This window comes from Elaeis guineensis, chromosome 11 (assembly GCF_000442705.2).
Source record: "Elaeis guineensis isolate ETL-2024a chromosome 11, EG11, whole genome shotgun sequence".
Taxonomy (NCBI): Eukaryota; Viridiplantae; Streptophyta; class Magnoliopsida; order Arecales; family Arecaceae; genus Elaeis; species Elaeis guineensis.
The window spans coordinates 104150781-104294959 of record NC_026003.2 but is presented as its reverse complement, the minus strand read 5'-3'; the positions used below and the strand labels follow the sequence as shown (position 1 = coordinate 104294959).

General features: G+C 37.4%; 2 protein-coding genes and 2 pseudogenes across 8 annotated transcripts in view; 2 read left to right on the top strand and 2 right to left on the bottom strand.

Annotated features, from left to right (window-relative positions):
- The window catches only part of LOC105053611 (uncharacterized), a 13131-nt gene extending 273 nt beyond the window's left edge, over positions 1 to 12858 (top strand). Inside the window, exons 2-4 of one of the 6 annotated variants that reach the window (XM_073245442.1) lie at positions 819 to 1083; positions 1482 to 1746; positions 11236 to 12858. In XM_073245442.1, coding sequence (XP_073101543.1) covers positions 1666 to 1746; positions 11236 to 12366 — 1212 coding nt within the window. In that variant the 5' untranslated portion in view covers positions 819 to 1083; positions 1482 to 1665 and the 3' untranslated portion in view covers positions 12367 to 12858. Of the gene's footprint in view, positions 1 to 818; positions 1084 to 1479; positions 1747 to 11225 lie in introns of those variants that run through there. The other 5 variants (XM_073245443.1, XM_073245447.1, XM_073245448.1 and 2 more) reach the window with 5 other exon arrangements.
- An 11706-nt stretch (positions 12859 to 24564) lies between these two features.
- LOC105053614 (uncharacterized) lies at positions 24565 to 32085 on the bottom strand. 2 transcript variants are annotated; one of them, XR_002165711.2, is made up of 4 exons: positions 31541 to 32080; positions 31345 to 31423; positions 25015 to 25138; positions 24565 to 24932 (listed from the first exon to the last, which is right to left on the bottom strand). XR_002165711.2 is itself a non-coding variant. In XM_073246185.1 (3 exons), exons 1-2 carry the CDS (start codon positions 31888 to 31890, stop codon positions 31363 to 31365), a joined length of 411 nt encoding a protein of 136 aa, XP_073102286.1. In that variant the 5' UTR covers positions 31891 to 32085; the 3' UTR covers positions 25193 to 25448; positions 31345 to 31362. The 2 variants fall into 2 exon arrangements, 1 of the variants encoding a protein (XP_073102286.1); XM_073246185.1 differs by lacking the exons at positions 24565 to 24932; positions 25015 to 25138 and adding an exon at positions 25193 to 25448 and having other exon boundaries at positions 31541 to 32085.
- Positions 32086 to 35503: 3418 nt separating this feature from the next.
- Positions 35504 to 37941, top strand: LOC140852410 (uncharacterized; annotated as a pseudogene).
- A 12757-nt stretch (positions 37942 to 50698) lies between these two features.
- LOC105053639 (myosin-8-like) lies at positions 50699 to 119751 on the bottom strand (annotated as a pseudogene).
- Positions 119752 to 144179: the final 24428 nt, after the last annotated feature.

Genomic DNA, 144179 nt, shown 5'->3' with positions numbered 1-144179 from the left:
GTTCTCCTGCAATTGTTCTGGTTTTGTTTTCCCTGGATTTTCCCTGAAAAATCGAGTCTTTTCATGTGGTTTTTCTTAAGCGTTTGAAGAATCCTGGAGTTTGATCGTGGGATGGGTTTCTTTTCTGGGGTTTTCTTTGAGATCGGTTTGTTGGCCGCCGATCCGGACCATTTCTTTGCTCGTGGAATGGATCCTGGCTGAATCGGGGTTTCTTGACCGGTTCCGATCGGTATCTGGTTAGGGTTACTGTCAGCTTTAGAACAAGTTGGAATTTGGCGTCGAGGGGTTGCAGATATCTTGGACTTGGGGCAGGGAATGGGATATGGTTAGGGTTTGAAATCAGGCGCCCAAACTTAGATTCATGGCCGGGGGCAGCTATCTTTGCCTTATCTGGGAGTTGATTGAGGATTTTTTTTTTGTATGATTTTATGTAATGTTTTTATTTTGACATTTAGTAGACTTGATTTTGTGAATTTTTTGACTGTGTAATAGAAGAAATAGAACCTATTACCATCCAAGGTTCCATTTATATTATGGATTGGGACTTGGCTTAGGCTGATTCCAGAGGCTTAGAATAAACTTTAAAATTTTCTATGATTTGACTATTTATTTTTATGTTCATTTACTCGAGAAATCTTTTGCACGTCTTATCCTTGAATCTTAATCAAAGTTTTTTGCAATTATAAACTCAAAAAAGTTACTTTGAAATGCAACTAGCTTTTAGTATTGACTTTTGCTGGACGTAGAACCAATTATTAGTTGCATTTCTTTGTTTTTATATGTTATAGATGATCATTCTCCTTGTTCCACAATTTAAGTGCAGGGCTTGGGACTTGGTGATTGTGGAGCTTTTCTTAAACTGTAGTGATCGAGTCCAAGCCTGTAGTTTCCTCAAGATTTATAGGACATTGGATTGTTTGTTGCATGCTTGGGAAGAGTTTCTCATTGTTTTGAGGATTCTGCCTGTATAATTTTCTTGCAAGAAGAGATCAAGACTGCCATATTTCTTGGATCAATTCAATATAATTTATTCTATTTACTCAGAAGTTACATACGGGGCTGAAGTTCAGATTTCCTTTCCTGGTGAGTCTTCTAATGTTTGATGAAGAAAGGAAAAAAAAAAAAATTTAATAGCTGTTAACCTGCTTTCTCTTGCTATTTTTTGTTAACTGATATGTTTGGTGATTTGATGATTTTAATGTCTTCTCATATATTTCCTAGCCAATTTTATTAGCTTTAACTATTCAAGAGGAAGCATCTTCAAAGACTTTGAACTTGCTCTCATTTTCCATTGTGTTAACTATCTAAAAATGTTAACATTGATGATAAAACTGAAGAGTAAAACTGAAGAATAATTCTCAATTAAAAAATATAGATTTAATGTCGTGCTCTGTTTTGTGTTCAGAAATTGGGCGTTAGATATCCTTCCCTATTGAAATTGTGAACTTTGATTCACTTGTGCTCAAGTTAATCTTGTGCAGTTCATAAGGTTGCTGGGTGATAGAACCTTTCTCTAATTGCTTTTTGAGAAATATTTGGGGATGCCAGCACTAAGGTTTTGAACCTTGGACCTCTTTCAAGTGAAGGGGTCTCCCAACAAGCTGAGAGAAGGCTGGCTAGCTGGCTGGTTGGTCAAGAGAACCTATTGATGCATCATATCCATACATGGAAACCAATGTGTTAGGAAAGAATATTCAAGCACATCAGACAAGAACTGCACCTGAGTCTCTTTATTTTGAGCTTTTGGTGAGTGCTTCATTTGATTATTTGAAATTTAATTAAAATTTTGGATGTTTCAGAACTGAAACTAGATTCTCATATTGGTTCCAATGGCTTAGATATAGTTCTTTGGCCTTTGTTTCTCTGCTCATGAGATTTATATGAAGGTAAGTGTATATAACCTTTTTTAACATAATCGTTAATGGTTTTCCTCTGCGGTCTTATTCCTGTGTGACTCCTGTTTTTGCATGATATGTTTTGATACTCTGATTATTACAATTTTTTTTAGAGTGAGCATCCTTAAGTTGCAAAGTTAAGTTTCTCATCAGGTCTCATGGTATAGATCATACTTAGGATCATAAGGTTTAGATCTGTATCATAGATACTATCCAAGTTCCGATTGTCTCATGAAGTCCACATACCAAACAATATGGAAGTCTACTTTCTGTGACTTATGTGACTATATGGATTTCAGTATTACTTATTTATCACTTTCAAGCCATAATAATATAAAATTAACAAGCTTGTTAGGTTATCTTACTCTACAAAGTAAAAAAAAAAAAGAAACTTGGGAGTTTGCAAAGTTAGAAGCAAGAGGAATTTTCGTGTTTTCACAACTATTTGTTATTTTTCCTAAAAGTTTCATGTAAAAGGGTTAAATATCTTACTTAACTAGAAATAATGATTGTTTAACTAGATATACTTTGGATGGTCTTATGATGGTGGAAATTTGATTTTTAGATGCATGACGTTCTATTTTTTATTCACCTATTTTATAGTTGACCCATTTTTTATAGTTTCATGTCCTTTGTGTATATGTATATATATATTTTTATTCTTGAAAGAATTTGGAAAGAATTTTGGTTCTTCGATCCATTCCTTAATCCTATCTGATGTAGCCCTCTCTATGAGTTCTGACCCAATCCCAATCCTTTAGACATTTTTGCTGATTTTCACAAGATGCTGCCAGCATTGAGTAGAAAAGAAATTTGTGCGAGCTTAGTGGAAAACTCTGGTTGAAATCTACCAACTACAAGTCTAAAAGTAGGAGGCCTAGATCATGGATCCTGCAACGGAGGGCACATCGTCAAAAGATCAAGCTTGTGATGATTGGAGGAAGAAAGTAGGAAGCTTCTGGTCTAACGTTGAGGTACACCTTCATGGTCAAGATCAATAAAACTGACCATATTGATGATCATATTTCAAAAAAAAAATATTGATTAAGAGGGTCATTACATGAGCACTATTGCAATTTCCACCAATGGTGATCATCCATGTTCTGAGATTTGATGGCTAGTGTAAGACCATCTGCATTGACTGCCAAGATTAGAACAACGCCCACATTTGTAAGGTGCCATTTTTGCCTTTCATGTGTCCAATCATAGAGCATGGGCCTGGATTATGTCATGATGATCTCTGGATGAAATTCGTATGGTTGAAGTAAATCGAGGACCGTCAACGTAAAAGTTATTCTTTTCTTCAAAGTTTTCTCCCCGCATAACTTTAGTTGTAGAAGATTTTTGGACTTGAAATTTTGATAGTTCTTAAGGGCTTATGCCTCTAGGCTAACTAGAAGAAGTGCTGAGATAGATTATTAGAAGTAGTTCGCTGGTGAATATTTCCTTTAGATAGACCATAAATTATATTTGACAGTTGGAATATGTGGCATTAAAGTAATGGCACTACAGGGAGAAAAATTGCAGAGTAGGTGGAAAGGATATTGTATAGACTTGAGAGACAAAGATATGGGCTATAGGCCAGTTCATATGGGGATACATGAGATGGCAAAAATCTCTATATAATCTTTTACCCTTTTACTTGTTCCCTCTAAAGTAATTAGTGTCATGTCATTATTTTTTTCTTTTGTGGAGAAAGTTAGGGAGAAATCGCACTCTGTTGGGAAGCTTGTAGGTGCTTATTGAAGTGTGTTTCCACAAGGCTATTATAGCCTCCTGGGGATGGGTGTGTTGGAAAGCTTGTTTGACAAGTTCGGTGGCAAGGGGTAGATAGATGTGCAGATGTGCCACCAGCATTTGAGTAATCGGAAAGAGGATAATTGGAAGGAAGATGATTCAAATAGCATGGATTTAAGTTCTTTGACCTTCAAAGACTTTTGCTAGTGTCACATCATCTATTCGAAGGTAGATGGATAGGGTATAGCTAGGGCTAGGAAAGAAGAGATCTACTATTATTACTACTCCCATGGTAGAATTCTACCGATAATCTAAGAGCAGGATAAAGTAAAGATAATTAAAGATAAATTGGATTGATTGATGTGTCAAAGGGTCCTCCTCTTAGAGTACAATTCACTTATTTATATACAGAACAATAACTGTAAAACAACTATTGATTCATGTAACTATCCATGTTGCCATGATTTTCAGCAGCTCTAGAGGTCCGCTTCCACGATTCCTCGCATGTCATAACCATGAATCATGTCAGGATCTAACTAAAACTGATATCCTTCGGCCTGCGACTTGTACCTGTGCGTCGTGGTCAGTCATGGTTGAGTCCTATTCCTTTGGCCTTCTCATCATGGTCAATATCATGGCCAAATTCTGTTTCTTCAACGTATGCCTCCACAGTTGGATTATCATGCGCGAATCTTGTTAAGTTTAACAAGGGTCACGTGACTTTCATCTGTTCTGACCCTCCCTAGCTTTGTCCACATGGTGCTTGCTCATGGCCACCAGGTAGGTTGTTGAGATGGGATGTAAACAGAGTGTTTTGAACTATGTTATTTCTGTTGTAATATTTGAAGGTTTGGACGTACACAGTGCAGTTGTTTTTTCTTTGCCCTTTTTCCTTTCTTATAAATGATGAGATTGTCATAGATTCTGAACAAAATTAGCTCATTTTCACACTCATGTCACTGATTGGATCCTATTTTCTGTTGGGTCTTGTTTGTAAAATAGTTAGACTTCAATATTGTTAATCACGTCTCAATGACCTGATTTATATTGATTGGTGTCTTTGGGTCCTCTTTGTTATGTTTTTATATCTTTAGATTAGACAGTTATGAGGTGCTATGGTGCTTATCTTTGGTGAGTTTTCTGCACCAAGCTGTTTTTCATAATCAGTTTTTGTTGGGTATGGTTAACTGTCTGCAAGCATATATGCATCTCAAGAATAATGATTAGGAAATGGATTTTTGTCTACCACATGGTTTTGTAAAGATTTTATTCTGCAATAATTTATAAACAAATAGACAAACTAATTGGTATCATCATTTTTATTTTTTCTTGTAATTTGAGATTGATCTCTCACTTGTGTTTAGCCTTGGTTCACCTAAGGGTTGTGTTACAATTCTTGTGGTTTGCAAGCTTCATTAAAACAAGGCTTCTTAGAAGTTCTCTATGTCTAGTAAAATATTTCTCTATTAATGGAGTTTGCATGGAAAAATATAAGAGGATCCTTGAAGACATTAAGATGGGAGATGGGAAAATGGAAATCCTGCAGTCATTCTAGGCTGTCCCAATCCTTCCCGGCATTGTATTGTCCTCGGGACAGGCATCCATAATGGGATTTTAATCCTTTGGCTACATAAATGAAAGTTTCTTTGAATATGAATTTTTTATGCTAACCCTAATATGGCATCAAGTGGAGTCTTTGCAACCTCGTTCCAAGTGCTCAAGGAAAATGTTGGTAGTAGAGTTTAGAAATTGAAAGTTATAATGTGTAAGGGGTCCACAGTAAAGGCACCTAATGAGATCGAACAGGTACATGGGTGGATGGTGATTCTCACCTTATAGATCCGGGCCTATCATTTTTGAATAATTCGCCTCTCTAAGTTGATATTTATGTTTAGCTATGAAGAGTAATGTTGATGCAAGGTATGATGTTCCTAGTGTTGAGGTAGTGAGAAGGTAAGGACATTTTTCCCCTTTTTAATTTGTGCTTGTATCTGAGATTCATATATTTAAAAGATAAACTCATGAACACTTCATAAGCAGCCTATTTATGGGAGATAATACTCATGAGGATAGATTGATGAATGGTACAATATTTAGATATCCTTGATTCATGATAATATTGGTATAATATTTTGGATCTTTAAGACTTACATGAAGATTGCAATGAAAGGGACCTGGTTGAGGAATCATTGGAGAAGATTCATCTCGATGTTCTTATCTTTTGTGTGGCATGCTTATAAGCATCCTCTCAAGAAACTTTTCATGTGTCTTGATGCTACATCATTATGGACCTTTCCAAGGATTGCTCATGGGGTATGCTGTCCTATGATTATCATGAACGTAGTTTGATAGACACAGTCAATGATAGAATCGAGTTCCTTTCATTGGGAAGGATATTACTTTCTGATCGTTAGGTTTAGGAATTCTAATTCACTTAGGGCTTGTTTAGATTTTTCTATAGGATTGGTTGAAAATCTTGTAGGATTCACGGATTGGGCCAGTACAACTAGCAAGATCGTAGGTTGCAAGCTGGGTTAGGCAAAATATCCAGAAATAGTTTTGGAGTGTTTGCAACCATAATATGGCATGAAGTGGAGTCTTTGCAACCTCGTTCTAAGTGTCGAGGAAAATGTTGGTAGTAGAGTTTAGAAATTGAAAGTTATAATGTGTAAGGGGTTCAACAGTAAAGGCACCTAATGAGATTGAACAGGTACATGGGTGGATGGTGATTATCACCTTATAGATTCGGGCCTATCATCTTTGAATAATTTGCCTCTCTAAGTTGATATTTATGTTTAGCTATGTAATGAAGAGTAATGTTGATGCAAGGTATGATGTTCCTAGTGTTGAGGTAGTGAGAAGGTAAGGACATTTTTCCCCTTTTTAAATTGTGCTTGTATCTAAGATACATATATTTAAAAGATAAACTCATGAACACTTCATAAGCAGCCTATTTATGGGAGATAATACTCATGAGGATAGATTGATGAATGGTACAATATTTAGATATCCTTGATTCATGATAATATTGGTTATAATATTTTGGATCTTTAAGACTTAAATGAAGATTGCAATGAAAGGGACCTGGTTGAGGAATCATTGGAGAAGATTCATCCCAATGTTCTTATCTTTTTGTGTGGCATGCTTATAAGCATCCTCTCAAGAAACTTTCCATGTGTCTTGATGCAACATCATTATGGACCTTTCCAAGGATTGCTAATGGGGTATGCTGTCCTATGATTATCATGAACGTAGTTTGATAGACACAGTCAATGATAGAATCGAGTTCCTTTCATTGGGAAAGATATTGCTTTCTGATCGTTAGGTTTAGGAATTCTAATTCACTTAGGGCTTGTTTAGATTTTCCTATAGGATTGGTTGAAAATCTTGTAGGATTCACGGATTGGCCAGTACAACTAGCAAGATCGTAGGTTGCAAGCTGGGTTAGGCAAAATATCTAGAAATAGTTTTGGAGTGTTTGCAACCATAATATGGCATCAAGTGGAGTATTTGCAACCTCGTTCTAAGTGCTCAAGGAAAATGTTGGTAGTAGAGTTTAGAAATTGAAAGTTATAATGTGTAAGGGGTTCAACAGTAAAGGCACCTAATGAAATCGAACAGGTACATGGGTGGATGGTGATTATCACCTTATAGATTCGGGCCTATCATCTTTGAATAATTCGCCTCTCTAAGTTGATATTTATGTTTAGCTATGTAATGAAGAGTAATGTTGATGCAAGGTATGATGTTCCTAGTGTTGAGGTAGTGAGAAGGTAAGGACATTTTTCCCCTTTTTAAATTGTGCTTGTATGTAAGATACATATATTTAAAAGATAAATTCATGAACACTTCATAAGCAGCCTATTTATGGGAGATAATACTCATGAGGATAGATTGATGAATGGTACAATATTTAGATATCCTTGATTCATGATAATATTGGTTATAATATTTTGGATCTTTAAGACTTACATGAAGATTGCAATGAAAGGGACCTGGTTGAGGAATCGTTGGAGAAGATTCATCCCAATGTTCTTATCTTTTGTGTGGCATGTTATAAGCATCCTCTCAAGAAACTTTCCATGTGTCTTGATGCTACATCATTATGGACCTTTCCAAGGATTGCTTATGGGGTATGCTGTCCTATGATTATCATGAATGTAGTTCGATAGACACAGTCAATGATAGAATTGAGTTCCTTTCATTGGGAAAGATATTGCTTTCTGCTCATTAGGTTTAGGAATTCTAATTCACTTAAGGCTTGTTTAGATTTTCCTATAGGATTGGTTGAAAATCTTATAGGATTCACGGATTGGGCTAGTACAACTAGCAAGATCATAGGTTGCAAGCTGGGTTAGGCAAAATATCTGGAAATAGTTTTGGAGTGGGCAAACCCAAATCCCATAGGGAGGAAAAAAAAAGAAGACCTCAGTAGATCTTTTTTTCTTTTTTTTTTTTTTTTTGCGTGTGTCTCCCTATGGGATTCAAGCTAGCTGACTCCAAAGATATTTCTGGGTATTTTATCAATACAAACTTGGCCCAGCCTATAGCCTATGATTTTGCTGATATAGCTAGCTCAATCCACGAATCCTACAGGATTTTCAGCCCAATCCTATAAGAAAATCCAAACAGGCCCTTTATGTCTTATAGTTTAATCTTTTAAGTCTAGGGTAGGGTGCAAGTCAATTGGGTTGATTGGGGATTATTGTAGGATTTTCAGCCCAATCCTATAAGAAAATCCAAACAGGCCCTTGATGTCTTGTAGTTTAATCTTTTAAGTCTAGGGTAGGGTGCAAGTGGATTGGTTGATTGGGGATTATTTCAACCCAAATCCAATACATATTTCAAATCAGGTTAAGAAATTGAATCCAAGCCTAACCAAATGAATTTCATTCAGTTGGATTGGATTGGTTTTATGATTTATTTTATCAAACATCAGCTATTCTGTGTCAAGTCTGGTTAAGAATAATTTACACATAAACCGTGGAAATATGCCTAAATAGATTATTAATTATATCATGGACTTGTTATGAAATAAAATACCAATTAAACAATGTATCAGCATCATTAACAACCCCATTCAAATAAGATTTTATGGACAACCACATATAAATTATAATAAACAATATTAGTTGATTAATTATATAAAAATTGTTACTAAAAGTAAATAAAATTATTAGATTCAAGGAGGGCTGTGTAATCTAGTTTATTAGCTTTGGATCAGTTGGGGTATCTAGTGATCCTAATCCAATCAATGTTTGAAGCAGGCCTTTTTCAAGCCAAGCCTAGCCCAAATAACTTAGGTTTGTTTTGGACCAGGGTATTTCGGATCAGTTGCATATTGGAAGCGGCTCAATCCAATCCACTTGCAGACCTAGTCCAGTGTTTAGTTGGTTCTTTCTGGTCTAAGATATGCTTAAGGGCAAGCATTGTGCAATATATGGATCGAGGTATTGCATATCAGTGGCGTGCTGGCCTAATGCTGGAATGGGACGTACAGTACCATGTTGTGCCATGCCGCATTTGTCATGTTTGGCATGCATTGGTACAGTACATCACATGCATACTGACTGGCACTTTGATCTATGGACCATATAAGATTTATGGTGCAAATTGGGCATGGTTTTGTATATAACAGCAAGTATCAATTAACAGAAGTAATTTTGAAGTGTATTTCTGTTTTCCTTTCATGTTTGAATTTTTTTTGTAATGAAGTGAAGACTGAACTTAGCTTTTTAAAGAAATTCAATTAGATTTCTGTTAATTCTCAATCAAAAGCAAATTTCTGATTTAGTTTAAGTCTTATCCTCAAATGGTTGTAATTCGAAATCCAGCATATTTTGCAGTGCATAAATGAGACCAAACTTATTAGATTGTTACTCTATTAATGAGACTGTTTTGATTGTGGCATCATGTGTTACAGAGAAATTGGGATTTAGGTCATTTAATCTTTTTTTATCCTTAAGTTTAAGCAGGGACCATCCAACTCAGTGGGATAGCTTAGTTTGTGTTCTTTTAGAAGGTAAAGATAATACTATCTTCTTCAATAATTGAATTTGAATACTGAATTTAGGTTTTTTTGGCATGGTGAACTCCTAGATCTTGTGTCCTGTTGGAGTTTAGGAGTTTCCTCTTGTATATTACTTCTTCCAATGTTCTCCTTATGCTACTTTAGGTCCATTGTTGGAAGGATAACCCATTTGTAGGTAATAACAATTTGGTATTACTGCAACTTCTTGATAGGAAACTGAGAGCTTGTTATCATGCTCAGAAAGATTTTGTTATGAACATTGTGCCGGTTGCTACTTCTATCAACAAGGGGCAGCCACTATGCAAATGGCAAGAGTACTGCGAGACACTTAGGCAGGATGAGGACACCTAAGTGGTTCTTATATAAAATATTTAGAAGAAGTTAAATTATCAAAAATAGATAAAAATATGTAGAGACTATAAATAAATCAATTAAAACTAGAAATAGGGAGAAAGTAGTGGTGGAGGCAAAAAGGAAAGGAGAAGGTGGAGGGAGCATAGGAGGAGAATGGCAGAGGGTCAAGTGAACAAAGGAGACATAAGGTGAAGGAGGTGGAAATTGGGAGGAGGAAGAGGAAGAGGGGAAGAAGGACGAGGAGAGGAGTAATAGGAGAGGAGCAGGTGGGTGGAGGTGAGGAATGGATGGAATAAAATAGAAAATGGCATGCCTAGCTGTTAGTGACACCTGCTGGAGTCTCATCATCAGCCTCCATTGCCACTTGCTTTCTCTACTTTCTCATCCTTGGTGCCTACACCTTCTGTTTAGGCTTGCAAGGTGAAGGGTTGAGGGCGACGAAGCTTTTTAACCCGACTTGCATCACCCAAACCAGACCAAATAAGGTCCTGCACGACCTGCATTGTCCACCAATATATCTTTCCCCAAAATGGATCCCACCTCAGCCACATATGCGAGATGCTTGTGCCAATGCAGGTGCCTAGGCATGTACTGTACTACCTAGCCGTATATTGGGCCGCTGGGCCCTATGCATGGTGGTTAGGGTCTGCATATTCCTGTGCAGCTGTAATGGCTTTTTTTAGAGCGGTGCATACCTAATGGGTATGTAAAATTGAAGCACATGAAACTGTAGGATGTATGGGAAGATATTGAAGCACATGAAACTCTGGAGTTATTTTAACGTAATTTTCTTATTTTCAGTATAGGAATAACTGAAAGAAATAGAGTTTGAATGGCCTATGGAGAGATCAGTCTAAAATATCTTTTCACAAAAGAGTTTTGTTTTCTTTAGGAGTCAAATATTTGAGTAAGATCAGTGTTAAAAATTTGGTTGCATATAAAAAAAATGTAGTAAAAGGTCCCCCTGTGTTATCCTTTTGGTTAACATATTCTCATACTACAAATTTGACAAAGAATAGGTGTGTAAGCTACTTAACTCTTGAAAAAGCACAGCTGCAGTAGACCACCTGTCCTAGTAATGAAACTGAGAAAAATGATCTTCTGTTTGGGTTCTATGTTGGCATATAAATATATGCATACAAATGTTAGCTCTATTACAAATTGGAAAATTCTAAACCTCGATAACTTTGTGAATGACCTGATCACAGTGCTTTCAAGATGACAGATATGAAAGGAAGCAGTTCTACTATTTCAGACATTGCTGCTTTGCACAAGGAATGGGATGAGATTTCATGCCCAATTTGCATGGACCATCCTCATAATGCTGTACTCCTAATCTGCAGTTCTCACGAGAAAGGGTGCAGATCTTACATCTGTGATACTAGTTACCGGCATTCAAATTGCCTGGACCGATTTAAAAAACTGAAAGTGACTAATATGGACAGCTCTTCTCAGCCAAGCTCTTCCATCCTCGAGAACTCTGACACTGGAAGTCTTGCACCAAGGGATTCTCGTAATCCCAATTCTGAATCTATTTTTGGGGGCCCAAGTATCAGAAGAAACTCGGTGGAAACCCATGAAGATTATGTCTTTCAAGAAAACAATGAAGGGAACACTTCAGGCTTATTTGAAACTTTGGAAGATAATAATAATGGCCAAGAAACTGAGAGATCTACAGTAGGTCAGGGGGGAGAAAGGAATGGACTGCAGGAGTCTGATGGCAATAATGCATCCGAAGGGAACTGCTTGAAGTGCCCCCTTTGCCGAGGAACTGTCATCGGTTGGATGATTGTTAAAGAAGCAAGACAGTATCTGGACCAGAAACCAAGGGCATGCTCTAGGGAATCATGCTCCTTTTCTGGCAACTACATGGAGCTGCGAAGACATGCCCGGAGGGTCCATCCTCTAACAAGGCCTGCTGATGTGGACCCATCACGACAGCGTGCCTGGCGCCGCCTGGAACACCAGCGGGAGTATGGTGACATCCTCAGTGCTATCAGATCAGCAATGCCAGGTGCAATTGTGCTAGGTGACTATGTTATAGACAATGGAGATGGGCTATCCCGTGACAGGGAAAGCTATGGATCAGGTGAAGGGGCTGGGCCATGGTGGACAACTTTCTTTCTGTTCCATATGATTGGCAGCAGCCCTATTGGGTCCCGTCATGAGCCAAGGAGCTCATCTAGGGCTTGGCGGACGCATCGACGCTCAGGACACCGTAATCTATGGGGAGAGAACCTATTAGGTTTGCAAGATGATGATGATGATGGGAGCCTAGATGATGATATTCCAATACCGAGGAGGCGTCGGAGATTCATGAGATCCAGACCTGATGAGGAGCAGCCATGAGAGGTTTTTCTGGTAATAATATGCTTTCCAGCTATACCTGTAGTTTTCTTTCCCAGGAGTCACTGGCGATTCTGTATCTTTTTAACTTAATGTGAAACAGTGATCTGACAATATTGCCTTGCTCTGTTAAATGTTATGTTGATAGTTTGAGGCTGCAGTCACTGGATTGGGAAATTCTGGAGCTTTGAAGGGATGGTTCTCCAGCATTGGTTGGATTATTGGATTGGTTATTTCTGTCTAGATTTATTGTGCTAGCAATAGACATGTCTTCAGTAATGATACATCATCTTGGAATGGACAATTAAACCTTTAGGGTTTTGGGCTGCTTGAGAGAATGAGTTGGATGCTTGCACTCTCTAGTTTGGTCAAAATTTATTTTATTGGTGAAACATGCCTAAGGGGTGTTCATCAAGTGTATAGAATAACGTTTGTAAGCCAAGGCATTTCAAGCACAGGTGTTCTATTTCAGTGATTTCAGGTGTTATATTTGAAGATATGCCCTCTTCTGTTAAATTATTAAATAGAGCATCTCGAGATGGTCGATGGTGCAGCAAAAACCACTTTGGTGATTTTTGCTCTCTTTAACAGGGTGCAAGCTCATGATGGCATTGATGAGCCTTGTTAATGGGTTGTGCCAGAGAGCATTGTTCTTATTGTATATTGAAGAAGCTTGTAGGTGAATTTCTGTGCGTTTTTTAATTTATTTTTACTCTGACAATGGAAAGAGCCATCATGGTCGGTGCATGCAACGTGGCCCCATGGCTGCCGAAGGCATCCCGGGCTGGCGAAAGCGTTCGCATCGGACGGCCGACACGGCAAAACCCTCAAAATTAACCGGTTCGGTGACTTCGGTCCAAGATGATGCTGGAAATTGTCTCTGATCCTATCACCATTACCTGTTATTTTCTCTTGGCATACACGATGGCAAGACCTGTGTGTGTCAAGACCCACAAAATAAAGAGATTTACAATTTATTAGCTTGAATGTTTGAATTTATTATTATTTATTAATCTCTCAGTTGGATCCAAGCAATGTCTTAAAATCGAGGAGGGCTAGGAGATGCTCCCTGTTTCATGATCAAGTTACTGAGCAATCTTAGCATCTATCATATATCATATAATTTGAGCATTTTGAAACTTACTAGTTTGCACCGTACCCTACGTGTAAATTCTATGTTGTTGCTGCTGAACTTTTGTTTCATGCATTTCTTTTTTAAGGATTGGAATAGATGGGCATCAATATATTTATATTTTTTTATTTTATTTGATAAATATAAATTTAGATATTAGTGGATAAAAAAATTTATATCCATATTATTTTGAATGAATATGAACATAAATTGAATATAAAAAGATAAATATAAATACAGATTAAGTTGGATAATTAAACTTTATGATTGTAAAATCAAAGGTGTTACTAAGTAGATCGTAAATTAAATTATTAGCATGTTAATATAGTTATATATATTTTTTAAAATTTATAAATATTATATAAAATTAAATAAAATTGTAAATAGAATCGAATATTTGAATATGGATAGGATGGCTGCAATCTATATCCATATCTATTTTTATGGATATGAATATAGATATTAGTTGAATGCTTAAAATTTTATCTATCTTTTGATAGATTATAATATTAAAATAAATTTAAATAAATATTATTCGATTTACTTTTATCCTTACTTTTTCCTCCTCACTATGAACGAAAGGAAGCCCAACTTCTTAAGATGGACATGAGACGTGCCGCCTGAACTCTGTATTTTGATAGAACGAGTTACATTGATAAGTCTCCCATTCAGCAGTAAGCTGTGTGTTGTACATTAGCTATGCCTTGGGATGCTGATCTGCAAGACAGAACAGAATGCTCGAAGGAAATAGGGAAGTTGTTGATGCTCCTAGGACACTTACTCAAATCTGGTGACGGGTAGATGATGCACTTTAGAGAGGAATGCTCCAGATGAGGCCGCTGCTTTTCTTGTGAAGCAAAGGTATGTTGGTTCTGCACTTAATTTTCATTTGTTTCAGCAAGCTAGTTTTGTGAAGATCGATTAAAATTCGATGGCAAGGTTTCTGTGATGGAGTTTGACCTTTTTCACAGTTTGTTGCGAGGTCATGCTTAGCTTTCTGGGTGAATTTTGCTGCAACAATTCGGAGGATATGCTGCAGTGGATGCTGTTGTTAAATCCTTTGTATTTTAGATATCTGTTGGGTGGTCTTGTGGGTTGTTTTGGTGCTCATGTGTATGGTTGACGTTCTTAATCGATTACATTTATGTATCAAACTTAAGATATACTTGAATTTTGTTTTTTTGGCTATGTGCTTGCTTGTACCTTTTCTCCTTTGCCTATGAACTCATAATGGGGCACGCTGGGGCAATGTGTTGCTCCATCTCTTTGGCTGGGTGGTGTTGTAAAATAGCTACATCGGACTACTTGGATCGAGTGCCACACTGGAGTCGATAAATGACGAGTCAGAACTCTGGTCATCTGTAAAGAAAGTCTGCACATGCCGGAAAAAAAGGTGAGGATTCTCCGACGAAAAATCCTCCAATGCTTAAGTTAATAATAGTCGAAGAGGGAGAACAGTAGAAAAAGGTGGTGAGGACAGAGTCTCTCATTAGAGAAAAAAGAAATCTCTCTGTTTTTTCTCTCGCTTTCCCTTTTACAGGAGAGGGTCTGCTAGGCGGTTAGTATCCATCGGAGTCGGAGTAGTGGATATCAGAGTCAGAATAGTGGATCCTGCTGAAGTTGGAGTGATGGCTGTCAGAGCCAAGTAGTGGATCCCGTAGGAGTTGTAGTAGTAGCTATCAGAGCCAGGATAGTGGATGTCAGCACGCTGTCCCAGGGCCAAACATCCACATCTAAAGGAGTAGTGGGCCTACGCAACAGAGTACCAACCTAGTGAGATCTACATGCCAAATGCTCTTGGAACCGTCCAATCTGAAGGATGGCTTGTAGAGTGCTAGGGCAATAGGGAGATGCCATCGATCGAGGAACGATGATGCTGGGATTGTTGAACTGCCGACCTCTCATGATTGGCCTTCAGTCGATGACATTGGTGCCATGCGGATCTCATGTCTCCGATTGCTGCATCACGAAGCTAGATGTCTGCCATATACTTGAGATTCGACATGTTAGTAGATGGACTGAATATGATCCAACACTTGCCTCCTACTTTTAGTTCGAAGTATTTCATATTGGGAAGTAGATTATCGAACAGACTTCAGGATCGCATGCCGAAGCGAACTTCTCTATTGTTGTAATGCTTTGTCGATGCGGCTAAAGTGCTTGAACGCCTCTTTGGATACTGGCCAATGTGGAGAGAATGCAATGGAGTTTAGAGATGTCAATGACTTATACCAGGTAGTTGCCAAAATGGTCCTTTAGTTGGTGTCTACATCGTCACACGCTCCTGGGCCTGACCATTTTTTAATGCTTGTAACGATACGAACTTCCACCGTTGAACTGTCGCTTGTCATTCTGTGCTTATTGCATGTCGTGGCATGCTATTCATGTTTTGAAAAGGTAACCGAGGTGTTGTCTTGCCGTGTTCTGCAGTCAAGGTTATGACTGCACACCCACCCAGATTTCATTCTCGTTGGTGATGGAGTGCCATTCTAGAGGTTGGTTGCTCTGACTCTGGGATTGGAGGATCACCAAGTTGATGTGATTATTTTGCCATGGTAGCTTCAAAGGGGCCTGTAGCGTCAGTCAGGATCTAGTCACTCTGAACATTTCGGCTTGATCTTTGGAGGAAACCTGAGGTTTTCTTCAGGTGCGTTCGGAAGACCTAGGTGATTGATGTTATCCCGATTAGGATCTTGAAGAAGATTGATTTACTGATCTATTTACCAAGCCCTCTAGGCATTAATTCATAGGATGCTTCATAACTCCATCCACCAATAATCCAGGGGAATTTTTCAAGGGAACAAACTAAGAAATAATCCCAGGCCTACCCTGTCCTACCACGTGATGGATGGAGTGGGTCTCGAAGCATTTTGTGGACTACTTCTCAGGATTTGGAATGGATAAAGGTATATTAAGGTCGTGGCATTTGGCATTTTGGATTTGGCTGCATGACGTGATTGAGTGCCGGTTGGCTGGGCGTGCATCGTTTGGGACCTGCATAAATAGATCATCCCCCTACAGTGAATGCATTTATCAGAGAACTATTCCTTATCCTTTTGCACATTGTCACGATGGAGCCATCGTCGAGGTTGGTGAAGGAGGTGGTGAAGAAGAAGATGGTCCTTTTGAGGGCCAAGCCTTTGCCTAAGAGGGCAAAGACTACCTCACTTGAGCCACCCAATGTTGCCCAAGCCCCATTTTCCCTGAGGGCCCAGGCAAGTATGGATGAGTTGGTGAGAGTTCCTCCCTTTCCAGAGGGCGGTTCGCTAGGGGACCTTCACAGAGGCCTTCGTCGAAGCCAAGCTTCACTGCATTGTGGAGTACAAGACTTCAGAGGCCTTCAAAAGGGAGTTCCTCAATTTCTCCACCACCACTTTCATCTAGGGCTTTGAGAATTGCAAGGCCCATCTGGAATACATGATGCCGTAGCTGAACCTTCATTACCTCCGCCCAGAGATCAGCGATGAGGAGGTGGGACATTCTCCTCGGACAAAGATTAGGCCTTTGTCCTTTCTACTTTTTATTGCGATCTGCCTAATGCCTCATTGGCACCATTTATATAATTAAATTAAAAATGTAAGACAAACTTTTATCACATGTACATCTTTCATGGTTGCATTTCGACTTCTCTTTCCTCATTCTTTTTTTTTCTCTTTTTTCTTTTGAGAGCACGACTCTTCATTGGAATCTTCGATGCCATAGGATCGTACAATTATCGAGTCATGAGCTTTGGGATATGTTCGATATCTGTCATTGGGTAGACCTTTAGAGTAGTTAGATCTTCCTCGGAGGTCATAGTTCACTCGACAAAAATTTTCAAGGCGATTCTTGAGCCGACCTTTTGGCTACATCGTCATCGAGCCGTTTCCATCGATTATTTCGATCCGAAGCTTCCATTTGCAGAAGGACCTATCTTGGGTTAAGATATCCTCCAATCTTTGGTGCTTCGCCAACCCATATCTGAAGATAATGGTGCCTAAGCTAGGATGTTTTTAAGGGATTGGTCCATCGATCTGGTTGCTAGAGTTCATAGAAGTATCCAAATATTCTCCGTCATATTTGAAGCCATGCCGAACACTTTCCTCTCCCATTTCTCCCTCTAAGGGTCAGACACCTTTCTAATAATGATGATGCATTGAAAAGCACAATCAGCATCTGATTCCTGATAGCATAGTCTTCGAGGCCTCTACCTTGGCGGTACATGTCTTGCGGCTAGTGGGATAGTTGGAGGCACCAGGGCATGACTCCTCTATAAATGGAGCTCCCTGCTACTTGGAGCCGAAACCACCTAGTTGTCTTCCTAAGATGTCGCCTTTCTAGGCATCGAAGTGTCATTGTCGCTCGCTTTCACTCGATGTAGCCTTCTTACATCTCCGCACGACCAAAGTTCACCTCAGGAGGGTGTGTTGGAGGAGAGCATGGCCGGTAGCATCTTCGTTTGGCATGGGAGGTGTTCGAAATTTTTGTCGCTCTACTCACTGAGCCATAGTGGTGGTCGTTGGAGCCACTCTGAAATGTCACTCCATGGGAGGGTCTTGGACCTTTCCAGGAGTGGCCCGGCCCTTTCTAGTGGGTGTAGCTTTTCGATCCTCTTGAAGATTTATCATAAAGGCGAACGCATCTCCATGGGCCATGAGGCCAACATCGTCGAGTGTTATCATTTTTTCACATAACCCGATGTAGGGCCTTGACGATGGTTGAGCTTGTACTTTTTTTTCTTTCGCTGTAATAAATTTTGTTCGGTTGAGGTCATCTTGTAACGAAACTTTTTTTCTTAATAAAATATTTCTTTATTCCCTATTTGTGCCTTGCGTGGTCATCCCAATGTTGCTATGAAGGCTCTTTCGAGGTGTCATCTAACACCGATTCGAAGTCATCTTCGACCCCTACTTGACTTATCCATGGACAAGGAGTGATGTATGATCGTGTTAGGTCTTTGGTGGTCTTCGGCATTGTTCCAATGACTAATCTCAGTTTGACCGAATCTTACAATGGATTTTTTATTTTATTGATGACAAAGGCACAGGATGTTATATTGCTTACCGATAGTACATCCAAAGGCTTTCGGAGTCTCAGATCCACGGAAGCCAAATGCCATTGAAAGTTTTCGATGCATAGGCTCCAAGTCAGGTTACTTCTATTAGCCGACACGGTCCTCTCGGTTCGGTGGATTTAGACACTTCAGTCTATCGGAGCATAGTTTTCTTAGATCAAGAGATCTTGGCTTCGCCACAAGCATTGTAGTAGTTAGCCACCCACCACCGGCATAATGCCATTTTGTCCTGAGCTCTTACCTCGATGATCTGTGATGGGTGTTCGGCTTTGACCCATTTGATGATGTGGTCGATCGCCATGTTAGGAACTATGTCTATCTTGATGTCACCGAGGATGTTCATGCTTGTAGAATAAAATTTCTCGCATCCTTTTGCACCGAACATCAATGACCACAAAGCTTGTCATTTAATCCTCCTCGCCTTCTACCCCTCTCTGCCACCAGCAAGTCCTGGATCATGTTTAGGAGGCTAGCCATCAGATTGTCACTAAGGTCATTGTCCGCATCGGTGTTCGCTCGATGTGACCCTCCTGTTGGATCTTTTTTCTTGTTCCGTATATATTTCCTAAGGTATCCCCGACGGATGAAGTCTTTGACTTGATCCTTCGACTGGTAATGCTCCTCGGTGCCACAGCTGTGATTCTGATGGAAGCAGCATTACTCTTTCTAATCTCATTAGCTCGATCTCGCTCTCATTCTCCTAGGTTGATGTATGCAATCCTAGCCTTCACTTTCCATTAGGATCTAAGTGGGAGGGGTAGAGAGAGAGGCATAGTTGTGGAAGCATCATTGGAAACTCTGTCTTCTTCTGCTTCTGAAGGAGGTTTTCTCCACCCTCCTTCCAAGCTCCACAATCATTGTTGTGGAGCCTTCTTGTCTCACCATTTTTCTTCCCTTCTTCTCGATGATGGGTCTTGCCTTCCTTGGCCTGAGCACATTTTTGGACTTGGGCTAGAAGGTTAGTATAGCCTTTCATAAAGTTTTTATTGAATAGAAAATTAGACACTCATCCTTGAATCCTTATTTCAGTGCCGATATGGCGACGGACTCGCTAAAGTCATGGACTTTAGGCATGGCCATGTTAAAATGTGCCGCGTTGTTTTTTAATAGCTTCCCTTTTCTTTTCTCAATAGAGAAGAGGCTGTTATTATTCTTTGGTTGTAGCCTCCGACTATCGAAATGCGTTGCAAACTATCTTCCTAGTTGCCCGAAGGAGTGAATTGACCCTCGCGGAGTGTTGGAAAATCGAACTCTCATACTTTTCTTGAGAGTCACTAGGAAGGCTTGGCAGATGAGGGCATCGAATGCCCTCTGCAGTATCATGAGGGCCTTATAACTCTCCAGATGATCGAGAGAGTTGGTCTTGCTATCGTATTGCTCGACTTGTGGTAGTTTGAATCGATTTGGGATCGATTTGCTCAAGATTTCTCAAGAGAGCGGAGGTTGAGTTGTGAAGCTGAAACCATCATTCTGTTGATGGCTAGCACCCTGAAATTCATCGATTCGGCATTCCAGTTTTCGAATCTTCCTCTCAAATTCATCTTCTCACTAGGAGTGGTGCTTGTGATAACCCGGCCCACTGGGCCTAAAGCCACAAAGCCCACCCAGAAAAAAAAAAGGGAAGAAGACTCCCGATCGGAGTCTTCTCCTTCCCCGGTTCCGATCAAGAATCAGAGTCCTAGGGCCATTAAAAGATCCTAGGACGAGCCCTATAAAAACCCCCCTCTTCTCCTCTAAGAGAGGACACAATAGTCACCGACGATCGTCGGAGTTCTTCTCCGATTTTTTCGATTGAAGTCGCGGCCCCTCTACTCATGCTCGCCGCGATTTCACGTCGGTGGGGGTCATCGGAGGCCGTGGTAAGTCCTTCCTCCTCTTCCTCTCTTCTCTCCCTTCTTTTCCATGCCTGTGGACACGACCGCCGGTGATAGGAGCCGTCGAATTTCGTCGGAGAAGAAAGTCCTGTTCTTCTCTCCCTTTTCCTGATTTTTTTATGGCACCGACGGTCACCGCCGACCGCCGGCTTCGACCTCCGAGCACGGGAGGGTCGCCCCTTGCCGCCGGCCACCACCGGACGGAGAATGGCTGTGATCGGTCGGTCAAAGGCACGGGGACCTCTGGTCCCCTGTTTCGGCCAAAGAAGGCTATGGGAACAAGAAAAAAAAAAGAAAAAGAAAAAAAAAAAGAAAAGAAAAAGAAAAAGAAAAGAAAAAAGAAAATAATAATAATAATAATAATAATAATAATAAATATATGTGAGAGAAAGTTTCTCTCATCTCTCTCTTAAGTCTTTCTCTCTCTAAAATTGAACTTTCTCTCTCTACCTTCTCTCTACATTTTCTCTCTCTAAATTCTCTCTCTATTTTCTCTCTCTAAACTTTTTTATCTCTTTTTATGAATTTTATCTTTCTAGGGTCATTCTCTCTCTCTGATTGCTTTATAGACCCTAGGATAAATTTGAGATGAAAATATGATGACCTGAGACTGCTCCAAAATTCATACAGTAGATTGGATCTCGATCTGATCCATATTCGAAATTGATAACATCAATCATGGTTAATCCATATTAAGTCACCCTGATATAACCTCTGATGATATCAACCATGATTGCCACTTTTGAAGGATACGAAGATTCTCTCTCCACTTTCTCTCTCTACTTTCTCTCTCATGATCGACTTTCTCTCTCTAAAATCTATGAATCCTGTATCGAGTCATGCCTTCATCTTTTAGAGGCTCATATTGACTCTAATAAGATGATCCGAAGTTGCTTTGATATCCGTGCTGTATGTCAACCTCATTTGATCATATCAAGTATCTTTCAAATTCATTATTAATGAACTCTATTGATTGATCTTGATCTAATCTATGCTTCATAATTTCTTGATCAAGTCACTTGAATCTGACCCTCAGATCAGAGATCCTGAATTGCTCTGATATCTGGATGGTCCGACACATCCGGTCAATAGTCCTCTTTCCTTATGATTTAATCTTGTTATATTTATGGAATAGAATTTGATAATAATTTGATATTTTAAATAGGATTAGCTAATTCTTCTAACGAAGTCTGAAGATCTAAGATGAACGAAGTAAGTGGATCTTACGCTCCTTATTTATTTTTAAATCTTCATAATTTTCATGCATATGATCTCTTATTGATGAAATCATAATTTTTCATAAAATAAGAATCGGCATATGTGATATGAAAAAGCATGTTTTATTATGAGCATTGATTTCATGAATATGTCTTATGAAAATAGCATGATTATGAAGCATGAATTTTATTATTTTTCCATCTATATATATGTATGCTTTAAGAAAAAGATATAATGATTTCAAAGGCTCTCAGATGGCTATAAATGAATCTCTTCGGAAAGATCGACATTTGGAGCTAGCATCCACACGAAACATGGCCATGCCAGCGGATATAAAGTTGGCACATGAATTAAGAACTCTGTCGATTAAGAAACATGGCCCTGTCATGGGTATAATAGTGACCTTAGCATGAATATCTGTGAGCAATGTTTTGAAACATGACATGAATACATGATGAAAATAATTTACGATTCATGATTGTGAAATATATATGATTTATGCATGCATTATGAGTTTATAACTTGTTTTGTTATATGCTCTATGAAATACTTTATTTTGTATTACCTGTTATTTTTTAAATATTGTATTATCATGAAAAACTTATGTTTGATCCGATAAGGAAGTGCAAGTTCTACTTACTGGGCTAGTGTAGCTCATATTTTTTTTATTTTTTTTTATTTGTTTGAACAGAGAAATAAGGTTAGGATCGGCAAAAGGAATCCAAACTTAAAGATCTGCATAGCAAGCTTAAAAATTTGGCAGCAGAAGTTTAGTTTATTTTATAATCAGGGATTTGTAGTTATTTATGAATGTTAAGATTCGGATTGGTACTTGCTTTTGGATTTAGATGCTTTGAACCAATATTGGTTCAATTATTTGATGAATAATGGAATTGAACATTTTTATTTGACGGATTTTAGATGATTATGATGGATTGGCTTCGTGTTATCGTGGGCTCCATCCCTCGGTAGCATGACCGTGTTATGTCCCAGATTTGGGACGTGACAGTGATGACATAGGCTTGAGGTGGAGTCCTCCTTGGAGAGCTCCGATGATATTGATCGTCTCTTCTCGAGCTAGATATCAATCGTCTCTTCTTGAGCTCCAGGGTATTGAGGCTAGTGACATGGAGCTGGTTTCTGCCGATCATGACCGTTAGTGGGAGGTTTGAGCCGCATTTGTGTGCCGGCGCCGTCCACATGGTTCCAGTAGCTGTACTAAGATGGAGCTGCTAGCGGAGCTTGGATCCTTGCTGCACTTTGTTGTAGCTGTTGTACAGTGGCTGTGAGTATTTGGACTTGCTCCATCGGTGCGTTGATGGGATCCGGTCAAGGAGGTTGCTCTCCAACATCTCGTGCATCAGATGCGCTGTGCAAAGAAGATTGTTGATAAGATCTTATTCACACCATCTTCTTCAAGAAAATAGGATGAGCCTTTCCTCTAGCGTCAATTTGTTGCGTATCTCTCTGACTAGATGATGTTGTAAAGTAGCTAGATCGGACAGCTCGAATCAAGTGTCACACTGGAGTTGGCAGGTGATGAGTCGGAACTCCAGTCACCTACAAAGAAAGTCCACAAACACTGGAGAAGAAGATGGGGGTTCTCCGATAGGGATCCTCCGATGCTTAAGTTTGTAATAGTCGAAGAGAAAAAACAGTAGAAGAAGATAGTGAGAATGGAGTCTCTTGTCGAGAGAAAAAAAAATCTCCCTCTTTTTCTTCTCACTTCTTTTACAAGAAAGGGTCTACCAGACGGTTAGTGCATACCAAAGTTGGAGTAGTGACTGTCGGAGCCAAGATAGTGGATCTTATCAGAATTGGAGTATTGACTGTCAGAATTAAAGTAGTGGATCCCATCAGAGTTGGAGTGGTAGCTGTCAGAGCCAGGATAATGGATGTCAGCAGACTATTCCAGAATCAAACATCTGTCTGGATAAGTAGTGGGCTTATATAGCAGAGTACCAACCCAGCGAAATTTGCACGCCAAATGCTCCTGAAACTGTCCGATATGAAGGACGGCTTATAAGGAGCTAGGCCGAAAGGAAGATGATGTCGGTTGAAAACCAATGACGCTGGGATCACCGAACTACCGACCTCTTATGATCGACCTTCAGTCGATGACATTGATGCCGCACAAATCTCATGTCCCGAGCTACTGCATCACTAAGCTTGATGTCTACCACATACTTGAGATTCGAATGCATTAGTAGGCGGATCAAATATGATCCAACACAATGGATAATGGAAGGTTTCCAAATTGTTTCAAAAAAAAGTTTATTAACATATCCTAAATGATCTATTGTGAGTGGAAGTTGCAGTATCAAGAACATAACCTATTGCTCTGTTTAGGCAAAAAAGATCAGCTATTATTTGCTTCTTACAGTCAAATCAAGTAATTAACTATAACAGTAAAAACCCATGTCAATAACATGCGTTTGGCATACTCTGATGTCAGCTGGGAATTGGGGCAGCCCTAACCCTAGCAACAGAATGCTTCAAGAATAGATGAGAGGAGGTTAAGAAAGACTGTCAACTGGTTGCAAACTAAACTGATTCCCAGGCTAACACCTGAAGTTTGACTTGTAATCAGCAAAGCTGCCCAAGGATTACAGGTCTTTGAATTTGATGGTGACTAAAACCATTGTAAACAGCATCACTTTTCCCTTTTCACTTCCTAGATTAAGACATGAAATGGTATGGCGCATAAAGTTTGCTGCCTCTGTCGTGTGCCCCGCGCCTCTTAGCCATGAAGTTTGCAGCTTGATTTTCTTGGTGGCATTTTCCATCGAGGTGGTTTTCTTAGAGTACCTAGTAGCTCAGTCGGTAAAAGATGCAACCGTGTCATATTCATCAATCCATAATTTCCATATCATTAAATCGGATTAGCCTAAACCCATGAAAAACTACTTCCAATTTTTCAAGAATAATATGAATGACCAGGTAATAAATTCATTCACAATGGGTATTGGAAATCAAGTCAGTGATGAAGATTTATGTAATTTAGCAAACCCTTGGAATGCTGCAGTCCATGAAAATGTTATTCAAGTCTTCCTCCACAACCATCGATGATATCTGAGACACAATAGCCTGACAGATGATCAGGATGCCAATGCTAGAATGACATGATCAGTTGGTTTCTTCAGGACTATTTCACACATTTGCATAACACCTGTACAACAACACTTTCTTTCCTATCAAACCAAGGTCAGTTTCTGGTCAGGAAGTGGGAGCACATAGCCTTTAAAAGCCATTGCCTACTTGAAGTCAGTCCTCCCATGAACTCTGGCAGCATCTGTCAAAATTATATACAAGTAAGCCAGAAACCATCCTTTACACTAGCTTGAAGCACAATTATCAAGGAGGCCTATCTTTACCTATTTTTTCTCATCTGTCTGTCAGAGGCTTGTTATGTTCAGAATTTCTATTGGCAAGGGAATAATGCTTCTCTTTGCCACCGGACAGTTTAGATGTGTTGCACTCTTCCTTTTGATGGCCAAGCTGAAATCGACAATAAAAGAAAAGAAAAATTTAACAGATGTATGATGGCAGCGATGAAAGAAGAACCTATTTATTCCACCTCAAACGATTTTCAAGATATTTTCCAACACAGTTTCCTTCTGATGGCCAATCTTCCATAAAGTTTATTGGGAAAGAGGAGCACTCAAACCCCTAAATATGCAGGTAAACAGCAAATAGCAAATGTTATGACAAGATAATGAAGCTCCGCATATGATTTTTTTTTTTTAGATTCTTGAAGAGCAGTCACTTTCAGCACTCCCATCCACAGATGAAGTTTTTGAGTTGCACCCTAAGGATCATGGACATTCGAGTTATCAGGAAGTGCAATAATGTCTCCATTTTTCAAACTTCTGGTAATCATACATGATATGCTACAAAATGATGCAAGCCACTGGAAATTCTCTGATTTTCTAAAATTAGACAGCACATTAACATTGATATGTCTTGCTGATTGTGCTTTAGTATCCTCAGTGGCATAATCATTGTTGAAATCACATTTAAGTAAAGTGTCATTTTAGATGACGTTTGACAGCCAATGAGAAGCCATATAACTCAAAACCCAATATTCCAAAAGCACATGAAATCTATTAAAGTGCATTCTTTTTACTTTAATTGGGAGAAGAAAATTACTGGTCTAATTTCCTGTTTACCCACTCCAAATATCAAGTAGGTGAAATTTTCATCCAAGGCTGCTGGTGCACACTGTAGAAATTTATAAGGCAAGATGGCTTTAACCATGCAGACTTTTAGAAGACAACGCAGATTTGATTCAGCAAACATGACAAGTGGAAAGATTATTCACATACCATGACTGACCATTAGTTATGGCAAGAACATTGAAAAAAGATCTTTCTTCAAAATTTACTGTTTTTCTGTTTGGGATGCATATATCAGATGACAGCCTAAGCAGTGCTAGGATGTTGTCTCCTATTATAATGAGTCGTGGGGGGAGTCTTCTCTACAAGTAGGCCACAATTTCCCAATACAACTTGATGTATCGAATTCTTAGCAACTAGAAATTCTGGGTTCTAGTCTTGTGTGGTGCATACCCAAGTATTTAGGCCTGGGTAATTAATAGTGTGGGCAGCTCTCCCTCTCTCTCTTTCTCAAAAGAAAAATATAGAATGCTTGCTTTTTGTTGTTGAATTGGAACTGATCATAGAGTTGGATCACTTCAGTTTTTGTGCTACTTCTAAGAAAATAATTCCTCATAAATGGACACAAATCAATTTACTATTAACTATTCTCTTTGCTATTGTTTGTAAAATAGAGACTGTTATATGCCTATGCTACTTTTTTATGGTTCTTATTGTGGTATTGGTACTAATATGGTCTCCCAATTCATATTGTGTTTTACACATATGTTGGCTATTGCCTTCATTACTAGATGATGCATTCCTTACCTTCCCAACTATCATTTTTCCTGTAACATGGCACAAGATCTCCTGTAACACCCATGGTTTGCTTTCATTAACCCAATATAATGAATACGAAACACTAAGCACCAATTCACTGAAGTTTGAAATTGGTCAAAGGGCCTAATTGATTGTAGGAAGGGCTTCTCATCCGTGTCATCAAGTTTTCCAAATGAAACATTATAACAGAAGATCATATTTTCTGATTAAAGAATGGTAACGAAAGCAATACCTTGTCTTTAAAATAAATTTCAAGCTTTATATTGCAGGAATGAAGGTTCTTCTAAATTCTCAATTCCGGCTCTGATCTAGTTTGGGAGCGTGAGTTTCGGTTTGGGTATAAACAATAGCAATTCAATGCAATATATATTTATATATTCTTGTCAATGAGCGTTTGCTTTTCATGGGTCTTGGTTACTCATGCCATCTTAGCCTTCCCTAACCACAGCATATTTTCTTGAGTTGATTGAGGCTGTTTTGATGCGTTTCCTTCCATCATGCCATCTGATTTGCTTTTGTTCTAGTTGTTCGAGCTTGGTTTTAGTTAACTAACCACTAGAACCCAAAGCCTTAAGGTATTAGGGAAGGGTTCAACAGCATATGGTATGCCTTAATAATTTACTTGTAATAAGTAACCCTTTTGCCCTTCACTTTACATGTTTATCATCCACGGGTTTTGAAGCATGGGAGACTTCGTAATACTTGGGTGCTTTTCTTCTTCTTCTTCTTCTTTCTTTTCTTTTCTTTGCTTTTCCCTTTTTTTTTTTTTGCATATTTATCTGTTATCTGATGCTAAAGTAGGTAGAAAACAAAGATTTTGGATTCAAAATAAAGCAACAGACAAACTTCTAGCTGTTATGATTAAGTCTTATAGATTTCCATTATACAAGAGGTGTGCCAGAACAAATAAAATATATAAAATTTAAGCTGAAGAAACATGTTTAAGGATAAAAATATGTGCATAAAATAACCAAATTTGGTGAGCAATATTCAAAATTGCATGATTAAGTGGTATGCATTGATTTAGTGTCAAACTGTCAATGTGTACTAAACAATATAAAGCTTAAAATGTTCAATAACAGATCCCTTCACATTTTTGGCATTTTAGAAGCATTTTACAACATACATAACAATGTGATGCAAAAACAAAAGAAAGAAAAAAAAAAGAAAGAATCACAGGTTACTAAATTATGTATCAAGTATGCTCTTGAAAACTTCTTCCTGTTTCTCTTCATATTTCACATGCCATTCTAAACCATGAACAAAATAAAACTGAGTGATTCTAAACTAACAAGAGACCCATGCGAACATCCACAAAAAAAGAAAATAGGTCTTAGGCTACCCACCATGCACATGGACATTTTCCCCAAGGTTACCTAGGTGCTAACTCTATTTTATACCAGCTGTCATTAGAATTATCTGTTAGTTTAGCATTTTATGGAAAATTTATGGTTCCTTGGTTCCCATTGTTCCAGTTAACTTGGCCACTCATGCTCCAGAAGCAGATATAAATAGCATTTTCATTTTTCTATGAAGAAAGAAAAAGCATAAGGGATATGAAAGAGGAAAGTGGGAGAACTTACCTAGGAAATTTGTTCAGAATAACCCAAATCTGCTTGTATTACAAAACTCAAGTCCTCTTATATAAGAAGCCTAAACCTACCTAATTAAGAGAATTACAATTTCTGGAAACAACAAATTTCTACTTCCAGGTCTCTATTGATGATAGAATTTCAGGCTTTCAGGTCAACAGAATTTGTTTATTGGTAACTTCCATAGCTCTAAATGCCTATTCCAGATTGGGGGCATAATAGCAATTCTAATGATCGGTAAGTAGTGCTTGTTTTAGCCTGTTCTGGTTCATTCTGATAACAATGCGCAGATCCCTTGACCATCAGCTGAGTCAGTTCTTGTCGTTGTTTGGCCTTAGCTTTTCCATGAAATTTGTGGATAGGAAGGCTACATCATTTCTTTTATTAATGATGTATGTAATCAAGGCCTAAGATATATGCTTGCATAAAGTTGCAAATAAAATATATGCATGTAACATGATGTTCTCTATGATGCCATGCATATCTCACCTCTATAGCCTCACCATCAGCCTCAAGGAATTTTAGTTGCTTCGTCAAGAAATGAGGCAAGACAACCTTTAAAAAGGAACTTCTAAACTATGTTACTAAGTTTTCAAGTTCTCTAGAATCCTTTTAAAATCCCTCAATTCTCTTTATAGAAGTTTGTGTTCAGCCACATTGCTAATCATTCAAGAGAACTACACTACTCTGATGATTATTTGCGATCATTTGAGGCTCAAATTTTCTTGTACTTCGTTTTACCTACCAAATGTTCAACATGTCATTTGGCACATCTTACATTTCTATATATGTTAGTGCCTGTGTATCTTTGCAGCCTATTTTTCCTACTTAAGAGCATCGAGAAAATGTTAGATCTTTTGTTGGGGTTTTAGGCATCCTCTGGACACCTTTGGTATTTCAGCAGCTTGATACTTCGTTAATTTACCTGATTACACCACTATCATTGCCTTTTGTTTGTGAGTTGAGTTGGCTCTACCATAACATCCCTGGTCAGTAGTGATAATAATTTTGCAAGCATCAGTGTCACTTGACATATTAGAACCCTTACATTGGTTGTAACCATGAACATGAAATTGGCTGGTGCAAGCTAGTAATAAAAAAAATTCATCAACAGTGACTCACTTCTCTGGCTGTTTTTACAATCTTGGCTTCCATCAACTCTGATGGTTCCTTTTCACAGTAACTGCTGCTAGTGCAGGTATTTCTTCTTCCAACTTATTATGGGGCCATCACAAATTCTTGTCTCAACTAGAGTCAATCATTCTCGAGCAACCTCATCTTAGCATAGCCATTGTCTAATCACTCATTTACACCTTCTGTATCCAGTGAAATCAGAAGTTCCATTATCCAATAAAATGGGGCCTATCAGTAAATACATCATTGTCAAACATCAGAAAGCAATTCTATCATGCCTCAATCACAATGCACGTCTGCTTCTGGTGTTTCTCACACCTGAACCTCAGCCACTACCTCAGCAAATAATTTATCCATGTCAAAGTGTACTTAGCATCATAGAGTACACCAGTTATGGTTATGATACCCAATTTATGTATGGGCACATGTCAATAAAATTGATATTAGACCAATTTTGAACATTAAAAAAACTCAATAATTATATTGTGATGAAAGTTTGTGGTTGTGCAGTAATCAAGCTACTAGCAACATTATCAAACACAACAATGACTGGATCAATATTTTCCTATGCATAAGATGCTGACTCAGAAAAGAATAGAGGGCATGATATATAATATTAAATTGCAATGGATGGAGGCACTTAGGAAGAGGTAGCATGAAGTGAAGAATCTGTACAAAAGCATTTTGAGATTAGAAGTCCCATTGGTAGCAAGGAATTGGTCTCATAAGTCTAATTTTTGACAGGACATGCAGAGGAACAGAAATTTAGATGATGAGGGCTCCTGCTTATAAGAAAGAATTTCTCATGTACTTGCTTTATTCCATCTTCCTCTGATCATTTAGAGCATTAAAGATAATATGTCAAAAAAATGAATAAGACAAAGGAGATTTAATTATAATGTTGATTGGGAACAAAGTCATGGAGAACTGACTGAGATGGAACACACATGTCCACCAGATACTTAACTAGGCTCCACTAATAAAAAAGGTGCTCAAGTCTGTTAAGAAGGCGCAAGTTAACATGTGTGGGCTGTCTCAACAATAGGAATATCTTAGCCTGTCAATCAATGTTTATTGTTCATGCTTCTTTTCGAATAGAGAAGTCACTGACTTCTAAGCCTTCTTGACAATGAGGGCATCTCTAAATACTCAAAGTTCATATTGGAAGCAAGTGTCCAAGAAACCACTCAAGCTTTAGCAAAAGAAGTTATGAGAACGAAATATCCAGAAAATCTTGAAGGCATACCTAACATACTTGGAAAATTGACAGCTGAGGATTCATAAAATGGTTCCTAATGGATGAGATAAGTTTCCCATGCGTCAGTTTTGTAAATCATGACACCTAATAATAAGTTTCCCAAGTGTTGGTCTTGTATATTATGACACCTAATAATCTTTTCTTGTTAGGTCAGCAGGGTTCGTTAAGGATGCAGTGGAATAATACATACTGATTTATTGATTCATAAGTAACATTCAGTCTTAAACTATTAAAAAGTGTTCCTTATTGACTTCCCATTTATTTAAAAATGTAGCATATTGCAATCATTTTTGCCTGACTTGCATATGTGGTTCAATTAAACATGATCTAAGCATAATTGCATATCCTTTTGGTTGGTCCAGTGGTAGAGACAACTATCCCCTAATGAGGGAGGTTGGGCCTGAATCTTATGATAGGCAGATGGGAATTTTGTTCAGAATTTAATACAAAAGAAATGCAAAAATAAATAAATAAATAAATGGAAAGAGAGATGGTGTGCAGAGACTTGGTCCTCTGCCTTTTTTTTTTTTTTTTTTTTCAGAAAGAAAAAAGCTTGTGTTGTTGCTTTTCACATCAATAACAAGATCTATGCTACTAATCAATCAGCTGAATTTATCATTCCATGCCATCCTGCTCTAAATTGGCAAGTAGCTAATTCTGAGAGGATGTGGTGTCCTCAACCAGTGGAATCAAATAAAATCTCTTCTATGTTTGTGAGTGTGCTTATCCAGAACACCCCCAAATCTCACTACAAAATGAACAGTTAGGGTTGCATATAACATTTACCTCTTCTGACCACCTTCTTCACTGAATGACACAAATGCAAGACCCTCCTACTACTTTAAACTCCCCCTCATCCAGCTCACTACAAAGATTCAGAACAGCAAATCAGACAACATATCGACCCACTACAAACAAATTGTTTTGGTTCAGAAGTCGAACAACAAATTGAGAACCAGAAAATGTCTGTGTAACTTTGAACCTTGAGTAAAACTCCTGAACATGGGCAAGGTCTCTGCCATGGGCATCAGACCAGCTCACCTTCCTCCTTCCCTCCCTCATCATCACCACCACCTCCTGCTGCTGCTGCTGCTGCTGTTCTCCCACCCTATTTGGTTTCTTAAGGTTGCTCTTCAGAGGAACAGGATGTGGTTGTACGCATGGCTTATGAGACACACCTTTGACACCGGCATGACCAGCTCTCTTCCCACTTATACCCTTACTGCCCTTTGTGCCATCTCTTCCCTCAATGCTCTTGCTACTGTGATACTTAACTGGTGCATAACAAGAGCACACAAGGGAGGTGCACCTGCTCTCCCCTGAGGTTGCCATGAGTATTGCTGTTTTGGCCACCCTCTCTCTCTCTCTCTCCCTCACTCTCTCTCTCTGAGTGGGTGTGTAGTGTCCTCGCCAGCTCTAAAGCATGGCTAGAGCTTTGGAAGGGTTGTTCAGGTGGGGAAAGGGCAGCTAGTTGTCATATCAAAAGTGGGCAGGTGCCAAATGATGGCCGCCTTAGAATTGGAGAACGGTTGGCACTCGAGGAAGGTGGGGCTGTGGGGTGGGGAGGGGATGGATGGGCCATGGTTTGCTTGTGGAAAGCCTGACCCCACTTTGGGTGGCCTTTCGGCTTTGTTGGAGTGCCGGTACTCATGAGATGGGCCACCCCACGGTTAGGACTCAAGAGTTATAAAAGTATACGTTGATGGATTGTTCCCGGACTAGCTTTTGAAGATTATGTCTGATATTGATGGAAAACGGAGTCTGACAACAACGTCTTCTGACCAGGTTCACTTTCGGGAAATGGATTTAATTTGATTTTTCTTTTTCTTTCTCTTGGGGACCGGCATGCAAATACTTTACTCTGATGAGACAACAAAATTAACCCTCGTAATAATGCCCATTCGCCATGCATGCGTAGACCCACCAATCTCCAAAGGAAATTATCTGGTTGCAGGGGCATCAAGAGCTACGTATGACCCTCCGATACACAATATTCAAAGTCGCATGTGGAGACATCTTTTTAACAAGATGCAGCATATTTATCATGAGATGAATAGTACAATAGACTGGATGATCTGATTTGTTATTCAGTATTCTTATAAAATTTAAAATAATATCTCTCTATTGCCGATGTCCTTCCGAAATATTTTTTTTTTGATTTTTTAAATTATACTCATAAAACAGACATGAAATGACCGTCTTACAAATATATATATATATATATATATAGAATGTAAACCAGCAACTAGTTTCATCACGGTTACTCTATGTTCTGTAATTGATAGGTTGTCCGTGGACCAGGCTAGGAGCCATCTGTAATTAGTTGGAGGTAGGCCCTGAACAACCTAGCACAAGCGCATGACAGCCATTCTTAACTAAATCCCAGCTTTCCCCCAAGCCCAATCTAAATATTTATGTTCAAATCTGACTGAAACTTGCCTGGGGTATGTGCTAACCCCTTTGCATGTATAGATAGTTTATATTTTTCATTCCAAATAATAACCAATTTTTATTTTCAGATGGCTGACTTGAAATATATAAATATAACAATAAATATTTTATCATTAGGAACTAATTAATTATTATATATAATACAAATATTTAATGCATATAATGATGCTTATATATTTTATTGACAACAACAACAACTAAACCCCATCATAGCTTGTTAAGGATTCTTTTGGGTGCAAACCCAGGTCAAGTGTATTAATTGTAGCTTAAGCCCACTTTAAAGTACGCTAAGCTTATCTAGATAGCATGCTATCCCAACTTATTGATATTTTTAGTTGTTCATGTATTTCCCTATCATCCCCAACTCGATTGCACCAAAAAAGAGACTTAGCAACCTGCAACGTGTAGGGCTTGGCTCCACGAGCATACAAAGCGACAACCTGTTAAGTAATTGTCCAAAACTAGTTCCAATAACTATCCAACAAATCTAAACAGGGGCAAAGTTGAAAATTGAGTACAATCATGACTAGTTGGCCTTGTTATCTTGATATTCTGCTGATCTCATTGGAGTCTGACATATTTTTATATTTTTATGATAAGACTCCTATCTACTCAGATGATGGTTCAGAAGGTGAAAGAATTGGCAAATGGTCATCCTGGCCCACCTGTCTAAAAATACTGCAGAGAGAACATTCTGCAATTGTGAGGGTTCAAGAAAGTGTCTTTGGTTTAATAACCTTAGTTTGGTTACTTTGGTAGAAGGTATGACCAAGAGTCCTGCAAGGAGCTGTAGCGAATCTCACTTGTTATGAAGTACTTCTAAGAAAAGACATCTCTTGATAGCAGCTTCATTTGAAGATCATGGAATTTTTGTTTGTCTTAGACAGAGACATCTTGATTTTAAGGATAATTAGTAAATTGAGATTCCTTAATGTTCATGAGGCATCAAATGCCAAATTGAGCATAAAAATATCACATAGTTTTCAAGAACTCTTTATGACTTTGTGCTTGGTAGACAAACTACCCTATCTTGGGTATTTTCAAATTGCTGGGAATAGTTCTAGATTTTATTGCATATTAGATTGTTTGCTATATATTTTGCCACTCGGTTGGATTCTAAAGATGGCAGCATATATTCCATATGGACAATCTGTCTGTGCATATGAGTATCAGTCATTTCAATACACTTTTTGAAGGTGTTGGTACATAGATGATGAATTGGAAGATTCTTCTCTGGGCATGCATCTTATTTAATTGGGAAAAAAAAAATCTAAATGCTGAGTAACAATGAATCCAGAGGGATTAAGATGTTTTTAGTTATGCTGTAATGCACTTCTATCATTCTTAGGGTTGTACCGTTCCTTAACCCCAGGTCTTAACTAGCTGCTACTTTACGCAACCTTAATTGAGTATTCCAATCTTGAAAGAAAAGGACGTGTAGCATGGTTAAAAAGTGCATGCATCCCTGTTTGTGGTTAAATTCTCAGAAGTTTGGCACAACAAAACTCAACATAACATCCTTAATAATTTGGTTAGCATCATAAAGGCATGTAGCATTTTTGTCAATCATAATAAGAAATTCTTTTGGAGTTGTAATTATGGCAGTTAACTCTATTTGTTAAATGTCACCAACAACTGGTGACAGCGATCCACTTATTTTTCTGTGTTTGAAGTACTGTTTTATTTATTTGAACCTTATTTCATATACAAACAAGAAGTGGCATGATCTTTCTATTTCATAAGCCTTTCTTTCATTAAACATGCCGTGTGGTCCTCTAATTTGATAACACTAATTATAATTGCCAATAACTTTCAAGTGTATTCAAGTATGGAATTATGAGGCATTCTTTAGAGATTCATATATTGCTTTCAGAAATGACTACGGGTGCCACGCCCCAACTCCTGATTAATTATCGATTTCCCAATTGACGTCATTTTAATGAAAACTCTCTGTTTACGAAAACTATAACTCCCAGTCCCTATTTAGCATAACGCATAAGCTTTGGTGCCAGATGATTTTAAAAAAATACCGAAAGTACCATTTCACACCTACTTTACGTAACGTTTTCGATTCTCTACTTTACGAAACGTTCCTCTATTTTTTAGAAAAAACAGCAGAAGGCCACTCTTTGAGGATTTTCTATCCATTTTTATCCTTTTAAATTTGTCAAAACTCAAGTCTGAATTTTCTGATGTTGACATTTATTTTTTGAGGGTTTTCTGTCCATTCTGACCTTCTCAAATTGCTTCAAACACAGATCAAGTTTTGAGAAATTTCCTATTCGTTTTGGCCTCCCCAAATTTAATTGTACTTAAGTCAGAATATTCTGATACAAACATCAGGTTTTAAAAAAATTTACTCAATTTTTCAGAGATTTGTTATTCATTATTGTCGAAGGGATTTAAAAGAACTCATTTAGCATTTTAAACGATTTCATCTAGCTTTCTAATAGTTACGAATTCTAAGAACGTCAAAAATTCAATTTTCATGACTATGTGCTCGTATGGTAGCAAGGGCCATATTATTTTAATTTTACAAGACTCAACCTCAATTACATTGTCAATAAAATAGTAGAGAGATGGAAGCATCTATCTCCTGCAATGATAGAAATCAAATTCTATATTTCTAATAATTTAAGAATACTTGTTAAGCTCATGGTAGATAAGGATGTTAAGAATATATATGAAATATATTTGAAGTTAAAAGCTATGATAATTGAGATGGTTGTATCTTATTGTGTATCCTCGACTGAATCTCCTTAAGTGGTAATCAATATGAGGTAATACAAAATTTAATTATTAGTTATATGTCTATTTTTACTTTTAATTAGTTATTTTGTGCATTTATATGTAGTTGCAGTATGAATATAGTATTTATGATATATGTAATAGTTTAAAATTGATTGGTTGTATAATGAAAGAATAATTCATTTATATTATAGGGATAACGGTCCAATCTATAATGCTGAACATACAAGTTGTTGTAAAAATGGTCAAATGGTTGATTCATCTCGCTTTTCATTATTTGCTAGCTCGAGTAATTTTATTCGAGTTGTCAAAGAAATAAGAGCTGCAATTGAAGATGAACCAAATCAAAAAAATATGTTGGATGCTTGAAAGAGCTTCATAGAGGGTGTAGGTCAAGAATTCAAGGACATTGAAACCCTTCATGCTACAATTTGCAAAATCTACATTGCAAATTGCAGGAATTTTATGTTTGTCAAGAATGATCATGTGCGTGTGACCGTTGAGTGTGCATATAATGGATGTGGATGGCATATTCATGCTTCTCATCTTGGGAATCAAGATAGGTTTGCAATTAAAATCATGAACAATGAACATGCATGCAGAGTAAGCTTGCAAAATTGATATCATCCCAAGGCTTCGAAATATTGGGTTTCAAATACTGTCAAAGTTAAACTTCAAGATATACTTTTATATAGGCCGGCTGATATTGTAAATGATATTCATCAAGAATATGGTGTAGAATTGCCATATCATCAAGCATGGTATGAAAAAGATGTTGCTATCAAGGAGATCTATGGTGAAAGATCAGTATCTTATGAAAGGATAGATAGTATTGTGATGCCATTTTTTAAACCAACCCCGATAGCATAGCGGTGTACGAAACCATTGAAGATCGATTTAGACATCTATTTATTTCATTTAAATCTTCTATCAATGGTTTCATAAAAGATTGTAGACCTCTGATATTCATGAATGCAACATTTGTTAAGCATAAGGATGGAGGAGTTTTACTCGGTGCTACGGCAAAAATACGAATGATGATATGTTCTCCATTGTATATGCTATTGTTGATATAAAAAATGATGACAATTGGGACCGATTTTGTCAGATATTGAAAGAAGCCTTAGAGACTTGTGTGACTATCGTGGGCATCATTTTACCATTATAACAGATAGATATTCAGAACTTATAAGAGTAGTGCCAAAATACTTTACTGATAGCTACCATTCATATTGCTTCTGCCATATCAAAGATAATTACGAAAATCAAGTATGATTATATTCTTCTAAAATTTTAAGTTATATTTTCAAAATATCTAGGTTTATTAAGTTATTGTTATCCTTTCATTGTTGTACATGCAGATGCTTGTCTATTATCGTGCAGCTAAAAGAAAAAGATTGGTTGATTTATTAAATATTGCTGCATATACTCCAAATCTGAATATTTTTAAAAATTAATCAACAAACTTGTAGCCGCAGCTCCAAGAACAAATAACTTTATGATGCATGCAAAGGTGGAGCATTCGGCAAATGCAGTCTTTCCAGACTCGTGTTGGGGTATCATGACATCTAATATGGCTGAGTATTTCAACAGTTGGATTATGGAGGCTCAAAATCTTCTCATTCCTTAGATGATTGATCATATAAGACTCCAAGTTATGGAATTGATGCACGATCGACGGATTCGAGGTTACAATATGCAAACCCATCTTTACTTCGATCCGAAAAAGGTATTGCAAAAAAATACAAAAGAAGGTCGAAGGTAATCTGTCTTTACATCGAGCATCACGATTTATGATATAAAGGACACAAAGAACTCATGTAAGGTTGATCTACGGGAATGCACTTGCTCTTGTGGTGAATGGTGAATTTTTTGGATGCTATGTAAGCATGCATGTGCATGCATTAAGAGGTTGGTAGATCTTTGTATCACTTTACTGACAATTATTTCGAGGCTGACATGTATAGAGCAGCATATATAGAATCTATAAATTCAATTTCAGATATTGAGATGACTTAGAGTATCTTAGACGAAATATATATTTTACCTCCTATCATCAAGACTCGTCCTGGCAGGCCTAGGAAGAAGAGAAGAACTTTACAGGTGGATTCATCAAGAATTCTGAAATGTAGGCAATGTGAAAAAGAACACAACAGAAGAACTTGTAGTGAGATTATTGAGTAATTGTTATGCAATTCAGTTATGTTATGAGAAAAGACATTTTGGAAACTTGTATTTTATTATTGTTGTCCAACTATGCAATCCAAGGGGAGGATGAATTGGGTTGTAAAAAAAAATTTAAGTGAAGAGTGAACCACATAATGTATCTTGAATGTGATATGAAATATGCAGTGACAATCAGAATAGTGTGCAGGATATTGAGACAAGCAATAGAGAAATTGACACAAGAGAATAAGAGAAGAAAGCAACACACCACAAACACAAAGATTTATAGTGGTTTGGTACTAATTCTGCACCTACATCCACTCCTCAAGATCCTACTTAAAAATTTCAATCCACTAATCATATATAATAATTACAATGTTGGATCCCACCGACCCTAGCTTTCTTAAGTAGATACTTACTTTTCATATACAAACCAATCCTATACACTCTGATTTAAGGTTCAAATTAATCTTTCCAAATTTTGGAACTCCCAAACCTTTTACACAAAAACAACAAGCAAGAAGAAGATATATAACAATGTAGAATAGATTTAGCTCCTTAATGAGCATAATAAAACTTTAAATATACTTTACTCAAGGTTGGAGAAGCCTTTAAGAACACCCTCAGATATCATGAAGAGTTGAATGCACTTTGGATAGGTGGTTGAGTTTTAATTGAATACTTCTTTATCTTAGAGCTATAATTTCTTAAGAATAAATTTTTTTATTAATTTTTCTTATATTTTTTCTCCTTTTGAATGGCTTTATACTTTCAATTAATGTTGGAGAGTGAACAATAGACATTTAGAACCATTGGATAGCATATAATGGGCATTTATTATACTAAAAATAGGCTAAAAACTAGCCGTTACGTACATTTTCATCTCAGGGATCGCTCCATGGGTCACCCCCTGCGATAGAACAGAAATAAGTGCTTTCTATTTTGGCCTGCAGCACAGCAGGAGTCGACCCATACATGGGTTGCCCCCTGGCATAGGGGTCAACCCTTTTGCTTGCTAACCCAAAAACAGCATGTCGGTGCCCCTTTTCAAAAAGGGTTGACGTAAGGGTCACCTCTTTTTGCCCAGATTGATTTTTCTCCAAAATTTTGACTTCTGAAACTCTGAAAATTGCCTTCAAATATTTTGAAGTCTTCTTTAATGCTCTTGAGACTTTAAAAATATTATCTTGATCTCCAACTTAATGAAATTGTAACTTTAGCCTTCTCCAAGCATTTTTACTAATTCAAAAATTTTTGAATATCCTGAAATACACATTTAAGTATTACCAATTCAATTTATGTATTTCTTTAAGGCATTAGCTTTTATTAGGTAGTTTTCTTTTAGAAGAGGAGCTAGGGACTATGGTTCTAACACATGATGCAAAAATTTCATTATTTGATATAGATTTGATATAGTTGCATACATTGCATACATTTTTGCTTATACATTGCATAGCTTATACATTGTATAAATTTTTGCTTATATGATATAATACCAATTTATACCATGGTATCGTAGCACTTCTCCTCCTTTTTGACATAATCAATATAGATAAAAAAAATTACATTCTTGGTTAAAAACTACTCCCCCTATTTTTTTAAATATAATAAACTTGCTGCACAAATAATAAGGTATCTATAACAAAATGTACCAAATAAGATATATAAGATAGTGCCAACAAGAGTCACATTTGGCATTTACTACATAATGTAATGCAAAATATCACAAGAGTTCACATTAATAAGAGATATATAAGATCAGTAGAGTACATCAACCATCATAAGTTTACATATAAATATATAATATCAACCCAATACATTAATACACAAAATTTGACTAACATCCAAGATCTCATACAACAGAAGATAATAAGGAGCATAAAAGCTAACTAATCATTAGAATTATTAGAATCAGAGGAAGTGATCTCATCAGGAATATCATAGATACGACCATGACCATGCCTATCCTGACTCTTGCTAGGGGAACCGGCATGGGTGGAGGAACGAGGGGATGATCCAGAAGGTTGGGAAGAAGATGGGGCTCTAACCAGTAATAGAAGCCTAATAGAGTCCAATTGCCCTAATGCCCTCGATATGGATTGCAGAAGAGAACCAACCCACTAGATACATCACCATTCAACCCTCTAATCTCCTACCTTAGTGTCTCGATCCCAGATTTAATCATACGATGAAGTCTTTCTGTTTCGACTGATAAATCCGATATCTGAGTGATGGCATCGCTTGATCTGATAGGAAGTGATAGTGTCCTCACCTCTCTCTGCAAACCAAATACTCTACTACTGAGCCTAAGAATTGTGCTCTCGAGCTGCTCAAGTATGCATTCATGTCAGAGAACATCTGCATCACCACGAAAATATGAGGAACCAACAACTGATCAGATGAGAGGGCCATGTGGAAGCTCTCCCCTGAGATGTGCTCTTGGCTGCGAGAAGGATTCCGACAACATGCTGTGAGAGAGTCTGAAGCTAATCATCCTCCAGTCTGATAGGTAAATGATCAGATTGGCATCTAGACTGTGGCTCAATAAAAGCTTCTCTAACTATCTCAGAAGGACCTACCTCGAGATCTGAAACAAACTGAATATCTGAGAATATGTTCTCACGAGGTAGTGAAGAATATCCCTCCCCCTCAGCTCTATCCTCCTCCTCCTTAGTGCCTTTGCTCCAATGGCCACAATCAGCTTTGGTGAAACCCATCCGGTGTAGAAGACTGTGGTTGTAAGTATTCATATGGGATAGACGACTAGTAGCCTCCCCCTTAAAACTAATCCCAAATCTTTTGAAGACAACTGTGAGAGCCATTCCATAAGGTAAATGGGCTTTAGATCTATTTTGGATCTCACGTATTGCTTCAAACATAAGCACGGGAAGGTTAATGGGAATTTCACAAATAATATGGTGCATAACACATATATCTCTCTCTGAAAGAAAATCATATCTATCCCCTCTAAGAAAAAATATTTTTGTTACCATGCGATAGAGGAGTCTGATTTCAATATTTAAATCTTTAGCTTCTATTTTACTAATTCCCCTTACATGCTCTATTCCCAAAATGGATATGAAACCTTCTTCTTTGTTGGGAAGTTCTTCTTCACAAGATCCTTCACAAGGAAGGTGTAGAATTTCTCCAAGATGATATGGATCCAAAATAATTTCTACATCCTTGATTGACGATCTACCATTTCCATCATGATAAATGAAGTTTTGATAAAACTCTTTAACAAGATCAACATAGATTGTTTTGGCCTTAAGCATATAGTAAAAACTCCAACCTTTCTTTTGATCTTTTCTCTAATTGAAAAACCTTTCCTTTCAAAAAAATTGAAACCTATATTTCTTCCTAACTCAACTTTTCTTATAGAGAGGGGTACCGTGCTCGAAGTAACTGGAGGGGAAGATGGAATAGGAGCCGGAGCATCAAGCACATGGGTGGATTTTCTTCTTTGAGGGAGCCTCAACCTCGGTGCCATGGGGAGAGCAATGGAGAGTAAGTCTCGGCCAAAGAGGATGTAAGAAACTAAGTTCTAAAGATGGGAAGGTGGGAAAAGAAGCTTTAAGGTAGAGAAGAAGAAGAAAAACCCCTTTCAATGAGGAGAGGGTTTTGTGGCAAGAGGAAACTTCAAAATCAAATGATTTCAGGCCAAATGAGGATAATAGATGAGAGATCCTACTGATTTAAAGAGGAATTTGAAAATATTTGAGGGAGATGAAGGGTAGATTATAGGATTTTATAGAAGAAAGGATTTGACGATGGAAGAGGAAGAAGAGGCTGGTTTTTAGTGGAGGGGTTGGTCCGTGGGACACAGAGGAGGGCTTTTCCAAAGAAAAATAGGGCATCCCGTGAGCTCTGGAGAGAAGACTAAAATGCCTTATGGGGATCCCTTTCTCATGGAGGACTTGGGGTCACCCCATTTGGACAGATAGGCCAAATTCACCAAAAAAAATTTGAAAAAGGAGGAAAAGATGGGAAATTCAAGAGTGATCATGCACAATAGAGAATTTGAGCTTAAATCAATGAAAATCAGTGAATTCTTACCCCATTTATAGGATCACCAATTATAAATTTCTTTGGATGGTTGTGGATATACCTCCATTCCCTTGAAAGATCATTTATACCGTATGCTTGCTTTTGTTGATTTTGCTATTTTTCATCCTCACCATCATGATTGTCTTCATGTTCTTTGTCATTTTAGAGTATGGAATACTTTAGCATGAGCTCATTCATTCTTTCCACAATTGGACCTGCATCATCAACAACCTCTGTCTTTTTTGATGGAGGATTATTAGTCTCATAAAAAATAACATGTATTGATTCTTCTACAACTAAGGTCTATTTGTTAAAAACTTTAAATATTTTACTAATAGAGAAATAATCAAAAAATATAACTTCATCAGACTTTGTATCAAATTTTTGGCCTGACAAGCCATAGGAGGCAACTCATGAGACAATCTCTGTGCCAAGGGGCGACCTATAGGTCGACCCTTGTTGTTCCATAGGCCCAAATAGAGGGTCAATTTTTGATGTGTCCACAGAGGGTATCGTAGCTCTTAAAACATCAGCATACGTACTCTACAATCTACGGTATCATGGTACATAGTTAACTAAACGCACATACGTAGTTAGTTAACTGCTGCACATATTAAAATAAATATGATACATAGTTGAGGTACGTATCACGATATACAATTGACGTATCATGGTGCGCAGTTGAAGTATCGTAGGAACTTATCAAATATTTCCAAACATGGTATACAATTAAATTAACATGATACACAGTTAATTTATCACTGCATATAATTAAATTAATACTGTATATAGTTAAATCAACATAGGATATAGTTAATTTAATATGATACATAGTTAAATAAACTCTACACATAGTTAAATTAATACTACACAGTTAAGTTAATATGGTGCATAATTAATTTAATATGGTACATAGTTAAATGAACTCTATATACAGTTAAATTAATATTGCATACAGTTAAATTAATATGATACATAATTAATTTAATATAGTACATAGTTAACTAAACATAGTATATAGTTAAATTAACATGACACATAGTTAAATTAATATGGTACATAGTTAAATAAATCTTGTACACAATCAAATTAACATCATACATAGTTAATTTAACACTGCACATAGTTAATGAATGCTGCACATATCTAAATTAATATTATATATAATTAAACTAATATAGTATGCAATAAATTTAATATGGTACACAGTTAACTAAATATAATATACAGTTAAATTAATATGACACACAATTAAATTAATATGGTATAAAGTTAAATAAATCCTACACATAGTTAAATTAACCTCGTACACAGTTAATTTAATACTGTATATAGTTAAATAAACTCTGTACATAATTAAATTAATACTGCACATAATTAAATTAATATTGTACACAGTTAATTTAGCATGATACACAACTAAATAAATTCTATATACAATTAAATTAATACTATATACAGTTAAATTAATATGGTACATAGTTAAATGAACTCTGCACACAGTTAGATTAATACTGTATACAGTTAAATTAACATGATATATAGTTAATTTAATATGATATATAGTTAAATAAATTCTATACACAGTTAAATTAATACTGTACATAGTTAAATTAATATGACATACAGTTAAATTAATATAATATATAATTAATTTAATGCTGCACATAGTTAAATTAATACTGTACATAATTAAATTAATATGATATACAGTTAACTAAACATGGTATATAGTTAAATTAATATGGTATATAATTAAATTAATATGGTATATAGTTAAATAAATTCTACATACAGTTAAATTAATATGGTACACAGTTAATTTAACACTATATATAGTTAAATAAACTTTGCACACAGTTAAATTAATACTAAATACAGTTAAATTAACATGATACATAGTTAATTTAACATAAGACATAGTTAACTAAATATGGTATATAATTAAATTAACATGATACATAGTTAAATTAATATGGTACATAGTTATTTTTGAAAAAAAAATATTGGCATGCTATTTTTGGCCTGGTATGCTATAGGGGTTACAAAGGAGGCAACCTGGCTGAAACTAACCTGGCTGAAACTAATTCTCCTAAGAATGCAACCTAAGATCCCTTCTTTTGTTATGTATCTCTTTTTGTATGGATAGTATATATAATAAATGCAAGAAATATAGTTTCTACAATGGAAACCTAGGGTTTAAGGAGAGTTTCAGATGAGTATCAGTAGAGTATAATGGGAGGAGTAGTAGTAGCAGCAAGAGACAGCAGCCAAGTGAATCACATCCTTACATGATTTTCATCATGAAATATCATTAACATGGTACAGCATCTAGGATAGGAAGTTATGAGCAAAAGGCAATAAATAGTTGCTAGCAGTTGGCCTTAACTAAATTTGTCCAAGATAGTTCTACATAATCAAGTTGGCTTTCCCTCAATTTATCAATGCTTAATCTTATAGACAAAAATTTTCATAAAATTATGTTGAGATAGATCCAAGATAAATGAATGCAAAGAAAAAAGTATTATGGCACATAGTTGATGTATCGCGCACACAGTTGAAGTATCATGGCACATAGTTGAAGAAGCTAAGTTTCATCTTTAAACAAATAGGAGCTAAACTTAAATAGATAGCCTAAATTTAAACAAATAGAACATGATATCAACTGCATACACACACACGCGCAATGAACTAAAATAGCTAGAAGCTGAAGTTTCATCTTTAAAAGATGATGCCTCTGGCATCATTGGCACCGGCACACATCGGTAGAGCAATTTAGCCAGTACATAATTAAAATAACTTGGTACATACTGAATGTTACATGGTTAACAATTATATTGCCAGACATACACAATGAATATAAAATTAACCTGATGCATATTTGAACATGTCATATTACTGTTAAATTTTGGATGATATTAAATATAAAATATATATCAAATCAGTATAAAGATGAAATTTACAATTGACATAAACTACGAAGATTGTTTACACAACCATTATGTCATAATCTTTGGTCCTAGGCATCTTCTTCTCATACCATGACCAAAATTCTTTATACTGCATACAATACCCATGAAACAAAATATTTTCCACAACCCAACTCCTATGCAATATCGCATTCTTAAAATCATCGTGCAATGATCTTGAGCTACCTCTTGTGAGGATCTCTACAAATATCAATATATGTACTCCGCAATCTACAGTACCGTAGCTTTGCTGCAAACAATCATGAACATATCAAACTTGAGCTTTAGAAATATCGAATCCTACTCATTTTACAGCCAAAAATGCACGAACATTGTCTACACACATGTAATAAGAAATACAATATAATGAATATATTACTGATAGATGTTGTTACAAATAAAAGCAACAAATAAATATCAAATAATGTTACACATATATTTATTGGCATCATCTGATACATTGAAGCTCCAAATCAAGTTATAGTAATCAAAGCAATGCTCCTTCAAATCCAAAACTAGGAGATACCAATGCCAAGATGTGTTCATCAAATGAATAAATGTCTATAATAATCGAGATCTGATAATCGGATATCAGCCATCCATTTCTGAATACTTGGTTATGCTGAATCTATGATCTAATTGGTGACTTCAGAGATTACTAAGGTGACCCCTGAAAGGCATTGAAGACAACAGACTGCTCCAAAAAAGAAAAGAAGAAGAGTAAGTCATAACATCCATTAGTTAAAAACAAAATGCATGCTTCTAATAAATTTCATACCTATATCTTGTAGCACAAAAACAAAGCATCATTCTTCATGGGCTCCCTATATTCTATATGGAATAGCTTCATTATATGGAAGCATACATTAATGAGCTGTACATAATCCAAAAAAAATCGTTAAGACCAAAAAAAAAAAAAAACTAGATGTATCTTGATCAGTCCTTAGCATGTGATCCATACATCACTCTTAGCGGCCCATCGTTAAAAAGCTGATCCAATGCATAACACGTGCAAGAAGGTTCAAATGTATCTTGATCCTTCCAAATAGTCTCATTACATAAAATATGTAGGTATTAACAAAAAAAGCTCATTATAAACAATGAGATAGAGAACAAATATATTCTATTAACTTACTCAGAGTGATCACCATCGACGTAGAAATCAATTGATACTTCAAGAAACGATGGGAGTATACCTCTCCTCTTTCCATGATAAGTGTGCCTTCATGCTAATCGTATTGGCTTATCCGACAGCATCGATGTTTCAATATCTATAACTATAGTAGAATCTCGAATATGCTAAAAGTGATGAAATATAAAAAAAAAATTGAGTAAGTATATTGAATGTTTAATATATGTCATATAAGCACAGGATATGAAAACAAAAACCTTCACAGTGATTTAATAATTAATTCATGAAATAATTTTTAAATCTCTCTAGGGGATGGATCTTCTTGGTCCTTAACTGACTGACTTAGCTCCATCAGTGCAGTAGTGATAGAATCCAAAAATGAAGACTGATGAGCATTTGGATCACTCTCGCTAGTGAGCAAGCCATGCTTCCTTCACCTATGTTCCCCTCTTGCTATTTCTTCCTTATACGTTTGTAGATCTTAGAAAGGTATGATATGGCTTTTCCTTCTCTGTGGGCTTTCTTTTGCGAGCTTTATTTTTATTGCCTGCATAATGAGGACACATGTTTCGCAGCGGCATATTCTTTCTTGCACTCCACTTCAGTCACGAAACTGACTTGATAAGAAAAAAATGCTAGATAAATAACCATTCATATTATAATAAAAGATCATATCTTTAACTACAAATTAATGAAAATTACCTCCATCGCTTTACTAGTATTAAGTATAGTAGGGTCTACTTCAACTAGGTGGGTTCTTCACGTACAAAAGAATGCTCTACCCTCACCTAATAATAAAGATTAATTAGGTCAGGAATAACATCATTTCCAATTTTTTATATTACAATTACATTATCGTACTCACCTCCGTATGATCCATATTAATGCCTGCAATATCATCTGCTGGCATTAAGCCCTTGTCGTGGAGCATCTTCTTAATGCACGAAAGCCTCCTATGAAGGCAAGATTTCATGCATCCTTCGTTGCGACATCCTTGATGGGTTGGGGGTTCTCTAAATGAAAATCATGACTAATCAAGGACCTCTCAACTACTACCATACGTGTCTTCAAAACATTAATTAGATATCGTGTGGGCTGGCTAGATGATGGAACCTGAAAAACTATAAAAAATCTTAAAGATTATATGCAATAAATAATGTATATGAGGAGCTATATAGGTTCCTACATAGTGAAATTTTAAATATGCTATTTAAATATAGGGTGTCAAATAGCGTGTCGGCAACTAACAGCTATATGCCAAATGAAAATAAGTGTATGCCATATGAAGATAATGACATACTACAAAGAATTAAAAAGAACGTAACAAATATCAATTGTGTATAAATGCATTATAAGTGTGTGCGAGGTGGACTTTAGTGTGTGCCAGTACATAGGATGTGTGTGCCAAATAAAAATAATATGAGTTATGTAACTAATATGAAGTATAAAAAATAAAAAAAATCAGATTTTATATGTGCTTGCCCCTATATCAAACCAGCTCCTGTGGCCTTCTTTGTGACAGGAGGTGTGCCTCATCCTCCTTAGACTCTATCCTTTGGATCACCTATCAAGAATAAAAAAAATATATAGTTATGCTTCAATTGAAATATATATGATGTTAAATACAAAAGCTAATATCTCAAATCTTTTTAATTTCTTTATAGCTTTAGTGATCACCTCCACCTTGCAAGGGAACAAGGCGTTGCTCCAATGCAAGAGATGGAGATAATGAATGGTGGTCTATGCTTTTCAAATAGACTATTGGCCGGCTCAATAGCCATGCCTGCACAGAAACATCAATATAAGCATTATATTTTAGAAAAATCTAACTATGTGCCAAACTAAAACGATATTACATTAACTATGTATCGTAATAAATTAACCGTATACCATACCAAAACAATGTTAGATTAATTATATACCATAATAGATTAACTATGCACTATGATAGATTAATTGTGTACAAATATAGATTAATTATGTATATAACAAATTAACTGTATATCACTATAGATTAATTACATACTATAATAAATCAATTATGTACCAATATAGATTAACTGTGCCAATATAGATTAACTATGTACTATAATAAATCAACTGTGTATCAATATAGATTAACTATGTGTCAATATAAAATAACTATGTACTATAATAAATTAACTATATACCATAATAGATTAATTGTATACCAATATAGATTAAGTATATACTAATATAGATTAATTATGTACTATAATAAATTAATTATGTGCCAATATAGATTAACTGTGTACCAATTTAGATTAATTGTATACCAATACAGATTAACTGTGTACTATAACAAATTAATTGTATGCCATTCTATATTAACTAATACTATATTAAACTAATTGTGTACTATTTTAAAGTAACTGATACCATATTAGATTGGCTATCAAATAATTAAATTGATAGTAAGCATAGACAAGCTTACCACCAGAGCCACCGCACATCCATCCATATAGCCAACAGAGCCTCTTTTAGTCGTGTTCTTTATGCGCACACTCTCTGCTAGGCTAGGAATCTGCTGTCGAAGAAAAGAAAAACTGGAAGACCCAACTATATAATCCTAGATGATCTAAATCATCAAGATATTGATATAATGCCTTTGGAACATATAGCATACAGTTGGAAAAAAAAATAGTTACAAAAAGATAAAGAATCCAATACTTAGTAAAGTCCACATCTTGCAACCCAGACTTCCCAATAAGAGACATCAATTTATTTTTAACTAAATTTCTAATAGTCTTTTTTTGATCACCATCAAAAAATCAGATGATAAGGTCCAACTGAACTCTCCCCTCCCTATACAATTCAACCTCATCACCCATAGCCCTCAAACCAAAGATGAGGCAATGTCAGTCTCCACAAAAGGAACCATAGTCCTACCCAACCTCAAGCCCTCCTTCTCATCATCTTAGAAGAAGAGTAATGCATCCAATAATGCCTGCTATGCTTGATGTATGAATTCGGAGCAAATAGCCAAATGGAGTCGCGGCCACCTTTATTTTCTACTCTTCGGATATGGACTCCATAAGTATGTCCATAATCTCGACGTAGTGATTAAAATAGCACCTTCCATTTATCATATTCATTAGGTCAATATAAAATTCTTTGACTCTCTTTGAACTAGCTACCATAACACTATATCACAAATCAAATTCAAACAATACATATTAGATTACATTATCATAGAAGCTAATTTTGACTAACAAAATCAGATTACATATAATATGATTGAAACTGAAGTTGTGTGACTTGGTATTTTTATTTTCTGGATAGTTTTTCAATAGCATTACTCAATCCAATATTTTTTTCTTTTATGAAATAATGGTTTGATATTTTCATATAACCAACGATATTTTCATGTGATTACTTAAACAATGAGCATTCATGTGAATAAAACAATTGGTTAAATTTAGAGAATCAATTTCTAAGTAAATTTTTTGAGGTTTTTCTCTATATACTAGATGATGTATTGGTGTAAAATTCAGATTATCTCCCTCTAAAATCCTTAGACCGATCAATCAGCTAGTTCAAAATCATTATGAACAAACATTAATCATCATATAGAAAATGATTGCTTGAAGAATGAAATAGAGAAGAATAATTTTGGAAAAAAAATAAATTTAAATTTTCTTAATAAATAAAATTTATCTAAGTAAGAGAATCATTCATAATAAGAGCATTTATACAGTCCCATTCATAAAGAAGAGAATTTCTGCTCTAATAACGCGCCGATTGAAATTGCTAAAATCTACGAGAGAGAAGAAGGGGGAAAAGAAAGAAGAGAGAAGAGATGGAGAGAGAGAATATTACCAGTGGGCACGACAGTGAAGGATTCTCAGGGTGGGGAAAGATTTCATGATGGAGAAGGAAGTGAGGGGATGCACAAAGAAGAAAAATTTTACGGTAAAAATCGAGATTTTATGGTGGGAATGAAGAATTTGTGATGAACAAGGGGAAGAATCGGGAGTTTGTGAGAAGAGTAGTGGGGACGGTGGGTTTAGAGATTTTGAAAAAGATAAAAATACCAAAAAGAGAGACCTAAATTAAACATTTAGAGGCTCTTGACCGAAATTTAAAAACAAGTCAAAAGGTTTAATAGTTAAATGGAGGTCAACATGTGGATCGGGAATCTAACTCCCCTCCACATAGGTAGTCTTAGCTGCGAGTCTTTGAGGTAAAGCCCCAGGTGTCTAGAGCCCGGCGAGATAGGAGTGCCCTTGCCGACTTCAATACAGCTCCACTAATATGGCTATAATGGTGAGAAAATATTGATTAATATTTTAAAAAAATAGATTTTAAATTTTAAATCTAAAGATGCATGGGTTGTAAATAGAAAAATAAATATTAAAAATATTATGAATCATCAATAACCGACTTACATGACCTGCTCGATTTTTTTATTTTTTATTTTTTGTTTCTTCTGAATGTTGAAAGGATAGAAGTTTCTCCCTTCTAACCGTTTAATAGGCATAGAGATAAAGATTAGTTTCTTTTTTTTTTTTCAGAGCTTCTATTACTAAGCAGCATTTTGACTTTTGAAGCACTATGCAACAGTGTTAAGGGGCTAAAAGATGGCTGTATCACATTGCATCAAACATACAAGGGATTTGACTGCAATTTTTTTCATAGTTGAGTGGATTCACATGCAAATTGGGTAAGCTTGAGAGAGTCTGGAGATACTTTTCACTTAAAGAAAAATGAAAAGCAGGTTCAAAATTAGCTACATGAGTAAACATAACCTCTATATAGAAAATATGTTTTTAGAGTCCTGATGCTTTACACAAAATCCATGTTTTATACAATGAAAAATGGGAGAATAACATGGATTCCCAAAAACCAGACTGAATGCTGCCAGTTTGAGTATAAAGAATGTGACTTGCTGGTAAAGTAGCAAAAATACACACACACTATGGGAGGTAACTCATCCCAACCCAATTGACCAACACCTAAGAAATTATGCACACCAAATTGCAAAGAATAATTATATCCCAGCAATGAGGGTGTAAAAATTAAAAAAATACGTTGCAAAAAGTATGGTGGATTTACAAACATATAAAGCAGAGGCACAAACATCTGCTTTGGGAACAAGGCCGAGAAGTGCAATAGACTGAATGAATGCTAGACTTTCAAACCTCATTCCAGTAAAAATTGGAAGGCTGGGCTCTTGATAAGATCTTGTGGTGGTTTTATGTCTGAAAAGCTCTTATCTTGCACAGAACTTGAGATGTCATCAACTGAGAAGGGAATGCTGCATCAGGAACAAACACAGAGTTAATCATGAACTGCTTTAATGGAATAATTCCACAATTACAGTAAAGGTATAATTTATTTCTTTCCACCTGGAATCATCATCCAGCAAAAAGGCACCACTAACAGCATTATTGGAGTCCTCTGTCATTAGTATCCTCATGCTGGAAAGGACCTGTAGAGAGACACAGAGGAGCAAATAATGAATTTATATACTGGTGATACTGGAATAAGTATGCTGTTCAACAAATACAGTTAATACTGTATGCCGAAATTAAAATAGATGGAGGTTGCAAGCAAACTCCAAACACAAAACAGACAAGTATGGGAATCTCACTAAGTTCAATGTTGTGTGATGTGCCTAGATAGAAGGCTCTTGTATTTATGCATGAAGCAGAATTTACACTTACACTTGATGACACACTTTGAGTGTTATATTTGTCATCGCAATACTGAGAGCAAATTCTATAAAGCTGCTGGACACTCAAGACCTGCACAAAGAATAGAAAGAAATAGTACATATGTACATTGTGCACACACACACATAAGCATGCATGTGTGCATGCCTGTATAATAGAGAGAGACTGAGAGAGAGAGAGAGAGAGAGAGAGAGAGCTCACTGGGCAGAGGTCATTGACTATTTCATCATATGAAATCCTATACTTCTGAAATATTACCTGTACATTGCCATAGAAGACAAAACAATCATGACATAGACAATGGGTTCATACATTGTTAACTAAACATTCTTGATTGTTAAAATTGTAATCACATCATATAATCTACAAGACAACTCTGCAGAACATTTACATATTTTGGAAATCTACAATATAGATATATATTTTATATTAAACCTTGCTAGCCAATTTCAGATATCTTTACCATTTACAGTTCCTCACTGGTATATCAAGGTATACTCAGGAATAGACCTATTCATGGGCCAGGCTGGGTCTTATCCGAAGGTCAACACAATTTCCTTAGGCCCGATCTACCTTCTAGGCCCAAGCCTAAGTCTTACTCCGGCTTCATGATTATTTTTAATTTTTCTAAAACATACTAAAAAAATGCCCAAAAATGTTTAAAAAAATGCTAAATAGAAATAAATAATTATTGCCAACAACCTACAACATTTCTATCATCCCACTACTTTCACATATCAACAAGAATTGTCAATTAAATATATAAACACATCAAGCATAAACAAAAAAAAAAAAACACAAGCAAATGTTTTAAAAAAGGATCAGGCTAGGCCGGGCCAAGCTTTAATTTCCAAGCCCGAGCACAACTTGTTATTAGATGGGCCTATTTTGCAGGTCCAACCTAGCCCAGCAGGCCTAGATATTTGGCCTGAGAATGCTCAAAAGGGTTCCAGCTCGAGCAGGCAGTCTAGCTCGTGAACAAGTCTGTCAGGAACTAACTAGGAAGTTAATCCTGAATAAAATCATCTATATCCTAGATTGATGCAGGCACTAAATGAATTCATGATTGACACATGACATGATTCTTGACATAATGTGATATATGTAACCATGATTTAGCACCATCAAACTACCACGACAGCCAAAAATCATGACATAATGCATCACCATGTATGTCACTGGTTCTATCTATAAAGAACAGTAAAATGATTATTTTCTTTATTGAAGCTTGTGAATGAAAAGGAAGAGTTGGAGCTTTGGCAGGTCTTTTCCAGAAGGATTCAAAATTTCATACGAATAGATCAGTATTAGGTGATTTCGTAAAGAATGATTGACCAATGAATGTACATTATTTTGGGATAAATTTCTTAGATGGCTGATCATAAAAAAGGATATGCTATTCAGAGATAATTTATTTTATTTTTTTTGGACAAACTCCTAGAACGCATGTACACGATACCATTTTAGCAATAGTATATCCAAGATTCAAATAACCATTCATTTATGTATGTGGACTGGCCCCTACTTTGATCCACCCTGGATTATGAAGCATGGTAGACGGAAGCTAAGTTCAGTTGGTGAAGTGGAAAGATGCAATAGTCAATAAATCAGGTAATATTACATAGGACCTTACAATTCTTGAGTGGCTTCTTAATCTATGCGGATATATTGGCTATATATCCTACTAAACAACAGTCAATAAATCAGAAAAAACTAAAGTCCTATTTAACCAATCAACATTTTTGGATGAGCAATATAATTGGAATAATCTATGCAATGAAATTAATTGATTGAAAATAAATATCCTCATCACAATTCTTGACTACTTTTGATCAAAATGCCCATAAATGGATCTTTTTCTCTTTTTTTGAGTGGAGCCATCAATAGACCTTTAGATTCATAATGGTATATTTAGCACCATAACAAAAAGTTTGGCTGACGAATGTTACTAAATAACATTACTAAATTATTTCCTAGTTACACTATGAATGAGAAAAGGAAGTTCTTGTTATGGACTTATAACAGAGTTTTTCCTTTCCAAATGAGTAGTCAGTTTTCTAATGTGTCAAGGTAACATTAGTCAGTTTAAGATAAGTAGAGGTAAAGCAACTTATATAGCAGTTGCAGGAATTCACTGAGCAAGTCAGTCAGTTATCACATACCAAGATCAAAATGAACATGTCAAGATGTTATAAAGCCAGATAAAAATGATTCTGTGAGAAAAAAGGATAACTAGCATGGACATGATCTCCCGGTCTCCAATTTGTCCCAAATGAGCTCAAAATTATGGGCATATTGTGAAGGCCTCATATGAAAATTCCAAGTTAGCAATGCGTTCACTTTCAATGCAAGTACCAATGAACTCAATACATCAAAGTTTACTACATCTATACAAATGATATGTTCTAATGTCAGAGTAAAAACTTCTTACCAAGAAACCCACAGCTTGTCTTATGTGCTTAAGTTCATCCCAGGATGTTCCAACATACTGTAATGTGAGACATTATAAGATGAGACTGAAAGATTCCGACACTATCTAGACCACATACACTTCCCATACATGTCAAACTCTATATTAAGTTTATCACCTCTGTGTTTGCTTGTGCACACCACAGCTCCAATTCAGCCAAACCAGATTTCATATATTCTCCATTGCTAAAGGAACAACATTCACAGCACAGGAGAAGACTGCAGCAGCAGAAAATAGAACATGTCTATCAAATTATCCACAAATTATAACAGCAAACAAAGTAAAACAGATGGTCACCTGTTGAAGAGTTGAACATTGATGAATGAGAAAATCTGAGTAAAGAGTTCCTGAATCAGAATTGTAGGCACCTGAAAGTCAACACATTAGCCACAAATCAGTTAACTGTTTATATATAATGCTTATTGCTCCAGTGTGATGAGATAATACTCACATAGTTTTGCTGTAGTGTCTTGAGAAGATTACTGAGGTTGTCAATGATGCTCTGCCAGTGACAAGTTTGAGTTGAATTCCCAGATGAACGTCATCTGAGCACGGTTGCTTTTGCTATTCTTGGTGCCTTGAGTTGTAAACAAATAATCAGCAATACAGATAAGATGAGATCCATCCAGTAAGCATGCATGTGCAGCAAGTAGCAAGTCAAAAGGAAAAAAGGCATAAAGAAAGTCAAATGCAAGTAATCAACAGACTACCATGCCATGAAACACTGAGAAGCAATTAACAGGCACTTTGGAACTTCTTTCATGGATCATATTTGCAACCAAATTAAAGTAATTGTACACTCAGCCATGATATAATTTGCTTAGGCAGCATTTTGAAGTTTTAAGTTTTCAAATCATGATTTCATCTTTTTCTCAAAATTAGGCGTTTGATGGTCAAAATCATAAAGATACAAAATGGTAAATATGGTAGGATCACAGGAATTATAAAAAAAAAAAAACAACATGAACTTGGAAAAATTTGTTAAAAATAGACATTCTGAATTCCATGATTATGGGATTTTATGAATTTCTACTACACAGTAAACTGCTCAGAATTCTAAAATAATCAATTGTGATTTCTAAGGCCACAAGATATCATGATTTTATGGCTTATCCAAATGCACCATTACCAATCTTAATAAGGACTTTGTGAAATTAAATGAAGTACGTGGAAAATTTCAATGCGATTGCATGTCAAGCACCTGCAGAATCATTGCTAAATGCTAACAATCACAAAAATAAAAGTAAAATAGCCAATACTATTAAAAGAAAGATTCGAAAGTTTACCTAACTGTTATATGCAACTGATTAGTCACAATACTTTGTTAATTAGTTGAATTCTATATGTTACTTGGTGTTCTTGGTGGCGGTGGCTGAGGAAATCTTCACGTGCTCCTCAGATTTGCAATATGTTCAAACTCCATTTTTGTCGAATCTTTGGACAAACTATGTTTGAACATGATGTCGAATTGTGGTGCACGGTGGTCCCACCTCCACATAATGAAATATATTTTTCTGAAGTATCTTTTGGAAACAGGATGGTAAGATGTCAAGTGGCCCTGGTAAGAAGGTGTTCGTTGATTAGGACAGGTCCAGACCATTGTTTGACAGGAGACTATAGATGGAACTGTCACTATATGATAAGAGATATTGAGATGTTGATTAATGCTCCTCCAAGAAACTACATCGCCCATAATCATGTGGGATCATTATTGGACCAAAATTTGAATTTTGGTCATGGTTTTGCCTTAGGTCAGGCCTGTAGAGATCCAATTTTGGCAATTATTCTAGGTTATGGAGTTCCAGTAAAATGAATGAGAAAATATTCAAAATAAAAACTGGAATAATAGGAGAAAAATAAAATGAAGCCGAAATAAGTTATGATAGACTACTTTTAAGTATTTTGCGTTAAAAGGATGCTTTTATTGTATAGCTTCAATAGTATCATCCTGATGTTAGTATCAAATACATTATTCAAATAAAATTCTATAGCAATAATTGCATTGTGATCATATAAAGGATTTAATTATTAAAGTTCCACCACTTATGAAAGCTTTCAGTGCCTTATGTTCTAAAATCTTCCAATTTTGAGAAGAACATGCAAAAATCATTTCCTTGTTATGTTTTCAAGATTGTGACCACTGCACTAATTTCATATTGTTATATATTTATTTATTCAAAAAAATTCTCGTTATTGTGTATATGGTGCTTTGATTTAATTGTTAAAACTAATTTGAGAATTTTCTCATCTTCAGTTGTTACAATTTTGTAAGAAGAACCTCTCTAACCTCTGCCTATTAAAGCTGTTTGGAAGTGGAATAAGAGAAAGCAAAAGTTATTTAGCCTAATTATTCTGCCCTTTTTAAGCCAAGCACTCGTTCAAGCACTTGGATTAAACAACTTTTCAAAAGGGCAAAAAGAGTATTTCTGAAAAGTTGGTACAGAAATTTTTTCCTTCCAAACATATTTAACCACTTAATTTTTTCAAGTGATTTGTTCCGAGGTGAAGAGGAGTAAGTTAACCCATTTACTTCAAATTAACTTATTCTACTTCTAAACACAACCTATGCCCTGATGTTTTCAGATATTAAATATCAAAAGCATGGACAGAAACTGCACAAAACTGACTGAAATCAATGGGCTTCAGTCTAAACTCATCGAAATAGGTCAAAACCCCAAAATAAGGAGGGTTTTGGCTTGATCTAAGCAAAATTTCAAATCTTGAGCTAGCAAATACCATGTTTCTGACATTGAATATTGATGATTGTCTATTTCATAGGGGACCCAACAATTTTTAAGAGTTGAGAGATGCTTGTAGCATGGTATGCATGGAAACATTTGGACAACTAAACTCAAGCACAGATAGAAATCTTAAAAGCATATATGTATATTGATGCACCAGTATTGGAATACACAGTACAAACCAAGGTTCGCTGTACCGATACCGAACCGGTATGGTACGGTACCGGTACCGTACCGTACCGACATACAGTACGCCTAGGCGTACCGGTCCGATACCAGTACATTATATTTTTTTCGATTTTTATTTTTTTTTTTGAATTTTTGAAGTTAATAATTGATAAATACAACTTCAATATGGCATTATATTGCATATTATTGACATATTTGGGTTCAATTTGGAGTTAGGTTGCGGTACAAAGACTCTTGATCCAAAATTTCAAACATATATTTATTTACATTATATTTCAACTATATCATCTTAAAACTAAAGAAAAAATATATAAAATACGCATTAAAATGTATCTAAATATTTAAGTACAAAGCGCAATAACTGATATACGAACCTTAAGATGTACTCTGCATTTAATTTCTTGTTGAGTATCTGTGACGCTCGTAGATGTCTGTATCATCAACATAGTCTGAAGGGATATTAGTCCAACCCTCTAGCCAAGCTGCACCGTACTCTCGAATATTCATCATCCCATAAGGCATCCTCTCTGGATTGTAAGACATCTCAGACCTCTCGCTAAAATTCTGACTCTGAGAAGTATTCTTGAGATGAAGGTACGGTTGTGGAGGAGTTTATCCAAATATGCCAGTAGCAAAATCTGATCCGTAAGATGTTCCAGACTGCATAGGGTAGTAACCACTAGAAGATGATGCCTCGGATGCACCATATACATATGGATCATAAGGTGGCTATGATAATAGGATCCATAATGCGAGGATGATCCGGATACATCCATGGACCCTTCTTCACATGCAAGATCGTCTGCAGTATATATATATAATTAAAATATATGTAAATATAATAAAACACGATAGTTTAATGATAATTAAAATAATTATATATAATTTTAAAATAATTTTAATAATTATTTTAAAACTTATAAATTCAAAATAAATATGTTATATGCTTCAAATAATATTTTTAAATTAACTAAAATATAACACTATTTTTATATATTTTTTATTTTATAATTAAATTTTTTAATTTAAATAATTAAAAAAATAATTTTTTAATTTCAAATATTTGAAAAAAATTTGAAATTAGATTTAAGTAGCTTGAATCATTCTAAACTTGATTCCCAAACTCTAATTTTTTTCCCTAAAATTTAATTTTTTTAATTTTTAAATAAATAAATATTTAAAAATATTTAAAAAATATATAATTAACAAAAATTAACAATTTTGGTATCATCGTGTAGATCTTCCAAAGATCTATCACATATAATTAAATCATACCAAAATCATAAGATTTTGGCATGATTTTCTCTTATTTTTATTTTACCTCATTTTTATCCTATTTCTAACAACAAAAACAAAAAAAATATTTACTGATAAAATAACAGATTATCTTACCTTCGGCCAAAGATCAGTCTCTTCTCAAATCACTCCTCCAATTTCACGAAAATTTGCCTTCTTTTCTAATTTTTTGGAGATTTCAATGATTAAGTTGCCCACGGCATGGGTGTTCTCTGAGAACTCTCAAAGAACACCGAAGGTCTGGTGCTTATTAAAGCACCAGACCCTCCCCCCCATGTGAAGTGGGCCACGCCCATTTCTCTCCCCCCTTCCTCCCCCCAACCACGTGAAAAGGCCCCCACCTTCCCCCCTCCCCCTCCCTTGGGCGGTACGGTTCGGTTCACCCTGAACCGAGCCATACCGCCCGATTCTGGGCGGTATGGGCCCGAACCGCACCGAACCGGGCGGTTTCGGTGCAGTTCGGGGTCCTTTTCCGAAAAACAGGCTCGAACCGAACCGGTAAGGGACCGGTCCGGCTCGTTCGGCCCGGTACGACGAACTATGGTACAAACCTTTAAGGCCAAGTTTTGTTGTCAAGATTGATAATCAATAATAGGTTTCCCATTTCTAGGATATTTGTTACTAGGAATAATCAGTAATGACTGCTTCCAATTCCTGTGTTTGGATAAGTCCAAGCACTCCTGAGGAAATAAAGGAAACTTTGTCGCATATAGAATTATATATTATTGCTAACACATTGATATTATTATAATATATTATATTATTATACTGTAACATCAGAAATAACTTAAGATATCAACATTAATATTACTAATATCGTAATATTAATATAAAATTATGAATAAAGTTAAGATAAAAGGATTCAATATATGACTTAATATACTGTAATGTTGATACTTAATACTATAATATTAATATAAAATATGATATCAATATTATATTATATTATTCTATTAATAATATCGATATTGTAAATATGATACCAAACTACCAAAATAATTAGGGGTGACAATTTATGATCCAACCCGCTCTAAGCAAGTAAAGGTTTGGCATAAACATCTAGGTCGTAATAGGTCAAACTTGACCTAACCCATTTATTAAATGGGCCATGTTACGGGGACTACCTGATTATCAGACCCCAACTTCTTCCCCTGGGTCATGGCCGATTGCCCATCAACATCCAAGCCAGGTAAGACCGCACCAAGATCTCAGAGAAATGCCTAGGCGCCCAAGGCCTGATGGCACTAAAGCATCGGCCTATGCCTGACCTTGATCTCAACCTCTTATCGACCCTGAGATCAGGCCCCGATGGATGATAAGAGGGTGATATCTCCTGCATCAGGTGAACGTCAATACATCCGAAGTGAGGTCTTGGCCCTATCTCGAAGTCAGGTCACTGAGCTGCTCGGACGTATGCATGAACCCTGAAACCCTTCGACAACCTTTCAGGCATGGGCATAATCTACGACTGACACCCACAACTAATAAACCCAACCAGTGGGCACAACTGGCTACCTGCACCCACAACTAACAATCCTGAATATGGGGCAGTGAGCGACACGACAACCTATCAGATCATGGTGCCACAGGATCTGGCAGACTCCAGTGGCTCATCAAATCATCGCTTACTAGGCCTCTGGCGGCCTACATGAACCCCACGCAGCAACCGACATCTCTATCTCTATATAAAGAGGTAAAAAAGGGGACCCTCAAGTAAGGCCAAGAGAGGCAAGTCTAAGAGAAGACCTAGAGCTCTCCTCCTACTCCTTCTCGTCTCTTTTTTCCTTCATCTATTTCCTAGACTCCAGCTAACTTAGGCGTCAAAGGGTCCTCTACTGGGTACGCTTCAATGAGCAGGCTTTTCTTGCAAGTCCGACCATCACGGAGAGCAGCCTCCACCAACTGAGATACCTGGCTGATCTCTCGACACGACACTATCAGAGCCAAGCGACTATAGGCTGAGTTCAAGTTTAGGATCTTGATGCATTTAATACTTGGGTCAAGTCATGACCTGAGCCATTTAAGTACTTGTTATCCTATTTAAGACATGTTTAAGCCACTGAAACTCATTGTACCTGATTCAACCTGTTTCTTAAATAGGTTATGTAGGGTCGGGTTAAGTTACCTATATAATAAAAATTTTATGTTCATATTTGGATTTCTAATCCATTCAAAAAAGGGGTCAAGTTTGGGTTGATAGGTACTTGACCCTACCTACATCTGACTTGACCGGACACGATATTACCTAATCGCCACCCCTAAGTATAATATTGCATTATATATTAATAGTTTTATTATGATTATAAAAATAACTAGATAATTATAATATATAATAATATAATTATAATACTATAATAATCATAATAAGTATAATAACATGATACTATAATATATTTTCAAATATATAATTTATACTAACAATCTAATTTTTGAGAAAACCTCTTTATTGTTACTCAAACAATTATTTGACACTAGGAAAACAATACCTAAGCCCCACCATGATAGGGTTTTACCTCTTTTCATAAGAATCTGGTACCCATCAAAATGATTCTCATACAGCTTGGCCATGTTTGATTTGCAGGATTTGGAGGTGGAAATGGGTATTAGGTTCTCATTCCAACCCATTCTCATATTTGGTAATTCACATCCAACACAAGATAATAATAGAAAGGAGTTCTTTGTATCAAGATTCTATGTCCAGACAGGACTGGGGGCATCCAAGTCATCCCATCCCATTCTTATGAGAAAATAGGATCAGGATAGGGTCGGGACTTCAAAACCCATCCATGTGGGGAGAGAGAAAAAAAGAGGAAAGAAAGGAAGATGAAAAAAGAGAAACAATGAAAGGAAAGAATAAGAAAAAAGTGAAAGAAAGAAATGAAGGAATAAGAAAAGAAAGGATGGAAAGAAAGAAGAAAGAAAAGAGAAAGAAGAAGAAAAGGAAAAAAGAAAAAATAGAAGGGATAAGGAAAAAAGGGAAAGAAAAGAAAGGAAGGTAGAAAAAAGAAAGAAAAGAAGAAAGGGAAAAGAAAGAAAGAAAGAAAGGAAATAAGAGGGAGGGGAGATAGAGAGAAGGAGAGAGAGATGAGGATATCTACCAGCATGTATGACTAGAACCACTATTGAGACAAGATAGGACAGTGAGGCATCCTGTTCCACAGAGATGACAGGACACTTCTGTTCCACGAGATTTAAAATCTTGCTTTGTACCACTACTAGAGCTCATAGAGGAGGAGAGATCTACAAACATTGTCCTTAATGGAATTAGGAGGAATTATGTAAGCAAGTATGCTATTATTTTCTCTGGATTTTACGGTCACAAAAGAATTAACAAGCAAACTTGTGAGATGGGGTCAAGGGTTGTAGCCTCTTTATTAACAATTACCTTTCTATATGTCATTAGAGCTTCATTGCTCATTGCCTCATTGGTTTCTCTTATGATTGTAATGCGATTACCTCCACTTGATAAAATATTCATGATATTCACTTAAAAAGAAGAAACTAAAAAAGGAACAAAAGAAGAAAGAGACCCATACCAAGTTCAGTAAACTATCAAAGTTTGAGCAATCTATTGAAACTATAAATGCATATGCATCCATGGAATCAACTCCAGATAAATTGCTCCAGAATAGTCACATTCTCAAATTATTTACTAATAATCAAAATAGAATTCTTGCATTAGCTTGATATCATGGACAAAACAGGACATGATGAATGATCGAAACAAGCAATTGATAATCGGTCTGTCATCTTACCTGGATCCACTAAGAAAGCAAGGAAGTCAAGCCTTTCTTCATATAATCACGAATAATTCCATATATTTTCTCCACATAAGCTGCGAGCTGCTGCTTGAAAAGCAAGGCAGGGTACTTGGCCTCAACTTCCCGTACAACATTCAGTCCATCAACAGCAAGGTTCTCAGAGAAGCGCAGTCCCTAAAGAAAAAGCCATATTAAATATGTAAAAAAGTGGTGTTCATTCAATTTGTGACCAGGCTAAGCCTGACTGCACTAACCATGCATCCCAAAGGAAGATAAAGAAAATTGAATGTAATCGCATACTTGTGTTATTCTTCCGAACAATGAGGTTGGAGGGGGTCGTTTCTGATGGGGAATAGAACCGGATGCTTTTAGACTCCTTTGAAGCAAAAGTAAAAGAGTAGACGTATTTGGTAGCCAGCAAGCTAAACGGTCATTACTCTCATTATTCTGCAATGTGAATTTTTGTCAGAATGATTGAAACAGTAAACTACAGAAAACAAATGAGATGAGGAAATTGCAATCCACCAAATGGAGGCTAAACATAAAATCAAGTTGCAAGAATTATCACGCTCTCACAATCCATATATTTAACTTTGCTGGCTAGAAAATTACATCCATCAGTACTGAAAGCAGACAAAAACAATTGCCAAACACGAAATTTGGTGATAGTAAAGAAAAATGCAGACATGAGATTTTGAATTAAATAACAATATGTGAAAGAAGGAGATCTGTGATGTTTAAGCACCATGCTTCTTTGGAATTACACTAAAAGATATTCGATGTTGATAAACTGTATGACTTTTCATCATTCTTTCTTTCATGGACATGCATTATACAATGCTTCCATACATGACACATTAAACTTGAGCATGAAGAGTCCACAAGTTACTGATGTCTAGGCATGCTAGAGTTGTTATCTTCTAATCAACGAGAAGACAGCTTGCAGTGACACACAGGTCTGCTTCATAATGAATGCAGGGTGAGTTGGTTCTGCTAGGCATCCTCATGTTATTTTCCCACTGTGCTTGGGTACTCCCATTATAATCCAAGTTAGCCATGCTCCTGTATTTTATTTTTAGCTTCTGATGCATCATCTGTTCTCAAGTGGATGTCAACTGTTGTTACAATACCTTAATTTTGTCTCTGTTTGGCTTTCTTGACAAAGCTATATAACAAACATATGCCTAATTCTTCGGTACATAAAAATCTAAATTTCCACAAATATTCCAATATAAGGATGTTTATGGAGCATATAATTATTAGTTACCACAAAGACATATTTTTAGTGGATGAGCAGCAGATACCTCGATTTCAGAACCAATCATCTGAATTAGTTGGTCAAAAACACTTGTTTTTTCTGCTTGAAATGACTTCCAATGAAGAAGAAATTTGTACATGGTTAATGCAGCCACTGGCTTCCCTTGACTAAAACCAATATTCTGAACTACACAATTGACAAGGGCATCAACATCATCCTGCATGAGAAAAAACTTGGCATCAAAATTGATCATTTTTATGAACATCATAATGCACAGAAATCAATAATATTTCATTTTGTAAATACCTGAAATATACATTGTGTCTCTCAGTAAAAGATCTCCTTAGTTTATGATCAGAGTTGACATAATCCTTACTAGCTGGAGGTGCACTTTGATGTTCCTGCCAAAAATTAACGATGATGATGATACAAGAGCAAAATAACAACAAACAAGATGAAATATCATCCTAGATATATGTTTCAGACCTTGGGCTCTTCAATATCATGCTGACCATTATCCAAATTCTGCAAGTCAAAAATAGTACGTAAGAAACAAAGGAAAATAGAATTCAAATAAAGAAAATAATGTTAGCAATAGTTTATAATTCACAAGCACATGTTTTGATGGTGGATAGGAATTGATAGATGTTTGGATAAGCTTTTTACAGGCTACTTCAATAAGGCCTGCTGCCGTAGAACCTGTTTCTCAGATTCCATGTTAGACAGCTTCTCTTGAAGCCTGCTTCAAGAAAATACACATTCAAAATATCCAAAAATGATGGATCGCATATTGATCAAAGAAGCTAGGAAACTATCATCCTATCATATAAAATATTGATATTCTGAAATACAGAGTTGCAGAAACTACAAGAACCTCTGCATTGAATTGCTAAGTTCAATTATCTTTGACTCTGCCTCCACCACTTTCTTCAGCCTTTCCTCACTAGTTCTGCTTGTTTCTTCATACTTCTTCTCAGTTTCTTGAATCTTAGTCTCAAGAGAGAACTCACGAAAGCCTGCAAATTGTAATAGGGGGTTTGGTGAGAGAAAAACAACATAACAAGAACAGTACCCGCCAACAAAACACAAAAAAATAACAATGTGAAAGAACAGGAAAGATCAGCATCGGAAACCACATTACCAAAAAATCTACCCCGATAGAGGATAGCAATAATTCATTCTGAAACTCATTGCCCATACATACAAAAGACAGCTACAAGCCTATCAACGACCCATGACTAAAACAACACAGGCAATAAATGTGTGTTTGTGCGTGTGAGAGAGAGAGAGAGTGCGTTGAAAACCCAAGCACCAAGCATTTTAGTACAGTACAAGATAATAATATTCTATCCCAAGTTTATTTGCCTTCAATGCTGAAGAGAATGTCAAACTACCAGAATAGCCTACAAAATACATAGTTGACGCATGCATAAATAATTACCAGTGACTTTTTGAAGTGGTTTCTCTTTAACAGACCATTTAAACATCCATTTAAATGGTATCAGTTATCCCTACCTATCACCATTTCATTCCCTGCTTGGTTCCCAGGTCATATGGGGAAGTCAAGAATTGGTGCAACACAAGCGGATAAGTTAGTTTTACTTGGGGCTGAGCCCTTTCCAAAATTCCACATCAGCACATGTTGACCACTACATCAGCAGCAGGGAATGGAGCAGTGATGTTTAGCATTTTTCTCAATTAGATATTTAAGTTGCTATTTAATCCAGTTAGATGCATAGTTGAAAATTAAGCATTTAATTGAAAAACTAAATCAAAGTGATATTAAATATATTTGCTTAGTAACCTGATTAGAAAAATGGAAAATGTTAATGGATGCATCAAGGGCATTCATTAAGGTGACTGCCCACATTATTCAGTAATGATGTATCTCACTCTTAGTGGATCCAACTAGAGTTAATTATACCATTTCAGCTACCAACAATCTTTCTAAAGTTGCTCCCACAAAACCTCCTTGTATCTCTCCATCTAATCCCTAGGCCACCTAGTGTATTGCACTCTTTCCTTATTTAGCACTGTTGGGTATAAAATACCCGCGGCCGAAATTCCCACCAGAACAGCTCCGCCCGGACTCCTACGGGAGCCGGGCTCCACCGCCATCAGCAAGTGCAGCTCCGCCCGGACTCCTACGGGAGCCGGGCTCCATCTTCGACATCAGCACAGCTCCGCCCGGACTCCTACGGGAGCCAGGCTCCACCGCCATCAGCAAGCGCTGCTCCGCCCGGACTCCTACGGGAGCCGGGCTCCGCCTCCGACATCAGAACGGCTCCGCCCGGACTCCTACGGGAGCCGGGCTCCACCTCCGACATCAGAACGGCTCCGCCCGGACTCCTACGGGAGCCGGGCTCCACCTCCGACACCAGAACGGCTCCGCCCGGACTCCTACGGGAGCCGGGCTCCACCTCCGACATCAGAACGGCTCCGCCCGGACTCCTACGGGAGCCGGGCTCCACCTCCGACATCAGAACGGCTCCGCCCGGACTCCTACTGGAGCCGGGCTCCACCTCCGACATCAGAACGGCTCCGCCCGAACTCCTACGGGAGCCGGGCTCCACCTCCGACACCAGAACGGCTCCGCCCGGACTCCTACGGGAGCCGGGCTCCACCTTCGACATCGGAGCGGTTCCACCCGGGCTCCTACGGAGGCCGGACTTCAACCGCGGCCGAACCTCAATCGACATATCCGCACCCCCTCGGCAGATCGCGACAACAATCATGATCCTGTTCCAGGTCCTACAGCTGATTCTACGCGGCTCCAGCAACGGACCCATTACTCCCTGACAGGCTGTAGCAAACGGCCACGATTCTGTCCCACTCCCTGCGGCAGGTGCTGCACGATCCCACTACTCACTGACAGCTAGCGGCAACGGACGCCGCCCCACTATCCGCAACAGGCCATACGTGGCAGACTATGACAACAGCCACGAGTCTACCCCACCACTCTCCACAATTAATTTCCCTGACCGTGGGCGGCCCACTACCAGACGGTTACATACGTCGCCATCAGTCCGCTGCCTCCTCCGCCTATAAAAAGGGGGGACTCAGATACGTTATTTTTTAAGCTCATTTCTCTTATCTCGTAACTCTGCTAAATTCTCCGTTTGAGCACTCCATTCTTGTTGAGGCAGAGAACTGACTTGAGCGTCGAAGGGTCTTGCCGGAGCAACCCCACCTCCGGTTTAGACTTCCCTTGCAGGTCCCGGCGGCGACCGCGGCCTCCTCAACTCCAGCTTCTCCGGCGCAGGCGGATTTTTGCACCAACAGGATTGGCGCTAGAGGAAGGGGTGAACCTTCGCAGCACCCTTGTTCTTAAAGGAGCGCTCAACGGATCCGCTTCCGGCCATCCTTTCCGGCACCCAAGCCTCCTTTCCCTGTCCGATGCCTTCTCGCGGGGTTTCTACACAACTACCTCTGGCTATGACCGCCGATAAAAGGTGGTCGGGCGACCAGTCTCCGCGGGATTCCGTTAATGTCGTCTCGGGGGAATCCCAGCAAGAGGCGATCGGCGATTCAGCTGCACCCCCCAAGCGGCAAAAAGTCGAGGAACCCATAGCCTTCACTGAAGAAGACGCCCAGGGAGTCCAATTCCCTCACAACGACGCGGTCGTAGTTTCCTTGAACATAGCAAATTATGATGTCCGTCGCGTTCTCGTCGACAACGGAAGTTCGGCTGACATCTTGTTCTACAACGCCTTTTCAAGAATGACCACTCTTGGCGGTCATCTAAGGCCGATGTGCTCCCCCTTGATAGGGTTTACTGGTGACGCCGTTCCTACGGAAGGAACGATAGCTCTAACTGTGACCGCGGGTCAGCATCCAAAGCAGTCCAGGGCTCTGGTGAATTTCCTGGTGGTAAAAGCGCCATCTGCCTACAATGCAATTCTTGGCCGTCCCGGCCTCAATGCCCTCAGAGCCGTTGTTTCAACCTATCATTTGAAGTTGAAGTTCCCCACTGACAAGGGGATTGGAGAAGTTCGGGGAGACCAGGCGCTGGCCAGGCACTGCTACAATATTGCCTTGCAAAGAAGCGATCAAGCGGATCTTTGTCCAGTCGACGGGTTGGATGCGCGCGACGACCTCACTGAAGAGAGGGGCGGCCCGATCGAGGACCTGATACCAATTCCTTTGAATGATGGGAACGCGGAGCACGTGGTGTTGATTGGCTCCAACCTGAAGGAGGAGGTGCGGACGCATCTCGTGGACTTTCTCCGAAGAAATGCGGACGTTTTCGCATGGGTCCCGGCAGACATGCCGGGGATCGAAACAGAGGTCATGGAACATCATCTGGCGGTCGACCCTAAACATCGGCCAACAAAAGAAAAAATCCGGAGTCATGCCCCAGAGAGGCAGAAGGCGATAGCCGAGGAAGTGGATAAACTTCTCAAGGCCGGATTCATCAAGGAGGTCAATTATCCAGAGTGGATCTCCAATGTTGTCTTGGTCAAGAAGGCAAACGGCAAGTGGAGGATGTGTATCGACTTCAAAAAGCTGAATAAAGCTTGCCCAAAGGACAGCTACCCCCTGCCCAGGATCGACCAACTGGTGGACGCTACCTCGGGCCACGAGCTTCTCACTTTTATGGACGCATTCTCCGGCTATAACCAGATTAGGATGGCATCGGAAGATGAAGAAAAGACTGCTTTTATCACTAGTCGCGGCCTTTACTGCTACAGGGTTATGCCGTTCGGCCTCAAGAACGCAGGCGCAACCTATCAGCGGTTGGTAAACAAAATCTTCAAAGAACAAATCGGCCGAAACATGGAGGTGTACGTGGACGATATGCTCGTGAAAAGTAGATCTTCCGGAAATCATGTTGCCGACCTCGAGGAAGCTTTTGGCGCTCTTCGAAAATACAGAATGAAGCTGAACCCGACCAAATGTGCTTTTGGGGTAACCTCAGGAAAGTTCCTGGGCTTCATGGTGTCGGGGCGTGGGATTGAGGCCAATCCGGAGAAAATTCGCGCCATCCAGGAGATGGCCGCCCCGCGGTCGATCAAGGAGGTTCGTGCCTCACTGGGAGGATCGCAGCTCTTAATCGCTTTGTCGCGAGGTCGGCTGAGCGATGTTTGCCCTTCTTCCAAACCCTCAAACAACCGAAGAACTTCTGTTGGACCCCTGAATGTCAACAGGCATTCGAGGAATTAAAGAGCTACCTTAGCTCACCTCCACTACTGGCAAAGCCCGAACCTGGGGAGGAGTTATTTTTGTACCTGGCAGTCTCTCCCACATCCCTCGCGGCAGTCCTTGTCAAGGAAGAAATAAAAATACAGCGGCCGGTCTACTACATTAGCCGCGTGCTAAGGGACGCCGAGACCAGGTACACTAAATTAGAGAAACTGACCTACGCTTTGTTGATTGCAGCTCGGAGACTCCGACCTTACTTTCAAGGGCACACGGTGACGTTGCTCACCGACCAACCGATCAAAGCGGTTTTGCACCGAGCTGATATTTCTGGGAGAATGGCGAAATGGGCAATCGAGCTCACAGAATTCGACATCAACTACCAGCCTAGGCCGGCAATAAAGGCCCAGGTATTGGCAGATTTCATAGTAGAATGCACCGTCCCTGAGGAGGCCGAACCTGAGCAAAGCAAAATTGACGACCTGAAGACTCAACCGGACTCCTCCGATGAAGAAGCCAGTTCCTTCGATGGCTTTTGGACCCTCCACGTGGACGGATCTTCCAACATGGCGGGCGCTGGTGCAGGCCTGATCTTGACCAGCCCGGAGGGAGTCGTTGCGGAGTACGCTCTGCGTTTCGGATTCCCCGTAACAAACAATGGAGCAGAATATGAAGCTCTAATCGCAGGATTGAGGGTCGCTAAGGAGCTTGGAATAAAACAACTCCGGGTGCACAGCGATTCCCAACTTATAGTGGGACAAGTCGGCGGGAGCTTTGAAGCGCGGGAGGACAGTATGGTCAAATATCTTGAGAAGGTGAAGGAATTCACCCCCGCCTTCAACAATTTCGACATCAAGCAAATTCCAAGATCGGAGAATGCCAGAGCCGATTTTCTTTCCAAGCTAGCAACATCGGCTCCGGCCGAATTGCCCAAAGGCGTCCTCTTTGAAGTTTTAAAGCACCCAAGTACGGAAGAACCGCAGCTCGTAATGGATATTGACCACGAGCCCAGCTGGGTCGACCCGCTGATAACCTATCTTAGAGATGGGATTCTCCCCCAAGACGCGAAAGAGGCCCGGAAACTCCGAAATCAGGCATCCCGGTACATCCTCTATGAGGGCAAATTGTACAAGAGATCGTACTCCTTGCCTCTCTTGAGATGTCTCCGACCCTCAGAAGCCGACTACGCTTTATGGGAAGTGCACGAGGGAGTTTGCGGAAGCCATTTGGGTGCCAGATCTCTATCCCACAAACTACTCCGCCAAGGGTACTACTGGCCCACAATGCATCATGATTCAATCGAATATGTCAAAAAATGCGATCGATGCCAAAGGTGCGCCAACGTCCAGAGACAACCTGCTACCGAGCTCACACCCCTGAGTGCCCCATGGCCTTTTGCGCAATGGGGGATGGATATTCTTGGCCCCTTTCCCATGGCGTCTGGTCAAAGGAAATTCCTCCTTGTGGCAATCGACTACTTCACCAAATGGGTCGAGGCCGAACCACTAGCCAAAATCACAGAAGCGAAAGTGCAGGATTTCGTCTGGAAATCAATAGTGTGCAGGTTCGGTTTACCTCGAACACTGATCACTGATAATGGACGGCAATTCGCGGGAGCCAGATTTGCTGAATTCTGTGAAGACCTAAACATCTCCCACAAGTTCACATCAGTGGCCCATCCCCAGGCAAACGGTGAAGCCGAGGTAACGAACAGAACCCTTTTGCAGGGAATCAAGACAAGGCTTGAAAAAGCGAAAGGAACTTGGGCGGACGAGCTTTACCATGTGCTATGGGCGTACCGAACTACCCGGAGGTTGCCTACGGGAGAGACTCCCTTTGCTCTAGCCTTTGGTACAGAAGCCGTCATCCCGATCGAACTTAAACTCCCATCGGCACGAGTCGTGGCGTTCGACGAACCTCAGAATGCACAAGATCTCAGGGCCAACCTCGACCTACTGGAAGAAAGGCGGGAGATCGCTCAGGTCCGAGTGGCGGCCTACAGACAGAAAGTTGCCCGATATTATAACGCCCGAGTCAAGAATAGGACATTTAGAGCGGGGGATCTTGTACTCCGACGAGCTGCTGTTTCACAGCCGCAGGCCCAGGGGAAGCTAGCCCCAAATTGGGAAGGACCTTATGAGATCAAAGAAGTAGTCCGACCTGGGACTTATTATCTTAAGGAGCTCGGAGGGGCCGACCTCCCGCGACCATGGAACTCAGAAAACTTACGGATATACTACCAGTGATTTCATCCTAATCGAAAAATGTGTGCCCACTTGTCTAGGGACAATTCAAGCAGACGGTATCAAAAACGAGAACGCAATCTTACAAAAGTCGAAGGCCCGGTTCCTTTAGACCGGATGGGGGGAGAGGCCTCACAACGCCCATATGTGCCCCCACAGCCCTGTTAGGGACAGGAGGAGAACCTCGCCCTAACTTGAGCAAAGTCGAAGGCCCGGTTCCTTTAGACCGGATGGGGGGAGAGGCCTCACAACGCCCATATGTGCCCCCACAGCCCTGTTAGGGACAGGAGGAGAACCTCGTCCTAACTTGAGCAAAGTCGGAGGCCCGGTTCCTTTAGACCGGATGGGGGGAGAGGCCTCACAACGCCCATATGTGCCCCCACAGCCCTGTTAGGGACAGGAGGAGAACCTCGCCCTAACTTGAGCAAAGTCGAAGGCCCGGTTCCTTTAGACCGGATGGGGGGAGAGGCCTCACAACGCCCATATGTGCCCCCACAGCCCTGTTAGGGACAGGAGGAGAACCTCGCCCTAACTTGAGCAAAGTCGAAGGCCCGGTTCCTTTAGACCGGATGGGGGGAGAGGCCTCACAACGCCCATATGTGCCCCCACAGCCCTGTTAGGGACAGGAGGAGAACCTCGCCCTAACTTGAGCAAAGTCGAAGGCCCGGTTCCTTTAGACCGGATGGGGGGAGAGGCCTCACAACGCCCATATGTGCCCCCACAGCCCTGTTAGGGACAGGAGGAGAACCTCGCCCTAACTTGAGCAAAGTCGAAGGCCCGGTTCCTTTAGATCGGATGGGGGGAGAGGCCTCACAACGCCCATATGTGCCCCCACAGCCCTGTTAGGGACAGGAGGAGAACCTCGCCCTAACTTGAGCAAAGTCGAAGGCCCGGTTCCTTTAGACCAGACGGGGGGAGAGGCCTCGCAGCGCCCATACGTGCCCCCGCAGCCCTGTCAAGAACAGGAGGAGAACCTCGTCCTGACATGAGCGGAGAGTAAGGCCCGGACTCCTACGGGAGCCGGGTTCCGCCACCAAAAGGTTTCGTCCGGACTCCTACGGGAGCCGGGTTCTGCCACCAAAAGGTTTCGCCCGGACTCCTACGGGAGCCGGGTTCCGTCACCAAAAGGTTTCGACCGGACTCCTACGGGAGCCGGGCTCCGCCACGAAAAGGCTTCGCCCGGACTCCTACGGGAGCCGGGCTCCACCTTCGACATTAGAGCGGCTCCGCCCGGACTTCTACGGAAGCTAGACTTTACTTATGACTTTGATTACAGAAAAACTCTGCCCTACTTCTTATGAAAACTATGCTGCTTCAACTTACAGGAGCTTCTTCGAACCTAGCCCCAACTCCAGCGGAGAAAGATCCCAGCAAACCCGACAAGTGGACATCTCCCAACAGCAGAAAAAACCGAAAAGAAGCCCGGCGAAAGACGACCCCACATAAACTGAAAAGGTCGCCGACGGTCTTGGAACGGCATGACACAGGCAAAGAGAAGGAAAGAAGTTCGGCAGACAATTATTTGACACGAGAGGTAAACAAGGTACTGAAATCACTATTTTATTTGATAGAAGCACACGTTACAGGACCCGACGGGTCAGGAAAGAGAGAAAAAGAAAATACATGTCTCGCAAAGCATGGTTCAGGCAGGATGAACCGGAGGCCGATCCAAGCTGCAAATTCCTCTTCCCGTCTCTGTTCTTCTCAGTCGCATTCTCCAGTGCGTGTAACATCTCTCGCCCCACCTCTCCTCATTCTGTCCCCAAAGCTCCGACCTTAGCGAGAAAGGGGTGGGATTGATCTCCGAAGGCGACGGGGGTAACAACGGCAGTAACGAAGACCTGTTTCAAGAAGAGCCGTAGCCATGACGGCCGCCACCTGAGACGCTCCGGCAAGGTCGGCATGCGCTACTTCCACCGTCTCCGCAACAAGTTCTACCGCCCCGCCGTCGACCGTCTCTGGTCCCTTGGCCCCGACGGCGTCAAGGATCCCGTCATGACTTGTGACGTCTATTCTGCCCTCTTGACCGGTATTGCCCCGCCTTACTGCTCCGAAATTTGCGGGCAGAATAGCTTCTACAACAGCCCCCGATATTAAACCCCTGTTGTTGAAGGAATTCTTCCTTGGGCCCCCTCTGAGATGACAGAGATTCTCACCGACCGTCGTCCTCCTCCTCACATTCCTCCAAGCCCTAACAATCCCCTCAAGAACAGCCTCCAGAGTTGAGGACATGGTGTGGAAACCCTACGAGAAGGATTGATGGGCAAAAGGCGGCGAGAATTGGCACGAGGGGTGCAAGACTCTCAGGGGAAAAGAAGAACGCCGGGATGAGACCGTGAATGGATCGAAGGGTTTAAATAGCCGGCGGATCCTGGCGCAGTTATGACGGTGAGAATTCCTGGGCCAGATGGTGTGTGCCGCGTGTCGCGCTTATCCGCTTCGTTGCTATCGAGGGTTGACCGCTCACAGATTCCCACAGGGCGACGCCTGAGATCGCGTTTCAACGGGGGTTTCGAAAAGACTTTTCAAGTCGCCTTTGCCAAAAAACGAATTCTGACACGCGCACATTAAGTGGGGGCAGCTGCGCACAGGGATCGAGGAGGGAATTTCGGCTGCGCATCTCTCTCTGTGTACTTCCTTCGCTTGAAATTCAAACTTGGAAGTAGGGGGACTGGTGTTGGGTATAAAATACCCGCGGCCGAAATTCCCACCAGAACAGCTCCGCCCGGACTCCTACGGGAGCCGGGCTCCACCGCCATCAGCAAGTGCAGCTCCGCCCGGACTCCTACGGGAGCCGGGCTCCATCTTCGACATCAGCACAGCTCCGCCCGGACTCCTACGGGAGCCGGGCTCCACCGCCATCAGCAAGCGCTGCTCCGCCCGGACTCCTACGGGAGCCAGGCTCCACCGCCATCAGCAAGCGCTGCTCCGCCCGGACTCCTACGGGAGCCGGGCTCCGCCTCCGACATCAGAACGGCTCCGCCCGGACTCCTACGGGAGCCGGGCTCCACCTCCGACATCAGAACGGCTCCGCCCGGACTCCTACGGGAGCCGGGCTCCACCTCCGACCCGACCATCAGACATCAGAACGGCTCCGCCCGGACTCCTACGGGAGCCGGGCTCCACCTCCGACATCAGAACGGCTCCGCCCGGACTCCTACTGGAGCCGGGCTCCACCTCCGACATCAGAACGGCTCCGCCCGAACTCCTACGGGAGCCGGGCTCCACCTCCGACACCAGAACGGCTCCGCCCGGACTCCTACGGGAGCCGGGCTCCACCTTCGACATCGGAGCGGTTCCACCCGGGCTCCTACGGAGGCCGGACTTCAACCGCGGCCGAACCTCAATCGACAGATCCGCACCCCCTCGGCAGATCGCGACAACAATCATGATCCTGTTCCAGGTCCTACAGCGGATTCTACGCGGCTCCAGCAACGGACCCATTACTCCCTGACAGGCTGTAGCAAACGGCCACGATTCTGTCCCACTCCCTGCGGCAGGTGCTGCACGATCCCACTACTCACTGACAGCTAGCGGCAACGGACGCCGCCCCACTATCCGCAACAGGCCATACGTGGCAGACTATGACAACAGCCACGAGTCTACCCCACCACTCTCCACAATTAATTTCCCTGACCGTGGGCGGCCCACTACCAGACGGTTACATACGTCGCCATCAGTCCGCTGCCTCCTCCGCCTATAAAAAGGGGGGACTCAGATACGTTATTTTTTAAGCTCATTTCTCTTATCTCGTAACTCTGCTAAATTCTCCGTTTGAGCACTCCATTCTTGTTGAGGCAGAGAACTGACTTGAGCGTCGGAGGGTCTTGCCGGAGCAACCCCACCTCCGGTTTAGACTTCCCTTGCAGGTCCCGGCGGCGACCGCGGCCTCCTCAACTCCAGCTTCTCCGGCGCAGGCGGATTTTTGCACCAACAAGCACCATATAGTAGACTAAGATTTAATTCAATATAGCATTGATGGATAACAATGATTTAGTTTAGTGTTTCTATCCATCTTTATTTCCTCCCAAGACACAGCAAAACCCATAACATGTCACATGAACTCATATTTTCTTTCTATTCTACCACTCCATCATCATTGCCACCATTGTTATTATCATTATTATCATCTTTACTTCTGATTCTGTGTTTCTGTCCCCACATTGTACTTAGGCCTCATTTGGGATGAGCCAAAAGTGCTTTCTAGAGCCCAAAAAGCACTTCTAGACAATATATAGGTGTTTGGTAAAAAACTTGAAACAGCTTTTTGATCGTCCCAAAAGTTGAAAAACCTCTACTTGGCAAAAGCTCCAATTTGGGGTTTCACCCTAAAAGTACTTTTTGAAGTCTGCCGAGAAGATATTGGTGACCAAAATACCCTTGAACTTTGAAGTTATTGCATTATTTATTATAATAATTAGATTATAATAAAATGCAATTATAGATTAGCTATACTTTGCACTATATTATATTTATATGAAAATAAAATTATATTATAATACTATTATAATATTATGCTAAAATAATAATATCACATGCATATATCATAACGATATTATACTATTTAATAATATATTAATATGTAATAATAATAATTATTATAATACTTTATATCAAAATATTATTAACTAATAATAGATATAATATACTATATTGTATTATATTATGCTATATTGTATTGTATATTTTTATGCTACTATTATAATATAATATAATAATATATCATAATATTAGATTATATTATTATATTATAACATAAGATTTTTATTTATTTTATTTTGCTATACTATACAATATTATGTTACATTATATTTTCATATTATATTATATGACAGTATAATATAGTATATGATACTAATATTATAAGTTATAACAATACTATGCTACTATCATTATTATATCATAATAATCATATTTTAATAGTATATAATTATTATATTCCTATTATATCATACATTCTAATATTATAATATTAAAATAAATAATTTGTAAATTAAGAATACTTTAGAATAACAATTCTTGATAGTACCAAGTTAAGAAATTAAAAGCACTATGCAATATCCTTTACCATCATTTTCTCATGCTAAAAGCACTCTCTTAGCTTAGTTATCAACTATATGTTAAAGTTCCATAGCATTTTAGAAATGTAGTTATCAAAAAAACAAACAAACTTTTGTTAAAAGCTCTACTGCCAGCAGCAATCCCAAACAGGGCTTTATCTTCTCTTCTATGGTAACAATAGTATTATGCTCAATATTCATTAAAAAAAAATAACTGCCAAACAGAAACCAATTGTTAATGGGAAGTATTGAGATATCCATGCTGGTCCCTTGCCATCACAACCTGTGCTTGTGCCATGGCATGCTGAAGCTATATGTATATATATGAATATAACTAAAACTGTGAAAATGGATTTAATAAGTGCCATGAAAACCCATGCGGGATGCTGATACTGGCCCATCATCATACAATCCAGCTGGCATTTATTAGACAAAAGATTAGACTAGAGAATATGTACACACATTACATGCTACGTATGTAGACACAGTCTAACTCCCAAAAACATTCAATAATTCACTAAAAGGCATGAATAATTTTAAAGCTTAAGGATTGGCAACCAGTTACACAATTGTTTCACTGCTACCAGTGGCATGACAGAGGAAAAAAAAAACAAGAGAGAAGGAAGAGATCCTTCCATTTATGTCAGACTCACCTTCAGTTTCTCATTTTCTGCAGTAAGCTTATCCATGAGAGCTGTATCAATAACAGGAACCTCTCGTATGACAGGACCTTTCTCAGCAGCTTTTTTGGCAGCTTCCTTCTCCTTAATCAACATCGCTTTAGTCTCCTTTAACTGTCCTTGCATTTCTTGCAATGCTAATTGCAATTTTGCATTTTCTTGTGCTTTTGCTCCTTCTATGTCAGCCTACAAATAAGAAGATATTAACCGTCACATAAGATATCAAAATTAAGCAACATCCAGGTGACTACTAAGAAAACAACATTGCTATGAATCACAAAGAGAAGCTGATCAGCCAATCAAAATCCTATCCTGTACTCTGATAATCATGCTAGAGACAGTACACTTTTAGACAGTTTCCAGTGCCAATAAAAGTTCCAGAGAGCTGACAGATACTCTGTCAAGACATTGTGTCACGCCCCGAACCCAACACCCGGGTCGGATATGTGATGGCCGCACACTCCTTAGAGCAAGCCCTAAAGAATATGCAAGGCCAAATTAAATCATTACAATCTCATCAACCATAATATTTAATTTCAATAATAATTCATAAAATCTTGCATAATTACAATTTAAATTTTTTTCAATTTTCTGATCAGATACTATGACACTCTATTTATCCTTCTGCTCACCCGTAAATCCAAGCCATAGCCAATCTAAGTCATCCTGTAACTCTGAGAAGAAAAAAAAAGATGAAGGGGTGTGAGCTTTACAGCCCAGTAAGAATTTCCATATCACACTGATATAGTAATATAGTCTGAAAATAAAGATAAGCAATAAAATATAAAATCTCATGTTCAATGTCCAGAATAATGCAAACATTCATAAATTTTCTGTCTTGTCAAAATAGATGCATCATCATATGTTAACAGGTAAAACACTTTTGTTCAACAATTATTTCATGTCTTATCTTTCATTTCTTCTTTCACAATCACATGATTTTTAATAGTTTCCTTCTAGCTCTGGACTATCCAAGTCTATACCTCAGTCATCATCCGGATCGAATCCACTTTAAAAAGTCTTTCAAGACTGTCCCAGGATGAGCTCCTGGCCGGCTGTCCCACGTACCAAAGCCCGTGAGAGGCTGTCCCAGGCATAAGCTCCTGGCGGGCTGTCCCAGGCATGAGCTCCTGGCCGGCTGATCCACCTGTAAGCCAGTGGAGGCTGTCCCAGGCATAAGCTCCTGGCGGGCTGTCCCAGGCATAAGCTCCTGGCCGGCTGTTCCACATGACAAGGCTAGTCCATACCATATATCTCTTTCTTTTCATTTAATCATTATGTGTTGTATTCATCAATCAATTCTGTCTTGCATTATGATCAATTCAGATATGTCATATCCATATAATCATGCCATCAATCTCTGATACATATATATTGACATAACATACTCATGCTCAAAATCAAATAACAGTATCTCAGGTATAATAAATTCATCGATCTCAAATCCGACGATGCAAAACCAACGATGCAAGACCAACAGTAAAATAGCATATATATAATAGTGATCATGTACAGGGATTCTTACCTTTACCGGTGACTGATCCAAACACAGAAATCAATGTTCTTCTTTGATTTATGAATTTCTCTAACAAGATATTCCACTCGATATCATATGCAGACAATCATCTCTTCATAACCCTGATCAATATAAAAATCACATATATGGAGAAAATTACCGATAATTGATCCTAATACACAAATCGAGGATCTCTCTTAGGATTAACCAAAATTAGGACTTGTCTATGTATCTGGATCCTCCACTGATCCATAAGACTTCTAGAGAGAGAAAATTCATGAAGAGAGAGAAAATTCTAGAGAGAGAAAGTAGAGAGAGAAAGTGGAGAGAGAATCTTCGTATCCTTTCGATGAGGCAATCATGGTCGAGATCATCAGAGGTCCTATCATGGTGACTCAATATGAATCAAGTGTTACAATTTCGAATAGGATCGGACTGGGATCAGATCTACCGCACGAATTCGGAGCAACCTCAGATCATCTTATTTTTATTTCAAATTTATCCTAGGGTTTGTGATGTAATGTAATCAGAGAGAGAGTAGAAAGATTCTAGAGAGATAAAATTCACAAAAAAGAGAAAGATCTAGAGAGAGAAAATAGAGAGAGAATCTAGAGAGAGAAACTGGAGAGAGAAGGTAGAGAGAGAGAAAAGAGAGAGAAAGAAGAGAGAAAGGAGAGAGAGAAAAATTCTCTCCTTCTTCTTCTTTTTATTTTATTTTATTTTATTTTATTTTTATTTTTCTTTTCTCTTTTTCCTTTTTTTTTCTTTTCTTTTTCCTTTTTCTTTTTCTTTTTCTTTTTCCTTTTTCTTTTTTCCTTTTTCTTTTCTTTTCTTTTCTTCTTCTTCTTCTTTCTTCCTTCTTCTTTTCTTCCCACGGCCTCCCTTGGCTGAAACAGGGGAGGACCTTGAGGTCCCCCCTCGCGGTGGCTCGGGCTCCGACGGCTTGACCGGAGATCCGGCAACGACAGCGATGGGCAATGAACGGCCGGTGGCAAGGTTCGGCCGGCGAGAATCAAAAAGAGATCGGAAAACAGAGGATTTCTTGTTCATGGATTTTCCGGCGAAGACGGTGGCCGGCGGCGAGGCTTTGGGCCAGAGGAGAAAGGGAAGAGGGAGAGGAAGAAGGGGAGGGGCTCACCTCGAGCTCCGACAGCCGAGAAGAACTCCGGCAATCTTTTTTTCTTTTCCATCTAAGAACCCGCGGATCCTCTTGAAAAAAAATCCCTCAATTTCTTAAAAATCTCTCAAAATCCCGTGATAAAGACCTAAAGGGAGGGGAAAGGGGGTTTTATAGAGGAGGAATCCGTTTTTACTCGGATTCCTCTCTCCTTTTCACGATGGGAAGAAGACTCTCAACGGGAGTCTTCTTCCTCCCGATTCCTCTGTTTTCTCTTTTTTTTTTTTTTTTTATGTGGGCTGTGGCTGATTCTGGGCGGGGTGTTACATTCTCCCCCCTTCAAATAATTTCGTCCTCAAAATTAAGTTATGTTGTTTGAGATACCTATTTCAAAGTATACATTCTTCATGTTATTCTCAAACTTACGATAATATCATATATATGATCTTGTTATAACAAAAATTATTTGAAATCTCAAACTCATCCCTTCTTATTGATTTCTTAACTTTTTGAAGAACTGTAATATTTTGGACTTGTATTAATATAGCACCATTATTTGTCTAATATATTTCACTCGAAATTCATAATTATCTCAGACTATCCTTGATAGAAAATAAATAAAGGTCAAACATCGATCACTCTTTACAATCATCGATTTCTTTCTTCACTTGATCTTTCAACAAATTTTATATGTAAACTCTCATCTTAAGAAAAATCTCAATCTTCTATATCAGTTCGAGTAACAATATTAGATTTTTTAAAAAAATATGAGATCTATGTCAGGACTTTCTAAGTTTGAGCTAATATCAGAACTATCAAGCTATTAATAAACTTGAGATATCTAGGATTTCTTGGCATTATCTACAATGAAGCAACCTACTAACAAAAATTATCCGACTATGATCAGATTAGATCAAAATTTATAGTATCCTTTCATTATCAATAAAATCTTTCCTTATTTGCAACTAATATATTTCATCATAATATCTTTTGATTTTTAAAGATTAATATTTCTAATCAATTTAATCTACCACGCTTTTGCTGCACATTCTGATCTTAATTTATCAAATTATATAAGTCTATCAAAGATAAAAATATCCTCATATGTTAGATCAATCCAGGATAGATCCAACCTTCAAATTTCATATAAGACTTAGGCACAATTTAAGTTTCTTTATCTTTACTACCTTTGGGTATAGCATATAAAAAAAAATTAAATCTTGATCCACTTCTATATTTGAAATCATTGCATAAGTTTCATCACTCTTCAAGAATCCAACATATCTAGAATTAATTGGAGTTAATCTTAGATTTACCTTATAATCATTTAGATAATTTCTAAATCAATCTTCCTTTTTAAAAGAATTAATTCTAACTTGACAAACTAGAAGAACTCAAGACAGCATCCTTAAGTAGAATCAACTTGATTATTTCTTATAGATCTCTCTTTATCACAATCCTTAATATTAATCAATAAATCCATACAAATCTTGTCCCTTGTATAAGTCATTCAAAATTTAACATTAACAAGATGTCTTAATTTAATTTAAAAATCTGAACTTTGACTTGAATAATTAATACACTTCATCATCTTCAATAATCACAAAAAAAAAAAATCTAATCCAAAGATAGTAATATGAATTATTAAGAATTTTATCATAACCTGTATATCATACTCTGACAAAATAAATTTTCTTCTTTAATTTAACAACAATATCAAAATACTTTTGATCCACTTAGAAAAGTAAACTTTTGACTTGAAATTCAATACAACTTGAAAGATCAAGGAATCATATTCAGAATATGATATTTTGAGTAACCAAAAATTTTACCAAGATGTGTATCTCATATTCTCATAATAAAATTCAAGTATATTTTTCATTTAAAATTGAGTTTCATATATGATCCTCTAATAGGTTCAATGTTCAAAAAATATTTCTCTCTCATATGATGAAATTTCTTCTTAGACCATACCCTAATTAACTTTCTTTTGATAAATCCAAAATTCATAACGCATCAGACAATTATCATCGAAATTAGAAAAGTATCATGATCTTCAATCATATAAGTTTTACATTCCAAAATCATCTGGTATACTCAACATAACTTATCAATACCTCCCACTTCATTCCAAGGTCAACTCTTTTCATACTTAGGTCAACCGTACTAATTGAAATCTAAGATATAACTCATCAATTTTATTATAGATATCATATGTCACTTATACATAAATTTCATCTTAATATCTATTGATTCGAAATCTAAATATTGAATCTTCTCTTTTATATCTATCATATTCCTCATGATTATAACCTAAGTTCAGATATCACTAGAATTACAATTCCGAATAATTATAACCTTAAACTCAAATACCACTTAAATCATATTTTCTGATGATCATAACCTAAACTATAATATCATTCTATTACATCCTTAATGATTATAACCTTAAACTCTGATATTATCTATCATACTTTATTGATTATAATCCCAAAATTTTGATATCACTTATATGACAATCCCTAGTAACCTTAAACCTGGGCTCTAGTACTGTTCTGTCATATCCTAATCACTTGTATCATTGTCTCCAAATAAACGTAACCTAAGCTCTAAGCTCAAATGCCACTCTGTCACATCCTACTGATCTTACATAAAGTTTTAATATCTCTTCATAATCTCTAGTGATCTTAAACCTAAGCTTTGATATTACTCTGTAATATTCTAATCACTTATATCATAATCCCTAATGATCATAACCTATGCTCTGATACCATTCTGTCACGCCCCGAACCCAACACCCGGGTCGGATATGTGATGGCCGCACCTCCTTAGAGCAAGCCCTAAAGAATATGCAAGGCCAAATTAAATCATTACAATCTCATCAACCATAATATTTAATTTCAATAATAATTCATAAAATCTTGCATAATTACAATTTAAATTTTTTCCAATTTTCTGATCAGATACTATGACACTCTATTTATCCTTCTGCTCACCCGTAAATCCAAGCCATAGCCAATCTAAGTCATCCTGTAACTCTGAGAAGAAAAAAAAAGATGAAGGGGTGTGAGCTTTACAGCCCAGTAAGAATTCCCATATCACACTGATATAGTAATATAGTCTGAAAATAAAGATAAGCAATAAAATATAAAATCTCATGTTCAATGTCCAGAATAATGCAAACATTCATAAATTTTCTGTCTTGTCAAAATAGATGCATCATCATATGTTAACAGGTAAAACACTTTTGTTCAACAATTATTTCATGTCTTATCTTTCATTTCTTCTTTCACAATCACATGATTTTTAACAGTTTCTTCTGGCTCTGGACTATCCAAGTCTATACCTCAGTCATCATCCGGATCGAATCCACTTTAAAAAGTCTTTCAAGACTGTCCCAGGATGAGCTCCTGGCCGGCTGTCCCACGTACCAAAGCCCGTGAGAGGCTGTCCCAAGCATAAGCTCCTGGCGGGCTGTCCCAGGCATGAGCTCCTGGCCGGCTGATCCACCTGTAAGCCAGTGGAGGCTGTCCCAGGCATAAGCTCCTAGCGGGCTGTCCCAGGCATAAGCTCCTGGCCGGCTGTTCCACATGACAAGGCTAGTCCATACCATATATCTCTTTCTTTTCATTTAATCATTATGTGTTGTATTCATCAATCAATTCTGTCTTGCATTATGATCAATTCAGATATGTCATATCCATATAATCATGCCATCAATCTCTGATACATATATATTGACATAACATACTCATGCTCAAAATCAAATAACAGTATCTCAGGTATAATAAATTCATCGATCTCAAATCCGACGATGCAAAACCAACGATGCAAGACCAACAGTAAAATAGCATATATATAATAGTGATCATGTACAGGGATTCTTACCTTTACCGGTGACTGATCCAAACACAGAAATCAATGTTCTTCTTTGATTTATGAATTTCTCTAACAAGATATTCCACTCGATATCATATGCAGACAATCATCTCTTCATAACCTGATCAATATAAAAATCACATATATGGAGAAAATTACCGATAATTGATCCTAATACACAAATCGAGGATCTCTCTTAGGATTAACCAAAATTAGGACTTGTCTATGTATCTGGATCCTCCACTGATCCATAAGACTTCTAGAGAGAGAAAATTCATGAAGAGAGAGAAAATTCTAGAGAGAGAAAATAGAGAGAGAAAGTGGAGAGAGAATCTTCGTATCCTTTCGATGAGGCAATCATGGTCGAGATCATCAGAGGTCCTATCATGGTGACTCAATATGAATCAAGTGTTACAATTTCGAATAGGATCGGACTGGGATCAGATCTACCGCACGAATTTCGGAGCAACCTCAGATCATCTTATTTTTATTTCAAATTTATCCTAGGGTTTGTGATGTAATGTAATCAGAGAGGAGAGTAGAAAGATTCTAGAGAGATAAAATTCATAAAAAGAGAGAAAGATCTAGAGAGAGAAAATAGAGAGAGAATCTAGAGAGAGAAACTGGAGAGAGAAGGTAGAGAGAGAGAGAAAAGAGAGAGAAAGAAGAGAGAAAGGAGAGAGAGAAAAATTCTCTCCTTCTTCTTCTTTTTATTTTATTTTATTTTATTTTTATTTTTCTTTTCTCTTTTTCCTTTTTTTTTTCTTTTCTTTTTCCTTTTTCTTTTTCTTTTTCCTTTTTCTTTTTTCCTTTTTCTTTTCTTTTCTTCTTCTTCTTCTTTCTTCCTTCTTCTTTTCTTCCCGCGGCCTCCCTTGGCTGAAACAGGGGAGGACCGTGAGGTCCCCCCTCGCGGTGGCTCGGGCTCCGCGGCTTGACCGGAGATCCGGCAACGACGGCGATGGGCAATGAACGGCCGGTGGCAAGGTTCGGCCGGCGAAATCAAAAAGAGATCGGAAAACAGAGGATTTCTTGTTCATGGATTTTCCGGCGAAGACGGTGGCCGGCGGCGAGGCTTTGGGCCAGAGGAGAAAGGGAAGAGGGAGAGGAAGAAGGGGAGGGGCTCACCTCGAGCTCCGGCAGCCGAGAAGAACTCCGGCAATCTTTTTTTCTTTTCCATCTAAGAACCCGCGGATCCTCTTGAAAAAAAATCCCTCAATTTCTTAAAAATCTCTCAAAATCCCGTGATAAAGACCTAAAGGGAGGGGAAAGGGGGTTTTATAGAGGAGGAATCCGGTTTTTACTCGGATTCCTCTCTCCTTTTCACGGTGGGAAGAAAACTCTCAACGGGAGTCTTCTTCCTCCCGATTCCTCTGTTTTCTCTTTTTTTTTTTTTTTTTTTTATGTGGGCTGTGGCTGATTCTGGGCCGGGGTGTTACACATTGACTACAGAACATGCAATTATGCAAACGGCCCTAAAACAAGCATTTTCATCTTTTTTTTTTAATTACAAAGATGTTTCAGATTTAGCATTCAATATTATATGTCAGTTGCACAATACAAAACTGGTTCCAGAAAACTGCTTCTTTATCAATTTGTATTATTCTTTTTGAACAGAAATGTAACAAGTCTTCATTCAATCATCATAAATAATTGCTCTGTTAACAAGTTGTCCATGTGTTCCCATCAAGATTTTCCCATACTAGAGAATCCACCTATATGCAGAGTAATGCTCAAAATACAAATTGATAAGGGAAAAAAGTTTCTCCAGATGTCAAATTTGATAAATAACGGAAATTAATGAGGCATGGATTGGCCTTGAAGAAGTGATAAATTCCCAAAAATTGATGGTGGAATAGCATTTAATTTCATAATTAGGTCAGAAACTGAAGTTTTTTATGTTACTCCAGTGGGTAACAATGAATGTCAATATAAAATTCGTGAACAGGTCAATAGCCCAGTTGTTGCAACCCTTCAAATGGAGGCAGTTCCCATTTCGAAAGTTGGGAGGTGTTCCCAGAGTATTGGGATCTAGGGAATTCTGCTGGGTGGATCTTCCTTTTCTCCCAAAAAGGGAAAAGGTCTACATAACTTCAATTAACTATCCAGAACTTGCAGACAAAAAGCAGAAGAAATCATTACACAGAATGAACAACATTAAGCACCAGGGAACATATATACCCTCATGCGTCTCTCCAGTTTTAGCCTCCAAGTTAGCTCCTCCACCTGCTTCTCTAACTTATTTTTGGCATCTTGTAGAGCACCTGTTTCCTTCGCAGCCTGAAGATCAAAAAAGGGACAACTAAGCAGCCAAGAATATTATATTTAATAAAATATTCCATCAGAAAACAGGATATCATTATGCATATAGATCATGGAACATGATAGGAAGGTAAACATCCAGTCATGAGCAACCTTCATTTTAAAAGATACATATTAGCTTTCCTTTTAGTGATGCAAAGCACTTCTCAAGATTAGAGTAAACACAGATGTCACAAACTCAGAGTAATAAGCATATGAAGCTTTTTCCATTTGCAATCAAGTAAAAACCATCGTTATTCCCAAACATATACATGTTTACATACTAGAATGGAACTTTGACAGACTAAAGATGCTATTGTGTAGAAATTGAAATTAGTGCCTTGTTTCATGCTAATGTGAGTAGAACTATTAGTACAAGTGCATTACATGCACAAGAATTGGACCAAAGAACACTCCAAGAAAAATAACCATTAGTTAAATATCCAAATTGTTGATTGAATTTATAAAAATGGAATTACATTAAAAAGTTGAGCTAATAAATGAAAGTGTTGCGACAAAGAATGCAATATTGCAAATTTGCAATAAATATTGCAATTAACAATGTTAACAGGCACTATTGAATGGCAAACCAGACCTTTTGGAGCATAGGTGATGCTATCATTATCATTATCTAGACACTTTCTAGAACTCATTAAAAATTGAATGAGATAAATGCTTTCCCAAGTTAAGATCCATAAGAGGAACAAACAAATGCAGACCATTTTTAGCTTTCGCAGTTCTCTTCTAGCAAGTCTTCCTCTCCAAGCACATTGAGTGGTGATTGCCACCTTCTTTATCCTTGAATAATGTCAGTGTGCCAAGTATCTGCGGCAATGTTTCTGAAAAAAGACATACATTTATTCATAATTGACGATGAGAGGCAGAAGATCTAATTATATTCTTGAGCAATTACATATATATAGAGGGAGAGAATAAGAAACACATTATAAAAATGAATAAATAATACCACAGAGAAATTGAGGGTCCCATAACACATGAATCCAATAAAAGTTTGTATCCATGATTGAACTAACATGTTTTAAACATCAATGCAGGTGTGATGACAATCGAATAATTAAGGCATAAATGTGCCAACTATGTGTATTATCCAAATTTCAGAATTTTACAGCATCTTAGAATGCAGATCAAATCAAACAAAGCACTAGAGAACCATAAAAGACAGGTCTCCCTTGTAGGAAAATAGTTTGATAGGTCATATTGATTACGAGAATAAATAGCAAAATAGCACAACTCCACTTATGCAGGCTTTTCATATTTTAAAACTAGTAGAAAAACAGACAAGAATTGTATTTGTTAATATTCTAAAAATAGAAATAATAATGCATTCAGTTACAGCTAATTTTACCTGAATAATAATTGCAGATTTTGTTTGCCACCGGAAATGAAGTTCCTTGCGAGCAGCCATCCCATGTAAACCTGCCTGGATGGTAATGGATGCAGAAGACAGTTCTTGGTAAGCTTTCCTTGCAAGATACCCATGAAAATGCATCTGGATCTTCAATGAGGCAGCTTGTTGACACATTTTTTCATAAAGATGCCATGCTATTTGTCCTGCAGTAAGACAAATTAATTGCGGTTGGCACAAAATGATATATTTCTTCATTGCTAGCAAATCTGCAAACTCTACCTTCTCTGAAGAATTAACTGCAACGGACACATTACTGTATACCATATATTACCTCTGCATACAGCCTGAAGCTCTATAGCTGATTTCTGTACTAATATGAAACTTCTGCAAGCCAGATATGAACGAACATTCCTTTGAATTTTGCTGGCAGATCGTCCTAGCACCGCATTTCTCTGAGCATCTAATTCAGCCATCCGACCAGCCTGAAGAAACACCTTTGTTTTCCCTATCTGGAAGTATGAACTTGAAAAGCGAGATGACACTCTAGGGTACATAAAAGTTATAAAGCAACAGCTCTGGATTGTCCTTAATATGATGATTTGACTTTATAATATGCCTTCTAAACTCTAATGACTAAAGATATTGATGCAGAAATTTACCAACCATCAAGGATAGACAGATATTGGCATCAGAAATTAAGAACACTTTTTACATTTTCTGAAGAAGACTTTCACAAATTTTGTGTATATCTTCCATAGAAGGTTGGTAGAACATCAATTGTGAGGAAAGGTACAAAAGATAGGGTGAAGGTCAAGCATTTCACGGTTTTCACCATTTTCTGATAGATGTTAATAAGCCATCTGGACTTTAAACTAGCTTTATCATTAAAAAATGAAAAAGGGTAATGTATAATTTTCTTGTTGTGCTTTTCTCTGAGCAATACCTAATATCTGAAGGTGAATATTGGACCTCCTCCAAGGGCAAGCCCTTAGGGGAAAGGTGTCAACTGAGCAAATAGTTGTTAGCTTTCCTAAGAATAGGAGGGAGTCCCATCCATGGAGGCCCACACTTGGCTAGCGGTTACCCCGATGTAGCTATATGCCAAAAATGCACACAGGAGGTTTGTCAACTAATGAAGAAGCACTACATTGATTTCAAAGCAGCGAAGGAGGAGGAGATAGACCGCCAAGCTGCACAGCCACCTTCCTATTATTCTAGGGAGTTAGAGAAAGTGTCTACCACAGATGATAAGGCACGGATTCATGCCACCATTAATGCGAGATTGGAAGATAAGTGGCGGTTTGAGACTTTGAGGAGTTGGCCAGGCACAGGACTCAATTTGTATCATCAGTTTATGGGTCGGGATCAGGCTCTACGAGCACTGCAACAAAGTCAGAGTTTAGAAGTACTTCCTTAGTTAGAGAGCCCGTCAGTAGAAGTACGAGCCATATTGCTTCTATATTGGAAGTTTTTGGTAGTAGGAGGAAGTCCTTCAGAGAGATTCCAGCTGGGGCCACTATCTATGACTTAGATCCATATGCCCTCCCCAATGGGGATTCTAAGTAACCAAGGGTTGATACTATGTTGAAGAAGGATAGGAAGAAGGATATTTGATGGGCTATTGCATCTTGATTTTACTTCAGCCACATCTCAGTGCATGTAGCAAGGCCAGGCAACACAGATTATTGCACTGTCATTGCATCTATATAGGTCGTTGGTCCAGATATAGATCCTCCAGGATCCAAGAACATCTATGGTGAGCTTTTTAACAACAATAAGGAGGAACTACAGAAGTGAATTGCATAATATCAAAGTAATTGGTCGATGTATGGACTTACAGTGATGTGTGATGGTTGGATTGATCCCACTAGGTGGAGCATCATCAACTTTCTGATATATTGTAATAAAAAAATATTTTTTTCAAAAGTCTATTGATACTTTAGATTAGGTACACGATACCATATATATCCTTAGATTATTGGAGAAGGTGATCGATCAGGTTGGAGAGCAAAATGTCGTGTAGGTTATCATCGATAATGGACCATAATATAGGGCCATAAGGGAGATCCCAACGCAACAGCAATCACATATATTGTGGACACTATTTGTTGTACATTGTATTGACCTGATATTGATGGATATTAGAAAGCTTAATAGGGTGCAGAAGATAGTGGACTCAGCACAAACGATTACTAGATTCATTTACAATCACATATAGATCCTAATCCAATCATTGATATGGTGGTATCCAAGAGGAGACATATTGAGACCACATGTCACACGATTCATTACAAATTATATAGCATTTGATAGCCTAATAATCTGATTGACAAGAAAGTACAGCTGTATCAGATGTTTGTCAATCTCGAGTGGCAAGAGAGTAGATATGCCGGACAGGCACTGAGGGGAGTAATATAAAGAACTTAATGATAAGACAGACATTCTGGCAGCAGATTGAGAATATAGTGAAGGCTATCAAGCCTTATATGAAGTACTTCGGATAATAGACAGCGAAAGATACCTCCAGATGGACTTCTTATATCACATGATGGAGAGGCCAAGGATCAGATTAGGTCAGCAAATTCAAAACATGACAATAACTACATCTAAATCATTGAGAATCAGTAGGACTATTAGATGGGTAAGAACTTGCATCTAGCAAGCAGCAAATTAAGAATGCTTTGAATATTTGATTACTCTAGTATTTGTACAAATATGCTTAATAAATTTTAAAATTTATCTACAGCTTACTATTTGAACCCGAGATTCTAGTACACAATACTTGGGATAGGCATGGATGATGAGATTCTAACATCCCCACGAAATATGATAGACAAAATGGAGCACAATCCAAAAATTGTGGCTATGTGCATACAAAAAGTAAATTAGGTTGAGTGATTTTTGATTTTTTGCTAACTTAGTTGTATCTTCAATCAGTAATACATTTTAACAAATATATTTTTTACAGATAAAAATATTTAGGGGGGGCATTGATAGCTTTGCAATAGATTTGGTGGTTGCAAGCAAAAAAAATTAAGTCCAAATAGATTATATATGAACGATATTCTTATTTGATATTATGTAGCTACTAATAAGTCTACTATGCTACAATTTTATACTTTTAATGCTTTTGCAGCTGAATGGTGGGTCCATTTCGAATTGGCGGTGCCTACTCTAAAGTGACTTGCCATCTAGATCCTTTTTCAAATGGTCTTGTTGAGTGGTTGGGAGTGCAATTTGTCAACTTTTGCCTTTATCCACAACAAGCAAAGAAATCATCTGATACAAAAACATCTCAACGATCTTGTCTATATTCATTACAATCAGAGGTTGAGACTAAAATGCATTCAAAAAAAATTGAGTTGGAATACTCAGATCCGACTACAAATGATTTGTTAATAATGAGGATCCAATGATCCGACGGATTGTAAGTCAACAACGAGAGTCAGAGCTTGATGAGCTAGGATCATCTCCATGACCAATCAATTTTATAGCTAGCGAGGTTGGGGTACGTGCTGAGCAATGGGCAACCAATAATATTCTATACAGGCTTCCAACTGATTAGCCATACTAAACTTCCTTGCGAGGCACAACAAGAGGGTAGATAGCTCCTCAACACAAAGACAAGAAAAAGAAAGATAGTGCTAGCCTCAATGGAGAGGGTGGAGTAGTCAGTTGACCCAGTTCACTCATATTTAGAGACCAGACAGAGTAGTGATAGTAGTTCTGTTGATGGTCATGGATCTGATAGTCATGGAGGAAGCAAAGATAGGAGACTACTGTTTATGAGATGCAGCCTCAAGATAGTCTTCGATTCACTGATGAGTTCAAATTTACTCATGCCATATAAAATAGGGACCATAGGGTATGAGCTGGTAGAGCTTGTGAGGATACGATTTTATGAAGATGATGTGCTCCATGAGGTCATTTAGGATATCATGCAACTCAAGATATTCCATACCGGCCCGAACCGACCGGTACACTCCGTACCGAACTGAACCAACAAGGAACCGGTTCAGTTTGGCCTACATTTTCAAAAAATCACCCGAACCATACTAAACCATCGATTTGGTATAGTTCAAGCTCAAATCTTTCGAAATCGAGCGATATGGCTCGATTCACGATCGAACCGAGCCATACCGATCATGTAGGCAACGGGCACAGTTGGTTCGATGTGGGGGGTGGGGGTGGTGGGGCCGGGTACCAATAATTGAGTAGCCTGAGGCTGAGAGCACTCAGACTCTCAGACCTCTCTGGCGTTTTGTTCTCAGGCACTTCACTGATTCTAAAGCACTTCACTAATTTAAAACAGCAAAGAGATAGTGATAAGTACATAAATATGATCAAAGAAGCATTAATTCATAAACTAAATAATCTTTATTCTTTCAGAATTGATGCTTTTTCGTATATTTTACAGGAAAGAGGTGCGCCAACATGAAGAGCCCAATCCGCAGGCTTAAAAGGATAAAAAATGAAGTTAAAATAGATTCAAAATTAAGTCGAGAACCAACCCAAACCAATCTATAAGCTAGCCGGTCCACCATGGACCACTTGGTCCATGAGAAGCCCGGTGGACCATGTGGAGAATAAAAAGATTTGGGCACGAACGCACATGCGGGAGTGGTTTGAAGATGTAGGACTTGGTGCTTGGTGATGGTGGATTCAAATAAAAAAATCAAATGGCAAGCGGGATGCTGGGCGTGGTAACCAAATAAAGAAAGGAGGTGGCTAGTGTGCGGGTCCAGGGCATAAACACGGCAACAGAATTCAAATGGATACCGGGATGTAGAATGGATCTGTCATGCGAACGAAGGGCCTGACGCAATTTGAAAATGAAACAGAGGAGCGAGCGCGATGCGGTTTGGCTTCAGCGGTTCAAATAAAATTTAAAATGCAATGTTGGTTTGAAAGCGAAAACGGATGTGCTTGGAATGTGGTTTGGAATTTTATTTAAAGAAAAATCAAAGATATTGAAGAATATCCTCTCCTTCCACAATCTGTCCACCATCCTTCACCTAGAAACTATTTCTGCTGCCATTTTTTTCCATCTCTTCTCCTTCTCCCATACTCCATACCTAAACCCCATATACGCCACCCTCTCTTCGCTTTTCCACCCCCTCAAATAAACCATCCACCATCCATTCTTCCTCTACCTTGCCATCCAAAGCCCTTCAACACCATCCATCCTACCTTTCTCCATAAACCTTCTCCCTCTTTCCTTCCTTGAAGCAAGATGAAGATGGCGATGGCAGACGACACCTCTTCCATGCGTGGCTAAACTCCTCTATCTCGGGAGGAGATGAAATTCTATTGTAAACGGATTATTTTCTCTCTCTATCTTATGTATTTCTTTCATGCAAAAGTAATAAAATTGCTTATGCCTTTATTCATGCTTGTGTATTGTTTCCTTTGACTAAATTAAAACTTTGAACAATTCATTTTTCAAGAAGATGCACCGTAATCCGAGGGATACGTTCGTGCTGAAGAAGAAAATGGATTGTATTGAAGTTTTAATCTTTCTTCTTCAAAATCGGAAGTTGGGATAACCTATACTCGTAAAGGGATGGACTATAATCTGAGGATACGTTCGTACTCAAATAGAGATAGGCTATACTAAAACCATTAATCATGAGCCCCTTGCATGGTTAGAATACAAAATCTGTTTAACAAAAAAAAAGGATTCATAATCCCCGAGGTATCTAAGGCTTGATCACTTTTAAAGCTAATTTCCTTTGTTTATTAGTTTTGAGCATCCATCAACCAAAAGTTTTAAAAATTTTTCTTTCTTTTTGAAACAACCGCTTAAGATCTCCTATGGATCGACCCTTATTCCCACTACTCTACATAATAGTACTGGGTTAAGGAATAATTATCTTTGATCGCTTTTCCGACAAAAGTGCATCAAATTTTTTGGCGCCATTGCCAGAGATGTTGGTACAGTTGATTTAGAAAAAAAATAAAAAAATTATATATATATATATATATTTCTTTATTACTTTATTTTGTGATCTCTTTCCTTCTTAATTACTTTCTAATATTTGCTTGTATTATTGCAGGTCTATAAAGAAAGAAGCAAAAGAGAAAAAGAAAAAAAATATATTTTATTACTTTTCTTGCTTTAAATTGCTTTTTGTATGGTAGATCTTTATGCTTTCTAGCTAGTTTACCTTGATTGCATAGTTAAATAATTATCTTATTTTGCATGACTAACTTACTGCTTATTATTCTTAGGGATTTCTTGCTTTTTATTGTTTAAAATAATTTATTATTTTTTATAGCTTAGTGATTTATTTTTTTATTTAGACTTAATCACTTAAACTTATTTTTTTGCAAAATCCCAAAAAAAAAATCAAAAACCTAAAAACATCTATAAAAAGACAAAATCTTAAACCCTAGAAAAAAAAATCTTTGACATTTCATAACACTTAACTAAAATAGCATAACTAGAAATACAAAAATAAAATTTCTAACTTGATTGGACATCTTACTCGTATCTACATTGCATTCTCATAAAATACTTTAAGGGCACTACCATTAACTCAGATAAGGTGGGGATTTAATCAACCTTCCTGAGCCCACAAATCACTTTCTTACATTTGCATAACCTAATCCTTAAATAAAATCAATTAGACGTTGACCACTAAAGTGTTCGAGCTTACTAAGATAAGGCATCCGAAAGAGTTGGACCTAATCAGGATTGGTTAGTTGACTAGTGTTAGGAAAGGGGTTCAAAGACAAAAGTTCGAAGAAAGGTAGTTCTCTAATTAGATCCATTATGAAAGCATAGGAACCTCCCACCGATCTTACCCTTATCTGGCTAGTTGGCTAGTTGGTTTTTGATTTTGAGAGCTCCAAGGTGGCCTTGGCATTTAGGAGCTGTCTAGATTTAGACTAACTCTAGTTAGATTTGTATGCATAACTTATTTGTTTGCTAAGATTTAAACCTAATTAAAACACTCTTCTCCTTCTTCTCTAGATTTAGGACTCCTTAGGACTCATCTTTAGAACCCTCTCCTTCCTATTCTCTCTCCTTAAAAAAAAAAACATAAAAATTACAACTTGGAAAAGGGAATCGGGTCGATTTGTAAGAATTGAATCGAACCCCATTTCAAGGAATTATCAAGTCATCATGGGTGAACCCAATCAAGAACCCAAATACCTTAAAGACCTATACTACCCTGTGGGCTCAGCCCAACCATCCTATATAAGACTCCCCGAGGTTATGATTGGTAATTTTGAAATTAAGCCTCAAATAATTAATATGCTCTCCAAATTCACTGGAACTGAAGATGCATACATTTTCATTAGAGAATTTGAGGAGGTTTGTGAAATCATAGAATACACCAAATGTCAGAAGATGCCATAAAACTTAGGCTGATCAACTTCACACTTAAGGACAATGCAAAGAAATGGCTATACAGCCTGCCCAACCAGTCGATCACGACATGGGAAGGCTTTGTAAAGATATTCTTAAAAAAAATTTTTTCCATCACAAGATAGCCAAGTTTAAAAATGAGATTAACCAATTCTACCAGCTGGGGGAGAGTCTTTCTGGAAGTACCTAGACCGATTTAAGAATCTCCTAAGTCAATGTCCACATCACGGTATAGAGATTTGGAGGTTGTGCCAAATCATCTACGAAGGTTTAGACCCAAGTTCCAAAACAATGCTAGAGTCAATGTGTTAGGCTAATTCATGTATAAGGAACCCAATAAGGCCTGGCAATTTTTGAAAGACCTAGCAGAAAAAAGTCTGCAGTGGAAAGTAACTAGAAAACCTATGCCAGCAAGAGGTGGTATACACCAAGTCCCACATCCCTAGTAGCAAAGGCCAAAATAGCACCTTGACCTATAAAATTGAGGCCCTAGAACTTCAAAGACAACCCCAAGTAGACCAAGTTGTCGTACCCATGTGCAATGGATGCGGTGCACCGACCACATCTTGAAAGAATGTCCTTCACTAGGAAACCCAATTGAAAATGAGCTTGCACAAGTAAATGCAGCCTATTAAAGACCTACAAATGATCCTCACACACCAACATATAACCCAGGATGGAGGAACCATCCAAATTTTTTATGGTCACAAGATTCCAATTCAAATAGTCATGTCCTGAACCAGCCCTATCTAAGGACGAACCAAGCACCTACCAACCATCAACATTTGCCAAGAGAAAAGGTTGAACGCTTCAGAAAAAGGTCTTGCTCAAATCAACCTCCAAACCATGAGTACACTCAATAATTTCATGCAGACCATGGGCCAACTTTTAAATTCAAACACCCATGCCATTGTCTGTCTAGAAATATAGTTGGTCAGTTAGCCATTGCTGTTAGTGAAAGAGAAAAGGATAAATTACCCAGTCAACCGAGACTAACCCTAGGATCCAGAACAACCAAAGACCACAATAAAGATCCCAGATCAACCAATTGAATGCTATTCATACACTAAGATCTGGGAGATAAATAGATAACCTAGTGGGCACACCTGAATTAGAAGAAGAAATAGAAGAACCATTATCTGACTAGGGCCAGTTCGAGGAACCTGAAGCATCAGAACTTGATGCAGAGCCTAATGCACCAGCTGAGCCCATACCTAAACCTAATGGACCAACTACTAAGGTTATAGCTCCATTCCCAAACAGGCTGAAGTCCAATCGAAACTCAACCCAATGGACAAGATCTTGGAGGTCTTCAAACAAATAAAAGTGAACATCCCTTTACTAGATATGATACAGCAGGTCCCAACCTATGCTAAATTCCTTAAGAACCGTGCATCAAAAAGAAGACACCAATGTACCTAAAAGAGCCTTCCTGGCAGCAAGTATGAGTTCTTATCTATCAAATCACATATCAGTAAAATACAAAGATTAGGATCTCCCACCATTTCATGCACTGTAGGAGAAACCCTCATTGATAAGGCTCTTTTGGACTTGGGGCAAGTGTTAATATTTTGCCATACTCAGTATATAAGCAATTAGGGTTGGGGGAACTAAAGCCTACGGGAATGACCTTACAATTAGCGGATCGGTCCCTAAAAGTCCCAAAGGGAGTAGTAGAGGATGTGTTGATTAAGGTAGTGATTTTATCTATCCTGTAGACTTCGTCATTCTAGAAACTGAACCTATCACAAACCCGAAGAGTCACATTCCAGTTATATTAGGTAGACCATTTCTGGCCACAGCTAATGCACAAATCAATTGCTAAATGGATTAATGAAACTCTCTTTTGGCAATATGTCTATAGAGTTAAATATTATTCATCTGACTAAAACCAAGCAAATAAGTGACGTGAATGGATTCAAGAGAATATATATGAGCCCATCGACCTGAGTGATGAAGAGTTTGATTATGAACTTTGGATGGACCAAGAATGTGAAGAGGTCAATGAAGTCTCTTCAAATGATAATCATAGGATGGAATCAAGATAGGAGACCCTAGTGGAACTACTAGAGTTAATGGTCGAACCATCACCCAAGCCATCCATAGAGGAGCCACCCAAATTAGAATTGAAACACCCCCCTCGAGCATCTTAAGTATGCCTATTTACGTCCAATGGAAACTTTGCCTATAATTATCGCATCATACCTAAATCTTAAACAAAGAGTTTTAGCAATCTGAGAGAGAACCGAGAATAACAGGCTAGACCATGGTCGATATTAAAAGAATAAGCCCTTCCATAGTTCAACATGGGATACACCTAGAGGAAAAGGCAAAACCAACTAGAATGCCAGAGAAGACTTAACCCAATCATGATATAATCAAAAAGAAAATCTTAAAGTTACTTGATAATAAAATTATCTACCCCATCTCTGATAGCTTATAGGTAAGCCCTATACAAGTAGTACCCAAAAAGTCTGGAATAAAGGTGGTCCAGACTGAGGCAACGAATTTATCCCAACTAGGATCCAAACAGGATGGAGGGTCTATATAGACTATAGAAAACTAAATACAAGACAAAAAAAGATCACTTTCTCTTGCCATTTATTGACCAAATGTTAAGAAATTAGCTGGACAAGAGTTTTATTATTTTTTGATAGATACTATGGCTATAACTAGATCCCCATAGCCCCTGAGGATCAGGAAAAGACTACATTCACCTATCTTTTTGGAATCTTCACTTATAGGCGTATGCCCTTTGGGTTATGTAATGCACCGGCAGTCTTCCAGAGATACATGATCAACATTTTTTTTGATATGATGGAACGATTTTGAAAATTTTTATAGATCACTTTTCTGTCTTTGGTCCTTTCTTCTCCGAATGCTTAGATCATTTGAGATTAGTTCTAGAAAGATGTAAAGAGAAGCACTTAGTTCTCAACTGAAAAAATGCCAATCATGGCTAGAGAAGGTATAGTTCTTGGCCATGTAGTTTTCAAAAAGAAAATTGAAGTGGACAAAGCCAAAGTAGACCTGATCTGTCAAAGAAATTCATTCATTTTTAAGACATGCTGAATTCTATAGAAGATTCATTGCCAATTTCAGCAAAGTGGCTCACCCATTAACAAACCTATTAGTAAAAAAATCAAATTTGAGTTCACTCCTGAGTGCCTAGAGTCTTTTAAGTTTCTTAAAAAGGCACTCATTTCAGCTCTCATCATTCATCCTCCTATCTGGTCTGAATCTTTTGAACTCATGTGTGACACATCCAATCATGCTGTGAGTGCAATCTTAGTCAAAAAATTAATAAGCTACCTAGAGTTATTTACTATGCTGGCAAAATCTTAAATGATGCGTAGCTTAATTACACTACCATTAAAAAGGAGTTATTGGCCGCTATCTTTGTCCAAAAAAATTCAGATCCTATTTGGTTAGGTCCACCATTGTGTATACTGACCACTCAGCCATTAGACATCTCCTAGCAAAGAATGATGCCAAGTACGTTTGATACGATGGATCCTGCTCCTTCAAGAATTTGACCTAAAAATCAAGGATAAGAAAGGAACAGAAAGTGTAGTAGCTGATCACTTGTCCTGAGTCACAGTCGCGCCATCTAGTGAACCACCCATCAATGAATTTTTTTCTGATGAACAACTCATGTCCATATCCATTGAATCATAGTATGCCGATATTGTCAACTATTTAGCCATTGATAAAGTTTTTCTCACTAGACCACTTAGACAGACACAAATTTTTGTCCAAGTGAATTATTTCATTTGGGATAATCCATACCTTTTTAAGCAGTGTCCTGACCCAAATCGTTAGAAGATTGGTTTCAACAATGAGGTTAGAAGCATTCTATCTTTCTGTCATGACCAAGTATGTGGTGGTCACTTTGCATCTAAGAAGATAGCTGCCAAAATCCTCCAATATGGATTTTATTAGCCCAATTTATATAAGGATGCATACGAGTACTGTAGAAGTTGTGCTCATGCCAACAGATGGGGTGCATCACCAAGAGAGACATGATACACTCAATCCATCTTAGTGGTTGAAATTTTTGATGTTTGGGGGATCGATTTTATAGGTTCATTTTCAAACTCATTTGAAATGAATATATTTTAGTAGCTGTCGACTATGTCTCTAAGTAGGTAGAAGCTATTCCTACAGATCTACAGATAGCAAAGTGATCATAAAATTTTTGAAAAAAAATATTTTTTTTTTATTTTGGTGCTCCTAGAGCAATCATTAGTGATGGGGGACATACTTTTGCAACCAACCTTTACCATATTAATGAAAAAATATAATATCACCCACACATTGGCCACACCTTATCACCCTCAAACTAGTGGACAAGTAGAAGTGTCCAACAAACAGATCAAACAAATCTTAGAGAAGACTGTTAATGCCAATAGAAAGGATTGATCCTTGAAATTGGTTAATACACTATGGGCATACCGCACCACCTTCAAGACCAACCTAGGAATGTCTCCCTATAGGATTGTATTTGAAAAACCTTGCCACTTGACTGTTGAGCTAGAACACAAAGCCATGTGGGCCATTAAGAAATTAAACATAGACTTGGACGTAGCTGGAAATCATAAAAAGCTTCAAATTAATAAATTAGAAGAACTTAAAAATAAAACTTACGAGAATGCTGAGGTGTACAAGGAATGAACAAAAGTATTCCATGATCAAGCAATTCTTAAAAAATCTTTCATTCCTGGACAGAAAACTCTCTTGCACAATTCTAGATTACACCTATTTTCTAGAAAGCTTAAGTCTAGATGGATAGGACCATTCTTAGTTAAAGAAGTCTTCCCACATGGAGCTATAGAAATTAAAAACCCAAGCAATGGTGCTGTATTTAAAGTTAATGATCAAAGATTAAAATCATTCTTAGAACTACCCCAAGTATCTATTGATGAAACCATGGTTCTCCATGAACCAACTTATCTCGATTAATTTGCTTCCAATGTTTAGTCTGACTAAAGACTTTAAACTTCACGCTCTTGAGAGGCAATCCAGCTCTTTATCTTTTAATTATATATGTCTTTCAGTTGATTAGGTCATCAGTCCTATCGTAGTACTTATCATACAAGATGAGCTTCATTAAGGTCAATATCGGCTAAGTTGGGGGGAGAGCTCAATAAAAAAAAATTCCTCCTCATGTGCCTTCATTTTCTTTTTCTTTTTCACCATTTTATGATTAAATTCAATTTTTTTATTTATGGGGTAATAATAAAAAAATAAATATATATCGGAGCTATCTTCCACCTTCATAGTCTCATACTTGTTATATCTCGGCTTAAGGTAAATGACACACTTTTGATAAGTAATTGATTGAATAGTCTAGACAATTTTTGAAATACTGAAGAAACAAAATATTAATAGACTCATGTAAAAAGGTCAAGTTATAATGAAATCAATTTTTGGATAATTCTAACCCCCTCTATTCACACCAAAGAAGAATCTACTTCTTGAGTATGTATGGGTATTGACCAAAGCAAAATTTTCTTTATCCCTTTAAAAAAAAAAAAGCAAGTTCTAAACATTGGTCTCCCACCGAGTAACCGGGCCTCTTCCCTAAGTAACATTGAGTCTCACGTCAAAAAATGGGCAATGTAAAGAAGCCATCAAAAAAAATGGTGACAATAAGAATTGGTTAAGAGTTATTTTAGAAAAATGATGAGTTTGTACTTGACCAATTTACTTGATGCTATTAATATCCCAATGACATATTTCATCAACTATCTAATGGGATATCTTCTACTTATAAGAAAGGGTGTAAGAAAAACCTTTGAGTTCGAGCAAACTTGTGTACGACATTGATAGTTTTGGCCAGCTCCTCAACTATTCTTTAAATAAGAAATTCACGAACTATCTTTTATTCTTACTCGAGGACGAGTAAGGCTCAAGTTAGAGGTGTGATAAGTACATAAATATGATCAAAGAAGCATTAATTTATAGACTAAATAATCTTTATTCTTTCGAAATTGATGTTTTTTGTATATTTTGCATGAAAGAGGTGCACCAACATGAAGAGCCCAATCCGTAAGCTTAAAAGGATCAAACGGGATCAAAAACAGAGTTAAAATGGGTTCAAAATCAAGCCGAAAACCAACCCAAACCAATCCATAAGCTGGCTGGTCCACCATGGACCACTTGGTCCATGAGAAGCCTGGTGGACCACATGGAGAATAAAAAGATTTGGGCACGAACGCACATGCAGGAGTGGTTTGAAGATGTGGGACTTGGCACTTGGTGATGATGGATTCAAATAAAAAAATCAAATGGCAAGCAAGACGCTAGGCGTGGTAACCAAATAAAGAAAGGAGGTGGCTAGTGTGGGGGTCTGAGGCATGAATGCGGCAACAGAATTCAAATGGATACTTGGGATGTAGAATGGATCCTGTCACATGAACGAAGGGCCTAACGCGGTTTGAAAGCGAAACAGAGTGAGCGCGACGCGGTTTGGCTTTGGTGGTTCAAATAAAATTTAAAACGTGATGTTGGTTTGAAAGCGAAAAGGATGTGCTTGGAATGTGGTTTGGAATTTTATTTAAAGAAAAATCATAAATATCGAAGAATATTCTCTCCTCCCACATTCCATCCACCATCCTTCACCGAAAACCATTTTTGCTGCCATTTTTTTCCATCTCTTCTCCTTCTCCCATACTCCATGCCTAAATCCCATATACGCCACCCTCTCTTCTTCACTTTTCCACCCCCTCAAATAAACCATCCACCATCCATTCTCCTTCTGCCTTGCCATCCAAAGCCCTTCCACACCATCTATCCTACCTTCTTCCAGAAACCTTCTCCCTCTTTCCTTGAAGCAAGATGAAGATGGCGATGGAGGATGGCAGCTCTTCCATGCATGGCTAGACTCCTCTATCTCGGGGAGGAGATGAAATTTTATTGTAAATGGATTTGTTTTCTCTCCTATCTTATGTATTTCTTTCATGCAAAAGTAATAAAATTGCTTATGCCCTTTATTCATGCTTGTGTATTGTTTTCTTTGACTAAATTAAAACTTTGAACAATTCATTTTTCAAGAAGATGGATCATAATCCAAAGGATATGTTCGTGCTCAAGAAGAAAATGGATTGTATTGAAGTTTTAATCTTTCTTCTTTAAAATCGGAAGTTGGGATAACCTATACTCATAAAGGGATGGGCCGTAATACGAGGATACGGTTCGTACTCAAATAGAGATAGGCTATATCTAAAACCATTAATCACGAGCCCTTTGCATGGTTAGAATACAAAAATCTATTTAACAAAAAGAATGGATTCGTAATCCCCGAGGTATCTAAGGCTTGATCACTTTTAAAGTTAATTTCTTTGTTTACTAGTTTTGAGCATCTGTCAACCAAAAGTTTTAGAAATTTTTTTTTTCTTTTTGAAACAACTACCTAAGATCTCCTATGTATCGACCCTTATTCCCGCTACTCTACATAGTAGTATTGGGTTAAGAAATAATTTATCTTTGATCGCTCTCACGATAAGAGTGCATCAGAGGGCGAAGCAGAAGAGGACAGAAATAGACCATCGAGATGGAGAGCTACATTCCTATCATTCCAAAGAGTCAGAAGAGGCCTCTGCTCCAAATAACGAGGAGGTACAGATTGAGACTGCCATTCAAACAAGTCTGAATGATCAATACCAATTGAAGGAGATGGCTAGATATAGAGAGCGATTTAGACCGTCATTCTATGAATCAAGGTCCAACTCTGCAATCGCTGAGGAGAGTCCAAGTTCAAGAGGACCACCTCTATCAAGGAGCCAGTCAGTAGAGGTAGGCATAGTATTTCATCGATGCTGGGGGCTTTTGGCAGTAGGAAGAGGTCCTCTAGACATATTTCAGTAGGAACCATCATTCATAATTTAGATCCACATACTTTTTCAGCAAGAATTCAAAACAGCAGAGGATTGACATTATGTTGAATAAGGATAAGAAGAAGGATATGTGGTGAGCTATTTGGACTATGGTTTTATTTCAGCTACATTTCAGCAAATGCAGTGGATAATACTTACTATTGGTCTGTCATTTCACCCATGCAAGTTGCCAGCCCTGATGTAGATCCCCCAACATCCAGAGATATCTATAATCAGCTTCTTAACAGTAATAGAGAAGATTGGAAAAGATGAATTTCTTCTTACAAGAATAAATGGCCCATATATGGACTGACAATGATGTGTGATGGTTGGATCGGTCCTACCAAATGAAATATCATAAATTTCTTGATATATTATGATGAAAAAATATTTTTTCACAAGTCAATTGATGCTTCAGATAGGGTGTACGACGCTGCATACATCCTTGGACTGATGGAGGAGATGATTGATTTAGTTAAGAGTAGAATGTCATACAGATCATCATAGATAATGGACCATAATATAAAGCCACCGACGAGTTTCTGATGGAGTGGCGATCGCACATTTACGGGACATCATGTGCTGCACATTGCATTGATCTGATGTTGATGGATATCGAGAAGCTTTGTAAAGTGCAGCAGGAAGTAGACACAGCCCACTCTATTACTAGATTTATCTACAATTATACATGGTCCTGTCATTGATGTGAAAATATACTAGGAGGGATCTTAAGATCGGATGTCACACAGTTTGCTACAAACTATATAGCACTTGATAGCTTTCTGTAGAAGAAAGCAGCCTTATGTCAGATGTTTGTCAGTGCCGAATGGTAGAAGAGCAAATATGTGAGGACCAGCACTGAGAGAAATCATATGGAGAACTTGGTGATTAGTCAGTCATTTTGACAATGGGCTGATAAGATAGTAAAGATTATCAAGCCATTATATGAGGTACTTCGTACCATGGACAGTGAGAGATACCCCCAGATAGACTTTTTGTATCATATGATGGAAGGGTAAAGAAACAGATCAGTGAGATAGATCTAAAATATGCCCAAAAATACATTAATATCATTAAGTGCCACTAGGACTATCAGATAGATAGGGATTTGCATCTAGTCGATAAGCATGAATTTAAGAATCATCTAAATTTTTTTTTTTTTGTACTAGTATAAGTTTACTTAATCATTTGTGAAATTTATTTTTAACTTACTATTTGAATCTGAGGTTCCAATACAACATACCCAGGATAGATATGGATAATGAACTTCTCACTGTTCTCCGTAATGTGATATATAAGATAGTTTTCAATCCCAAAATTGCATCTATGTTTCTGCAAGAGATATGTTGGGTCAATTAAGGTGCGAGCAATTAACTTAATAATATATTTATTAATAAAATAAATATATTTTTCATAGACAAAACAGTTTAGAGAGGAGACAGACAGCTTTGGAGTCTTATCGGTTGTCGTAAGCAAAATAAGATGAATCCAGATAAATTACATATCAACAGTAAGACTTTATTGGCATTACATGCCTACTAATATTATAAAATCTGATATGTAATTTTGTTTAATATTCTTACAGCTGAATGATGGATTCATTTTAGACAGTTCGCACAAAATTTAAAAAGTATAGCCATCTATATTCTTTTCCAGACGGTCTCCTTTAGCAGGAGTGCAATCGATCGACTTTTATCCTTATCCACAGCAAACAGAAAAATCATCTAATACAAAAGCATCTCAACGATCTTGTTTATGTGCACTATAATTTGAGATTGAGACTAAAATATGTCTAGGATGAAGTATAGCTGAAGTACACAGATCCGCTGATAAATGATTATGCTAGTGATGATGAGGATCTGATGATTGGATGGCTTGTAGGCCAGCAGCAGAAGTCGAAACTTGATGAGCCGGGATCCCCTCCATGACCAACCGATGTGGTAGCTAGAGAGATCAGGATGGATCCAAGGAAGTGGGCAATACAAATATTCCACATAAGATTCCAGCGATCAGCCATAACCTAAGGGATCACAAGGGAGTCATTCATCACGTGACTCCATATCCGAGACATCCTCCCAGATGTTTAAGTGAGAAATGATGAGATGAGGCTGGTCATCTTAAGTAGGAAGAAGACATCCATCCTCCCAGATATAGCAAAGTCAGTCACGGAGAGGCACTGAGAGCGCTTGAAAAGATAGAAAAAAGAAAGCCAGTTGCATCATATTTGAGAGTGCAAGAGTCAGCTGACTCAGATCCGAAGACCAGCGGTAGTGAGAGTGATGATAACAATCATGGATCTGATGATCAGAGAGGGACTAGAGGATATGAGATCACTATTCATGAGATGCAGCCACATGATGGTATTCGATTCACCGGTGAGTCCCAATTTACGCATGCCATACAAGATAGGGATTACGGTGCACGAGCTGATAAACCCTGTGAGGAAATGATTTCATATAAATGACGACCTCTCAGAGATCGTCCAGCACATGATATAGTTGTAGATGACCTTGTACGTGGAGTAGGATCCATGGATGTATTTGGATCATCCTCGTATTATAGATCCTATCACCCACAGGCAGCTTATGATCCATATGGATATGGTGTATCTGATACATCAGCTTCCAATAGCTACTATCTTATGCAGCTTGGAGTACCTTATGAATCGAATTTTGCTACTGGCATATTTGGATGGGCCCCTCCACAGTCATACCATCATTTTGAGGATACCTCTCAGAGTTAAAGTTTGAGCAAGAGATCTAAGATGTCCTACAATCCAAAAAAGATACCTTAAAGGATGAATATTCAGGATTATATTGCTATTTGGTTAAAGGGATGGACTGATGTTCCTCCGGAGTATGCAAATAATCCAGATATCTGCGAGCAACACAGACACTCGACAAGATATTAGATTAGTAGAGATCTTGAGGTAAGCATATTATTCTTTATAATTTGCACTTTAAATATATTTAATACATTATTTTAGTCTTTTAGACTTCTTTTATATTTTTGGATGGTAGAATTGTTATATAACATAAATAATATTAATTTGGATATAAAGTAATTTAAAAATTAATAAAAAAGTTATTTGAAATCAAATTCAACTGAAAAAGTTAAAAGAAAACTTTTATGGCATACTGATATGAAATCGGTACGCCACAGCATATCGAAACTCAGTACGGTATGGTACACAATACCATACCGTATCGATCAGAAATCAGTATGAGCCTTGGTACCGATTTCTGAAATCTTGATGCAGCTACAGATGATCTCGCACGTGGAGTTGGATCCATAAATGTATCAGATTTTTCATCATATTCTAGATCCTCTTGTCCACGGCCACAAGCAACTTATAATCCATACAGATATGGATATGGTGCATTCAAGACATTATCTTCCAGCAACTACTTTTCTATGTAACTCAGAGCATCTTACGGATCGGATTTTACTATTGGCATATTCAGATGAGCCCCTTCACAGTCGTACTATCAGCTTGAGGATACCTCTCAGAGTTAGAGCTTCAGCGAGAGATCTGAGATAAGTTACAATCCAGCATACATACTTTATGGGATAAACGCAGAGGATAACAGTGGTGCATGGTTAGAAGGATGGACTGATGTTCCACCGGATCATGTAAATGATCCAAATTATGGAATACTGTACCATCCCATATCGGGCATACTGTACCGTACCGATCTCGTACTGATACACCACTTCAGAGCATACCGACACTACCATTTCGTACTGAACCATATACCGACACTGTAATAGGATTTTAACGATGCGGGATCCGATATCGAGATGCTGAATCTTGATCCAAATATTTATGAATGATATCGACACTCGACGAGATTTAAATCTCAATATGTATTGATTATTTATTTTTTATATTTCTTAATTGATTGGAGTATTTTAGGATTCACTAATATCTAGTCCTTTAAGGTTGTTCTCCTATAACATAATATTATGTTAGATTCAGATCTGTATCACATACTTAATTGCAGGTGTACCAGAATAATACAAACATCAAATAAGATCAAGAAACCGCAATTTGGACTTAAAATCATTCAAAAAAATAATAAAAAATTAAGTAGATATCCTAGAAATTGAAACAAAGAAAAAAAATGGGCGTGCCGGTTTGGTCAAACCGGCACACCATGCTATACCGACACTCGATATGGCATGGTACCATATTGGCTGGCGACTGATGTGCTGTCCGGTACTGGTTCAGTCTTTCTTGATCTCAATACTATCTATATGTACTTGTATCCTTAGAAGATCAGATCTATTCTTTTAAATATTTCTTTTTTCTTTCATGCACATATATAATTGAAGCCTTAGTTGTTGTTAATGCTGATGCAAGTACAGATCATTACTTGGTCAAGTTTGGGACTTCTTTGTTATTTTGATATACCATGTTACATTGACTTAGCTATGTACATTGGATGCAACTTGCAAGTATGGATCTAAGCATTGGATCCTTTCAACATCGAAAATTTTTTCCTATAGAGACCCATGAAAGTGTCATGCACGCAAGCAAGGTGCTGGTGCTAGTACCAATAAGGTACTAGTACAGTACTAAGATTTAATTTGGTATATGAGGTGAACTAGACAGAATCATCCTATATTGCCAAATACCACCTGAAATCAGAGTACATATTGCACCATACTGACCTGTACCATCGAGTTTCAGGTGGTATCATGGCAAAAAAAAAAGTGGTTTGGAGCTGTCTTGATATGAGGTATGCATCGTATTATACTAACCGTACCATATGAAACCAATAACATACCGCTACGGTACTCAATGCTAAGATTGTGTACCTTTAGATTGAATTAGGGTCAAAATTACTCAGTAAAACCAATAAAATCGAGCAACAAAAAAATTGACCAAACAAAACAAAAAAGGTGTGTCGATCTGATGATCGGCATGCCCAAGTGTTCTATATGGTGGTATGGTGCCAAACCAGTACTATGTCGAACTAGTAGCTGACCGATACAACATACCTTGGTTTGTACTAGTCTATCTTCAAAAAAATAAATAGTATTTTTTGCATGTTGGTCATGAATCTTTTTGCAAACTTTTGGATCATTCAAGTCACGTTGATGTTTTTCAAGCGTTGACATGGTTCATAACTTCGTATACCATGCTAGCACTGGTTCATCATGCACACAACATGAAAACCTTAACCCTCTGCAGAATGTACAATTCAGAATAGCAGAGAAACTTTTTCACCAGAAGATGGACCACTAGATTAGATGGTTCAAGTTGGCAGCTAAAGTTCAAATCCAGAAAATTATCAGGTCAGTATTTATGTCGTTACTTCAGTCTCAGTGAAATGATTTCTTGATGTAATTGATAGTCAATTTGTGCATTCCAAGATACCAAGTTAGCTAGTAATAAAAAGAATGGTACAACCATGGTTTGCCGTACCGGGCCGAACTGTCCGGTACGGGGCGTACCGAGTCGGACTGGTCCCTTACCGGTCCGGTTCGGGCCTTTTTTTGGAAAAAGACCCCGAACCGCACCGAACCGGGCGGTTCGGTGCGGTTCGGGCCCATACCGCTCGGAACCGGGCGGTACGGCTCGGTTCTGGATCGGTTCGGGGTGAACCGAACCGTATCGCCCATGGGAAGGGGGGAAGGTGGCTCAGTTTGATGAGGATCTTGTGTTATTTTCTTGATATCTGAAATAAAATGAAACCTCAAGCACATCTCTCTCTCTCTCTATCATATCTGTTATACCATCTGTCTTGTAGTATCCGATATGATGTATTTATCATATTGATATGTTATTTCATATTATACCAATATTTGGTATGTTGTTTTGTACCAAATTGAAATATATATCGGTATTATAATAGAATAGTGTCAGTATAAGATCCAGTACCGAGATTGTAAAGCTTGTACCATGTATTAGTTCATCGGAATCCAACTCGTAAGATGAATTTGATTTGGTTTTTCATCACCAAATAGATGGAAATGCCTAGGGAAGCATTCTGAGAACTTGAGAGGAACCTGAAAGGAAATTTTGAACCTCTGATAGCTAGTAATAGAGGTTCCCCACCCCAACAATTACTAAGCATTTACCATTACCCTTCTCCCTGTTTGGTACCATGACTCCTTGCTCATTTAACCCTGTGCATTCGTACCGTTTCAAGTATTCGTTTCCACAATAATTAATCGCAGTTGTAACAGATAGTTTAGAGGCCTCAACAAGATTTTAAAATAAAAATCTCAGTATTATAATCACACAACACTCAGCATTTACGATTAAAAAAGAAGCATGGGCGATATCTAATATTCCAATTAGTAACTCAAAATGGCATCATAAAATTGAATAATATCTGGTTGTATCAATATCATAAATCTTGTGATGCTAGTAGTGGTATATATGTCTCAGAGTTAATGAAGAAATTCTTATGGTGGAATCATAAAAGTGAATAACTTCTGGTTGCATAATGTTGTGATGCTGGAAGCTTAAACTGTTATATGCGATATCTGCGATATTATATAGGATCACAATTGGAGCAAGGCTTTTCATAAATAAGTCAAATAGGAGAGAGTTCAGGTGTTTTACCACCCTAATTTTAATCAAGTTAAATGGTTGAGGGCTTTATGATGTGTTTTGAATCTTCCAAACCCATTTTCTTCTGCATGAAACTGATTCAATTGCAACATATGGCTATTAAGAGTCTTTGTACCACAATCTAACTCCAAATTGAACCCAAATATGTCAATAATATGCAATATAATGCCATATTGAAGTTGTATTTATCAATTATTAACTTCAAAAATCCAAAAAAAAAAAAAATTGAAAAAAATATTGTGTACCGGTATCGGACCGGTACGCCCAGGCATACCGTGTGTCGGTACGGTATGGTACCGGTACCGTACCATACCGGTCCGGGACCGGCACGCCGTCCGGTACTGGTACAGCGAACCTTGGGTACAACAATAATCTAGTAGGAAAAAATGGAACTTGCAAGTTGCAACCCCATTCCCTCTTTTCTCCTTTATTTATTGTACTTCCTTTAATTGTTCCCCCTTGACATCATCTTATACCATTTTTAATTTTGCAACTAGTTTCAAAAAAATGCTTTATATATAGAATCAGAGCATGTTCAATGTGAACTGGTTTATTTCAAGACAAACTATATATAAGCATGAGATGAAATGTAGAATTATATTTTATGATAGAAATATTGACAATGGCCTTTCTAAGAAATGTGCCAATGCTTAAACATATTAACAGTGTCAATCTTGAAACTAGCAAAGAAGTGTTGACTATCATATTTACCTGATAGCCTTTAACATCCACCTTCTCTAGCAACCTCTTTGTAGCAGTGATCTAATCACAACCACCACATAGAACAATCAAACAAATAAATATATATGTGCTAGCAGTTTTTACTCAAAATGCCTGGAAACATGTCTAAAGTATTCAGGAACCCACCTTCCCTCCAAAACTTCAGGTGCAAGCATGCCAAAATGATATACAAATTCATCAAATGTGCGTCTTGTTGAGTATCCAGCACGGCTTATTCTAATTGCCTCCAGCACTCCCTATATTAAAGAAAATTACAATAGAGTTATCAACATAAGCACTGGAGTAGATATCATCAATTAAGAAGAGAATATATGAAGTGGAAAGGAAAGGTGTCTAAAAATTTACCCCACATCATAGCTGCTGCAGAACATTAATATTCTCAAAAATTCCGGGCTTAAGAAGGTTATTAGGTTTAACACAGTGGATGTAGTGTGGCTTGGTGGCATTTAGAGTTTCTAGCAAAGCTTGCAGTTGTTGCTGCAAAGTTGTAGATCCGGTGGCAATCAATAAATGTACTTTGGGATAACTGGGATTTAAGCGCGAAGAGCGCATCATGTAAAGATCAAAGTTTTACCTTAAACCTTGAGCCTATCAATGAAAATTTTGAAGATTTGGATGAGTCCTCAGAGAGGGGTGGAAACAGACCTGAAACAAAGGGGCATTTAGAAGCACTCAAGAGGGCTTAATGCTCAACAACAACATAATCTTTGTTCTTGTCTAAGAACAGTTCTGTCTGATAAGTGACCTGAAAGATGAAAAGATTTTCTTACTATACACTTATGCATCCAGATGATGAACATGTCAAAAGCGCAACAAGGAGTTACGTACATCACCAGCATAGTGACAAATGGTAAAGTTAGAGCGAGCTAATTTGGGCTTGCTAAAGCGTTGATGATTTTTAAAAGTCTGGTAGAGCTTCTGGGCCAATGTTTCATGAGTTGATCTTGGCAACATGCTTGAACAAAAACAAAAAAAATCCAGCTGCCTCAGCATCTCAATATATTAAGTTTCATCAGAATTTCTTTTTTAAGTGAGATTATTATGATAGTATTTATACCAAGCTTCATCCAGAAGAGCAATGATCCTGCCAGGTTTCTGAAAGTCAAAATAAGACGTTAAAACATAGGAACCTGAGAAGGTGATAATTGCATAAAATCGTAAACAGAATGGGTCCACTTATTATTGAAAGTATGCCATGTAACGAAGAGGATCGGAAAATGAATAGGCAGATAGTCCTCTTGACAAACAGCACATAGCCAGATGTGTATCAACGCAAACAAACCAAAAAGAAGCTTCATAGATTGCCTTTTAACAAATTCCTGAAACTATACAAAAAAAATGTGGAAATTTTGTGGAAAAACATTTTCAACATCAATATAGAATTTAACAAGAAAAGGTGATATGATTAAAAAAAATAAGCCGATACATATAACTATCTCTAGAAGGTGCCATGCCTTCCCTTCCACAGTAACATATCCTACTTATCCTCAAACATCAAATTAAAGAACTAGTAAGGTTGATAAGACTAGGGGTGTGCAAAAAACTGGCTGAACAATGAACCTCACCTGAACCAATCTTTTCAGTTAGGTTTATAACTTTATATCAGTTTGTTCAAAATCTGACTTGATGTCAATTTGAGAAAAGCTTGAACCAGAAAATATTCAGCTCGGTCTCAATTTGAATTTTAAGAAAACCAGTTCAAACGAACCAACCAAATCCCATATATACGTATATATGAGTGTGTATAGATATATTCAATTTTTGAAATTTTTCCTTATATTTTCTCTAACAGATAAAATGGAATTTTCATGTTTAGACTTACTCCAGCCTATTTAGCCTAGCCATTGAACATCAATGCTATATTGCTATATATATATATAATGAAATTTTTATGTTTAGACTCAACCTAGTCTATGTAGCTTAGCCCATTGAAGTGATTGAACATCAACCCGATGAAGCAAAATGGACTGAACCAAATTTCTTGGGTTGGTTTCCAGTGGTTTTTGTACATGGTCAGTTCGGTTTTGATTTCAGTTTTAGGATACTGATATAAATTGGTTCAGTTTCAGGTACATCTCTAAACCGACCAACCCATGCACTGGATAAGGCTACAATGAGTCATGTTAGTCTAATTTCAAAAACCAGAAATTTACCTTTTCAATTGAACCATAAAAAAATCAGATCATAGTCATGTTATCCAGGAAGCCTAACACTCAGCAGATGAAAATACTTCATGTAAAGGATTTTGATAGTAATAACAAATACAGCAACTCTTTTTTCAGAAGTTATCTGCCATTTAAGCACTTATATGAAGCTCCTAAAAATAATAATACATGAAGCCATTCCAAAAGGCATGAAAAGATATCAGATTAGCTATCTAATAGATATCAACAGAAATATGGACAATATATTAAGGGAAAACCATGGGAGATGGTCTGCCCTAAGAAGCCCCCAGCGAAAAAATTGAAAGCAAGACTTGAATGGAAGCAGTAAGAAGACATTCAGACAATACATTTCAGAAGAATTGCCTTCAGACATGAACCAACTGTGAATTATGATCTATAAGCATACTGATGGGCTAATTAGTTTATGTCCACACACATGCACTGTGAAAAATATATATATCAATTTTTAAAAAAAAATTATGACAGTTATTAACAAAGATTTTCCTTGCTCTACACTTTCTGTTTCCTATCCTTTAAAAATATAAGATGATAAGATCATTACAGAAGCATGCCCAGTATGTGCTTGAAGACAAATTGAACCAATGAGGTATAAAGATTCTGAAACAAACTTAGGCATCAACCAAGCATTTGTTAACTGTTTAGAATTGTGAAACAGATTTTGTATTTCCTAAAATTTGGCATTTAACATCCAAAATGCTTTGATGGGAGATCTGAAAATAGAATAGAAGATCTCCAAGAAGTCTCAACAATTTGACTGGATTTTCATCTTACGTCTCAGTATTTTTATGTCATTTGGAAGAAATTTTTCCTGCTTCCCTTCATTTTTGCTATGTTTTCAAATATGCTTTAGCTTTCCTTGGAAAAAACCATTATGCCCCTAATCATGGCTTAATCCTTTTATTCTCTTCTTTATTTTCTTGTAAGACTCTTGATCATAATGTATTCTGCATTACAAGGAAGAAATATGGAATTTTAAAATATTCACATTTAGATTTTGTCGATCAATTTCTTCCCAAGTACCCTCCATTCAACTCCAAGATACTCTCCACTCCATAAAAAATAGAAAGAAAGGAAAAATTTGAGGAACTTGTAGAGGGAAAGATAAATCATAAGGATAATAAAGAAATCTTTTTGCCTGCACACCTCTCTCTCTTTGGCCCTACTAAAATTCTTTTCATATTTCTCACTAACAACCCTGCTTCCATATTTATTTATTCTTAAAACTTAAAATTTAAAAATTTAAAATTTAATTCATAATTATATATTTTCTGTTTCCCATTTTTATTTCTATTTTATTTTTTATATTTTTTAAAGTTTTAGTTACAAAATTTCCATTTTTATATTTTAATGTTGTTTGACCTTTTTCCTTAAATGTGCATTGAACATGTTCAGTTAGCTAGTACTAAGTATGTAGCCCTTGGATGATCAAGGATTCTTACATAGCATCAAAGAAAGCACAATGTGCCTGCAGTGGGAATAATGCAACAAGCCAACAATTAATGAACCTTATGATTGTCATTCAAAACTAGCAGATATCAAGTATAAGTTTAACATCAAAAGTAAAAAGAATATACATGTGGTGATAGAATAATATGCAGTAGAGAGGATCAAGTGGCCAGGCATAATAACTAGGCAACTAAGAAACATTTTTAAATGGGCACTCATTAACATCTCTGAAAAGCAAGACCAATATACCAAGGATACTCTTCAAGTTTCTAAAGAAGTAAATCCAACGTGCTCTACCCGAAGTGGGTATATCAACGAGATTTTGACTTTCAGAACTTTCACAGCTATTTCCTACTGGCTTAGGCTACACATGAAACACTAAATCTTGGTAAAAGATTTAAATATTTGAAATCAATGATGGACCCTCCTAGTTGAGGATCCACACCATTGATCACAAACTCTAGTACAAAAAATACATAGAGACCAAAAATCATACATTTTTGTAGTCCTCTACCCATGGATTGAGTGGATAGAATAACGGATGCTATGAATTGTACTAGCATGCTGAAGTACATTGCAGGCTATGTAAATTGAATATGCACAGCATTTATCATGATCTACACATCTTAAAACTAGTATAGATCGAAATTCAGTGATATCAAATCCTTAGATCATAGCAAAACATCATAGCATGACAGTGTAAGCATTAATTTTTGCACCCATTTGATGCATAGGTTAGAAAACTCAAGCATTAGCAACTCAATAGATACATAGATGACTACCAATGGTGTGGATTTTTTATTAGGATGGCCCTTTATTTTTAGAAGCTTTAAATCTTTTACCAAAGATTTGACATTTAATACGTAGTCCAACTTTTTTTCATTTCCATGCTGATTGGACTAGTAACCCTTGCAATGTTCACCGAACCAGCCCAAACCAGCCGGTTCAGGGCATGCCAAAGTGTATCGATAGCCGACCAACACAATTTCGACGTAAAAAATAGTATACCGGTGAGAAGGGAGAAAAAAAGAGAGGAAAAGAGAGAGAAGGGGGAGGGAAAGAGAGGAACGGCCGGAAAGGCTGCGGAGGCTGTCAAAGGCCTGTCGAGGCTTTCGGAGCTCCACCCTCCTCTGTAAAGAGGAAAATGAAGAGACAGAGAGGGAGGGAGAGAGGAACAGACGGAGGGGGAGGAAGATCCTGCCCTCTTTCGACCTAACAGAGGGCAGGATCTCGGCCTCCACAGCCCTTTGACAGCCACCGTCAACATCCCCACCCACTCCTACCTCTGTTCCTTTCTCTCCCTCCCTCTCTCTCTCTATCTATCTCTGATTCTCCCTCTCCCTCATTTACATTATTGTGTCGGTTCGGGCCTGGTACGGAACAAAATGGAGGTATACCGAACTGTACCGTCGGGCAACCAGCATGGGGTCTGCCGGCACAGCGAACCTAGACCCCTTGTGTTATTAAATTGCTTTTAGGAGGGAAAAACACCATAGTAAAGTTTGATAGTGCATAAAAAATGTCAAAGATATCCTTGGAATTCTTTAAATGCTAATTAGCTGGACATTGTGAAAACCAACACAACTATTATGAGATATAACCAAGTTAGGAAAGGAAAACAATCACCAGAAAACATTAGTTTCTTGATGTAGGTACTGTTTTAATGATGTTGTCAGAATGAACCTTCTCAATAAGATCAAGAACATCCTGGTTGTCAATGAACTCAATATAACTCCAGTTGATTTCCTCTTTTGCATACTCTTCCTGCTCCATTTTAAAAACATGCTTTTCCAAGAAACAGATTTAGTGAGTAACTAAAACAAATTTAAATCCTAGGTTTCTATCCAATAGGGAATTGAAGTTTGCAAAGAGAATTTTCCACACTCAAGCCTGATTAAAATGTTGCTGGCTTGCTGCAGTTTTTCATTTGTGAGATTGATACAAAATTGCTCAAAGCTGCAAATGATGAATATATTAGAACCTTAAACAGGAACCACTGAGGTAAGATATTTATGTCAAATGAATATGCTAGAAAGGAAACAAGAAGAGAAAAAAAAAGGGGACATCATTATCAAATATAAATTGCTAAAGAATATGACAGCAAATTGGCCTCCAAAAATTCTAGAGTAGCTGACATATACAAAGGGCTACAACTTACAAGGGTCTGTATAAAACACACCCACTTCAAAATGTATAGAAACTGGCCTGCATGACCCTTTGAGTGTAATAGATGTTGTAAAAACTGCTATGGAAATACACATGTATTGGTCAAAACATAATGGTAGAAGGCTTGTATGCTTGATGAAGAAATTTCTCCTTAGTGTGTGACTTATCGAAAGAAGGCTTAGGTGGTTTTTCTATGGTGAAAGTCAAGAAACTTGGACCATCCAACAAATGCATATCCATTTACTTAACCAGTCACTAGATGGTAGATACTGATTTATATTTACAACAGAAAATAATAAAAAATGAGTTGTTTTAGCAGTTAACTGACCTTGTTTACTTCATTAAGTTGGTTAGAAGATGAAAACCATAATCTCAACCCATTAGCAACTTGATCCAACGTCTCTTTAATGCACATGCAAGCAGTAAAACACTATCATTCAAGTTAGATCCTTCCATGAGTATACCAAGTTTGATCTCTTCTTGAAATTTGACCAAGTTTGCCTGCCGATCAGTTACAACTTAAGTTAATTTGTATGATGTTTTTTCGTCAAGACTTCAAATTTCTATTGTAAAAGACCTCAAATATAAAGAGTAGGTTGTTTTGTGTGGAAGAACATGTAGCCCTGCCCCAGAAGTGATAATTAAAAGTTTTGTTGTCCAATGGTGGACTTTACAACTCTAAGTGTCTATATCATTGATTCTATATCTTTAAACCCTAATTCTTGTCCACACATTTTTCTATACAACACTCGATGAAGTTAAAAGCTTCATTGCTCCAACTCAATGAAATCAAATTACGAACTCAGTAAATCACAAAATAAAACAATCTTGTCATAAAATTTAGCAATAGATAGAAGTATGGCTTCATGCATCAGAAAAATACTAGTCATACTAAGCATACCATACCATACTAGTAGGGACCAGCTACAATACAAGGATTTGATACAAAACTGCACTGACACATGCATGTGCTCTACCGACTTAGCACCTTTACCTTGTGTAAATATAGATATACCACATCATGCTCTATTATAGTGGTAAGGTACTAGTATGGACACCAATACCAAACACATAAAACATTGGATAAAGTCAGGGTTCACCATTCTGGTAATGGACCCCATACCAGTACCATCCTATTACAGTGTCGATATGCGGTTCACTACAATTTGAGATAGTATACTAAGTGTTGGTATGGTACGAGATACCAAATTGGTATGGTACTGGTATACCTAGGGATGGCAATGGGGCGGGTAACCCGTGAACCCGACCCCCTCCAACCTGTGATGGGGTGGATAAATGGATCAGCTAAATGGGTTGAGGTGCGGGCCGGGTCAAAAATTAGCAAACCTATTAGTGAGATGGAGTGGGTCAGGATTTGCTCTTGCCCCACCCCACGAACTCACCCCGTATATGTGAAAAGTCCAAAGTACCATTAGTTATATATACATAATATATCTACACCATTGTAATATTATTTTTCTTGATTTTTCACTTGAATAAATGATTGGATCTTTTTATTATGATTATTGTTATGATAATATGGAGATGTAGGAATTTTGACAAGAAATTTGTTTATGAGATGAGATCTATCAATAGATCAAAGACATAACATGTTTGGGGGGGCTGGCTTGGGGCGAAGCGGGTTGGGTTGGGACGGGTTGGAGCAGGGTGGATTGGAAAAAAAAAATAACTTCAATAATAAAAATTTAGATTTTATAAATTTATTTAAGCTTAAATTGGTTTTCATGGAGTGGGTCAAGGTCCAACTTTTTGAAAACGTAAAGGTTTTGGATCAAGTTTATAAGCCCATCAAGGGTTGATGGAGCGGAATGGATCCATGTATCTAACTCATGTAGCAGGTCACGAAAAGAGCCGATCTGCGCCAAACCCGCCCCGTTGCCATCCCTAGGTACACCCTATACCAGAAGCTACGGCAAACCATGGGTAGAATCTTATTCATTAAGCCTGGTCCAACTAGTTGAGACTAGCTTTATTAATCAAGGCCCACCAATATTCCTGTTTAGAGCTAGCCTTAGTTATATTTTAAACTTTAAACTTCTCCATGTTCATTCTCACATCTTCCATTTTCAATCATGATAGCTTAAATTTTCCCCTCTTTCTAGACACAAATTTAAGCAACTAACTTTACCGCAACTTCTTTGAATCTTCATTGCACTTACCCATACCACCCCCATTTTCAGTTCACCATCACTATCTTAAATTGCTGTAACTACTAAACACTAAACCTCCTATAATATATTTTGTTCTTAACTTTTCACCTTATCCTTTCTACTTTTACAATACACCCATGTCAATGTTCACACTTCTTCCACATTTTTTTGGTAGCTTACCTTGGATATATGTTATTGCCCGGCAATTCAAATCGGCCAATACTGCAGGACAAAGTGTTGTTTTGCGAAATGTTCCTTCAAGTGAAGGAACGGAACAATCATGACAACCCAAAAGGCACCTCTCCACATCATCCATTACATAACATATTTCTTCATTTATAGCTTTGTTTTTTTTGCATAAAAAATCCTTTGCATCAAACTGATCATACTATGAAGTCTGTCCTTTGTCATTTTGATTGGGAATTCATCTACAATCCTAGCCCATTAAATATGCATTCCATCAACTCACTTTTCTTGCTTTACTGGTTTTTTGGCAGTTATTCTCTTATATCTTCTTCATGAGCCCAATTTAACATTTACCTCATTCTCTCAAAACCTGTCAAAGCATCAGTGTGCATGTTACACCAATTTTGTTATGCAAGCTGCTCTTTTTCTAGTGCCCACCAAATTATCATTGTTGGTATCATATCGCATGCATTCTCCTAGTGCATACAAGCATATGTACACACTCTTTGTTCTCCATATATTGATGAATGACCTAAACAAGAGAGCCTCCATTGTGGACGTTCATAGCATAAATCAAATGGTCCTCTATGATTGGTTGTTTTCTTCATCCCTATTCTATCACCCTTTCCAATAGTTTCATTGACTGGCTCATAAGTTGTGTTCTACAGTTATTATAGCATTTTAGTTTATCACATTCATTCTTATAGATGCATATACAATATTTCTCCATATAAGCAAACATAATGAAGAAAATTAAAGATTTTAAAAATTTGACTTGAGAGATAAAAAACCTCTTACTGTAAATCAAATCAAAGGATAAAACATATATTTATTGATTTATTATTCTTTACACTGATATGCAACACGTAAGAACACCAAAAACATTTTTTAAAAAAGAAACCTTCTAAAATGAACAGATTGGCTAAGCACTAGGTTGTTCAAAAAGCTTCTAGCACAATACCATTAAAGCCCATTAACTCTTACAACCATTTACTAATTACAATATATTCCATTTCCTCATGTAACCTTTGCCTCCTTTTATGCATCTAATAGTTTCAGATCTAATTTAGCCCAAGAAACCTCATTTTTGTTCTCTATCACCAAGTTGTATTTTAGAATTTCCATCAGTTTTATCCCTCAAACTCTACAAGAAAGCTAGACAACTCTATCTGAAAATCATAAAACGATTCTTTTTTCACTATGAAAACTCAATAATTAGTTGAACACAACAGCCTGAAATTAAAATAGAATATGACTAAGAAGAACCTCCTTGATTTTGCTCTATACACTAAAAAGCATTTGAAAGCCATCTCTATCAAGACTCATGCATTCATAAGTTTCACATGTTGCTTCAAAACATTGATGCAGCTCGCATCAAGATTCAGACAGCTTTAATGATGAATGCAAAAGCATACCACCTACGCACCTGTTCATCTTGAAACTTTCAAAGCCATATATATCCAGCACCCCAATCAGGAACTTTGAGTTAGGATCTTGACCAATTGAGTCGTTAATCTTATTCACAATCCTGCAACCAACAATAAAAAGGATTTAGGGGCATAAAAAACTAGAATAACATCTTAAATTTGCAGAGAGAGAGAGAGAGAGAGAGAATCATTTTTGGACTAGCTATTGTAAGAAGCATCATCACACCTTTTTGCCAAACAAACGATTCAGCAATGGCATTAATGCTTACCAATCAAATAAACATGAGTAAACAGTGTTTGCCCAAGCATCTCTGCTAAGAGCTGCAACTTCCGGCTCTAGACTTTTTGTAATGATCTCATCACGAGTTACAATGATACGCTTACACAATGAATCCTCAAGTGCCTTTACATCACACCTATGAAAAATTGCATTGCAGTTTCTCAGGATAATAAGTAGATCTAATCTGATATTCACAAGTACAGATATTTACAAAGAGAGGGGTCTTACATAAAAAGCTCAGCAGCAGTTCTTAGATGGAACCAGGACTTTTCATCTTTAGGTATGGATGAATCTATTTCCTTTCCTTCAGAAAATTCAATATTGCCTGGATGAAGAATAGCAGCTAAAACCCGGAATATTGCATCCTGAATAAAGTAAACACGTGAGAAATAAAATGAGGAAAAATATCTTTGCAAATCATTGGTAATTGATGGTAGGGGGTCTTTCTTCCCAGTGGAACCGCCGCTAAAAAGTCACACCTGTTCATCAGAAGTAATTCCAACAACATCCATAGCCCTTCTAGTTGCCAGATATTCCTTAGAATCTCTACCCCGTTAAGCTCAAGGCAGTTAGACTGGTTAAGATAGTGAAATGTTCTGGGATTTCCCAGTTTATACCTCTCAATGTCCTGAAAAATTTGCATTTGAAATGTCATTATAACTATAAGCAACTTACATACAAATTGGTTGACAGAAAATAATTAAAACTTTTATCAGTCAACAGAAATACTAGAGAATTGAAATGCAAAACCTAAAGACACAGCTTAGTGGATAATGACAACATAGCTGTTGTGGAAACCACAGAAACTTTTGCTTGGATAGCATTACACAGCACATAGCATGAAAATCAGTCAACCCTTTGTGTCATTTGTTCAAGTAGTTGACAAGAGAATAAGGTTCCACAAAATGTGCTTGAGATTGGTGTCAGTATTGCTGGAATGTGAGGATGGTGATTCATGCTTACCACATAATGGCACCTGGAAATGTGAAAGTGGTCCATATCATAAAACCTAATTTGCCTCCGGTCTCCATAGTCTATCTCCTCTCCATTCATTTTTTTCTTAAAAAAATAATAATGATAATAAACTAGCATCTTTTTGATTCTCATGTTCAAATCTCAACTTATTTTTTCTTATATATTGGATCAGGAGAATCATCAAACTCGATATGAACCACTTTGGCCAATACAGTTAGGGTTGGACACAAATTTTCAGAGGCCATAACTTGGTTGTATGATATTTGATTTTGATAATCTCTTATTTAAATCGAACAGTTTTTCGAGATCTACACCATGACATCACATCCTTTATAGGAAGGCACCTCTAGTGATTGGGTCCAAATTCTTTCATTTAGAGTCCAAAATGGACCAGTCAAACCAAAAATTCCTTTTTGAAAAGATTTTGACCTGGCATAGCTTCCAATCTGAGAAGAAACAATAAAGTAACAAAAAGCAAAGTTGATATAGAAGTTGATATCTACCTCCTAAAGAATTTTGGCTTTTTCTAAATTATTTCTACTAGACACGTCTATGTTGGGTAAAAGAGTCCCACTACGACTAGGAAGAGGAATCCAGTCTAATTGTGAACGGGCGAAAGTTCTTCTATAAGCTAAGAAGAAGAAGAGGAATCCGACCCAATTGTGAATGGACGAAAGTTCTTCTATAAGCTAAGAAGAGGAATCCGATCTGAATTGTGTAAAGACCAAAATCAGACCTTGCTATTATAAATAGAGACTGTATATCTCATTTTTTAATAAATCAAAAAAGGACGACTTAAGCCCCACTTTTGAAATTCTTCCATTTTCTTCTAGCTTTTTTTTCCAAATTTGAGATGAGCAAGTTTAGGAAGGTCTTCCTTCTCCCTAATCGGATCAATATTCTTGGGGATAGTTTTAGTTTCTACTAATTTACTTTCTTGCATGCTGCAGTACTAAAGAAAACATAAGACTAATGCTAGCAGATGGGAATTAAGTAGATGAGAGACTAATGAGAAGCGATGGTCTCCGATTGTCCTATCAGCAACTTTGTGACAGATCAATATTAATCTGGTCTGAACAAGTATCTGACATAATTTTTTGACAAAAACTTCTGCAGTTTTGTCAACCATTTGAGGAAATACTGTTAACAATTATTGTTTATCAATCATAATTTTGAGTATAATTTAGACTCTTTTGGATTTGGCTTTGGAATAGGTTAGTTAAAGACTTAAAGTAAGGCTTAGGTTTAGCTAGTGGTGAGTACCCATCCTTTATTGTTCTATGAGTTCTAAGTTAGCATTGAGAATTTGAGATGACTGGGTTTCTTCAGTATTTCAGTCTTGGAGGAACCTTGCATGAGTCTTGGTCGAACTCAGCGGAATAAATGTTTTCTATTAATACTATCTAGTATAATGAGTTGGTTTGCATCCTTAAATAGCATCATCTTTGTTTTCCAAGAGTGAGAGCCAACAGTGGAATCCAAGTGTGCCCCATGACTATTTTTATTAAAAAAATCTTCCGTCAAATATTGTTTTTTTCTTGTGATCCTTGTGTTTTTCTTTCTTTCTTTTATGATCTTGGGCTAGCAGATTATCCCATGCATTCTAGAAATAAAAATTATAGACAACCTAAACCTGTTAATTCCATAAATTCTGTTTTCCAAATATCAGGTAATAGAGTTAAATTTACAATAATGAGAAGACTTGTTGAGTTATTGCCTAAAAAGCTCAAATCCACACACACACACACACAAAAAAAAAATCTCATGCATGAACACAAACACAAACGGCAACCACCAAAAATAGATAAATACATAGTATTGAACCCAATATTTGTTGAAGAATTTATGTTCGAGAAAAAATTGCATAAAAGAGGGTTAGAACTTAGAAGCTCGTCATTGTCATTTCTCTATGAGGACTGAATTATATCTCACCCTTGTCAGGTTGACTCGATCAACAGAGCAGCGAGACTCTCCCCTTTCCGTTTCTGCCCACGAATATGGTGGGGGCGGTTACGGAAACCCCCCCACATGCGGGCCTCATCTTGACCATGCAGTGGAATTTTTTTTAAGAGATCTTCTTCCTCTCGTTCTACTGATTATTCATGAGAGAGAATAAAAAAATAGAGAGATTGAGATCTTTTCTTTGATGTACTATTGATTCTCACATAGTGAAAATTTTTTGCTTCTGCCCGTGGATATAGGAGTATCGTTTTGATCTCCAAACCACGTAAATCTGTGTGTTCTTCTTCTTTCCTATTTTTTTTTTCATTCTGTGTTGGAGGTGTGATTCTGGTGTCCATTCGTGCCAGTGGCATTATTGTTTGTGTTTGTGTGCGAATTTATCCCATCAAACTGGTATCAGAGTCTGATTATCAGATCGCTCGTTCTGTCTGCACACAAGCTCCGTTTGCTATTTTGTGAAAGATTTCAGATGGCTGCGAAGTTTGAAATCGAGAAGTTTGATCGGAATATTAGTTTCGATATTTGACAAGTCAAGATGTGCGCGATCTTGACGCAGCAGGGGTTGCAGAAGGCGTTACTTGGAGAGGAGAAGATGCCGGCCACATTATCTGAAGAAGAGAAATAAGAGATGGATGAGAAAGCTCTGGCTGCGATTCAGTTGTGCTTGTCGAACGAAGTTCTGCGGGAAGTCATCCATGAGAAGTCAGCGGCTGCTTTGTGGCTCAAGTTAGAGTCGTTGTATATGACAAAGTCCCTCACCAGCAAGCTACATTTAAAGTAGCGTCTCTTCATATTGAAGATAGTTGAAGGTACATCTGTAAAAACTCATCTTGATAAATTTAATTCTATTCTTATGGATCTAGAGAATTTAAAAGTCAAGATTGAAGATGAGGACCAAGCCCTTTTATTGCTCTACTCTTTACCACAATTATTTAAACACTTTAGAGAAACTTTACTTTATGGTAGAGATTCTATTTTTGTTGAAGATGTGAAATTGTCCTTATTTTCGAAAGAGTTGATGGATAGAGACTTAATTGGTGGTAGCAGTGAAGGAGTTTCTGAAGGCCTTGTGGTTAGAGGCCAGTCTCAAGAGAGAACTTTTGAGAAAAAGAAGGAAGAGTGCAGATCAAAGTCAAGAAACAAGTCTAAAGTCTGCAATTACTGTAAGAAAAAAGAGCACATCAAAATTGATTGTTACAAGTTGAAAAATAAACAAAAAAGAGAAGCAGAAAAATCTGAGAACGCAACAGAGGCTGGAGTTGCAAAAGATGAGTCCGATGATTATATTTTATCTGTTAATATTGTCAGATCCAAAGATGAATGGATTTTAGATTCGAGTTGCTCCTACCATATGTGTCCTTACAGGGATTGGTTCTACACTTATGAGCAGATTGATGGTGGAGTTATCTTGATGGGTAACAATGCCCTATGTAAGACTGTTGGGATAGATTCAATTCAAATTAAAATGCATGATGGCACAGTGAGGACATTGACACAGGTTAGACATGTTCCTGACTTGAAGAAGAATCTCATCTCCCTAGGTACCCTTGAAGCCAATGGGTGCAAGTATTCAGCTGAAGGTGGAGTTCTCAGAGTTTGTAGAGATGTTCTTATTTTGATGAAAGCCAAAAGGTCCAGTACTTTATACACTTTGATGGGTACTACAGTTACTAGTGCAGCAGCAACTGCATCTTCTTCTATGTCAGAACCAGAAGTCACTAAACTTTGGCATATGAGACTAGGACATATGAGTGAAAAGGGCGTGACTATGTTGAGCAAGAGAGGCTTGCTTTGTGGTCAGAGTACAGGTAAGGTGGATTTTTGTGAGTATTGCATCTTTGGGAAGCAGAAGAAAGTCAGCTTTCAAACAGCAATTCACAGAACCAAGGCTACTCTGGATTATATTTATTCTGATCTTTGGGATCCTATCCATATTCCTTCTAAAGGTGGTGCCAGATATTTTCTAACTTTTATTGATGATTATTGTAGAAAAGTTTGGATGTTTATACTTAAACATAAAGATGAAGTGTTCAGGCAATTCAAACAGTGGAAGGCTTTGATTGAAAAATAAACTGGAAAGAAAATTAAAAGACTGAGGACAGATAATGGGCTTGAATTGTGCTCTGGTGAGTTTAGTGAGTTTTGTGAAAATGAAGGCATTGTCAGACACCGTACAGTAAAATACACTTCACAACAAAATGGAATGGCAGAGAGGATGAACAGAACTCTTTTAGAAAGAGCCTGTTGTATATTGTCAAATGCAGGTCTTAGCAAAGACTTTTAGGCAGAGGCAGTGTCTACAGCTTGTTATTTGGTGAACCGTTCTCTAGCTATAGCCATTGCATGCAAGACTCTAGAAGAGATGTGGTCAGGTAACCCTCCTGATTATTCTGATTTGAAAATTTTTGGATGTCCTGCTTATGTTCATGTTAATGATGGTAAATTAGATCCAAGAGCTAAAAAGTGTATTTTTCTTGGTTATGCATCAGGGGTGAAAAGATACAGATTTTGGTGTCCTGATCCCAAATCTCCTAAATTTTTGATTGAGAGAAATGTTACTTTTGATGAATCTACAATGTTATCTCCTAGAGAAGAGAAAGTTGTTTCATCTGATGTAGGTTCTTTAGGTAATGGCATGAAACAAGTGGAGTTTGAAAGTGGTGGTTCTACTATTGTGAAGCATTCTTCCCAACAACAACAGTAAGTGACAGATTCAGCTCAGGTGGAGGAAACTCCACAAATGCAGCAATTTTCTTTAGCTAGAGATAGGCAGAGAAGAGATATTAGACTACCTCAGAGATATGTAGATATGGTTGCTCATGCATTGTCAATTGCAGAGGAGACACTTGATGCTAATGAGCCTTTCAGGTATTCAGAGACTATATCTCATGAGGATTCAGCTCAGTGGATAGTTGCTATGCAGGAAGAGATTGAGTCTCTCCTGAGAAATAAAACTTGGGAGTTAGTGAAAGCTCCTAAAGGAAAGAAGGTAGTTGGCTGCAAATGGGTCTTCAAAAAAAAAGAACGTACTCCAGGTGTTGAAGATGCTAGATACAAGGCACGGTTGGTTGCAAAGGGCTACAGTCAGGTAGAAGGTATTGATTATAATGATGTTTTCTCATCTGTTGTGAAACATAGTTCTATTCGTGTTTTACTAGCATTAGTTGCTTCTTATAACTGGGAGTTAGAGCAGATGGATGTAAAAATAGCCTTTCTGCATGGTGAACTTGAAGAGCAAATTTATATGCAGCAACCTGAAGGTTTCTAAGTTGAAGAAAAAGAGGACCATGTTTATTTACTAAAAAAATCATTATATGGTTTGAAGCAATCTCCTAGACAATGGTATAGGAGATTTGATACCTTTATGACACAACATGGATACTCTAGGAGCAGTTTTGACAGTTGTGTCTACTTCAGAAAACTGTCAGGTAATTCTGTTATTTATCTGTTGTTATATGTTGATGATATATTGATTGTAGCAGCAGATATTTTTGAGATCAATCAGCTGAAAGCTTTACTCAGCTGTGAGTTTGAAATGAAAGACTTAGGAGCAGCAAAGAAAATTCTTAGGATGGAGATCCAGAGAAATAGAGGTACAGATAAATTATTTCTGACACAAGCCAGTTATGTTCAGAAAGTTCTTCAGAAGTTTGACATGTGGGATGCCAAACCAGTTTCTACACCACTTGCTGCTTACTTCAAACTTTCAGCTTCTTTATCACCTCAGTCCACAGATGAAGAGGTGTATATGTCACGTGTTTCATACTCCAGTGCAGTTGGCTCTTTGATGTATGCTATGGTCTGTACCAAACTAGATATTTCACAGGCAGTCAGTGTTGTGAGTAGATATATGTCCAATCCTGGTAAAGTACATTAGCAGGCAGTGAAATAGATTTTCAGGTATTTGAAATGTACTGTTAACACTTGTTTGGAGTTTGGTAGGAACGGTGATGTTTTGTCTGGATATGTTGATTCAGACTTTGCAGGAGATCTTGATAGAAGGAGATCTCTTACTGGTTATGTTTTCTCAGTTGGTAGTTGTGCTGTTAGTTGGAAAGCTATATTTCAGCTTACAGTTGCATTATCTACTACAGAAGCAGAGTTTATGGCAGCAACAGAGGCAGTGAAGGAAGCTGCGTGGTTAAGAGGCTTATTTGGAGAACTTAGTTTGGAACAAAAAGAGACTATTATATACTGTGATAGTCAGAGTGCTATTCATCTCACTAAAGATTAGATGTTTCATGAGAGAATGAAGCACATTGATGTGAGGTACCATTTCATTCGAGAAGTTATTGCACAGGACAATATTGTTGTGAAGAAAATTAGTACTGAAGACAATCCAGCTGATATGTTGATAAAACCTCTTCCAGTGGCTAAGTTCAAGCATTGCTTGGATTTGGTTAGAGTCTACAGCACTTGAGGATATCCTTCGAAATTTTGGAGGAGATGAAAATTTTCTACTATTGTTTTTGTGAGAATTTAAGTTTGAGGAGATAGATCAAGATTGTGGAGAACATTCGTGTTGACCAAGCCAAAGGTAGAGATTTGTCAGGTTGACTCGGTCAACAGAGTAGGGAGAGTCCCAGTGGGACTATCCCCTTTTCGTTTCCACCCATGAATGTGGTGGGGGCGGTTACGGAAACACCCCCCCCCCACACGCGAGCCTCATATTGACCATGCAGCGGGATTTTTTTTTAAGAGATCTTCCTCTCGTTCTGCTGGTTATTCATGAGAGAGAATCAAAAAATAGAGAGATTGAGAGCTTCTTTTTGATGTACTGTTGATTCTCACATAGTGAAAATTTCTCACCTCCGTCCGTGGACGTAGGAATATCGTTTTGATCTCCGAACCACGTAAATCTGTATGTTCTTCTTCTTCCTTAAATTTTTTTTTCGTTCTGTATTGGAGGTGTGATTCTGGTGTCCATTCGTGCCAGTGGCATTATTATTTGTGTTTGTGTGCGAATTTATCCCATCAACCCTAGTTATATGGACCGTACATTGTGAACCGAATTAAGATATGGAAAAGATGCATAACTTGATCTTAACAGATGTACATTCTGCTGCTGCCACTTCTCTCTCTATCTCTCCTCTCATATCTTGTTCTTCTTCTTTCTCTTCTTTAGACATCAGTAGCAAAAAAAACTAGTCTCTTGAGAGGCATGACCGCAGAGTTCAAAGTCTATCAGCCTCTTGCAAACGATCACGAGAAACTGAAGAAACACAATTAAGAGTTTTACACGGCGAAGATTTATGCTTACCTCAAGATAGTTGGCCACGGAGATCAAAGTCTATCAGCCTCTCACAGAAGATCAAGACAAGCTGAAGAAACACTATTAAGTATTGAGAGCTTTAAAGTGGCGAAGATTTGTGATCACCACTAATGTGCTTGCTTGCACGCACAGCATCCACACAGTGTGATATAGATTTATTCTTTTTGCATCCAGTGGAAAGTATAATGGACAATGAGGTCATGGTGATTATGGATGTCTAGGTGGTCATCATCAGGGAGGAGCTTGTAGCAGAAAACATGGAGCTAAGAAATGGCACCATCACAAACTGTCCAATTATATAGCAGAAATCTGATGGGATCCTCAACCAGCATGCTAAGCAAGCCTCTTTTTAAAGAAACAACACCTAAAGGATCACAACATCAGTCTGTAGACTGTACATTTGGAAACTCGACAACACTTTCATGTGAAAATTATAAAGAGTTAGCAACTATTCTGCGATTCAATTCCAGCTCCTCTACCTGCAACCTTAGCCAACACTGATATTTTGCCCTCTCTGCCCTGCATTAACAAGCTCTCTGAGTTATCTAAACCAGTGTTCTCAACGATGCATCTAAGGTACGGGGTGCCCTTAGGTGCAACCTCAACATCTTATCTACCTCAGGGGGCCATGACTACATCAAGGCGCACAAAAAAGCACTCTTCATGTGTCCCACGGAGGAACCAAGGCATAACAAAGATGCGCCCTTCCAATAGTGTCGTGTAGGGTGTGTATGACTGTAGATCACTGCAAGTAGGGATGGCAAAATCCAATCCAAACCTGACAACAAGCACAAACCCACCTGAAATTAATCGGTTGGTGGGGCTTTTCTTGTAACCAGGTTGGTTCTAAGTAGATTTAAAATCAACCCAATCATAAGCTTGGGTTTAGCCTCTGGACCTGATGGGTCACCTGGGATGATCCAATCAGGGACTAAGCAGCTCCCCAATATAACACAGCTAACACAGTTATATAGTTTGGTTCACTTTAAAAAGAATGATCATAGAGAGTGATGGACAAGGTAGGCCATGGGATTTTATGATATGATATTGCATTTAGCTAATTTTATCCTTAACTAGCTCGTAGCTGTCATATATCCTAAGTTTTTTAGTTTATTGTGATTATGATGATATATTTGAAGTCAAATTTGATTGTGCTATCTGTGATCTTTGAATAACATTGTTTGCTATTTACTCTTTAGTTATATGTATGATTGATGAGTGAAAATTTAAATGGATAGGTGGGTGGATATGGGTTTTGATAAAATAAATGGGTTCAGTATAGATTTACATTTTCCAACATGGTTATTAATCGGTCACATACGGATTGAGTGTATGCATGTTTTGACCCAAACCCAACCTAAGGTGACCAATTGCCACCCCTAGTTGCAAGTACATATGTATGTGCTGTGTTTGTGATTATATGTATGTGTCATATGTATGTGATACATATATATACACATATACATGCATGACTACATATATAATTTATAGTTTTATATATATGCAAACATACACATATACGCATATATAGATAAGTAGAAATAGGTATACACGTATCATGTATTTATGAATGCAAACATATTTATACACATATTTATGAATGTATATTGTTTATAATATCTGTTTATGCGTGTGTATGTATGCATGTGTGCATGCTTGTGTTTACATATATACACAATTATCTTATCTATATCTGTATAAATATTAGTACATATCAATAAAATCATGATGCTAAACATATTTGTCAACAAAAGTATTATGAAATATACAAAAAATAACACAAATAACCACAATATGCATAATACAAATATCTACATATGTGCATATGCATACACATATACAGATAGGTAGATGTTACACATTCACATATATAGATTTGTAATTTAAGTATATAGATTGCACCCTACTTCACTAAGGTGCATGCCTCACATTGTGCCTAGGCTCCAAGAGATCTTGGTGCACCTTGAGCCTTAATAACCCAGCAAAATCTTGGTGCTCAGACTCAGCCAATCAATCTCAATAATCCTACTCCATCACCTATTACATCTTCCATTACCATCTGCTATTGTTTCACCAAAAGATACAGTTCAAGAAAAACTCAGCAAGCTTTCCATGTGATAAAAAGATAAAGAAGATAATGAACCAGCTCTGCAAACCCATCAATAGTTGTCTAAAAAATAAATTCCAATTGACCCTTAAATGTGAATTACTCTTGGGAAAATTACTTAAGCACCCCCCTTTACTTAGGACCAGTTTTACATAGAACTGTCCAAGTTTAAAAAGTTTTAGAGCGGTCCCAAGCCCCATCTGGCATCCAACACCATTAAGACACCATCATAAAGGATAATTTTGCCCTCACTGGATCAGCTTGCTTATAAAAAAACATCCTCTCTTCTCCTCTTCTCATCCATCCTCATTCCCACCTCCTTCTCTTTCAATAACTCCTCCTCTCTAAACCCCACCACCATCCTAATCCCTCCTATCAACCTAACCTGGTCCCACCCAAGCCCCATCCACTCGATCACCTCCTCTTCCAATATGTCCTCCTTTCTAAACCTCAATGCAATTCTCATCCCTCCTCTCCATCTAACCCGATCCCAAGCCTCATCTACTTCCACCACATCTTCTCTTGCAACACGTCCTTCTCCTCCTCTCTAAATCAAGCTACTATCCTCATCCCCCCTCTCTATCTAATCTAGTCCTAAGCCCTACTCTATTCCCACCATCTCCTCCTCTTCAAACATCTCCTCCTCCTCTCTAAACCTCCTCATCCCTCCTCTGCATGCCCCCTCATCCCTCCTCTTTATCTAAAACACTCCTCACAAGGGTATTTTAGTCTTAAAAGTATCATATGATAGAATTCCATAAGCGCAGATAAATAGATGAATGGCAGGACCACATTAAACCACTTAACTAACTTGAAGGTCCGCTTGGAAACTTTTAAACTCGAGGAGAACTAAATGAAATTGGCTCTAAGATGAGGGGTTATCTAACTAATTTTTCCTATACTCTTTACCTTGATCTAACAATTTTACTTTATAGAAATTTTTTCCACAACCTTTCCCTTGTATGTGTCCGAAGATCCGCAATCTCAATTTCAAGTACTATACTGGTATGTTACTGGTCTGCTAAGGTACAATATGGTATAATATCTATCTAGCACCAAGACAGCTCTCGAGCTATTTTTCTCACTTTTTATTATGGTATAGGTTACTGTGCACCCCGATTCACCTTGGTATGTCTCAGTATACCTTGGTACGGATCGGAATGAGGTCTGGACAAATTTTGATATTATTTTTCATACTAGTTCTGATACAGTATTGTATGATATGCCCTAAGCTAGCTGATTCAGGATGGTATGGTAGTCCATGATATGTCCTATGTCTGGTCATATGAACTTGAGAGATTTTCTGGCTGGTTCAAAGTAATTGAAGAAGAAATAGCTTCACCCCAACACAATAAGACTAGGAAACCAATTGATTTTCCAACAAGCAAACTTCCTTATTTAGCAGTATGCTAATTATTCATTTGACTAAAAAAAGAAGTCTCAATTCAGATAACATAGCCTAATGGCCTAATGCAAAGACTGTGAACTTCTTCTCTCTTCCTTTACTTCTTTTTATCATGATTTTCTTTCTTCAGTTCTTTGCTTCTATCATTTATCTTCACCAAGCCATTCTTGAAGACTAAATACCATGGACAGATGCTTTAATAGGGGCATTAACTGTATTCTATCAAACTATGTAGTATAGTGAGGACGAGATTTGGTGCAATGTTAAGGATACTCCACTGTAACGTGTGTTCCATGAATTCAAAACATGAAAATAACTTCTCAACACACAAAGTTAGATATGCACATTTGACCCTCCACATACCCTGCAACGGTGGGAGCCTCCAGCACTAGGACATGCTTTGGTATAGTACAATGTCCTATAACATACTACGTTATGCTATATACCGTTAAACTACTTAAATGAAGCAAAATGATCTAGAGATAACACGACTTCATGATACCTAGTACCCAAGCATTGTATTTAGTATGGATGATGCACAAGAAATTCCTCACACTACAACAAAAAATGATATTAGCGACGAAAAAATTTATCGCTAATAACGGATTTTCGTCGCCAATAGTTATTAGTGATGAAATTATCATCGCTAATATTTAGTCGTAAATAATGGTGTCATTGATAATTTTTTACGATAAAAAAAATTTTCATCGTCAATAATCGATATTATCGACGAAAAATTTTCATCGTTAAAAAAATTATTTTTTTAAAAATTATTTTCGATGAAAAATTTTAGTCGTAAAAAAAATAATTAATGACGAAATATTATGTTGCTAATAAAAAAATAATTATTTATGATGAATTTTATTTATCACTATTAATTTAATTAAAATTTTTTTAAAAATTAAATTTTAAAAAAATTATTAGCGACGTAAACTTTTCATCGCAAATACGATAATTTCTGACGTAAATTTTCATCGCCAATTAGTAGCGACGAAAATATTTTCGTCGCTATTAATTTAATTAAAATTTTTTATAAAAATTAAATTTAAAAAAATATTAGCGACATAAATTTTTCATCATAAATACAATAAATTTCAATGTAAATTTTTATCGCTAATACTTATTTACGATAAAAATATTTTTATCACTATTAATTTAATTAATAAATTTTTATAAAAATTAAATTTAAAAAATATTAGCGACATAAAGTTTACGTCGCAAATATAGCAATTTTTGATGTAAATTTTTATTGATAATAAATTTTTAATTATTTACGATAAAAATATTTTCATTGCTATTAATTTAATATAAATTTTGATATTTTTAAATTTATTAAAAAATTTATTTACGATCAATTTTTTATCGTTAATATATTTTTTAGTGATCAATATTTTGTCAAAAATAATTCTATCGTTAATAATTTACACATATTTTTTTAAAAATAATTTATGAATATATATATTTAATTTATATTTATAATATTTTTTATAAGTTAAAATATAAAATAAAAATAAAAAATTTATATAAAAAATTTATAAATAAATATCTTTATTTTATTATATTAAATTAAAATTATAAGAGATCTAAAATAAAAATAAAATACTATACAAATAGACCATCAAGTATTGGCATCTGTAGAAGGAAAACGGACTGGGAAAGAGGAGTGCTTGGATGAGCTCGGACCGATCTGCTATTGCCTCATCATCTGCTCCATCTACGCTATCCACTCCATCATCTTGATCTGGAGCCGCTGGTACTCGTCGATGCGTGCAGTCAACCATCAGCTCGTTGCTCAGTCTGCCTTCGCACCTTCGCCAGTCGAGCATCATAGGCAGTATAGATGTCAGTCCTGAATGAGCATGAGGATGAGGAAGCAGTGATTCCATACTCTAGACTCCTAACATAATAGGGTCTCATACCAAGTATCTGATCACAAATCTCATCATCTGTGGATGCGGTCGAGCTCTCAAGGATAAGCTGGGATCTGATGTCTATCATACGATTTTAAAAATTAAAATTATAGTTATTTTAATTTCATACTAAAAATCAAACTGTGAATGAAAAGGATAATTGAAAAAACTTACAAAAAGCTCCTGGCTCCTCGTCGTCCACTCCCCTGACCGTCGCTAGTGGGTCCACTGGTAGATATCGATCCTACTAGAAAGCTCACCACTCTTAGCATTTCTCTGTAATTTAAAAATAATTAATTAAAAAATTATTAAATAGTTAGAGAATTAAAATATACTAATTAAAATTACTTACCATCTGCTCCATATGACGAGCAAACGACCTCGAATCCTCACAATGCAATACGATCTGTCTCGCCCGATTCGCAGTATTCTAGGCACATCTTCTCTATACAGTTAGCAGTCAAATTAATAGGTAACAAACTTAATTTAAGAATAAATGATTTAATTATTAAACTCTAAAAAAAAAGTTTGGATGTGTAACCTGATATGTCGTATCCTCGTAATGTCAGCATATAAGAGCCCAATCATCCATAGTGATGCTGTTATAAGGTCGCTACCATGCTGCCTCTACCCCATGATCCTACATCACATGATACCAATGCTGATGGATGCGGTGGTGATACTCCTTAAAACACAAAGATAAATGAGCATCCACAGCTTGCCACATGCGATCCTCCTCAAAATCAATAATATCAAATACACCCTATCGATAATAAATATTAGAAGAATACCATGCTAATTAAATATTCACAGTATAATTTATTTTATCTGTAACTGGGTGTAGAAAATCTCTTTTTGAGCCGGTACAACGTGACGCCAATCGAAAAGCATCACGAGGGCATAGCTATAGCATATGATACCCAGCTCAGTCTGCCACGGCTCGCACCATTTCTTAATGGGTCTAATGCAGCCAGATGGTATCTCGATATGGAGATGCTGTCCCAGATGCTCACGTCTCCAATGCTCTAGAGCGAGATTCTTCGATGGACCTCACCCTCACCTTACTACTGGTGGAGACTGGCATGAAACAACAATAAATAAATTATTAGTATGATAGCTATCTAAATAAAAAAATTAAATTTTATTATATAAAAAATATAATAATACCACTCGAATCTGTCTCACTCGGACCCACCTCACTAGGATCTGCCAGTGCAAGACCCTCTGACAATGGAGCTGGTGTGGCAGTAGAAATCGATGAAGATGCCTCAGCCTCCGGGATAGACTGCGAATGCGAACGTCATCGTCTGTCTTCTAGTGCCATACCTACAATTCTTGACATATAAATGAATATAATATTGAACAATAATAACAAAAAATAAATTACATTCTAATGAATAGAATTATATCGCATACCGTTATTGCAAGAGAAGATTGAACAAAGAATATAGATCTACTTATCAATATTCATATCTTTCTCGATGTGTAGATCCTCCTCTGAATCATAATAATCGACATATGTGTCATCTTCTATCTCATCATCATTTACGAACTGATCATCATCCTCTGACTCATCAAGATTAGATACAAAATCAGCTTCAACTTTGTTGGGCGGCAGATCAGTCCTATTCAAAAGAGCTGTTACAAGTTCTTCATCAATAAGAAGCTCGACTAATATTTGTTTTTCTTCTTGAAAAGCTTTCTCTTTATGTAAATCTGAATTTTCATCTATCTCTAATCAGGTTGGTATGTCATATACGCCTCTAGATATTATTTTTTGTACAACATGCCAATTACCTCGATACTTTAGATCTTTCAAATATATTACTTATTTTGCTTGAGTTACTAATATATACGGTTCATTCTGGTACCATGTTCGTGCAAAATTTATACTAATAAAGTATGGATCGATATGAATATCAATCTTTTTATTGCTAATATCCCACCATTCACACTGAAACAAGAATACAGAATCTCAGTTCTATGATATCTATCAGTACACCATAATATTCAATCTCTTCTTCTCCTTCATATCCTATCGTAGCACTCTCACTATTTTGGATCCATCATTGCATCTCAAGCTCCCTTGTGTGAAATCTCATTCCTCCAATGATACAGGATGCATAGTGGTTAACTTTTCAATCGAAATCACATGCTAAATCATACAACTCATCAGTCGTAACCTATTCCTTGTTGAAAAACTTATATTTCATCTACACCATAATATAAAAAATTATATTGGTCTAAATAATTATTTTTATAATTATTAAAAATAACATATTATTAGTATAACTTACAAGATCACCAAACTATTTTACAATTTTTTTTCTATATCGATCATCAGCATCCATATTATTCTCTTTGTATAGTATACTCTTGTGCTCACTGCAATGAGTCATGATTTTTAATTTTACATTGATATAAAAAAATTGCTTAGAACATTAAATAATATGCTAAGATGGTACTTACTCAATAAAATCTTCAATTTTTTCATAATTATTTAGAATATAGAAGTGTGTCTTGGATATCTCATTCATATTTATAAATTCATATCTCCTTCCACCAATGGATCGAATCGTTTGTTTAAATATAGACAGTGTTGGTTCAGTGTCGTCCCCTTCATGATCTGCATTACGATCTGTATGATTGAATCTTATTTCGATATCGTTAAGATACATCGAGCAGAATGTGACACACTCCATAGCTACGTATATGATAAGTGATATATTTTTACATTTATTGAAGGTATTTTTAGTAATTTATGGTGCTAACATTTTCTTAAAAATCTAATTTCATGAACAAATTGATTTTTCTTATAAAATAAATAATTTTAAAAAAATATAAAATTAGAGTATATTTATAAAAATAGATATTAATTTAATTGAGTAATTTAAGCATCAAAATAATGAAAATTTTTTGAAAAATTTAATGCATATTTTTTTTTATTTTTTAGGCAAAAATCAGAGCAAAAAATGAGCCAAAATATCCTTAAAAAAGCTTAAAAAAGACCTCCGATGCATGGTGGACCGGCCGATCGGTCCATGGAATCAGGGCGCGGTCCATCAAAAATTTCACGCCGTCCACAGGCATGGCTCACAGTGGGCGAAAGGTATTTTTTCGAAATGAACGGTCAGGATTCAAACTAAGAGAGATCGAATGGCTGCTGTTCGCTGTCAGTTTGTAAGGAGAAGTTTTGCATGATCCAACGGTCGAAAATGCATCCATCATCAGATCCGACAGTCCAGACTCGTTGCCGACTTTGAATAGGACTCTTTTGCATGATCCGATGGCCTAGAACCAATCTGAACCCAGATTGGACGGCTGTGGTTTGATCCGACTTTGATTTGGATTAAAATGAGGATTTTCTGGGCAGATCTAGGCAGTTCAAGCTCCATCCGATGGTCAGAAATATTCCTAAGGAGATTAATATGATTTCTAAAATTTTAGGACTCTTTTTTCTATCAAAAAATTATGAAAAATTTATCTATAAATAGGAGGTCCGGGAATAAGCTTTGTATGCACAAAAAATTAGTAGAAAGTGAGAAAAAAAATAGAGAAATAAATAAATAGCTTTAGGGATCTAAAAGAAGAAGGAGAAAAGCCAGTTCGCTCTACGGAGTACGACGGAAGACGGAGAGGTCATCAACCATCTTCCCGACGAGGCTGGACTGATCAACTTTAGATCCTTGTTATAGTTTTATTTTTATTTTATTTTATTATTTTTTTAATTTTTTGTACTTAAATTTTAATTTCAATTAATGCAAAATTTATTTTCTTGTACTTTAAATTCATGTCTTTTATTTTTTGCAAGTAGATGCTAGGATCTAGTTAGTAGATCTTAGTACCGATTTATTTTATATTTTTAAATTCTTATTATTTATTTTTATTATAATAGATGCTAGGATCTAGTTAGTAGATCTTAGTATCTGATTTATTTTTCATACTTTTAATTTTTATTTTTTGACTTAAATTGCTTTCTCTAAAATTTTATTTTTTTTATAAAATCAAAGATTTCAAATCAAAATCCTACATTCTCTGTGGATTCGATCCAACTCACTACTTTCTATGTATTTTTAATTTTATTGAAATCAAATTTGATTGATAATCACGATGTCCTAACGATAATATCGCGATCGTATCAATTCTTGACGCCGTTGTCGGGGAAGGTACAATTTTAATATTTGATTTTTTTGACTTTCTTGTAAATTTAACTTACTAACTTTTCTATTTTTTTAATCTTTGTGTAGAAAAAAAATTCAAAATTAAAAAAAAAAGGTAGAAAGCTCAAATTTTGCTTGGTGAGATCAATCCTACCCTTAATCCTAACTATTTTTTTTAGTATTAATTATTATTTTTTTAAATTAATCTAAAATTCATCTACATAAACCTAATAAAAATTGCATGACAAGAGTAGAAACTTAATTGTTAGAAGCATTCATCATCTTAGATTTTTTTTTAGTGATCGCTGGAGACAAGGTAAGCTTTCAAGTTGAATTAATTTCATGCATCTAATTTAGTTGTATAGAACCCTTGTTTGAAATTAGTTGTGCATATTCATCTCAAATTAATTTAAGGGCAACACCCATAACAAGATAAGTGGGGATCTTATCACCCTTCCTTAGCCCAAAAACAACCAACCAGCATCTCGCATTAATCCAAATTTAACTAAAATAAGTAGACATGGGCCCCTAGGATCAATTGAGTTTAGTTTGAGTATGGTGGTGAAGTCAAGTGCAAAGTAAGTTCGAACTCACCCTGAACTAGTGTCTAAGGCTAGAGGTTACAAAGGCTCGTCTAAGTGGACTCGTGGTTATTTAATTGGTTCGTTAGCTTATCTGACCAATTCAATTGGTGTCTAAGGCAAGCAACAGGGGGACCCCACAACCCCACCTCTTACCTGGCTAGTTAAAGGAAGTGAGAACAAACCCAATTTATATTTAGGCTAAGCCACTATATATCAAACTGTTAGGTCTAAGAAACCATAGGTGTCTAGATTTATTGCTTGCTAACTTGATTGCAATTAACACTTAACCACAACTAATTCTTCTTATTTTCTTCTAGGTCTAGAGCTTTCTTAAGAATCTCACCTTTAGAACTTCTCTCTTTCTTTTTCTTCTCTTCTCTTTCTTCTTCTTCTTTTTCTTAAAAAAAAAAATTGAATCATATATTAGGGTTTGCACTGTATATGCACGGTAGAAGATCTCTTTATCCTAACCTAATTGAACCTAATCCTAAAATTGAATGGCTGATTCACGCTAAACCGAAAATCAAATGGCTGGAGACCCTAGAGAACCATCTAGGCAGATGAAGGAATATTTATTCTTCTACCTATAACCATCGACTTGTATCCACCTACCTGATATCCCTGCAAGCCATTATGAGATCAAGTCGACCACAATCCAGATGCTCCTATCTTTCTATGGAACACCAATGAAGATCCTTACAAGTATCTAGATGAGTTCTTAGAAATTTTCCGTGGTAAAAATTCAAAATTTTACTAATGATGCACTTAGACTACCCTATTCTCCTTCTCGTTTAAGGAAAACCAAGTACTGGCTTGGTACAATAGGGAGACCAATCCGAACATGGGCTGAAATGCAGCATGAGTTTCTTAAGAAATTTTATCCCATAGGTCGAACCAACACCATGAGGTGAGCCATCACTGGATTTGCTCAACTTTCAGGAGAACAAATTCATGAATCATGGGAGAGACTTAAGAACTTCTTAAAAATGCCCACACCATGGTCTATCTAAGTGGCAAATAGTTCAAACTTTTTATGAGGGTTTAAGTGACCAATACAGATAGATGGTAGATGCATCTTGTGGAGGTGCATTCATGAATAAGAGTGAGGATGAAGCCTATACTTTTTTAAAACTTTGAGTGAAAATTCGATCAATCATGCTTCATTATCTTTTATAAAAGATCAATCCCTCACCAAAAGCGGACAAAATTTTTGAGATCAAACAAACAGACTTAGTCCTAAGGTCGATTTGAACCTAATAGTCCAAAAATTAGATAAAGTAGACCTTCTTGTCTAGAAAATAGATCAGTTCCTAACCCTAGGTCAACAATCTCCTGCAAATACACACAACCTTCTAATTATCAGGAGATTTGTTCTATCTGTGCTAGCCAGCCCATCATGTATGTCTTATGGCTGCACAGTTTCACCTTTCATCCAAAATAAGTTCAAGCTGCCAAGTTACTCCAAGCCTGTCAATGATCCATTCTCTAACACATATAATTCAGGCTGGAGGAACCATCCTAATTTTTCTTGGAGACCCCAACAGACTCAGGCTCAGACCCAAATTTTTTCTATAAAACTTTCAGAGTAGGCCTCCATACCAGAATTATGCCTACAATAGAGGTCAGCCTCGTCAGCCTACCCACCACCATATCATAATCAGCACTATACCCACCTCTTCAATAGACTAATCTAGCCGATGATAGATTTAATCAACTTTAACAATTGATTATGATCAACAGTAATCTATCGCTAGGTTAGAAGCACAATAGATAGTTAGTGAGTCTACCATGAGGAGAAACCAGGTCAATTGCCAAGCCAACCAGTACAAATCTCAGAAACAACCCATCCACCCCCCAACCACTTGGACCAAGTCATCAATCTAATGTCCCACTTAAGAATCCTCCAATTTGAGAATGCCAAAGAATTTCTGAGCTTAAAGTGGTAAGATTCTTAAGGACCATATCCAGACAGGTGAGAGAGGCTAGTACGATGCTAGCCAAAATGAGAATTTGGAAGAAGATGTTAGTACTGAGACTAACCCAATAGAAGAATCTGAGTCCAAAATTATTATGATCTGAGTGAAAAAATAAAGAAAAGAAGAGAGCGGATGAGTTATCCGAGACATATAAACCAAAAGTTTCGTTTCCTTCAGCCCTAGAAGCCGGTTCTTCTCGTAAAAAATAAGGAGCACGCAACAAAAATTAATGAAATTATTTAAGCAAGTTCACATTAATCTACCCTTCCTCGATGCAATTAAAATATCCAGCTTACGCTAAATTTCTTAAAGAACTTTGCACCCAAAACGTGAGCCACGAAAAATAGAGAGAATTTGCTATCTGAGAATGTTAGTGCAGTCCTATTGAATCCATTATCTCAGAAAATAAAAATCCTGGTGCTCCTTTGATTTCATTGTTATAGGAGGTATCACCTTTGATCAAGCTCTGTTAGACTTAGAAGCTAGTGTCAACCTACTTCCAACCTAGTCTATGAAAAATTGGGATAGGAGAACTGAAACCCACGTTGGTTATTTTGCAACAGCCGATAGATCTGTGAAAATGCCACGGGGTCTGATTGAAGATTTATAGTCAAAGTCAACACATGTTATTTTTCAGTAGACTTCCTCATACTTGATATGGAACCATCCCAAGAGCTGAATCAAAATCCCATAATTTTAGGATGCCTATTCCTAGCCACTGCCAATGCCAATATCAATTGTAAAATAGGAGCTATGGATATTTCTTTTAGGGATCAAAAGGTGAGAATTAATATTTTTAATATCTCAAAGTATGCTCAAAAGAGGAAAGCTGTTCGGTAATTGATCTGATAGATGAGATAGTTGAAACTGATTCCTCCTTAGATTTGAAGAAAGAAGATTTTCTAGATGAACCCATTAAAGAAACCCAAAACCAGGAGATGAATGCCTTGTTCGATTCACCTCACCCAGCACATTCACTACCTTGGTCAATGAAAATTGAACCCTTACCTAAGCTAGAAATTAAACCACTACGTCTTTCAATTCAGGCCCCACCACAACTTGAACTGAAATCTTTGCCTGAATCACTTAAGTATGTATTTTTAGGATTTAAAAAAATCCTGCCAGTAATCATTGCTTCTGATCTAACCCCCGAGCAGGAAGATCAATTGTTGAATGTATTGAAAATACATAGGGAGGCCATAGGTTGGACCGTTGCTGATTTAAAAGGTATTAGTCCGTCAATATGCATGCACCATATTTACCCAAAGGATAATGCTAAACCCATCCGAGAAATACAAAGACGGCTCAACTTGAATATGCAGAGGTAGTCAAGAAGGAGGTAATTAAATGGTTAGATGCTGGTATCATTTATCCTATTTCAGACAGTATGGGTGAGTCTTACTCAAGTTGTTCAAAAAATCTGAACTCACGATTGTCTATACTGATCATGGGGATCTAGTGCCAACACGACTTTCTACTAGGTGGCGTGTCTGCATAGATTATAGAAAACTCAATGCAGCCATCCATAAAGATCATTTTTCTTTATCCTTTATTGACCAATTCTTAGAGAGACTAGCTGGCCAACAGTATTTTTGCTTTTTAGATGGATACTCAGGATACAATCAGGTACAATTTACCCAAGAGATCAGAAAAAACCACCTTCACATGCCCCTATGGAACCTTTGCTTTTCGTAGAATGCCTTTCGGACTATGTAATGCACCCGCGACCTTTCAAAGGTGCATGATGTCAATATTTTTAGATATGTAGGAGATTTTCTAGAGATATTCATAGATGATTTTTCAATTTTTGGAGAATCTTTTGAGAGTTGCCTCAATAATTTGAAGAAAATATTAAAATGATGCATTGAGGCCAATCTAGTTTTAAGTTGGGAAAAGAGCCATTTCATAGTTAAAAAGGGGATAGTATTAGGGCATATTGTGTCAAAGAGAGGGATTGAGGTTGATAGAGCAAAGATTGAATTGATTTCTAAACTTCCTCCACTGACTTCTATAAAACAAATCTGATCTTTCCTTGGCCATGTAGGATTTTACCGTCGCTTCATCAAAGACTTTTCTAAAACATCCCACCCTTTATGTAATCTGCTTGCTAAGGATGTCTCTTTTAACTTTGATGAAGAATGTCTTAAGGCTTATGAATTTTTGAAAGAAGCTGTGACCAAAGCTCCAATCATCCAACCTCCAGACTGGTCACTATCTTTTGAGATCAAGTACGATGCTTCTGATTTTGCCATACGAGCTGTCTTGGACCAAAGGATAAACAAATATCCTGTAGTGATTTACTATGCCAGCGAACTCTGAATGAAGCTCAAATGAATTATATCACAACTGAGAAAGAATTACTAGCTGTAGTATTTGTCCTGAAGAAGTTTCGATCATACTTGTTAGGATAAAAAATCATGATTTATTCAAATCATACAGCTTTGAAAAATTTGCTTTCAAAGAAAGATGCTAAACCATGATTGATTAGATAATTTTACTGCTACAAAATTTGATATTGAAATTTGAGACAAGAAGGGATCTGAAAATATTGTAGCAGACCACCTATCGAGGATTCTAGTTGAAGATTGTGAACCTGCATCAATTGGAGAATCTTTTTCAAACAAGCAACTTCTAGTAGTTTTACACACAAAGACCCCTTGGTTTGCAGATATTGTGAATTACTTAGCAGTTGAACAAATTCCTGATGGTTGGTCTAAGAATGAAAAAGATCGATTCTTTGCTCAAATCAAGTATTATTTTTGAAAAGATCCTGAACTTTTTCAAATTTGTGCCGATTAGATCATTCGTAAATGTGTTCCTGAAACTGAACAATTGAGTATCTTGAAATTCTGTCATACTCTTACTTACGGAGGATATTTTTCTGGATAAAAAATTGCGGCCAAAGTATTGCAAAGTGGATTTTACTAGCCCACATTGTTTAAGAATGCTTATAATTTTAGTCAAGAATGTCTTAGGTGTCAAACTTTAGGAAATATTTCAAAGAAACACATGATGCCTTTGAACCCCATCTTGGTAGTTAAAATTTTTGATGTTTGGAGAATTAATTTTATGAACCTTTTCCACTCTCCAATGGTTTTGAATATATTTTGGTGGCCGTCGATTATGTTTCTAAATAGATTGAGGCAATAGCAACACGAACCAATGATCATAAGATAGTCATAAAATTTGTTCAAAAAATATCTTTTCTAGGTTCGGATTTCTACGTGCTATCATTAGCGACGGAGCTACCCACTTCACGAACTATCATTTTGAACATTGCTGCGAAAATGTGGGGTCACACATAAGATAGCTACACCATACCACCCGCAAACAAATGGCCAAGTTGAAGTACCAATAGGAAGATCAAGAACATCCTACAAAAGACTATTAGGCCTGATCGTAGAGATTGGTCAGATCGATTAGATGATGCATTATAGGCCTATAGGATGGCTTATAAAAATCTTATTGGAATGTCTCCCTATATATTGATTTATGAAAAAGTATGTCATCTTTCGATAGAATTTGAACATAAAGCATACTGGGCAATCAAGCAACTGAATTTTGATTTGAAACATGCTGGTTCCAACCGGATGTTGCAACTAAGTGAATTTGATGAATTGAGACGAGAGGCTTATGAAAATTCATGAATTTATAAAGAGAAAATAAAAACCTTTCATGATAAACATATTTCAAGAAAAATCTTTGAGCCAAATCAACAAGTCTGGTTATTTAATTCAAGGCTAAAATTATTTTTAGGAAAATTAAGATCTTGATGGGATGGACCTTACAATGTAAATCAAGTATTCCCACATGGTGCAATCAAACTTTATGATCCTAAATCAAAAAATTTCTTTAAGGTAAATGGTCAAAGATTAAAACCATACATTGAAGGGATGTCATTAAAACAAACCATTGATCAAGTAGCATTAGCAGACTCATACTGAATTGAGCTACATTGTGTCTGGCTGAAGACGGTAAACTTAGTGCTTTCTGAAAGACAACCTAATTTTTACTTTTTATTTTTTTTTATATTTTGTTTAGTTAATTAAGTTTTACTTAGTATCTTTTGTAGGGATCTAAAGATAATCTTGGCTAAGTTGGGAGGAGAATCAATTTTGAAAAAATTTTTTGGATCAGGTGATATCTCTTCTTTTCTTTCTCTTTACATGCACCCTTCACTTTCCTACTCTATTGAGGACAATATCGATTAATTGGGGGGATAATAAAAATTTTTAAATTTTTAAAGTCCTCAAGTAAGTTAGTATTTAGTATTTAAGCATCTAATTATACTTAAGAATCAAGTTAAACTAAGTATTTTTTTAAAAAAATTGATGTACAGAATAGAGAGTTTGTGAAATATTGAGGGATCAAGTATTAAGAAAACTCAATAAAGAGATAAGTTTAGAACTTAAACAGTTTTCTTTGAGTATTTCTAAATTTTTTTACTAGCATCTAAGAAGAGTTTACTTCTTATGGACTTGTGTAAAATAACTATACGTTTCTTCATATATTCAAAAAATTTTTTTCAAGTACTTTATACTGAGTAACCGGCCTCTTTGCCTTAGCAAGCATTGAGTTTTGCATCAAAAGGTATGAAGGGCAAA

Coding starts and splice junctions, on each gene's coding strand:
- LOC105053614 (XM_073246185.1), bottom strand. CDS start 31,890: ATGGCAACCTCAGGGGAGAGCAGGTGCACCTCCCTTGTGTGCTCTTGT. Junction 31,424..31,540: donor GTTCAGGAGTTTTACTCAAG/GTTCAAAGTTAC, acceptor GAATCTTTGTAG/TGAGCTGGATGAGGGGGAGT.